Below are 144,179 nucleotides of genomic sequence, written 5' to 3' on the forward strand. Positions count from 1 at the left end.
GTTTAGTGAAAAAAGAAGATTGGAGCACAAGAAACAGGTCAAAGACAGAGACTGAAGTGGCTGTTGTGTTTATACCATGCACAGATGATACCTGAACTTATGATGATTTGTCTTACAATTTTTCAACTTTATAATGGTAGAAAGATGATATGCATTCAATAGAAACTGTACTTTGAATTTTGAATTGTGATCTTTCCCTGAGCTAGATATATGCAGTATGATACTTTCTGGTGATATTGTGCAGTGGCAAGAAACAAAAGTTCCCAGTCAGCCATGTGGTAACAAGGGTAAACAAGCAACACTCTATACAGGGTAGTATTAAATGAATTTCAACTTACAATATTTCAAAATTGTGATGGGTTTATCAGGATTTAACCCCATTATGAGTCAAGGAACATCCATAAATCTTTGTCCACATATCATCAGTAAATTTTTTGGTTCTTGTTAATGTAAGAGAAATTTAATTCCATTTGAGATTTGTATCAGGCAGGGTCCTGCTTCAAGGTGAGTCCAAGAGCAAGAACACAGTTTGCTCACAGAGACTCTGTGCTACACTGGGTTTTGACCACAATGACCTTAACTAAGCTTTGCCTCACTTGATAAACTTCAGACTAGTTTTTCCTGGCTATAGTCCCCTGATCTCCTTTTTCTTAGGGCTTTTACTCTAGAAAATGTGCCATTGTAAATTCGTTTTCTGTCCCTTTTCAGATATTGTTCTTTTCCCAATCTCTTTCCAGTTTTACAACCCAGAAATGTCTTCCCCAAGTACTTAGGAGCCATCCCTTTTGTTATGTGGGAGGGTAAAAACTTTGATAAGCACCAATTAGCAAATATAGATGGTGTAACTACATTGACTAACCCCCCTACCCCAATATTCTCCAATACTTTTTACTTGCTCACCACATGCTTAGAAACCCTCCCATCTTTTGTTTCAGTGGAGTCAAATTTAATATTTCTCTCCCACTGCAATAGTCTTTGAAAAAAGCCTTCCTTGCTTGTTCAACTCTGCCCAGTGCAATTTTTCTTTGACAGTCAACATAAATCAGAGGTTCCCAACCATGTGGAGAGGCATGAAGGATGCAATACATGAGTCAGAAATAGATTTGCTAAAATATTTATACCCTTGCACTCAGGGAAACTAGATGGAGCTAATGTACCAAAAGCCCTAAACCAGGATTCTCTGGGCGCAAGGAACCTCTTTCATTTACCTATATTCAATTACATCTATATCATTCGCTATGTGAGTTCTTCTAAGAAAGAGATGGGACATCATTGACATGGATGTTTAAAAGCATCAAATCCCTTATTTAATATATACTTATAAAATGTTTATTATGCATAAATATTGCATTCGAATTTAAAGGAATTTTTAAAAAGCAGGGGAGGAGTAGTAAAACTAAAGTGCGCATAAGGAACTTGAAATATAACACCAAGTAGTAAAAATACCAAATAGGACACTTGAAAGAACATACAAATAAGTTACATGACAGTACAAATAAAGATTTTTTTCAAACCTGAATAAATGGAATTGGTGGATATTAATAGGAGGTCAGATTAAAAAGAGGCAACATTATATGGAAGAGTGAGGGTCAGATTTAGTAAAGAAGAAAAGTTGGGTGAGTAGTGGGCATTATTGTTCTTGAAAAGCTTTGTAAATAACATGTGTTCTCCAAATATGATCTAATATTGTGGGGTGAAAAAATAAACCAACAAACTTTCATTTGGCCCTTAGGGGCAAGCAGGACATGTTACTGAATGCTTCTGTGGTGACTCAGAAGAAGAACCATGGGATCCATAAAGGACTTGCTTCCTTATCCATGAAGGGCTGTTCTTACCTGTAGAAGTGTGTGCCTGGCATGTGATCCTTCTTGATTTGCCCATTCCTGAAAGCTTTCCGTGAAATAATTTCTCCCTGCTCTGCTCTGTGGTCTGTAGGCTGAGCTCTTCTAAAGATTTCCTGTGTCTCAGCTTGTGAGAAATTTGGGTTGACCTGTTATTTCCAGACTTCTGACCATTGTTATTAATCTCCTGGCCTGAATTCTGAAGACCTCAATGACAATTTCTAGATGATAAATGAAATCTGCCACTTCCCCTCACCTTTAGGCCATCCATCACAATTCCAGTTATTTGTGGACTGAATATTTCTTCTGAACCCTTGTTCCACAATCAAGCTGATTCTTTGAATCTGGAGGCCTCACAAAAGAGTCCAGAAGTACAGGACCTGAGAGATGATCTTGCACATCCTGTCTTTCTGGTTTATTCATTCAGCAATTAAGCCCTTGATGTGAGTTAGTGAAACTTGGGGTTTCAGGGTGCAGATCCTTCTTGTGGGTCCTTGTCCGACAAAGATGAAGAATAAATTCATGGACTAACAGATTTCTTTAATAAAAATGTAGAAGTTTATTGGAAGCATATACAAACTCCAAATGGAGAAAGCCTGTTTCTTTCTCTCTCTCTCTCTCTCTCTCTCTCTCTCTCTCTCTCTCTCTCTCTCCCTGGAAAAAAATCTAAATCCAAAAATCTAAAGTCTGCAATCTGTCTTGTGTCCCGTTGTCTCCAGTTTATATATGGTGTAGCTCTTTGTCTGCCCCTGACTCTTTCTAATTGGCCTATTTCCTTAATTTGGGATCCCCGTGCTTTCCTCATTGGTCATTCTGCTACTTAGTATCAGTTTCAAAGCTCAAAGCCCACATGGTGCCCCCTTCTGCTCTCCCTACTTATCTTGCAATATTTCTCTATCCTCTGTGAAAGTATGTTTCCTTCTTCCTAATATCCTATGACTTGTCTTTACCCTCTGTGAATGTAGGTCTTCCTCTCCCCTTATCCTGTGGCATTTCTCTCTGCCTAAGCATTTTGGCATCTTGGCATCTCTAAGCCCCCATGTAGGTATTCTTCCCCCATTTATTCCCTAAACCTGTATCTTTTGTCTCTAAAATTCCTTTCACTAGGAACAGTGCTCAGCCTGGGGTAAAGTTATGAAAATGTTTGCTTTCCTAGAGTTGAAAATCAATTGGGGAGACCAAAAACACGCAAGGAAGTGATCTGAGGAGAAGCATAAGCTGCTGTGAAAGGAGAAGGTGGCCAAACCTGGTCTGAAGGATCAGAAAGGCTTCTTAGAAGTGACATGTCAGCAGCTGAGGTTTGAAGGATGAGCAGGAATTGGCCAGGTGACTATCTTCTTACCTCCAACTTTCCAGTCCTTGCATTTGCCAGGCTCTAAAGACACCCCTATTTTGGTGCCTGAGTCTATCTTTCCTTTCCCAGGAAATACTGCATTTCTCCTACTCACTCCAAGCCCCACAATGAAATAGTAAGTCCCTGATTTACATTGTTTGGGGACTTCTGTAAATAGCACTCATACTCATGTGATCTGAGACCAATATTTTGACTCCACCACTAACGATATCTGTGAAAAATGGAAGCCATATTTTTCTTTCGTGAGATCCATATTCCTCATCTATAAATGGGATAATGTATGACTGACTACTTCACACAGAGAAAAGTGATAAAATAGTATTCTTATAGTTGTTACATTTTAAAGGAGAACTAAAAAGGAGTATGATCAATTTCTGTTAGATAATTTGCTTTCAAAATACCCATTCCCTCCCTGTTTGCATTTAATTATAATTTGCACCATCATCACCATCATCATCAAAGCTAATATGTGTTGATTGCTAACATAGTAAATGCACATAGAGACACTATACAAATACTTATTAAAATCATAATCCTCTCAACAATTCTATGACATTGGTATTATCATATTCAATTTTACATATGAAGGAAATTAGGCAGGAAGAGATCAAACACCTTGTCAAAGGTCAAGAGCAGTTGCACCTGTTAGCATATCATGACTGACCTCCCTTTATCTCCCAACTACCTACTACCTGAGTCTAGACTCCTGCCCTCACTATGGCTCTGGTCTTATTTCAGGTTGTCTGCATTAACACCCAGCAGTAGCCTGGCCCATCCTTATCTTTACAGCATTACAGGAGAGCTGTCTTACATGCCGCAATCACAGAAAATTTCAAGCCACTTCTTAAGCAGGCAGACTCACAGTGTTACAGAATGTGACGGTGCTCCCCGGGACAGTCACCACTGGGAAATTTATTTCATCGAGTGGTAGCGAAGAAGCAGGTGAAATGAAAGCCCCCTGCCCAAAGTGCTAGCTGTCCTTTTAAACAACAACATCCACCTCTATTTGCAGAGAACAGCATGAGCGTCCATCAGGACACCTGACTCATTGCTTCTGTTCTGGTCTCTGGATTAGTCAGAGAAGTAAATGAAGGGAATATGATGCTATCAGACCCCGAGTCTTTGTTACCCTGGGGTGCTCTGGCTACTGATTATCTCCATTGATGCTCAGGATAATAATGAGATACTTGCTCATTTTCTCAGTTGAAATTCATGGGAGGCTTTCTTTAGAGCAGAGAGGAATTTGAGAGTCGTAGATAGTATGTGCTCAAGGCAATCTCCTATAGGCCATTTAAAAAAAATAAAGCTGAATCTGTTACCTTTGGGGGCATACCTAAGGATAGTCTATATAGTGAAGTATTAGAAAAAGTAAGAGTTGAAAGAATAAGCCCCAAACCAAAAACATAATTATCAAATAATGTAGTCACCTCAGGAAGCTATATGCTGATTGAGAAGAAGTCAAATCATTTATTTGCTGAATGACCCTGGCACTCACCCATTATGCTGTCCAGCAAATAGTTCAGTAGGAAGGAGCTGAATGTGCTGAAGGGCTACAAAGTCACTAGCCCATAGAAGGCTAGTAGAGAAACTCCCTAGGTTATTGACATCTGAACTCTGAATACTCCATTTCCCCAAAAAAGTTATTTCTTATAAATAGAAAGCTTCTGTTGCCACAAGGCTTAGCCAAATGTCTTCCACTCCTTCCCTAATCTCAATAAATATTCAGGTGGCACCACAGTGAGGTGTTCTCTCTGGGAGAATATTCTATGGTACATCCAGTTATGCCTAAGCACCTATCTTTATTGAACAGTAAGAGCCCTAGGAGTACTCAGTATTTAAGGGTAGAAATGATACTGCTTTCTGTACAGGAAATAAAGACGTATGTAGCAGTGAGTTCAGTTTAGCAGTGAGTTGAATGAATGGGTGCATGTTGCTGACTCTTTGCTTGGAAATCTTTAATAAACCTTGATGTATGCCTAGCCATTTGACTTAACCCTTTGATAACAAGTCTTATTGATTTGACATGCCTCAAGCAATTTATTAATTTCTCAGGTATAAATTGGGATAATAATGCCTTTCAAATTGATGCATGATTTAAATAAGGAAATTCATGTAAAGAACTTAGCACCAGGACTGGGCCAAAGCATGTAGTAGTTTTGTATGTAGTATTTGACAAAAGGCTTAGTGGATAGTAGGCACTTTAAAAAAAAATATTATTCCCTGTCACTTTCACAACTACTACCCTATAATCTCTAACTTCTTTTGTTAATTAGCAGTCCTAACTTTGGCTATGTGCAAAATTTATATCGTGTTTCATAGAGCAAAATTTATCTGTTAAAAGTATAATACCAAAATGGCACTGACTCTGAAGACAATTTCAAACAACAGCTCTCCAAATGTACTGAGCAATGGAAGCATCATTTATTAAGAAAAATGTGAAGACAACAGGCATTGTGTTGTGTGAATTTTGGCTTGCTTGGATTAAATTAACGAAATATCAGATAATAGTAGTCAATAGTGTCTGGTATTTTACCTCAATTTAATTCTGCTGTCATCAGAATACAGTGCTGGGCTCTGTAGGAAGCGCAAAACTTAATAAGACTGACCCATCCACATACAAATCCATGGGGCTGTTATAAAATTTAAAATAAAAAATACATGCTACAACTTTTGTGGATGTCTAAATAAATAAGGTAATTATTACTTGGGAATTTCCTAGTTGCAAATGACAAATCCACTAGCTTAAACATGGGAGAGGGTATAGAATAGGAAAATACACAATGCTTAAAGGAATTGAAGTCAGGGGGTATTTAGTCTCAGGCTTGGCTGGACTCGAGATCCAGAGGCTTATGGGATAGCCTGTTTTTCTATATGTACTTTCTCTGCTTTAACTGGGTTTCCTCTGCGTTGACTTCATTATCATTGTGATTTCCCCTTTCTGTGCTATTCAGTGTTAGCTAGGTCCAGACTCAAATTCTCATAGTTGAGCAATTATGAAGGAGAGAGAGTCCTTTTTCCCAAAAGGTTTTATAAAAGATCCAGGAATCTGAACCATTATTCTTGTTTAGAGTTTGTACTAGTAACCATCCATAAAGCTATCACCCTTGCCCGAGGGATAGAATGCTCTCATTGATCTGGCCAGGGTCATGTACTCCTCCTAGAATGTCAAGACTAGAGTCAGCCTTATATAAAACATTTATATTAAAAATATATAATTAGAGTAGCATTTTCTTAAGAATAGAAAATATATGCTGAGCAATTTAAAAAAAAATATAGGATGCATTAGTTAGGATTATGTTAGAAAGTGGCAATAGAATAATTGAAAGTAACAGTACTTTAAACAACATGTGAGTTTGATCTTTTACAGTCAAATCTCAGAGTTAGTCAGGACTCAATTGATAAGCAAACTATAGTATAAGAAATCTAGATTCATGTCTTTGTTGCTCCAACATGAGTCTTATTTCCAAGAATAACATGGTCCACGATAGTTGGTAGATTACATTACATTCTAACAGGTAGTAGATTGTATGAATTTGTAGAAGCTCCCCTCTTTTAAGGATGTGTCTCGGAAGTTACATATACAACTTCCAGTTGCATCCTGTTGGGCATAACTGAGTCTCCTGGCCACGTCTAGCTGCAAAATAGGCTGAGATAGTCTTTATTCTGCCCAGCTAAAACTTGGGTTTTTATTTTTGGAGAAAGTGAGGAATGGGATTTGGTGGCAGTAAGAAGTCTTCACCAAACACATGGAAATAAATATAGCACATGCTAAGGGCTATCCAGACACAGTAAGGAAATAATGAGCTTGGGTTTTGTGTTTCTTGGAAAGCTATGACACTCTAAAATCAAACCACCTTCTTGATAGCACTGCCAAATTTGGGAAATGCTGATGCTTCTATACACTGAGATAATGCTCAATAATAATAAAAGTGAAATTGTGGCAGCTAGATGCTTCAGGCACATCTCGAACAGACCTTGTATCCTTGAAAATCCATCAGAGGCAATCCTCTGAGATTGTAATGATATAATTTCTTAGCCTTGAGATTTCACCATTTTAGATCTCCCAATCATGTAACAAATAGCAACAAGCAGTTAACATGACAATTTAAGAATGGAATTAAGAAAATGATGCCCCCGTTTGATGATCAAGAAATGAAAGTCAAGAGGCCAAGATGATTGAGTGCAGGCGATAGTAAAAACAGAACAATACCAAGGAAGTGATCTTTGATGAGTTAAGTCTAACACAGGGGCAGCATTTTTTTTTTTCTGTAAGAGCCAGGCTGTCCCTGAAGGCCTCCTCCTTCTTAAATCTGCACTTCATTTCTCCCTTCAAGGTATGGGTGCGAGATCAGAATCCATCTGGGTACAGCGAAAGGGACCACAGGGCCCAGGTGGAGACATAGACACACACGCCTCCAGTGGCAACACAACCTCCAGGTAAAGCACACTTCCTGCTGGAAGCCTCGGGGTGCTAGGTGGACTCCGGAGGTGGGTGGGTGATGGGGTCATAGGAATTATTAGGGCCCTCGGGATCACTGGGGCATCAGAGGAAAGCAGCATCTTAGGCCCAAGGGATCGCATCCTTATAAACCCCAAGGACGAACCCCAGTGGTGCCCTTGGCAAAGTGGGCGGAGAAAGTCTCCCTTGGAAGGTGGACCCTGCACTCAACCGCACATTCCACCTGCAGGTACCAAGTCCACACAGAGCCTGAGCCCTTGAGCAACTTTCCCAAAGGACCGGGGGGGGGGGGGGGGGGGGGGGGCGGCAGGAATGCTCCCAAAGGCCACGAGGCTACTGGGAGATTTCCTAGCCTGCTGTACAGGGTGGGACAAACGTAGGCTTACAGTTGTGCCTATGGAAAATATTACATTAATAAACAATGATACAAGATTAAACTCTGTTTCGGGTACTCACAACTGTAAACCTACTTTTGTCCCACCCTGTAGTGCCCTCTCCCCCTACCTCCCACCCCCCCACCCCCCGAATTATCTCTAATTCCCTCTGCTGTCCCCACCACGGGCCAGGACTGCAAGCGCCCCGCAGCTGTCTGGAGGGGAGCGCCTGCAGGGGCTTGATCACTGTCCCAGGCAGAGGCCGGTGCGCAGCTCAGGCGGGGGACCAGGACTGTGGTCTTGGCCTCCAGAGGCAAATACTCACCGCTTCCCCAGCGGACTGAGTGAGCTGTCGCGGGGCAACCAGGTCCTTCCCCTGGAGAGCGAACCAGCGAGCAGGCAGGAAGGGCAGCCAAGAGCGGGACAAGGGCGACCCCCGCGCTGCCGGGCACATGGGGAACTGCAGCCTGGCCCTGGCTCACCCGGAGAGCCGCATTGGTTGGGTCTGTGGCTCACCTTCGCTCCAAGCCAGGGTGAAGCACACCTTCTTTTCCTATCTTAAACTTATATAAATTAATCCTAAGAAAAAGTTATGAGGTCTCGGAAGAAGGGGAGGTGGAAGGAGAAGGAGCAAAAAAGAGGTGAAAGTTTGGTATACACAAAATGAAAATGTGAATGCTATGATAAAGAGTATAAAATATTTTCTTATTTCTTTAACAACTAATGACTAGAGTCACCATTGTACCAACTTCGGAATAAGTTGGAAACTGAAGGAATCTGTAAATATTGTGCTTTTACTCTTCTTAAAATTTCTCATAATAATTATTTTAAATCAACTCAGATATGTAATAGCTTGATTGCAATTAATTGTATTAGGAGATACATTTACATTTATTTTTATTTCATCATGGTTTTTACATTTACATTTATTTTTATTTCATCACTATGACAAGCCAGTTTGGTAATGTTCTATAAACTTCTTTTTATGTGACTTTAATTCCCTCAATATATCAGCAAAACTGATATATTAGGATTTGACTCTTCTTAGAACTTATTCACTTAAGACTTAATTAGTTCAATGTTTGCCACTGTAGAAACTATCTTAGAATTATTTTTAGATTTTGCAGTTGTTCAATATGTTTTCAAGAAAGGGAATTATTTCAAATTGCTATTAATCTAATTTCTATAAATACAAATGCAGTTCAAGTAATGGTAGTAGAAATAATGGTGGAAACAAGGAAAAAAGATTCGTTATATCAAAGTCTAGATATCAATTGCTTTCCCCTCTTTTTCCGGCTCCATCTGAGTTCCCCATAGTGCATTTTATAGGTATAGGAATATGGCCTGAATTCCTTTATTTTTAAATTATTATTATTAATCCTTACCCAATGATACGTTTATTGATTTTAGAGAGAGAGAGGAAGGAAAAGAAAGAGAGAGAAATATCTATATGAGAGATGTGAGAGAGAAACATCAATCATTTGCTTCCCGTAGGTGCCTGACCAGGAATCATTGAAGCACAAAGTATGTGTGTGTGTGTATGTGTGTATACCCCATGACACTCCAACCAACTGAGCCACCCAGCCAGGGCTGAATTATTTTAATTTTAAACATTTCTCTTATTCAGAGTCCAATTGAAGTTACTTGAAGAAAAAAATTACCCAGTTATTTTAAACTATACACATCTACATCTGTGTCTTCTTAAATTCAATAATTTTAGTCTGAATACAAGCAATTCAAGATGCAGAGTAACTTCATGTATTTATTTATGCTTTCATTTACCTATCATTTGTTGAATACTAACCAATATTAGTAAAATGAGGATACTTGTTTCATGAGGGACTCAGAAATGGATAATTCAATAAGAGAGAGAGGTGATTCATAAATTTTAAAGTCCAGTTTGTTAATCCTGACAAAATATAAACTCGATAGCCAAATACCAACTCATAAATATCTACTATGTAGCTAACAGTATATTTAACATAAAATATTAAAAAATGACCTATTTATGACTATCCCAATTTGGGATATTCGTAGTATGGAAACAATGAAAATTCAGAGAATAAAAATTACATAAGGAATAATTTCAGGGTCTAAACTTTTTCCCCCTGGATTTCAAGTCAAAACTTGGAGGCTTTTTAATTAAACCACTGTGAAACATCAATATAGCAAGAGATCACAAAATGGAAAATTCAGTAGAAGAGCAGCTCATGTGTTTAAAGGTTAGATGGGTCTTTCCAGATTAGATTGTTATTTCTGATAAAATGTGAACTCAAGAAAGACTTAATGCTTTAAAACCTAGAAAGACCAGGAACTTGGTCCTTAATACTGATTTAACTACAATAAAATTCATAATGAAAAGAGTTAAGGTTAGATGTCCCTGGATAAAATATATAAAGGTCATTAAGTGGTAGTCTGTATCTCCAAACCTTTCACATATGCCTGACAGAAGAGTCAAAAGGCTTATTTCTGAAATACATCTCTAGTGACTTTACAATTTTGATTTAGTTTATGATAAAAAATTTGGAAAAACAAAATAAATTTTAGTAGTTTTCAAAGGTATTGTATATTATTAACTATATTTTAGGTGAACAATAATTTGTTGTCCTTTTTGATAAACACATAGATTTTCTCTCACACACACATACACACACACACATAGCTTCTAAAGAGTTTTCAAAGTGGATCATTGGTTGCTTAAATGGGGGACTTGTGTGTATTTCTACTAAAAATGAGAATTAGGGAAATAAAAATTAAAACCACAATGCAATACCACTACAACACCACCATTAAAATGTCTATAATGAAAAAGAAGAAAAAGTAGCAAGTGTTGAAAGTCTCAGTCATTGCTCATGAGAGTCTAAATTGTTAGAACCAGTTTGGAAAATTGTTTGATTGTACTACTAGGATCCAGCAATTCCATTTCTAGGTATGTACAACAAAATGCCTATGTATTCATCAAAAGACATACTCTAAAATATTTATAGCAATACTTTTCATGCTGACTCCAAACAGGAAAAAAATCCAAATGTATCAAAAATAGAACAGAAAAAGAAATTGTGGGATATTCATGACATGTATTACTATATCACAATGAGAATGCATACACATCTACATACAATATTGTGGGTGTATCTCACAAATGAAATTTTGAGCAAAATATGTGAGGTATAACAGTTTGTTTGTAATGTTATCTACTTATATAAAAACCCATGGACCAGACAATGGGGTGGGGAATGGAGGCAGGCTAGAGGAGGTCAATGGGGGGGGAGAAGGAGACATACGTAATACTTTCAAAAATAAATATTTTTTTAAAAGCACCTTAAGTTTAATGCAAAATGATGTGCCTTGGGGTAAAGAATGTGCATTTTCCTAAAAAGTGAACAGCATTATCATCGGATTATCAAAAGTACTGTGAACATCCAATGAATATAAAACCCTTGGCTAACCCCCTAAGTTTATAAATGATGAGAAATTTGTTTGAGGATACATGATTTGTTAGCTTGTGTTCTAACCATTATAATTTTTCTACTTAATGCCATTTAATACAGTATCAAGCTAATTCCTCTTCTGGGACACTTTTTCTATGTATGTGTGTAGTATTTTTACCTAAATAAAAAATAGAAGGAGGCGCCCATTTTAAAAGGTAATAAAATTAAAGGGATAAAGTTATAGTAACTATAATGAGATTTCCTTGTGATGTGTTTCATTTAAAAGAAAGAGCTACTTCTCAATTTCCCACAATAGTTAGTCAGACTATAACCCAATGGCTCAAGATACATTCAGTCTCTAGGTGATTGTATTTTTGCTTTAGTGCAATGGAATAGTTCTTTTATTATGAAATTTGAAAAGAATCTTCTGAGTGACATATAAAATTATTGTGACCTTACAAAAGAAGGTTTTTATTACATGTGGGTTTTTTTTATAGTTCTTGATGTAACAATCATCAGTAAGCAGCAGTCTGAAAGTTATCATTCAAATTGGGCTTTTTCAGGAGATTACATACACAAGAAAGGCAGAAATTTTATTTTTATGTAGAGAGAGACTTGAATCTTTATCACAGTTATGATTATAAAGACAAGCAAAGTAAGTACAGACAGGTAAATGGCATAAAAAAGGTTGTGAAATAAAAAGTTGTGAGGTGAGGGGATGACTGGTAAAATAAGATATATTTCTTTCACTTATTATAGGATATGTAAAATCTCACTTTCTCAAATTTGCTGTAGCAGTTTTACATTATACTTATGTGTATTTTTGTATTTTAATTATGAGTTAAATCAATTAATCAGTCACACAATTAATGAGTCGAACTCAAGTTAAATAGCAAAACACATTCTACCTTGGATTATATGTAATAGTTGAACAATTATTATTACTTCCACTTGACCTGTGTCATTTTTTATGTCTTCCTACATATCTTAAGACAGGTTTTTCTTGAATATGATAGTTATTCAATAAATAATTTTTGAATCAATTAAATTATTGACTGAAAAGCTATCAATATTTTCAATATTCCCCTTTAAGTTATTACTTCATTAGAGTAAATATTTTTACCTCAACATTTTTATCTTACAAAGCAAAGTGAATTGTGAAATCACCAAATCTTATTGTCCCAGTCTTTTGCTTTAGGACTTTTAAATTTTCTATCTGGTCATTTCATGCTCCTGCAATCAAGTTGCATGCTCTCCAGCCCTTGTTTCAATGGACAGACATACTAGTAGATGTACTAGACAGGTTGCCAGCTGCATTTTATCGGAAATACACACATTGAAGAACACTGCCTTTTTTCCTGTATACAAATATCACACAGATGGATATTTCCTTTAGAGATAAAAGGAGAAAGCAGTCCAGAAAATTTGCCACCAAATGAATATAGGCATTCTTGATGTGTATTACCATACAAGTAATTACCTTATTGAAAAGTTCCCTCTTCTAATGCCTACTCATTACTTTGTCAATTCACGAGTTGTTATCTGACCAACCCATATTTTTGGCTCTATCAAAATTGAGCAATCAACTCTGACAGCTTAATCATTTTTTTCTTCTATTAAGTGCCAGAAATTCAGCAAAATATGCATTGCTTTCCCCATATAGCAGTGACCTCTATGAACTCAAAATAGTCATCTTCCATTTTAATGACAATGACCTTTAGAAAGCACAAACATTTGATATAAAATTTTGAACTCATGAGAGGAAACCAAAGACATGGGCTACAAAAATATCTGTGACAGAATAGTAAGTTTTTAAATTTAGATAATAGGTAGATACATTAGGATGATGATAATTCATCTCAAATATTTCACTAACATATCATTTGCAATCCTTCTGACAAGAAGGGTATAGCTAAACCTTGTCAAAAATATCTTGAACAAAATACAACTCTAGGATTGTTAGTGACAGAGAAGGCTTCTCAGAGAAATCGTTTAGTTTGAAAATTATGTGTTAGAGATTTGAAAACATTTCATGATCATAATACCCTCTAAGAGAAGACATGTAGCAGAAGACAAATGGATAGTGGGCAAAAAACTGAGTTTAAATTCCATGTGGCCACTTATATTGAATCTATAGCAAAGTAATTTAAGTACTGTGAAGTTTGATTTCCTCAGCAGGATAAAGGGATTAACAATACTGATCTTAGCTACTTAACAGTATTGTTATAAACATCAAACTGAAAGAATATGTGTAAATGCTTTGAGGTGTTAGTAAATGTATTGAATCATTTTTTCTTCTCTGACAATCAGTGACTGTATACAAACATTGTTTCACGAGGTAGCAATATGCTTAATAATCTAAATTAAAACAAAAATTCTCTATAAAATTATCTGCCTTATTACCCTTTAAATAGTCTAATAAACCAGTATTTTTTGCCAGCCATTTGTAATATAATTTGTCCACATCATTTTTTCTAACCACTTATAATTCATAGAAAGATTTGCAGTGGCACTTGAAGCATTCTTCTTCTTTATAATTGTCAGTGAACCCACTGCCTAATGTAAGATCTGAATAAATTACTTGGAAAATATGTGTAATCTAAACTGAATTTGTTGGACTAAATTTTGTTCTTCCCCTTTTATTTGAAAATATAGGGCAGCAAATGAATTATTTGGGTTGAAATAAATTCAAATGTAATTAGGACAAGATCATAAACAAGCACTACTTTCAGTGCAGAAGAAGTGAAAAGCTGTGAGAAAACCTTGAGATGACACATGGCAATTTATATCCTAAGGTTGGAGGCAAATGGCTGACAATAAAAGGAGAGCGCCAGATGCCACTGAACTTTCTGGGTGTGTTCTTTTCTCAGTTTGTTACAGGAGAGGAGAGGGGCTCATTTTCCTCGGCTGCTGTTGGGGGTGGAGCTCTATTAAAGCCCCAGATACACTACTTCTATGACTGGACAAAGGGAACTGGGACTTTGAAAAGTTGAGAATTTAATGGAAATAAAACTTTCTACAACATCACTTCCTCCTGTGCAAGTCTCAGAAAATTCCTTTTCTCGTGACATCACAAGAATTCCACCCCAAGCAACCCCCCCCCCCCCTCCAAGAATTCACTAGCAACCAAGGGAGACAAGGACCTTTCTTATCCAGTAACACTTCCTTTCTGCAGTTGATTTCAAAGCATTGTGATGGGAGAATATGCTTAGTATAATTCCAATCTGCTTAAATTTATTAAAGTTCGTTTTGTATCCCAACATATGGCCTATCTTTGAGAATGTTTCATGGCCACTAGAGAAGAACGTGTAATCTGGTGTTCTGGGATGAAAGGCTCTGTAAATACCAATTATACCCATTTGGTCTAATGTGTCCCTCTCTGTTCATTGCAGCATTATTCACGGTGGCCAAGACATGGAAACAACCAAAGTGTCTTTTGATAAATGATTGGAATACTAGTCAACCAATAAGAAAAGATGAAGCATTGCCATTTGTGACAACACGGGTAAATCTTGAGAATATAATGTTAAGCAAAATAAATAAGACAGAAAAAGTCAAGAATCATATGATCTCACTCATATGTGAGATATAAAACTGAAAGCAACAAATGAACAAATAAGACAAATAAGAACTCATTATGGTGGTTACAAGAGGGAAGGGGGTTGGGGAGTAGTAAATGATAAAGGGGGCCAAATATATGGTGATGGAAGGAGATTTGACTTTGGGTGGTAACACAGAATGTAATATACATATGATGTATTATAGAATTATATACTTGAAATCAATGTAATTTTATAAACAATGTCACCCCAATAAATTTAATTTAAAAAGAATAAATAGAAAGAAAAATTCTAAAAGCTGGAGTCTGGTGAAAGGGCTTGTGGAGGCAGAATAAGAAGATAAGGCTATTCTGGAAGAACTTATATTTCTGGAGTTTGGTAGGGCAGTTGCATACTTTTTAAAAGATGATATTCCAACAAAGGTTTCTGAACTGGTTAATGTTGATAAAAACACACAATTAAAAACAACATAAAAAGTTATCCAGAGATCCCCCTGGAGTGAAAGGAGTCAGTAAGAAAGAGCTGTTAGAAGACTGTCACAGAGAAACTTATAAATAAAGGTTAAATTTATTATCATTATTATTATTATTATTATTACCAAAATTGTCTGTAAAACAACATGGTAAAGTTAACAATATGAAAATGTTGTCAGATAACTAAAGTCATTAGTATTCTTAATTATAACAAGTTAAGGAGTGGCTATTATCACTATTAGTAATGTGCTTCAAGGTGTCACTGACCAGGAACTAAGCCAAAAAATGAATTAAGAGATATAAATATGCCATAACTGGTTTGGCTCAGTGGATAGAGCGTCGGCCTGCAGACTGAAGGGTCCCAGGTTCGATTCCGGTCAAGGGCATGTACCTTGGTTGCGGGCACATCCCCAGTAGGAGGTGTGCAGGAGGCAGCTGATCGATGTTTCTCTCTCATCGATGTTTCTAACTCTCTATCTCTCTCCCTTCCTCTCTGTAAAAAAATCAATAAAATATATATTAAAAAAGGTATAAATATTAGACAATAGAAACTGTTATGATCATTACTTGCAAATGATATATTAAACATAAAATATTCCAAGATAATTAATGGAAAAATCAGTATAAACCAAATAGAAATCTACATAAATGAGGAATACATTAATATCAAGAGTTCCCCAAATCCCAGAGTATGAATGGATTAACAACTTCCATACACAAAGAGCTTCTATAACACACTATAAAAATTAACAAAGAAGGTGAATAATTTACAAAATAAGAAAGGCAAATAAATGGAAGACTAATGATAAGAGTAATGCATATATATGCACACAAAACTAAAGACAAATTATTAGCAGAAAAATTTATAAATTGATGTCAGATAAATCACTAAATGAAAGACAAATGACTTGAATTATAAATGGAACAAAACATTCACCACACTTCACAAAAGAAGTAAATGTGAGAACAGTTTACATAGATTCAAATAATGAGATTTAATTTTTGCTCTCATAGTTGGCAATGAATCTGTTTTATTTTAATGAGATAACCCATATAAATGAAAGTAGAGAGAAAGATTCACACTCTTCCAACTTCCAGTGAGAGCTTAAATCTATGTAATCTTTTTAGAGAAATATTTCACAAAATTTACATAGAGGCTTTAAGTTTGCGTGACTTTTAATCCAGTAGTAACATTCAACTCTACAAATTTATGCAAAGAAAATTTTAATAGATGTTTAGAAATATTTCTTAACATGTTTATCAGTGTGTTTATCATGAAATCCTAAACACTGCTTATATGGTATATCTGGATACTGCATGACAATGTATCCAATACATCTTGAAGTGATATGAGGCCATGTGACTGAGTTCAGTCCAATAAAATGTAAGCAGTAGTTATATGGAAAACATTAGTATAATAGTTTGCTAGTGCTGCTATAACATAGTACCACCAACTGAATGGCTTAAAAAACAAATTCTTATCTATGTGCACAGAAATGTAGAATAGCTAGCTAGATCGACCGATAAATAGCATTTTAGTAGTATAAATAATAAATTGAAGCATGAATACTAATTTACTTGGTTGACCTTGAGAAGAAAAGTGGGAGGGTGTAAAGTCAAACAAATTAACAGAATGCATTGATTAAAGTATTCAATTCTAATCATATTTAATATTTATACAAAAGTGTATTTATGTTAAGTATATAAAGATAATCATTGTACATTTGTAAGTTAAAGAAATAGGGATCAAATAGGAATCATTGCCATTTGAAAAAATATACACAATTATAAATGTGTTAATATTACATATTACATCATAATATATAATGAAATTTTCAACCCATTGCTATTATAATGTCTCACATCCAAAATTCACTAGTTACATGAAAAATACTTTAAGAAAAGTTTTGAATGGGAGTGGGAGAATGAAGCCTCTAAACCTGCTTATCAATTGCTGCTCAGGTAAAAAACAAAAAAGCAAAAAAGAAATACTTTATTGTCCCTGTAACCAATCTGGGATGTAGGAAATAAGAAAAAAATGGAAAAGGTTCATGAGGAGAAAAACTAAACAATATATATATAAAAAGAAAGGGGAAAAAAAGGTTTATGAAGAGATAGCTAAACATGGCAATCCCCCAAAGGACAATTTAAACATCTAAAAATAGCCCCTTATTTTTGTACTAAGGGTTTTAAAACTTAACTGTTACCCTGGTGTTATGCAATTTCTTCATAGCCCATATAGATGATGCAGATGATTAAAAACTCCTTAACATACAGCTATCTCAAATTTAAAAAGAAACAAACAAAACCTAAGTCATCAGAACTCTGTTTTTTAAAAATTGTATTTATTCTGTTTAATTTTTTAAAGGCACTTATATTGTGTTGCTGAATCCATAAGGAAGTAACATTTCATGGACAGGATTTTGACTTTGAGTCTATCCTCATTCCAATCTCTCTGAGAGTTTTCTTAGGTTTGAACTTCAGGGACACAAGATTAGTGTCTTGGGGAAAATGTAATACTGCATATTACATAACATTAACATTCTAATGAAAACTTGTATTGAACTCAGTAACTCTAATAATGATTGCCAACACACTGGTCTGAGACACAGAATTATCTATAAAATAACTTGTATTAGGACTATAAACTTGATTTTACATTTTAAACCAATGGGTTGTGATCTCATGAGACAACTAGTTAAATACTCCTGGCCCTGACCTTTAATAAAAACCAAAGCTAAGTCAAAATCTCTTTGTAGTCTATTCTAGGAAACATTCCTATATATTTACTAGAGGCCCGATGGCACGAAATTCATGCACTCTGGGAGGGGAGGGTTCCGCAGCCTGGCATGTGCCCTCTCACAGTGCAGGAGCCCCACAATCGATCTCCCCAAAGAGGTAAGGCCCCACCCACCCATGTGGGGCTCCTCGATGGATTGACCCAAAGAAGTAGGTTGGAGCCGGGGGTCCCGCTCCAGCTTGCGTGGAGCCGCGGGACCCCCAGTGTCACCGCGCAGAGCTGCCAGGACCCGCCACCTCCATGCCGCACATGCAGAGTCACGTCCTCGCCCACTCACGTGTGCCTCGCCATGCACACAGCCTCCTGGTGATGGATTGTGACGGCGTGAGGGCATCACAGCATGAGGGCATGACGACCACAGAGGCTTTTATTAGTATAGATATTGGCCAGAATTAAATGAAGAGCTCACAATGTCAACAAGCCCAATCTCTAGGGCTTTGTGAGCTTTTATGATGACAGTTCAAAGAAACAAGATTTCAATTTTATAAAAACCAATAATTAAACTCATTTCCTACTGATTAAGATTTCTCATAACCTTCCAATTACCTTCTCATCACTCCCTTCTTAAGGACCATAAATACAAATGCTACAGGTCTCCTTTATTTTTCTTACCAAGCTTTATAAACAACTATAAAAAATTAATCTTCAGGGAAAAAGATTAGCATTGGTTAAGGTTTAGAAGCTCTTCAGTTTGCTAAAATAAAATATAGTAACCACTTAAAAGAGAATGAAAAATGTAAAAAATCATTTTAGAATCTGGGGTATTTATGTTTTTAGAGAACTTAAAATGTGAACTCTTAAGAAATTCTTAAAATTGGTTGAGTTACTGCTTTTCTGTAGTCTGTAAAAAAAGTACAAAAGAAATTATGACAAATTAATGTGTTTAGTCCCCAATTGTGCATTTTGTTTATCAGAAACATGGATAAACTAATAGCATAGAATATCAAATAATTGTTTTAAAATAAATAATTATTTATGGTTGAGATGTTATTTAAAAAAATTAAAAGTGATGGATATTGGAAGTTGTTATTCATTGATTTGAATGTTCATGAATCAGAGAAGGCATGGCCATCTCTATTTATTTAAACTGCAACTAGGTGTCTGATCTATGACCCAAAGATTATAAAGGCTATGTATAATATTCCAAAAAACTTAACTAAGAGTATTTTACATTCAAGTAATCTTAAAAATGATCATAAATTAATTTATACTAATATGACATTTAAAAATAATTTTAATTGGAATTTTAGAGATAATTATAGATCCACATGCATATGTAAGAAAAATACAGAAAAGAACTGTACACTCTTTTCTCAGTTTTTCTCAACAGTAATAGTTTATGAAAGAATAACAACTAACATATTGACATTGATAAAATCCATTGATCTTATTAGGTCCCCAGTTTTACTTGTACTTACTTATATACAGTTTTTAATTCAAAATAATTTTATTTTATGTGTAGGTTCATGTATCCACTACTACCATCAAGATACAAAATCAGCCAGGCCGATGTGGCTCAGTGATTGAGCATGGACCAGGACGTCAGGGTTCGGGTTCAATTCCTGGTCAGGACACATGCCTGGATTTAGGGCTCTATCTCCAGTGAGGGCATGCAGGAGGCAGCCAATCAACGATTCTCTCTCATCATTGATGTTTCTATGTCTCTCTCTCCTTTCCTCTCTGAAAACAATAAAAAAATATTTTTTAAAAAAAGATACAAAATCAAGACACAGCGCACCTCCATCACTGCATGTATCCATGAATCCCTGACTTTTGTAACACTGCCTCTACCCCTCTACTCCACTACCACTTCACCGCACCCTTATTCTTAATCTGTTCTTTATTTCTAATTTTTTTCTAGATATTCCCATTTGAAGGAAGTATTTTTTTAATATTGAGACCTTATATAAAATTAGGTATCTCTCTTCACTTAATCAAAATAGAATACAAATATAACCCTATGTGAGTGATCATTATAACCAAAAAATGCTTCATGTGTGGAATCTCATTTATGGCTCTATGCAGAACTAGATGCCATTTAAAGTAATATGCCGTTGAAAATTCTTTCGGGTAGCTTATTGTTTTTGCAACCAGAAGGGATAGAAGATAATCTGACAAATAAAGCATCCTCCCTATCCAAACATTGCCTGACACCAGTTACATGATAGCTTTCTCATAGTTCTAGGTTAAACACTGTTAGCCACAAATCTGTGTCCATATGATCTTATACAACGTGAGAAAATAAATGATTCAGGCTCTGTAGCTCCCATAGACCTTAAAAAGGTAATACTTCTACCCAAATAAAAATAATTTATGAGTTAAAGTTTTATATTGAGGGAACTACCTAGATCTCTTTCACAAGTATGTTAAACACATTATGCAAGACTCCAAAAATTGAACAACAAAACAAAGCAGCACATTATAAACTGTAGGAAATAAACAGGAAATTCTTTGGTTAAATTGGAACAGCTACTTAATGACATCATCTAGAAGCTTATTTAAAACTTAGAAAATTTTGTTTTGACAAAAATAATAAGATAATAATAATTAGACCACTAAAGCTCTAAATCATTGAAATTTAAAATTGGTAGAAAATTATGAGTGTTCTGCATGATCTCACTCATATGTGGAATCTAATTAACAAAATAAATTGATGAACCGAGTGGACCCAGAGACATGGAAGCATGGACAGTGTGAGGAATCTCGGAGGCAAGGCTGGGGAGGGCGGGTGGGTGGGAGGTAATCAAACAAAGACCTTGTATGCATATATGCATAATCCATGGACACAGATAACAGAGTGGTGAAGGCCTGGGGTGGGGTGGGGTGGGGGCTGGTGGGGATCAATGGGGGGAAAAGGGGGACATATGTAATACTTTAAACAATAAAGGTTAAAAAACAAAGGAAAAAGAAAACTGTCAATGTACCAGGTTTCACTGATATATCTTTTTTCCCCCCTTAGTGCAGGGATGAGAGAGGTAGGGAGAATAAAAGTGCCATAAACAAACATACAGACAGACAAGTCATCTGTTCAAGGTTACCAGTAATAATGAGTTCTACTAAACAATTTAGGAAAAATATACAAGTAGAGATCTTACTCTTATTAATATACTCATATTTGGTGGGCTCATGGAACCACACAGTTTTACTTCTCATGTATCAGATTTCACTTCCATGTTTATTGCCTGAATTGATCTTGACTTCCTAAGGCATAGGGTCGCTCGCTGAGGAGGAGTTGTAAAACCTAGATCCAGTAACATGCTGATATCAATTATCAACCTTAGTTGGAAGACTTTTATCTATTTGCAGTAATAGAAGATTTCAGAGAGGCCAGGTTACTTGTGTGGAGGTTGAGGTACACAAAGATTGGGTCACATATCTTTTGATTTTGATTCCATCCTTGGCCCTCGGTGATGAAGTTTGTTTTCTATTTGTCTCAATGCACCTATGTTTGTCTCTCTCTCTCTCTGATTTAATTTCTTCTTTTATATAATGTAGTGATAAGATGCTTCATCTTGTTTCTCATCTCAGCTTTTTGCACATTATTTTTGTGGCCCAGATCAACTCACCTAGCTTCTCTTGGCCTCAGCTTCCTGGTCAGTAAGATTAAATGTAGGCTTCTAAACAGCTCCTTAAAGGTCCTCCCATATCTAAAGTTGTACAATTCCAAGAACATTGAAGTTACAGAGTACTCAAGGATTGCATATTTAGTCCTCCAGCCCCCTGTAAATCATTATGTCTTTTTTAGGGTGTTGGGGAAAATTTAATCTTCAATAATCTTCTACCTTAGCCTCTGAAATAAGAGCAATTATAGTCAGACATTTGTAATCAATGAGCTTTCAAGATTCATTTGCTGCAAACTGAAACTCATTACTTTTTCTAATCAGCCAGCTACTCTAATGTTACCTGCAAATCCAAAGAGAAATAATAAATAACTTGAAAAATGCTAGATTAAAATTAATTAATAAATCATTAAGGGAAATCTGATGAACCCAGAAACTAGAGTTATAAGAGAATTTCTAGGCTAGAGAATTCTTATTTAACATCACTTTAAGTAATGTAAGTTTGCCTAAGAGAATCAAATGTGACAATACTTTTGCACATTGGTTTTCTGTACCAAATTACATAATATGTGGCATTTATAAAGTGTCTGCAATTTTTATGCATTTTCTATACCTTTTTTAAAATGCCCTGCTGTCAACTCAAACAAGGTGACTAATCATAATAGCATATTTTTGAGCCCTTGAAACATGCTGTTTTCTTGTTTATTTCATCTAATCTTTGCAATATCTCTTTAAAAGGCCACTCAAGGATAATGACACTTAGAAATACTGTCACTTGTTTAGGACAGTTCAGCAAGTAGGAAGTGGTGCCAAGGGACTCACCACATATTGTCACATGTTAGCAACAACAATGAACTGCCTGCATCTTGAGGGAGGGAATTGGATGTTGACATAATTTGCAAATTGTCAGTGCTGTACAATGTTATACCAATACTTAAGTTGTGGGAAATGATTCCCAAAGAGATCTCAAGTAAACACAGATCTTTCCTGTTTGGTACTCAAGCTAAACTTCATATGTCTGGTTCTAAGCACCATGTAATTTCTGATGCAATATATTTTGTCTTCATAAAGTATGGCATAAAATAGAGATGTCTACTGCAAGCTTTCCTAACAGACTTCTGCTTCACTGACCTGCTAACTCAATACCCATCATTATTTCTGGAAAACATACTGACCAATTCTTTTAACAAGCTGAAGACTTGCCACTGAAAGCTTTTCTCTAGAATCCTCACAATACGGATCCTCAACCACCCAAAACATGTCTAGCCCAGGTTTGTCACCAAACTCACAATGAATAAATGCACACAAATTCAGAGAATCTATTTCAATTACAAAGTCTTTCTTTCTATCCCAGCACTACCTCTAGTAGAATTGGCTGTTATAAGATAAGATAAAAAAGGGCTTTGGGAGCGAATCTGTAATAAATTTGAGAATAGCACTGTGGTGCTCACAACTGCCTGAGAGCTCACACTTTGCTTTTCAGACATGGCTATTTACACCTTGCCCATTTTCAGAAGTAATATTTCAATTCTTTAAGAATAGGGTTCTTGGCTATATTTTAGTTCACTGATTTATCTCCAGCACTCCAAACATGGTCTACCACATAGAAGGTGTGCAATGAATATTTGATAAATGAATTAATAAATGGATAAACAAATTCCAAAACATCTTCACTAAATTCATGCAATTTTCTGGTGATAAAACTAGGTATAATCTCCAAAATAAGAGGCAGATTTCTTGAATTCTATAGGGGGCTCTGTTACAGGTTCTCATAGGTAACACTTAAGCATGATATCACATCCACAAAACAAATAATAAATAAGATGGCAGGTACTATAAGCACATACTACACAGCTTCTCACTCCATTAACATTTTAGCTTTGAAAGTATATACACATATGTATATGTAATCTATACTAATAAAAGGGTAATATGCTAATTAGACCAGACGTCTTCCGGACGTCCATCTGGACAAAGCCACAGTGGCTGCGAGGGCCGAGGGCCAGTGGCACCACTGCGGGAGAGAAGGCAGAGCTGCCGCGGGAGCAGGAGCAGAGGAGGTGGCACCACTGCCGCCACCGCCCCTTTGGTAGAATCGGCATAGGAGAGGCCTTGGTGTGGGCCGGTCCAGTGCCACAGCCCCTTTCGCAGAGGCTTTGCAGGAGAGGCCGCAGCATGGTCCCAGCCCCAGTGCTGCCCCTTCCGCAGAGGCAGCCACAGAGGCAGCAGCGCAGGCCTAGTCCCAGCGCCACGCCTCCGCAGAGGCTGGACAGGGTGTGATCTGCTGTGCCTCAATCTCCCACAGCCCCTCACCCAGCCGGCCTGGCCCCACATCGCCCCCACCCATGAGTGGGCGGGGGGGCAGGGCCAGTGCTAAGAAGTGAGGGCCGATGGCTGGCAGCTGCAGAGGCCAGCAGTGGCAGCAGCAGTGGGGTGATGGGGGAGGCACCTTCCCATGATTGGCCTGGTTGCCTCCTGCAGAGGGTAGCCAGACTGCGGCTTAGGCCTGCTCCCCACAGGGAGCAAGCCTCAGCTGTCAGTAGGACATCCCCTGAGGGCTCCTGGACTGTGAGACAGGGCAGGCCGGGCTGAGGGACCCCCCCAGTGCACGAATTTTCATGCCCCAGGCCTCTAGTATAATATAGTCAGTTATAAATATCAGGTAAAGACTGTTCAACTCAGTAAATGCCTACAGTTTCAAACGAACATTTTGGATGACTAGTTCTTCATTAAGAAAGTGGAAAGAATAATGAGTCTTGCTGATTGCTGTGATCACAGGAGGAGAAACTCAGACATTTTCCCATATAATATGTGAGCAGATGCTATTTTCTGATCAGTTTTATACTAACCTAAATAAAAGAGATTTTAATTTGGCCAATAATATTGAAAGACAGTTATAGAATAAAAGTATTTATTTTTCATTATCCTTTGTCATATAGCTTTTATGTGTACAATACTCTTCTGCCTTATGCAGATAAAATGGGGGGGGGGAGTGAGAAATTGTGACTTGGAGTTGTTTTGTTTTTTATTTTGTATGATTGTGTGTGTGTTTTTTTACTGAGTCAAAGCTGGAAAGGGACACATATTATTTCTACTCACATTTAATTGCCTATAAATCAGTCACATGGGAACATCTAATATCAAAGAATGCTGAGAAATGCAGTCTTTCAAGTAATCTGAGACAGAAGAGAAAATGAGGTTTGATAAATCATCTCTGTCATAGAATGAAATACAAAAGCTTACAAAAAATTAGGTATTTTCCCACATTTGATTCTGTGAGCTTTACATTTTCTTCATAATATACTCCTGACTGTCATTCTTTTTCTTTCCATCATTCCTCCCTTCCTTCAAACTGGATTATAGGCCCATCTCTCAGGTGGTGAGGAAGGAAGATCCTACTTGAATTTTAGGAAATGGGTTGTCTATGGGAAGATGGTTTCATTTACCCGAGTAAAAGGAGAAGGCATTTTGGAAAAGCACAAAACAACCTATTTTCATTACAAGGACACCCAGTGCACTTAAACTGCCAAAGTAAAGGAGATGTTTCAGGAAATACCTGGCAATAGATGAGGAAAGTTAATTGCTGTTAAATTGTGGAAGATTTTATGAATAAATGGTTTTTTTTTATCTACTAAATAATCAAGGCAATTTCTTTGAATGAGCAGTGATTTTTCTGAAGGCCGTATATTAGGAAGAATAACCTAGTGGAAAGTGGAAGCAGAATAGCTTGCAATAAGCAACAAGCAATAACAAGAAGCTTAATTTTGGGGCTACTACCAAAGTATAGGCTTACAGTTGTTCATAACTAGGATTACAGTTGTTCATATGGAAAAACACTTGCAGTTTGTGATTGTTACAATAGCCTTATTAACTCAATAGAATATCACAATGCAATTTTAAACCTACTTTTGCCCACCCCTGCATATATGAGTTTTCTAAAGAAACATTGACGTGAGTTTTAAATGTTAGGAAAAAGAATTAGGGAGGTAAAATACATTTTATTTTTTTTTTTTTTTTTTTTTTTTTTAAATATATTTTATTGATTTTTTACAGAGAGGAAGGGAGAGAGATAGATAGTTAGAAACATCGATGGGAGAGAAACATCGACCAGCTGCCTCCTGCACATCTCCCACGGGGGATGTGCCCGCAACCCAGGTACATGCCCTTGACCGGAATCGAACCCGGGACCTTTCAGTCCGCAGGCCGACGCTCCATCCACTGAGCCAAACCGGTCCTGGCTAAAATACATTTTAAATAAACTTCTAGTAGATAATCAGAACTAAAGTGAACTTGCAGTTAAAGGGTAAACATTTTTGAAAATTCTTCCTCTCTATATTTCCTAAGAGTGAATATTCTATTTCAAAACTAAACAGCTGTGTGCTTACATAAAAGCATTCTATTTTCATTTGTGGTTCACTGAATTGCTCTGGGCTTTCTCCTATATCCAGTTTTTCTTCATATACGAGATTTAAACTCCTACTTTTTTATATCAAGATTTTTGACTGAATCCTTAAGCATTATGCTAGACTTGCATGGAAGTAGACTGAAAAGCCTGGCTATTTGAATGATATCAGAAAGAATTTAAGGCTGTACATGGCATATAGTCAAACCCTCATCTCTTGTGTTATGTGCCTTGTCATTTTGAGAAAAGAGAGATTTGAGATCCCCTTGACAAAATATGGATATTACATGGGCACGTATTTTCAAGGCTTAAATATGAGGGTTTTTAAAATTTTATCTTTATTATTGAATCTAATGAACAAAATAAGCTGACTAATGTGAGGTATCTTTATTGAATTCTTCCATTTTATGCTATGCTTTACTTCAGTATAATACATGTGTATGTGCTAGTGAGTTAATGGCTGAGATGGAAAGACTGGCTCAAGATTTCATTCTTTGTGATAAGTACCTTGTCCCAATAGTAACTAAACACACTGTAATCTCTCTTTTCTACCCATGATACATAGGTTAAGACATTGCATATCCTTAGCTTTCAAATAACAGGAATGAAATGGGTGCAGGAATTTGACAGGAATTCATTTGAGCTAAAAAGAGTGTGAAGAGCTACCAATCAGTTTGTATATAAAATATAATCACTGAATTTATAACTGTCCATATTTTGGACAGTTATATCTATAAAGCATTTGTCAACACTCTGAGTGGAAGATGGCTACACGCACCGTTTCCTTTTACTGAGCAGTAATGTGGACAGTAATAGGCAGACTGATTTGTGGCCTCTACTTCTCTGGTAGTACAATATGCTTGAGTGCATTCTCAAGTGGAAATCACAAATTACTTGGAAAGGGCAATACAAAACTAGCTACAGATTTCAATAACAGCAGTCCATTTGACATTTAGAGTAACTGGCGATGTTGTTGGCTTATCTGTATTCTTTCTCATTATTTTAAATGTTAAAGAAGTAAACAGAATAAACACATGGGTATGTACTGAAGATGACTGTTTATATTTTCATTATTCCAGAGATTATTTAAATACATGCTTAAATTAAATTGATATGCAAGGAAATACACAAAGTAAAACACTTTTAAGAAAATGAAGTAAGTAGATGTAAAGATATACATATATTTGTGGTGCATTCTCAATGAATCACACTGGTACAGAAAACCGCATCTTCAATAAAGGAACTTAACAACTCTTGAAAATGTGCATTCTGTTGCAAGCCCTCTCTCCCTGGGGTGCTCCTTTGCTCTCCTTCCTTACTACCATTTCCCAGGTGTCCCCAGCCCCCATGTCAGGCTTTACCATTTTCCTGGTCTGTGCATATTGTTCCTATCCACCTGGCTGCATGGCACTGATATTTTTCAACTTTGTACCTTGTTTTGATTATCCCAACCCTTTTCTCTTTCAGTTGTTGATTGGTTGTGAGATCTACAATATGGTAAGATCAGCTTTGCTTAATGTCTTTGTCCACTTGGAAAATATGTCCCAGTAAGTAAGTTTTGAAAAACAATCCCATTACTTCAGGGTCACAAAACCAAGGATTGACTATTAGTCACTATATGCTGTCACTAAAACAGCACAAAGTAGAAGATGATCAACTCACCATATAATTAAATAAGTGTTTCATGGGTTTCTGGGTGACAGTCACTTGCTAAAGGCTCTTTTTGTCTACCTCCCTGCTCCCCAGAACAGAGAAGAGGTTTGGGCACAAGAAGACAGTCTACCGCTACTTATCACGTGTCAAACTTGTATTACTGTCCTTATTATATTTGCAAGCCTATGAAAATTCATGTTTACTACTGATGCAAAACTATGGGTTGCAAACTATCCATGAAAGGAAGGTTGAATCAAGGTCATACCATGCCATGCCATGGAGATAAGAAGTTATAAAGCATATAAATGTTACAAATAAGGCTGATCTACTGAATTGTATCACAGCCTATATTAATATAATATGCCAATATCTGCAAATTAGAGGGAATTATAGCAGTGGTAGGGACAAAAATATAAGTAGTCAAGAACTGAGTTTTAGTCCCTACTTTTATTAACCAGATAAAATTAAATTCCTTATCACTCTAGCAATATGGTATTATATATATATGTCAATAGATAAGTAGATACAGATAAATATAGAGATGTAGATTTATATATTAACAGAGAAAAAGAGAGTATGAGTACTGTGTGTTCACACATATGTGTGTGTGTGTGTGTGTGCAAGTGTGTGCAATGAAAAGTTAGAATAATAATCCTTACAATCTGAAAAAAATCTTTTTTTTGGGGGGGGGGGGAAGCAAAGCAAATATTCTCATTAGAGATGACTGGTGACAAACCCAGACTCTTTCAAGTGTCTACGTATTCTAAGATAGAAAATGAAATCCTTGCAATGATAACCCTACCTCTTTGATGCGCAGTGATTTCTAATGTGATTAGCACAGGGGCCCAGCCCTTCTGTTCTCACGTAGGGCTTTGTTCTGGGAGGTGGGATTGAAGGATGTAAAAGTAGAGGGATGACAAAAGGGAAATAATAGCAGGCAATGGCAACAAGCAACTCCAACACTGAAAACAAAGAGGTTGAGGATGGATCTTCACATCCCCTTGTTCTTCTAGTGCAGTTTCTCCAGAATAGTCCCATGATCACCAACTAATTGGAAAGCCCTTGAAATATTAGCCATGCTTCTGGAAATCCCAATGAGTCACAGGATCCAGAATTATGCCCATTGATATTTAAGGGTCACTAGATGATCATCAGCAAGTTGTTCCATTTCCATTTGCAATATGTCCCACAGCAGAATTTAATCTTACAACTTCATTCCCCAAACCCTGGGCCAGTTAGCTATAAGTGCAGGTCATCCATCATTTCCTTAACTCTAAAAATAATGAGAACTTCTATCTCACACTACTGGAATTATGGTGTCACTTATCACATTATGTCACAGTAGTATTTTAGTTATTTAAAGAAGTATAAGTGCTGGAATCATTCAATAGTTTGATATCTGGTACTTACACAGTATATAGGGTGCCCCCCCCAAAATGTATATGCACACTTTGGATAATTATAAAGGCAGTATTTATTAAAATACATTTCATTTTCAAAATTGAGCCATTGGCTCTTACAGTGTGTATACATTTTTTTGGGACATATATATGTAAGTATGTTTACATATATTTGTAAAAATTGTATATATATGTAAAATTGTTTATGTTGTACACTTAAGATTAGTATATTACACTGTATTTTATACATAAAAAGCAAACATTTTTAAATGTTTTTTAAGGCATAACATTTTGGCAGGAGGAATGTGGTGATAAAATAATAAATAATGGTGCAGAAGAAAGAAAATTAGAAATAGGATTAGGGATGTGTGATGTCTCATTTTTTAGAAGACTCTGATCTTCATAAAGCCCCTTCATTTCTCTTCACCTTGTTTTCAATACTTGAAACAAATGAACTCTAAATTCCTTTGAGTCCTACCCCTCATACTAGTCACTATAAAATCAAGTGTAAATTGAGTATTATCAAGTTAGTTCTATTAATAGTCAATGTAGTCCCAATTGTATATCAGCCAAAAATTTAAAAGTTCTGAATTACTCTATGTTGTTAATGTGTTGGAAGATTTTAAAATTGTATTAAATTAATGAATAAAATGCTTCTTTTAGACTGAAGCCTATACTTATGCATAAAATAAACCAGTTTGTGTTCTTTCAAAGTCTAGGATTACATATTGGCGAATTCCTTAAAATATCAGTAACTGGAGATAACATGTGTCCTAGGATGCTTTGATTTCTACATCGCCTTTTCTTTGATTCTTTTTTTTAAAACTTTTTTAAAAATATTTTTTTTATTGATTTCAGAGAAGAAGGGAGAGGGAGAGAGAGTTAGAAACATGAATGATGAGAGAATAATTGATTGGCTGCCTCCTGCATGGCCCCCGACTGGGGATCGAGCCCACAACCCAGGCATGTGCCCTTGACCGGAATCGAACCTGGGATCCTCCAGTCCATAGGACGAAGCTCTATCCACTGAGCCAAACTGGCTAGGGCTCTTTGATCCTTAAAAATGAAATTACATCACTGATTAAGAGAAGGTAACTATTCTTTTTGATATCCAAGGCAATGAATGAGGCAGAGAAGAAAGAAACGTCAATAAAATTTACATTTTAGCCTGGCTTGTGTGGCTTGGTGTTTGAGCATTGACCTATGAACCAGGAGGTCATGGTTTGATTCCTGGTCAGGGCACATGCCTGGGTTTCAGGCTCCATTCCCAGTAGGGGCGTGCAGTGGATTATTTATGTTCATTTTGCTAAGTTGTATGAGTTCCCTATAAATTTTAGAGATTAGGCACTTATTGCATATAACATTAGCAAATATGTTCTCCCATGAAGTGGACTTTCTTGTTGTTTTGTTGATGGTTTCTTTTGTGATACAGAGCTTTTTATTTCGATGCAGTCCCATTTGTTTATTTTTTCTCCTTAATTTTCTTTATCCTAGGAGATATGTTGGTAAAGATATTGCTACAAGATATGTCTGATATTTTGCTGCCTATGGATTCTTCTAAGGGACATTTTTGTATATGCCTTTTAGTATTTATAATACAGTAAAATGTTTAATATGTAATGCATTTACATACATTGAAAGATTTAAGGATTTTGAATATTTTTTAAAGATTTTTACATATATGTTTATAAACATACTAGAGGCCTGGTGTATGAATTCATGCACGGGTGGGGTCCTTCTGCCTGGCGGGAGAACTGGGCTGATCGCTCCTGTATTGAGCGTCTGCCCCCTGGTGGTCAGTGCATCATCATAGTGACAGGTAGAACGGTTGAGCAGTCGAGGGGTCGTAACAGTCACTTAGGCTTTTATATATACAGATGTCTGTAAAAACAAATTACTATCTAAAAAATATCTTTATTTATCTATCTATATATACATCCATCTATCATCTATTCATCCTGCTTTTTTTTAGTATACCACCAGAAGCAGAATAATTTCTTAAAGTTTACTAAAACAGCCGAAACCGGTTTGGCTCAGTGGATAGAGCGTCGGCCTGCAGACTGAAGGGTCCCAGATTCGATTCTGGTCAAGGGCATGTACCTGGGTTGTGGGCACATCCCCAGTAGGAGATGTGCAGGAGGCAGCTGGTCGATGTTTCTCTCTCATCGATGTTTCTAACTCTCTATCTCTCTCCCTTCCTCTCTGTAAAAAATCAATAAAATATATTTAAAAAAAGTTTACTAAAACATGTAATAACACATATTTTAAAAATATTGTACATAAATTCTTAAAATGTAACTTTACATGTTTTTCAATATTTATTCATTTTTTTCAACAACTATTTCTTACATAATTCTTAACTATATCACATTATTTCGGCTTCTGTGGTCAATAACAAAAATATCACATATTTTGTCTCTAGGTTGGCCTCTCTAGTTTTTCTAGATGCCCAATAATATTCCACGTAATTGAAAGAATAAAGTAGTACAATTGTTTTCAAGGTAAGCATGTTTATATTTTATTTGCTATCTTGAATTTATTTCTCCGCAGGCCGACGCTCCATCCACTGAGCCAAACCGGCCCTGGCATGTCTCCTGATTTTATATCTGAATCAATCAGATGGTTTTATAGTGAAATATCATGGGGCTTATTAGTTTCATATTAAATCTTATTTGGCCTTGGCAATATATATATATGTATATATATATATATATATATATATATACATATATATATATACATACATACATATAAATATATATATAATATAGTAATATAAAAGAATAATATAACCATGTGTTAATAAATCATATATATATTAATTTTCTGTACTAAGATAGTGCAAAATATATATATATATATACTGCATTCTGTTAAATTTAACATGTGCCTTTATAATACTGGAAATGGAATGTCATGCTATGTGAACCATTTGTAATGGGAAATGTGTTTTTTTCTCCAGGAAATTTTCATTGGCAAGTACATTTATTTTTATATTCTTGATTGATTAAGCCTTCATTTTATAACTCTAAATTAAGAGATTTCTATTAAGATATAATTTTCAAGTGTACTTAATATTTAGCATGCTTTACACATTCCACAAGATAGAATAAGGATAAGGGCGGGGGAATCACCATCTCCTTAGAGATCTTATTTTATTTTTGCAACAAAACCATCTTTCAAACACAATATTATGAGGAAGTCTTACAAAGCAAATAAAAGTGATAGATGTCTTTGATTGAAATAAAGTTGAATGTCTGGGAGAACAATTGCTTTATACTACCTGATATTCCCAATTGGCTCTGAAGTAATTTCCATAATGTCCCTCGTACTCTATGGAAGGCATTGATGTCTTACTGTATTAAATTTTAAAGATGCTTTGGAAGGCAGGGAACTCACTCACAAAAATCTTCTGTGAGGTATGTCTATACTGTTTGATTTAACTTCTCTTGGTCACGCCTGACTGAGCCAAAATGGGTATCTGACTCAAAAGGAAGCAAACAATAAGCTAAATTCATCAAGTTATTTAGCTGTAGGGCTAGTAACATTATTGGACTATTATAAGCAGAAGATACAAATTGAAAAAGAGGAGATAAATAAATCAGAGATGAGAGAAAAATATACTGTTCTACTGTATGAGAAATGGAAAAGTGCTTTTCATTTTTCCTAGCAGATTCCCAGTTCTCAGATCCAGTTGCATTTTTTGTTCTTCGATTTCAATGCCTCTCCATCCAAATAACAGAGGGTACCATTATTTAAGCTAATTTGAGAGGATTTCTATTACTTGTAACCAAGGGTCTCAGTAGAGCTGAAACAAAAGAAATGTGCTCTAGCAAGGCCATTAGCTTTGTTGCCAGATTTGAAAAAAAAAAATAGAACAAATTATCAAGGATGTCCCTCTCTGCATAGTCTTACAGATCTACTGAAGACACCTGTAGCGAAACAGTCCTGTGGTTATGGCGTTGGGATCAAGCTCAGTATCAGAACCACTCAGGTAAAAGATTAAACCAAAGCTTAGAGTAGAATTTGGGGATATATGAGCTTTCTATAAAACTCCAAAGCTGTGGGCATAGATAAGACTCAGCTCATCTGAACACAAACTCTGCTTCTTTCCCCCTGGATTAGGCTGTGGCATCACTAATACTAAGTAGGAGAATCTGATGAGTATCAATATTCAATTAAATGTTGAACCATAGGTACCATTCTATTAAAATATTCTTGAGTAATTCAAGCACTGAGTAAGAAGGGCACTGATTTAGCAAAATCCGTTTCCCCATCCTGTGAGAACTTGCCCTGCCCTGACATCACAGCAATGCCTGACTCTATCACGGACTCTAGGAGCCTAGGAGAATACACGAAAGTTCTATTCTATATTCTGGGTACTTCATTGTGATGAAAATATTTGTACCTCTATTTAATTAGCCCAGATGTGACTAGTTTAAAAAGATATGCTTAATGACCAGCCTGAAACTGGTTTAGAATTCAGAGATTTTTATGTTGCCTAAAGTATGAAGGAAATGTGATCTTTCACTGCTTCTTCTTATTCCTATGCTTCTGCCCTACTTTCTATTCTCATTCTGTAGAAGTAAGGGGAAATAAAGTGAACGCAATGAAATGAAAACATCTTTAATAGGGAAATATTTTTACTTTTGCACTTTTGCTTGATATGGTTTTGTATATATGGCACCTTCCTTTTCTATGCAGGTTTCAAAAAAGATCTGTTTGTAACCAGAACTTTAATTCTAATCCTTGATTTGTCACCTCCTGGTGTGTGTGTGTGTGTGTGTGTGTGTGTGTGTGTGTGTGTGTGTTTCCATTTTGCACAGAAAAATTTTTAGGTTCAATTTAATTATCTGCTAATAAAATCTAACATGATTACCTGACACATTTTTTACAAGAAGAATATGAATTATATATGAAAACTTTAACTCTATGCCTGGCACCTTGTAAGTAAATATTGAAGTTAGCGCGTATATATATATATATATATATATATATATATATTATAGAAAACTGCTATCAATCTTTCCCTTACATTCATAGTGCACTGAGAATCTGAAGATACCACAAGGATGCCAGAAGCATGTTTGGTGTGTAGAGAATAGAATAACCTTTACCAGACATAGGTGGCTTTTATGAATTTTCCCTTCTATTCTTTAGTTTTGATTACGTGGAAGACATTCAATTTAGTTAACTTCAAAAATCAGTTTAAAAAATGCTGGCAACCATATTGCTAATGAGTTGAAGGGCTGATGGAGAAAAAAAGAGAAACAGTATTTCAAATGATGCATAGCCAACATACTCACTTGGAACTCTCTCTGGTGGCAACTGTTAAGATAGATAAAAAAAGAATAGAAAGCACTTTGAAATGAGTATTTTTGTATAAATGTGTAATTCCACTGTTGTGTAATAAAACATTTGGATAACTTTTCCCTGGCTCCTGGGATGTAAACTCAAAAACACTTGGAATTTTTTCCTGAGTGGTAGAACGGTATTATTAATACATTAAAATAAAAGCTCAATATAATATTATATAAGTAATAATGTTTCACCAAATTGCACTAAAATATTAACAAAAGAGCTATTTGTTAAAAATATAATAACATTCACAAAGTCTTATAATTTTAATGATGATTAACATTTCTAATTTTGTTTTGTTTTTTAATTTTGTTTTATTGCTTAAAAGTATTACAAAGAGTATTACATTTGCCTCCTTTTTTTCCCCTTGACCTTCTCCCAGCCTCCCCTACCCCCCAGTGTCTTGTGTCCATTTGTTATGCTTATATGCATGCATACAAGTCCTTCGGTTGATATCCTAATGATAACAAATTGAACAAAAATTTGAGTTTAGGATAATTAGTGATGATTTCAGCAGGATTATCCTTCTTGATGGCAAATAGTAACTAAGATAGTTTTTTTTCAAAGTGAGTTAGTTCTACTAATTTGTTGGTCAATGTGTACCACAGTAATTAAAAGTCACCCAAACAAGTGAATTTTAGTTCGATTCATCTTCCAGTCTTCCAGTGAGAGTAATAGGACTTGGAGGGGATGTCCTAACAGGAGAAAGTAAAGTTGTAAAACAAGGCAGAAATGTAGCAGAGCTTGACTTAATTGGAAGTCATTGTCAACAGACTTTTCATGTACTACAAAAGCTTTAAGCCACAGGGAGGGAAAGGGGGGCTGAGGAAGTTCAAATCAGGCTGAATTTTACAGGAGAGAGAGAGAGAGACAGAGAGAAAGAGAGAGAGAGAGAGAGATAAATCCTCAGATGAGTTGAGAAATGGCTTTGGTAGAAACTGGATAATTATACAAAGATATTGTGCAAGGACCTAGGAGCATTTATTTGTATGAATGTGTGGTAACTTACTCTGCAAGGTTGTATACCCCTTATGGAATTTGTAAATTTCAAGGAGGGTTAAGTATTCCAGATGCTGCTCTAGACAGAGATTATAAGCATGTATTAGGAGCCCATTAATGTCCTCAAGTTGAAAATCACCAATAACACACCTGTAACTAACCAAAGTGGAGGTTATTAACTCATTGTAATGATGAAGAATATTCAATACAGGAAGCCCCAGGGTGTATCATTAAGAGGATATTAGAAAGCACTTATTTTAGAATTTGGATTTATATTAAGTGATTTCTAGGTAGGGATCAAGTAAGTAGGTCTTTGGTTTGGGTTGGATGCTATCGGGATGTGGAAGTACTACTAAGTCCATGATTGGCTTTTGAATAAATCTCATCTAAATGGTTGGTAAAACGAAGCTGGGCTGAAGCTGCAACAGGTAAAGGAGCCATTAAAGGGAAATGTTTGCTCATTTTTATGCTTTGGACAATGTTCTTGATTTTATGATTAGAGAGTGCTTCTATTTTTTATTTGATCCATCATGGTCACCAAGTGGCCTTGTCTGAGTTGGTGTTCTGTGAAATTGTTTATATTCAATAGAACACCAAACACCCATCTGTGAGGGCAGCTCCTGGTAACACCAAGGTTTAACTGATAGTGCTAAGACATTGCAGGTTATCAGGACTGCTGCTCTGATTCTCCAACTAAAGAAAGATAGCAAGAGTATAAAAAGACAACATGAATTTTAGGAATTGAGTGAAGCTCACCATGAATAAAGGTATAGGAATGTGTGTGCTTGCTAGATGTAATTGAAAGTCAAGAAGAGTAAGTTAATAGAAGAATCAGATAGGTTACTTGTTTTGAGGTCAGAAAATATACTAGTACTCTGCCACCAAAATGCTGAGATGGCAGTTTATAGACTAAGAAACTTGGGAAAACATGACTTACTACTTTTTTTTTTTTTTTTTTTACATTGCCAGATTTCTTCATGATATCTGACAGTTGATTTTATATCTGTCTCCAATATGCATCTCAGTATAGTACAGAATAATGCTGATGTCTGATAAATGAATTTTAATGTCAGATTCCCTGGGTTCAAATGATGACTCTCTAACATACTACCTTGTGTAATTTATATCAAGTTTAATTTTATGCCTGTGTTATATATTTATAATATGGTAATATCAATACTAACTACTTCACAAGGTTGATTTCAGGAGTAATATAGCATTAAAGGCACTTAAAATTAATGTCAGCTTATATTATTATTTTGTTAATTGTGTTTGCATCTATATATAAAAGCCTAAGTGACCGTTACGACCAAATGATGGGAACGACTGGTCGACCAGTTGCTATGACGCTCACTGACCACCAGGGGGCAGATACTGAACACAGGAGCTGCCCCCTGGTGGTCAGTGTGCTCCCACAGCCAACCTCCCATGGCCCTTCCCCCCCTACCTGGCTTGCCCCCTGATCAGCCCCAATGGGGGGGGGCTGGCTGGCTAACCTCCCATGGCTCCTCCCTTCCCCTTCCACCGGCCAATCTCCCACAGCCCCTCCCCCCACCTGGTGAACCTCCCAGGGTTCCCTCCCCCCAGTTGGCTGGCCCCCCTGATAGGCCTTGATCACCGGCCTGGTCAAGGGACCTCACCCACACACAAATTCGTGCACCAGGTCTCTAGTTTACTAATAAAAAAGCAACTTCAATATCCATTATTCCTTTTAACTAATACTTTAGGTAGAAAAGATAGTATTTAACTCAAATAGCTAGAATGAAAAACAAAATAGAAAAGCTAACATAAGCCTCCAACAACATCCATTTGACCATCACAACAACAAGTTTCCCTACTATGGAAAATGACAGTGATATCTGTGACCTCTGTAGAAAGACAGCTAGGATTCCAACCACATGCCGAGATAGCAGCTGGCTACATGCAAATGAGGGGAGTGTGCTATTTTCCCTCTCCACGAAGAGAATTATGACTTGAGTTCTTGGAAAAATCTTAAAACTAAAATAATCATTCAAAGCTTATTCAATTAAAGTGCATAACTATCCTATCTAATAAAGAGGGAATATGCAAATTGACCATCATGCTGTCACAAAGATGGCAGCACCCATAGCCACAAGATGGTGGTGCCCAGTCCCCTCAGCCCTGCCGGAATCCCCCAGTCCTTTCAGCCCCACCAGGGGGGGGGGGGGAGGGGCTCAGCAGGCGCACAGTGCGGCCAGACCTGCCCTCAACACCCCAAGCTGCCCAGGGCCGGACAGAGACACAGGAAAGCCTCGGATGGTGGCTGCCCAGCCGACTAAGGCTGGCCTGAAGCACAGGCAATCCTCAGCTGTTGGCTGCCCAGCCAACGCCCAAGGCGCAGACAAGCCTTGGATATCAGCTGCCCAGCCGCCTAGGGCCGGCTTGAGGTGCAGGCAAGCCTCGGATGTCGGCTGCCTAGCCGCCCAGGGTGGGCCCAAGGTGCAGCAAAGCCTCGGATGGTGGCTGTCCAGGGACGGCCGAGGCTTGTGCTGCCAGCAGTGGCAGCAGCAGGGGTGTGATGGGGGCGTTGCCTTCCTCTGGTCGCCGGGTCACCTCCCGCCCCTGAGGGCTCCCAGAATGTGAGAGGGGGCAGGCCAGGCTGAGGGACCCCAATCCAGTGCATGAATTTTCATGCACCGGGCCTCTAGTAGATAATAATCTTGACTCTGCCTATCATATCCAAATGTAACAAACTAAAACAAAGCCTTGGTATATCCTCAGAAGTGTCTGGGCAAATAAGCAGACAATTTGTAACAGTCAAGAAAGTTGTTTGATTATCAAAACATCAAAATGCTTAATGATTTGGTGAAGGAGAAAGCAGTCAATTGTTTTGGCATGAACAAGAATTGTAGGTAATATTTTGCCCATTAAAACACTGAATTAATAAAATGGTTCCCTAGACAAAGTTTTAAAAGAATTTCATAAATGAAATTCATATAAATGAAATAAATATATCATGGCACATGTAAAAAAAAATTAAATGAAATAAGTTTTTTTTTGAGGAGGATCATGGAAAGCATACCAGCGATAGCCAAAACTGGATTTCAGGCTGAGCTGTATCCTTTAACAGGGTGACTCATTCTGCATTCCCCTTTTTTGTGGAGGTTATTGTAGAAAATTGTCTTAAATATATCCATACAAATCTCCCCCTTGCACAAATGTTCAGCATCTTTCTGGTTTCTATTCTGATCACAATGTATTGTTCAAACCAAAGTAGGCCGATATCTATGAATAAAATATATCAACATGTCTATTTTCCTGTGTGTCTGCACAATTGTCAGAGCCTCATATGATATTTACAAAGAACTGAGCTTGTGAATTTCCTGCACTTCTGCCCCCCAAACCTTGCTCTTCCTCCAGTGTCTGTCGCTCAGGAAATAATACTTATCCTCTCATTGCTGGATCCGGAAACACAGACATCCTTTAAAAAAGACAGCTATTAATGATGACTCTGCCAAAATTTGAAGTCATGTAATGCCATTCACCATCTCAACACTGTCAAACAAATCTTCTTTTCACTTAGAATAACCCAGATTTCTTACTTGGACATACAAAGCCCTAATGAGCTGACTCTTGGTCACTTCTCTGACCTCACCTGTTATTCTCAAAGTAAGTCTCTCCACTCTAACCAGGCCAACTGTAGGCTATTTCTTGCACATTCCTTAGAGCCTTTCCTAATTTGCTATTTTCCCCTTGCTACATGGCTTGGTGCCTTATTTTATTTAAATGATCTCCCTTTCAGCGAGGCCTTCCTTATTTGCCCTATCTAAAGCAACCTCTATAACTGTGTCTACTTCTTGTGAATCACTCAAATTCTAGTTCAAAGTACTTAAATGCCAGTGTGTGAATCTCCATGTTCTTATTTTGTGAGGATGCTTGTGATAGTGCTTTCTAACATAATGTGTGCTGGTAAGTGTTTACCAACTGGTTTTCTGAAACAAGGAATAAAAGCCCTAGTAGCATTTGTTGATTTCTGAGGTGCAAATGACTCCTAATTTCAAGCTACCAACATTATGCCACTGAGCTTGAAGTTGGGAAGAGATGCTAACAAGTGGTTGGAGATACGATATGACTTACCTCCAGTATAAAAGAGAACCGTAACATCAATGCTGCTTGAAATATTGGAACAACTTAGGACTTACAACTTTTATAGCGTCTGCAGTGTTCATTGCTGGGGCAAGGGGTAAACTATTGTCTCATTAAATGACTGAAGTGATCTTTTCCTTTCCTTTTTTTTTTTTAAATCCTCACCCAAGGATATTTTTCCATTGATTGAAAGACAGAGAAATATTGATGTGAGAGACACACATCAGTTGGATGCCTCCTGCACACGCCCAGCCCAGAGCCCAGGGCCAGGGAGGAGCCTACAACTGAGGTATGTGCCCTTGACCAGAACTGAACCTGGGACCCTTAGGTCCAAAGGCCGATGCTCTATCCACTGAACCAAACCAGCTAGGGCTGAAATGGTCTTTTTCTACCGTAAAATAACCTGGCCTATCTTGATTTTTGGCAGTCAGGCAAATGCATTATTGCAAAGTTCACAGGCCTTGGGATAAAAACACACAGATTGCTCAGGAGAACAATTTCTGTGTATAGAACTAAAACCATTGAAAATTCTTCTGAAAATCTTTAAAAGGGTAATATATAATGTAATACAAATAATAATTGTTATCCATTATTTGTTGCTTTGTTCCAGAAACTGCTCTAAGCACTTTTTATCCCTGGGTATATTTCATCTTATTTATCCAATAAATCATATAGGAATATGCTGTTATTATCTCCAATTTATGTTATTCATCAAGAGATTCAGGGTGCTTAAGGATTTTTTCCACTGCAGATAGTTAGGAGTTGTGGAATTTCTTTCTTAAAAATGTCTTTCTCTTCTCTATAGAAAACAAAAAAGTATACAACTTTTCCCCTTGTTCAAGGAAAGGTAACATAAAATCAGAATTATGTGTCTCCTTTCAAGCAGGGATTCAGTATTATTTAATGAAAATATAAAACAAGTCACTAGGACTTAAAATACATTATTGTTCAGACTATATTTTAAAAAGCATTTCTCTCTGCTGATAAATTAATGATACCTAATATTTATGATGCAGGTCTTTAAACAATAGACCTATGTGCTAAGTAATCAGAATAGATAAATAGACAAAATTCATTTGATTCTTCTAGTTGTGGCCAATTTCTTCAGGGTTTATTTTTTTAATTGCAAAAGACTTCCAGTACAAAACATAAAGACTTTGTTTATCATCAAACATCTACAAATACATCTAAAATGTACCCTTTAAAGTTTAAACTTAAGAGAATTCCTTTAGTCACACAAAACATGTTTTTAAAGAAAATAGTGTTATTTTACATATGTTTTACTTCAAGTTGTAAATTACCAGGATAACTTTTTGTCTCATCTTGTTCTCCAAATTGCTATTAAAGAAAATAAACAAACATATTTTAGCTTCTCTTCAGGTATCTGCTCTGATTTATTATATCCTTGTACAAAAGCTTGAAAGATTGATGGTATAAATTATTTAAAGAAATATATAAAGAAACAAAAGTGCTTTTGACAGTTTTAAACATAAACATTGCAAAGTTTTAAATGTAGCAGTAAATAGGAGGGATTTAAGTATCAATTTCTGACTCTGGAGCACATGACATAAATCTAAGAATTACCATATGCTGCCATGCCATAAAATTTTCATAGTCAGTATTTGTTGTCTAGTGATATGGAAGCACATAGTTGTTTTATGCTGATGAAATTAAGAACAAAATTATGAAGTAAAATCTTCCTTTGATAAACTGCAATTACACATTATGCGAAAGTACCTTGGCATGCGGTAGAGAGGTTTACTCTCAATCGTATCAGTTCTTGCTGCAAATGTCATGTTTCATAGAATCAATTCCAGGATATGGAAAAGAAAGGCCAGCGTCAGACAGTATCTTTAACTCCAACACCATCAGGAAGGCTCCAAAGATTCTAGTTCCAAATGAATCATTTGGCTGAAATTCCTTTGTAATCATCTGTAGCAAGCTGTTTTTATACATGATTTAATGTTCCAGCTTCTGCTTACTTAAGGGCAAACATCAGCCCCTTGAATAGTAGCCTCAATTGTAATTTATTCAATGAAGAATTCAAGAAAAAAACACACAGCATTTTTCTTTTTAATGGCTGTTTGCTTTCAATTAAAAAAATGTGTTGGCAAACCAGAAATGGATAAAAAAAAAAGAGTTTGAAAGAACAATAAAAAGACAAGATGATATCTTAATACTTAATACTAGATACATGTAAGAAAAATAAGCAGTTAAAATTATTTAATGTTCACCTTGCATGACAAACACAAATAACTAGTTAAACATTCTTTATCTTGAGATTAGAATAGATCTCTAGCCAGACAAAGTGGTAAAATTATAAAAAAGTGAGTTCCATCCTACTCAATTTATCCATTCTTTAAAGACAGGGGGTTGCTTCAGCCTGACCTGCATAGCTCAGAGGTTGAGCATCAACCTATGACCCAGGAGGACATGGTTCGATTCCAGGTCAGGGCATATGCCTGGGTTACAGGCTTGATCCCTAGTACAAGGCCATGCAGGAGGCAGACGATCAATGATTCTCTCTCATTATTGATATTTCTATCTCTCTCTCCCTCTCCCTTCCTTTTGAAAATCAATACTTTTTTTTTTTCAAAAAAAGGGGAATTGCATTCTCTTGGTCTCTATTCCATCAATATAATACATTTCTATAATGGCTTCGACGTAATGACATTTTATACTTTAATCAAAGACCCTGTAATGTGTTGGCACCTTGCATTAAGCTTAGGACACTGAAAAAGCATAGAGCTTCACTGCAGATGTGTTGCCCCGTGATCCATTCCAGAGATTAAACAAGGTACTCATAGCAATGTATCCCGCCTTACCAGTAATTGTTAAGAAAATGTCAGGAAACCCATCTCTCTGCCCTCTAATTCAAAATAGTCGATCAAAATCTTAACTGATAAAAATTAATACTGCCACAATGCTATCAAATTAGCTCTATCATGATCTTTCTCCTACTGAGGGAATGTTAGAAGATTAATATAGCTTTTTGCTACTAAATGATAGAGTCAGGTATCAAATTCATTAAACTTCATGTTTTGTATGACTTTTTGTACTACCTCATCCTCAGCCCCTCAGTTTCCTCGTGTGGGAAGCCAACTCTCCCACACGGATGGAAAGGAAGTGGGGAGGCAGCTGGCACCACAGAGACTGGGAGACATGAAAGCAGTCTGCACTTCCCCAGGCATGGGAAAACCTCAGGCTGAAACAGAGAAATGGCCTCTGCCTAATTTCAAATTCTTAAACAAAGAAATACCTGCCGCTGTTTTAAAACACCGAGTCTTAGTATCTGCACGCAATAACCAATACCTGGAATATGAGATCAGAAATTTTGTTATAGGGCTTAGACTTTACACAACTATGAAAGGTACTGTTCAAGTAAAGGTCTAGAAAGGGAGAGTTAGAAGATGAGGGGAGAAACTAACCGAAATTAAACCATTGGTTTGGGTGGACACAAGTTGATGTTTCCAAGAAATCTTAGAACCATGCACTTCTAGCTGCTGAGGTAGAATCCTGAAGGGGGAAGTTGTAGAGAAGTTTGTTGGAAGCCATTCCCTATGTGTAGTGATTGTTTCTGCATCTCTGAGGATTCTCAATTATACAGCTGATGGTAGGCCTAGCAAGGCAAGCCTTCAGGATGTGGAAAGAAAGCTACTGCAAACTAGAACCTGCTGGGCACACTGGCATTGGTCTTCCACTGTCTGAAGGCAACCATAATATTATTTGCTGCTATTTTCCTCTTTAAAATATTGCACAAGTTCCTCATTTGGGTAGCTTTTACTTGGGACAGTACTGAGAAAAGGACTCTGAAATATATATTTATCAGCACAATAAAGTTGATGAAGTAGATCCAGCAGATGTACAATGTATAGCACCGTGTGAGGCATAGAAAAACAATTGCACTTTTTTTTCTTCATTTAGGTAGGTCATCATTTGTCCATATTAATAATTGTACTTACTCTGGCCAGTGTGGCTCAGTGGTTGAGTGGCAACCTATGAACCAGGAGATCACAGTTCAATTCCTGGTCGGAGCACATGCCGGGGTGTGGGCTCGATCCCAGTGGGGCGTGTCCAGGAGGCAGCTGATAAATGATTCTCTCTCATCATTGATGTTTCTATCGCTCTCTCCCATTTCCTTACACTATGACAGCGGTTCTCAACCTGTGGGTCGCGACCCCTGAAAATGCATCCTGCATATCAGATATTTACATTATGATTCATAACAGTAGCAAAATTACAGTTATGAAGTAGCAACAAAAATAATTTTATGGTTGGGGGTCACCACAACATGAGGAAGTGTATTAAAGGGCCTTGGCATTAGGAAGGTTGAGAACCACTGCTCTATGAGCTCAATAAAAATATATATTTTTTAAAATTGTATTTGATTTAGCATTCTTTGTTTAGGATTTAGGATTTTCTCCTAACCCCTTTAAGATCCTTACAAATGAAATTATAGATACAAAGAACTGAAGTCAAATGAGAAAATAAATGTTTGATATATAAAGAACAAAAAGTGCCTAATAAATTTAAATGATTTTTTTCTTGTGAAAATTGCATTGGGGATCATGGTTCAGACTGTAAAGACCAAACTGAACTATTTACTCTTTCATCCTGAATTGGGGGAAAACTTGCAGTACAAGCTAACTTGTCCTTTTGCTTGAGAGACATAGAGAAAGAGGAAGAGAGACAGAGAGATAGAGATAGAAATTAGAGAGAGAAAGAAAGACCTTCATTCATAGTAGGTCCTTCCCTGATGACAGAAACCAAAAGAGAGTCTGAAGCACCAGAATAACAGAGCAAAGGAGGAGTCACAAACAAAGTTTTATATCATCAAGACACAACTTTATGCATTAATACAAGATGCCTACATAAGTGTAAATATCTGAAAAATCTGATCCATTCCAATACCCTGAGGAAAAAATGGAAACCGAGTGTTGTTGGTTCACTGAAATTCTCTATACCCCATTCAGTTGGCACAGGAGTAATTTATCTTATAATGCCTATTTTTTATAATAGGGAATATGAGTTAATTGCATATTTCCCCATTAACTCATAATACTATATAATAATATTTATCGAAACACAGGATAGAAACCTATATAAAACAGTCTTTGGAGGACTTTTTTTTCAATAATTAATTAGGAAAAAACACTGAATTAAAACAATTCCCTCTAAGAATTGCTTTCACTGTATCCCACAAATTGTGATGTTTATTTTCACTTCTATCTAGTTCAAAATATATTTTACTTTCTCTTGACATTTAGTGTTTGTCCTATGTATCATTTAGAAGTGTGTTGTTTGTTTAAAGTCCATATATTTGGGGATTTTCCAATTATCTTTCTGCTATTGATTACTAGTTTAATTCCATTGTCATCTGAGGTAAGATATTGTGTGATTTCTATTCTTTCAAATTTGTTAAGGTATATTTTATGGCCCCAAATGTGGTATATCTTGGTGAATGTTGCATATGAGCTTGAGAAGAATGTGTATTCTGCTGTTGTTGGATAAAATAGTCTATAGATGTCTATTACATCCAGTTGATTGATGGTGTTGTTGAGTTCAACTATGTCCTTACTGATTTTCTGTCTGCTGGATGTATCCATCTCTGAGAGATGGGTGCTGAAGTGTTCATTCAAGATAATGGATTCATCTATTTTTTTCTGCATTTCTATAAGTTTTTGCTTCATATAGTTTGACTCTCTGATGTTAGGTGCATACATAGTGAGAACTGTTATCTCTTCTTGAACAATTGATCCATTTATTATGTAAATGTGCTTCTTTATCCCATATAACTTTGGTTTGTAGTCTACTCTGTTTAAAATTAATATAGTTACTCCTGCTTTCTTTTGATTAGTGTTAGTATGGTATAGTTTTCTCCATATGTTTACTTTTCATTTACATGAACCTTTATATGTAAAGTGAGTTTCTTGTTGTCTTTATTGACCAAGGATTTCTCCATATTTCCACGTTGCTTATATGTCAGTGCTAAGTAGGTTCCCGTGGATGCCCCATGGTGAGGCATCAGGCAGTACTAGAGCCTGAGGGGGAAGGCACAGGCAAAATAAAATTAGGCTGTCTCTACTCAACACTGGTAAAACCTAGGTGAAAATAAGTGCCAGGGAATTGGCTGAAATTTGAAATTCTAACAAAAAGTAGCCAATGAAGAGGCTTTTTTCCCCCTGCCTATTGAAATTTACATCATTTACACCCTTCAATTATTCGCATTTCATGAAAATTTCCTTGCCGTCCCCTATTATACATCTTTCTTCCTTATTCAGATTTTTCTATTTTTTTAAATTGTTTTGTTTCACTGTACCTATTACTGTAGTTGCTCTGTGGGTATATGGATTCCCTTCTTCCATTTAAATTCCTCTTTTTCCTTGAAATAAAATTCTGGTGGATTAAGGGTCTCTTTTTAAGAGATACATTTGCACAATAAAAGGTTATATTAGCATATTAGGAACTGTTTATTTGAAAAATGGAATGCAAAAAAAACCTCTTCCTTAAGGAACAACTTTAAAACAAAATTGATGTCTTCCTGTACCGATTAAAAAATAATATGTAGTGCCCCTGGTTTTTGTTCCCTTTCCATTCATTGGAACAAGTGTTTCTTGTTTGTTTTCTTTTTTTCCTTTTTGGTTATTATTAAAAGAAAGTTACTAAGTCCTGCTATAGCAGTTTAACTAGTATTACTTTGTTAGTAGAGAGATATGTCACTGATAATCCGAAATATTAACTATTTGCATTAAATACCTTTTCTTGTAAATGTCTCCATAGTAAATTTATTTTACAAAATAATTTTTGATCAAGCTGGTATATATATATATATATATTTACACACATATATATACATATATATATATATATGTATATATACAGAATAATTGTGTATACTGCTCTATGAAAGACCAACATTGCATTAAAAACATGAATACAGAATCAAAGATCAATTAGGAAATGAAAATGTTTTAAGTAGTTTAAATATATAAAAAAAAAAGACTCAATAAAGATAAATTTTGACATAGACCTTCCCTTGGTGCCGAAAGCAAAACAAAAAACAAACAAACTTTTTTTTCTTCAGAAGCATGGCATCTTGTCTAAACTATTATGTTTCTTCCGAACCCCCTGCTTTGCTTTATGCTGTGTCTTTGACCAAATTCCAGGTAAACACATTAAGTAAATGCTGATGTAGAATAGTAAATCAATAAAGTATAATCATATTTCCTTTCTCTTTAGGGTTTGGCCTCAGAAGAACAGGGTTCTAATGAAAAATCAGTAATTTGTTCAAGCAAACATCATTAATAATTTCTAAAAGGATAACCTTCTTCTCTTCAATGTCATCAGCATTTGGCATTTCCTATACAAAATAAATATAAAACTTTCAGAAACACAGAAAAAAGAAAAAGTAGTTCAAGTTGCTCTGAATTGAGGACCATAAACATGTTGTTAATGAACATGACACCTCTTGGCAGAATAGGACATCTATATGCTTGAAAGAATGCAGGATATGAGAGGCTAGAACTTGAGATATGACTTAAAGAGCTGTTATGTCACCTTCTCAGTAATCTCATATTACTGTCATGGAACTTGATTCAGTCATTTCTCACTAATACCATATAGATCAAAGTGGCCTCAGGGATCTGTTACTCTTTCCCTGGAGATCCTCATTGTTGACACACTGTAGGAAATGAATATGCATTTTAAAATTAGAGAGTACTACACAGCAAGAGAAGCCATCATAAAAACAAAAGGGTAACTTACTCAGTGGGAGGAGATATTTGCAAATCTTATATCTGATGAGAGGTTCATATCTAAAATATATTGAAGAACTCATACAACTTAAACACAAAACAACAACCTGCTTTAAAATGAGCAGAGAATCTAAATAGATAGTTTTTCAATGAAGACAGCAGATGGCCATCAGGCCCATAAAAAATGTTCAACATCATTAATTATTAGGGAAATATAAACCCAAACCACAGTGAAATATTACCTCGCATCTGTAAAATGTCTATTATCAAAAAGACAAGAAACAAGAAGTAGTGTTAGGGAGGATTTGGAGGAAAGGGAACCCTTCTACACTGTTAGTCGGAATGCAAATTGATGCAGCCACTATAAAAAACATTATGGAGAGTCTTCAAAAAAATTATGACTAGAATTACCAAATGAAACAGCTATTCCATTTCTGTGTATTTATCCAACAAATATTAAAACACTAACTTGAGCCCGGCTGGTGTGGCTCAATGGTTGAACATCAAGAGGTCACCGGTTAGATTCCCACTCAGGGCACATGCCTGGGTTGTGGGCTCGATCCCCAGTGGGGGTGCATGCAGGAGGTAGCCAATCTATGATGTTCCTCTCTCATTGATGTTTCTATCTCTCTATCCCTCTTTCTCTCTCTCTCTCTGAAAATCAATAAAAGCATAAAAAATAAAAATAAATAAAATACTAATTTGAAAAGATATATGCACCTCTATGGTCACTGACCATACACAAGATATGGACATACCTTAAGTGTCCCTCAAAAGATGAACGAGTAAAAGAGAAGATGTAGTAGTAATATACTATGAAATACTAAGCCATAAAAAAGAATGAAATCTTGCCATTTGTGATAACATGGATGAACACTTGAGGGTATTTTAGTAAGATGGAAAAAGACAAATTACCATATTATTTTGCTTATATGTAGAATCTAAAGTAAAACAAACAATCAAATTAAAACAAACACACATACATAGAATAAAATGGTGGTGACCAGATGTGAAGGAGGTTGAGCAGGGAGGAAATGGGTGAATGCGTTAATTGTATAGTGATAAATGGCAACTAGACTTCTGGTGGTTATCACTTTGTAGTACACACTGATATTGAATTATAGTGTTGTATCTGAAACTTATGTAATTTGTATACCAATTTTACCACAATAAAAAAATGTGTAGGTTACTAGCCCTGGCTTATAAACTAAGGGAACTATCAGTTGCTTTCAAAGACTGCCAGCTATTGCAATCATATAAGGGATATGGTTGTCTTGGCACTGTATAATTTATTTAAGTTCCAATTAAAGTTGTTGGCTGTAAGCTAAGGTCCCCAGGGCTCATGTGCTCATTAAATCTGTTTAATGTGCTTATTAAACTACACAAATCCCTCACCAGAACAAATAATGTAATTTACTTCCTTAGTTTGAACACTCAGGCACAAATATTTATTCATGGCCACTTTAGTTGTTTCCATAACATAAGTTTTTATATTACATGTTAACCCTTTTTAATGCTACAATCAGGGAACAGAGCCAATATTTTTCTTAGAGTAAACCCTGTTTATGGAGCTTTATCATCAGCATTTATCATAAATTCAGCAGGCATAACTTACTTGCAAATTACGCAAATAGAGTTATAATGTTGCATTTTGCATAGCAGCATACATAGAAAATATGTGTGCAGCCATGTATGAATGTGCTTCTATTTATATAATGGATACACTATTGTAGTGTGATTGAAAAATGCACTGTGGTTTACAATCCAACAAGAGCCCCGCAAAGTCCTCCATGACTTAGTCCAGGCTTCATTTCTTAAAACTTCCCATGCATCCAGCATACTCCAGCCCATTGGTTTCCTGTTGTTCTTCAAATTCAATACTCCTCAAACATTAGTTGAGGTGGAGGTGACCTTGGCTACAGATTGCTGGGCCCCAATTCCAGAGTTCCTGATTTAGTAGATTTGAGATAGAGGCCCCAAATTTCCCTAACAGGTTCCCAGGTGATGGTGATGCTGCTAGTTCAAGCACCCCACTTTGAGAACGCCTGCCCATGCTAAAGTACTTTTCACTTCAGTCCTTTTTCAATTTCTATTCCCTCCACCTGGAAAGTTCTTTCTCCAAGTGCATTTCCTTGATACCATTCAGGTTTGTAATCAATTGCAACATCCTCAGAGAGGAATTTCCCGACAAATGGCCTGTCTAAAGTAGCAATCCTGTGGCTCTATTCCTCTTTATTTATTTCTATAGAACTTTTCTCTCCCTGTCTGTCTGTCTCTCTTCAACACACCTTCACATCACACATTATAAAACATATAATATGTAATGTACTTATAAATAAGTAAATGTAAAACTATTTTTGTTTATTCATTTATTTGATTATAAACTACTTCGGCACAAGTATGTAATATCCTTGATTAAAAAAAGGTACTATTTTGTTTACTGCTATGTTCTCAACAAGTAGAATATACCTATTACATAGTAGACTTACAACAAATATTTGTTCAATGAATGCATAAATTGTAAATTTGCACTCCCTTTCCAAAAAAAAAGCAAAGCTGAAACAGTTATGAAGACTAAAAGTTGAGGCCATATTAAAAAAATTATATAAAAAGTAAAGTAAATTTGTCTTTATGGAGCAGTGGTATAAGGGGAAAATATTAGATGTTTGAATAATAATTTCTGGATGTAAGCTTTGACCTCATTACTTACCTATTGTGTGAATATGGAAAAATCTCACTTTCTTCACCCATGCAATGGAAATTATAATGACTACAAGGTTATTATGATTAAGTGAGATAAAGTCTTTTAAAAAACTGTCATTCAATAGGTATACAGTATACATTTGCTAATTCTGAAATGATTAATCTCCTTTGGCACAATCCTTTAAGTAACAGAGTTTAACATTTCTTTACATCTCCAAATGATCAGGTGTATCTACAAACCTCTATTGGGACCAGTAAAGTCAGAGAATCCACTAGCACAGAACTGAAAGCCTCTTCCTTCTAATTACTTTGTATACTTTAACATACATGTCAGAAAGCTTTCACCTGTTTAACAGTTTATATTTTATGTCATGGAAAGCCAACAGTTCTCTGTACTGAACATTTTTCCACTCTTATTCTCATTCTTTCACATATCTAGGCTTTCTTTAAGAGAATTATCCTTTTATACGATACTAGAGGCTCAGTACACGAAATTCGTGCATATGGGGGGGGAGGGGTCCCCTCAGCCCAGCCTGCACCCTCTCCAATCAGGATCCCTCAGGAGATGTCTGACTGCCAGTTTAGGCCCAATCCTGGGGATCGGGCCTAAACCGGCAGTCGGATATCCCTCTCACAATCTGGGACCACTGGCTTCTAAATGCTCACCTGCCTGCCTGCCTGATTGCCCTTAACTGCCCCCCCCCAAGCCTGCTCACCCTAGCTGCCCCTCCTGCCGGCCTAGTTGCCCCCAACTGCCCACCCCGCCAGCCTGGTTGCCCCTAACGCCCCCCCCCCCCCCCCGCTGGCCTAGTTGCCCCTTACTGCCCCCCCTGCTAGCCTGGTTGTCCCCAGCTGTTCCCCTCCCCCTCGCTGGCCTGGTCACCCTTCACTGCCCCTCTCTGCCAGCCTGGTCACTCCTCACTGCTGCCCCGCCAGCCTGGTCACCCCCAACTCTCCCCCCTGCGGGCCTGGTTGCCCCACGCAGCCTGCTGCTTGGTCGTTTGGTCACCCCTCACTGACCCCCCTGCGGGCCTGGTCTCCCCACACAATCTGCTGCTCAGTTGTTTGGTCATCCCACACTAACACCCCAGCCAATCTGGTCGCCCCACGCAGCCTGTTCGATCGTCCATTTGGTTGCAATGGACGCTTAGGCTTTTATATATATATAGATATTTCATTGCCACTTCTATATTTGTTACATATGGCTGAGTATTGGGAGAGAAAAGATATCCCTAAAAGAAAATTTCTAGGTGAAAAGAAAATTTCTATACTCTACTTTTTGTCTTACTTGGAACTAAACCAAGGCTTGTTTTCCATTTCTTAGCTCTTAATATGAGTGGATAGATATTCTGTCATTACACCAAGAGGAAGAACAATTTAGCAGTGGAGATTTGGGAACATCAGAGTGAATAAGATAGCATTTCTTCCTGCTAGAAGTTGTTTTCATTGGAAATGTCTTATTTTTAGCTTTAAGTTGATTTTTCTTTATTGGAATATGGCTTATATTCCTTTTAAAATCAAACAGACTTCTGAAATAACTCTTAACTGTTACGAGAGTGCATCCTGGAACTAATGCAGATGATCACTGTATGTATCTGTGTAACATTGAGCAAGTTATTCAACTCCTCTCACCTCCATTTTCTCTTTCACAAAATGGAGATTTTTTAAAAAAGCATCTGTCTTGTATGTTTTTTGTGAGGATTAAATAAAATGGCAGACACATAAAGTTCTTATGGCATGCACTCAATAAGAGCTATTGATACTATCTCAGATAATGTCTTTCTTTATTTTAACCATCTCTAGAAAATATATGGCTCAAGTTTAGTCCAACCCTCTTCAGTAGTTACATTCCATAATTATCAATTAGTTTTACTTATTTGTTAACCTAAATATAAAAAGCCAAAGTGACAGACAACAAGCATTTATTTGAGATCAAAGAATTACAAATGGGAACACAGATTTCAGGCTTAAACCCAAATTATGTCCTAATTCCAGGGTGAAAAGATGAAGTTTTTATGAGAAAAAGGAAGGGAAATAATTACATAAATAAAGACAGTTCCACTGGTGCTAGCAAGCTGTTTAGTTATACTTGCTTGTTACTAAGTCTAAAGACTGTCCATAATCACTTGTCCTTGTGGTCAGGATATCTGCTTTTCTATGTTGGTTTAGCCCAACCCAAAAGTTATTTGTCCAGTTCAAATGACCCAAAGATGGAGTGACTCCTTCGGCTGCATTTTAAAATGGCTCCCCTGATTTCAGTCTCCCACACCTTCAAGTGGCTCATGAAGGTCAGTAAAACTCATTGAAGTCAACAAAATTGACTCGGTGTGTTCTCTTGTCTTTACAAATTCCTTTGACTTTATTTTAAAGTCCCTTCTTTTCTCCTCCATCATGTGCTGTGCTCTTATAAGGCTTTTAAAATAATTTCCTTCTCAAGGAAGCCTTTTCCAATTCATTCCCTCTGACCAAGGTCCTCCCAGAATTTAAACTGTATATTTACAATTTGATTGCAAACTAAATTCTTATGTCATTGAAAGAACATATTTATTTATTTTATAATACTCCATGCTTTTAAGCAACTCTTACAGATGATAAGTGCATAGCAATACATGATGGGAACTTTTGATTTCTCATAAATGATACCTTGCCATAACATGTATGAAAATGCTATTCACAATGTTTAAATATCCTTTATTGATATGACAATTGCCTTTGAAAATGATGTCTTTTTCATTAACATTTTAATAGATTTTTTTCCTAGTAATAGGGCCAATAAATCATTGAACTTTGAAAAGTACACAGAAATGTATATATTTCATGCCATAGTTAGGATTAAAAGCCACGAAGAAGCCCTTTGTCCTAAAAATCTGGTGGTTTATGGTTCAGAATTCACCTCAGACCTGTAAGATGAACTTTGTTTTTATCATTTTCATGTCTATTTTTTCTATCACTAATTAATTTATACTCTACATATAAATAGACATATTGTTAGAGATTAAAATAAATTAACATGGCTTAATGAACTGATTTTATTGGGTTTCATATGTCCTTCAAATTGCTAAAAAACATCATTTACATTTCAGGATGCTTCTCAATAAATTGGCCCCTTGGTGAAACCTGAATGGATTTCCAGTTGATATCTGATTCCCCTAATATCTCATTCTCATTGTTAACGCAATTGCATGCCTGTAATCACACTTATTTCTAACACAGTCAATGTTGCATCAAAAATGTTTCTGAGAGCACTGGAGGATAAAGTACCTGCACTCTAAAATAGAAAATTGTCTATATTTTACCTATCAGTTCATCTCTAGAAAATAAGTTACATGTTCTGAGATAAGGTCATCAGCTTTACCTTGTTGATTTAATGAATATGAAATTACAGCGATGTTGGAGAGCTTTATTACCCATCTCCTCCAATACTAGTAAAAGTAGACAGACATCATTAATAACTGGAATGAATGTGTTACCATTGTAATTAGCTAGTTGTTAATACTGTAATAGGAAAGGAGCAAAAGGGAGGCCAGACTTTATAAGCATGGCCATCTGGGCAGCTTCACCAGGAAGGCACAATATCACATGCCCTAGGAAGCCACTGGTCCATTCCCCACAGGTCACTGGGGAGAGGAGTCCAACAAAGAGGGATGGATGTTTGCACAGTAAAGTTGGGGTGATATGGGGAAGATGCCTGTCAGTTAAACCTGGGAACAGAGATCACTGGCTAGAGAGAGCAGAGCCACTGCAAGCCCACAAAATTTGGGGACACATAATCCCCAAACAAAGGAATTCTCACTCTCTCTTGGCTCTTTGCTCCTGTGGTTCTCTTGTTCCTCTGGCTTTGTTCCTGCCCATGTTTCCTCCATGGCCATGTGACCCTGTGTACCCCAAATGCAACTGACTGACAGACTGCAGCTGGGAACACAAACTAAGCTAGCCTGATGCTGGATTGGACTGTGCAACTATGGAGCGAAAACGCTGGGCAACAGCTTTAATCCTAGCTCTGTTTAAAGCAAAATGGGGCCTTTTCCCATGCAAATAAATATCACTCATTCTTCTGTGTGAGTCTCAGAAAATTCATTTTCTCATGACATTACAAGAACCCCACTTCCACCGGCAACTGGTGGGGGAACCTCCCTACTGATAAACACTGGAAATATTATCCAAAAGTCACAAGTTATATGGGATTTTGCCCAATAAATATTTACCCAACATACATTGTTGTCAGTACTCTTCTTTTACCCCAGTAGCTCTTAAAAATCAAGAGAAGTAATCTAACTCAATCAAATAAAGCATAAGTGTCAATTTGCCTTCTAGAACGTTCATAATGATTTTATCTGTATATCCTTGCCCATAATTATTTGTATCTCACCCTTTTAAATTATTACTTTGTTGTTAATATACAAAATGATTTAATACAATGGTATTAGTGAAAAATTTGCAAATAAATGAATCATACAGGTAGGTCTGTACTCATTTTTTCTAACTCAAAAGGATGCGAGATAATACCAGGTTAGACTATAAAAACTGTTACTTCCCAAAACCCTTACATTTCCTTTGACAGTAATATGTTAATTTCCTAAATGCCCTTCAATTCCAGCATTTAGATTAATAATTTAATGCTAATATCTAATTTGTGTTTGAAAAGTTTTATTGTTCTTTCACCCTTCTATAAGCTCTACTAGGAAATCATTCCTCCTTTACAACAATTCCATGAAGCATGTGGTATTATTAGACAAATATTAGAGATATAAAATTTGAGTTCTGACTTGCCTAATATTAACCAGCCTTTATGTTACCCAGTTTTGAGATCCAGCTCTTAAAATACAAGCTTCACAGCCTGGACTTTCATCAAAAATCTTAAACTGGCCATGATTTATATGAGATTTATATGAGATGTGAGATATATTCACTCTTAGCCTGTTCCTTTTCTGTCGGTGGCTGCAATAATATGGTATTTTGCCAATAAAAATAATTTAAATAGGAAAATATAAATGGATGATTTTGATTCCTAGCCTTCAGGAGAATGTAACTCTGTGAATTCCTGATAAGTATTGAAAAAAAAATAGAGAAATACATAAACTCAAAAGCCTTCCTTCTTTAGCACAATTCATTCCAATTTCAATGTAATGCTAGACCTCAATAGATTTACAATTAGCATATATAAATTTAGAACTTTGAAATATCAAAAAACATATCCATTTACAGAATGAATGAATAATGGAAGAATAACTGAAACCTGACTAACACAGAAGCTCACTGCTCCCCAATTCTTCTAGTTCCTTTATTCTCTTAGAGCTTTCTCTAGGCAACACCATGTGTCTGGCTCCCTGAAGTTCTTTACCTAGCCCCTCTGGTAAAAAGTTCCCTAACATTTTTCCACTCACTTTCCATTTTGGGACTTATCCATTCCCTTGTTTCCATACTACTTGTACAGTTCATATACTTGTTTCTGCCCTGGCCCATAATTGAACACTTATTTGTATCAAGTAGAATTTTGTTTATAAAGCATATTTAATATGGGTAACCCAAAGAGTGCATTATCCGTACTATATTACAAGTAAAACACACCAATTAGTAGCTTTTCCTTTCCACTCCCATTTACAGTTAGACTCTGGGTAGAGGATGGATTACTGCTATTGGACTAAATTATAGTTGTTATATTGAATATGTATTTACTCATGCAGTTTTGTCTAATGTCAATCATTGTGTTTCCTTCAATTAATGTTTTCTTCAGCCAAAAAGAAAAAAAACAACAACTCTTATTTGGATTATGTTTGTTTAGTTTCCCTGGACAAGACAGTCTTCAATCTTAATTATAATAGTTCACCTTTAGCAGTCTTTATCGATAGCTTAAGGAAGGAGAAATACTTTCCCTTCTACCCTTTTAAGATCTTGGCTGAGACCCCACTGTAATCCTATATAATAAAAACCTAATATGCAAATAGACTGAACAGCTAAACGACCGGTTGCTATGACACGCACTGACAACCAGAGGGCAGATGCTCAATGCAGGAGCTGCCCCCTGGTGGTCAGTGCTCCAAAAGTCAGGCTCATGACTGGCAAGTGCAGTGTTGGTGGTGGGAGCCTCTCCCACCTCCAAGGCAGCGCTAAGGATGTCCGACTGCCGGCTTAGGCCTAAGACATCAGTCAACATTCCCCACGGGCTCCCAGACTGCAAGAGGGCGCAAGCCAGGCTGAGGGATCCCTAGTGCATGAATTTCGTGCATCAGCCTCTAGTAAAAGATAAATGAACTGAAGAAAAATAAACAGAAGTTTCATAACATGTGTAACAGGAAAGCTGAGTAACTCTCCAAAATGGCCCAAGCCACCACCTTAAGCTAAAAAAAGATAAGGTGTGGGAAGGGTCCGGGGGAGGCCAGCGGTGAGAGGTTAACAGGAAATGCACATGCACAGTAAACAAGGGTAAGGCAATGCAGATTTTTTATGTTCTTGCCTTCTCCACTGATAGCAGTTGCTAAAGATTTGCTCAAGATTTAGAGTCATCTTTCTCTTCCTGGTACAGAGAGGGAACATTCTTACAAGTGGAGAGTTCCCTTATGAATATAAATGTTTCTTACAGCGGGGTAATTTCTATCCACTTTTCAGAGCTTCACCTGTGTCTGCTTTGAACATACAAGACAAACAAAAGCTCATATACACAGACAACAGTATGGTAGTTACCAGAGGGAAGGGGGATAGGTGGGTAGTAAAGGGTAAAGAGGTCAAATATATGATGACAGAAGATTTGACATGGGGTGGTGGGCACATAATGCCACATGCAGATAATTATCATAGAATTGTACACGTGAAAACTAAATAATTTTATTAACCAATATAATCCCATTAAATTTAATTAAAAATGAAAAATATTAACCAGATCAAAATCATCAATATGCCAGAGGCATATATTTTGGGGGTGGTATATTTTGCTTTCCTTCAATAGAAACAAGACAAATTTAAATTGCACATTAGGTATGGCAGAGTAAAACACAAAAAAATAAAGAAAATGAAAAGGTGATAATCTTTTTGCATTTGCATAAATTTATTTCCCAAGCTTGATTCTCATCTAATTTTTCTTTGTACATAGACATACTAGTAAGCCTATGATTAAGAGTCAAAAATCAAACTAATATGAGCTTATATTTTCCACTAGACACCCGGTGCACAAAATTTGTGCATGGGTAGGGTCTGTAGGCCTGGCCGGTGATCAGGGCCAATCTGTGGGGCAACCGGAGGGGGGAACGGGGGGCGGCGCCAGCCCACAGAGGGAGGTGACTGGTGGGGTGATTGGGGGTTCCCTGCTGGCACCTGCCTTGGCTGGCCTAGGGCCTGTGGGCTGGGGGCAGCTCTTGCATTGAGCATCTGCCCACTGGTGGTCATTTCACCGTTCAGTTGATTTGCATATTAGACTTTTATTATATAGGATAATTACATTTTAAAAAGACCTACAAAGTCCGGAACTCAGTAACCTTTTCATTAAGTGTAACATCTATTTGTTTCCTAATCTGTCCTTAAAATGGTAAAGAAGGAATAAAAAGGTAACTTTTAGCTGTTATGATTTGATGAGAAAGCCAATATCTTGTTTATAAATAACACTCTGACCACAGATTGAGACACTGTTGTTTGACATTGTGAGCATGAAAGTATTATTGTCATTATTTTCACCTTTCTCACTGTTCTCATAAATGTAAGAAAAATAAAGTATCTATAAATTATTATTGACAAACTTTGTTTTTTTTAACCAAAGAAAATATCCTGTTACTTCCTCTACAAATTCTCTGCTCCAATTCATCATTTCTCAACAATAACCAGAGCCAAGACAAATTGCTGCTAGATGGTGTTGCATTATTTCTGGATGACAGAGGACAGAACCCAGCCCCACCTCCACACTTCTGTTGCCATGGTTTTCAAATTAGATGCTTCCATGGTCAAACAGACTCTCACTGTTCTATTCATCACCATTTAACTACAAGAGGCACTGAGCACATCTATGATCTCTCTTGCTCATAATGGCAGACAGAATGAACATAAATGATTAGAAAACACCACCTGCTCAGAGCTTAATGCAGGAGGAAGAAAGCAGCTGTGCCATTTAGGATGGAAAACACATTAGCTTAAACGCAGCATGCCACTTATACAACCAACCACAAAAATTTTGCAAGATACCGAGGGTATAGGATGAAATATTGTGGGACAGATAGTATTGGTTTTCTATTTGGGAATTTCTGTCTGAAGACTGCCAAGCACAGAGTGACTGATGGGGCCTCAATGAAACTTCCTCCAGGTCTCAGGACTTGCTATTTGGAATATGAAAATAAGGTTCTTGTGAAAGCAACCAGTCATCTATCAAGTGCATCAGAAGGACCAAATATGGCCTACAGAGCCCTTTGTTGTAGCTACAGCTGCCCTCTTGTAAAGAGTGAGGAAAACGATTGTTTTTAGCAGGCTTTCATTGATGCCAAATTTCATAACTCAGCACTATTTTCATTTATCTCCACAATGACATAAGAAGGCTACAGATCATATGGGCTGACACCTTCATTTTTGTGCAATACAATTCACTGGAGTCACTGAACTCTGAGTGGACAGAGTAGTCACTAATAAACCAAAGTTGCCTCTTGCAACTCCTAGCATGCTGACCAGAGGATGAAAGAGTCTCCTTTCTTAACAAGCCTTTCTTTCAGTCACTTTATAATCTTTTTCCAGGTTTCACCTTCAATTAGGCAAGTTATACCTAATCTAATAAAGTTGCCTGATGAGTAGATTTTATTTTAAAAAAATTGATCTTTAATATTATATTTTATGTATATGACATATAAGCCTCAACTACCTGGTTTGTTTTTGGGCCTCATATTCTTATGGAACCACATATGTACATACATTATAAATTTGGTGATTTTCTTCTGTTAGTTTATTTCAAATCAATTTGATTATTAGATCAACCAGAAGAACTCATAAGGGTAGAAGGAAAATTATTTTTTTCTTCCCCTACAGTTCCACTGTTATATGTGTCTGTTTTTATGTGAGTACGAATTTTGATTATTACTAAGTATATCTTTCTAATATAGTATGAAATCAAGAAATGTGATGCCTCCAACTTTGTTCTTCTTCAATGAGATTGCTTTGGCAATGTGGAGTTTTGTGGTTCCACACCAAATTTAGGATTGTTTTATTCCATGTCTGTGAAAAAACATTGAAATTTTTGTAGCATTGCATTGAAAGTATAGATGACTTTGGGTAGTAAGTTTGGACATTTTAACAATATTAATAATTCTGATCTCAGATTTTGGCTCCTAATGCCATCTCCTATTAGAAGAATTATTGTTTTTGTTTTGTTTTGTTCTGTTTTGCTTTAGATATGTTTTTATTGATTTTTAGAGCAAGAGAAAGGGAGAGGGACAGAGAGAAACATTGATGAGAAACATCATCAACTGGCTGCTTCCTGCATGCCCCCCACCGGGGATTGAGCCCACAACTCAGACATGTGCCCTAACCGGGAATCAACTGGTGACCTCTAGGTTCATGGGTCAATGCTCAACCACTGAGCCACAGAAAGAAATAATGTTTTTCATGCCATAAATTAAAGAAATTATAAAGAAAATGTGGGGACAGGAGAGAAGAAAACAGGAGTAAGCTGGAAGGTATCTTACCATCTAAGTCTGATAAAAAAAAATTGAGCATTAAAATCCATAATAATATAATGGACTATAACCCATTAAGTAAAATTAGAAAGAAGAGAATGCTATTGCTTATAGTAAAACACCAACTAATAAAAGGTAGAGAAAATAACAGACCTAGAAAACACTATTTTGACATCATATTAATAACTGAACTAAGCAAAGAGCAACATAGTCTGGAGATCACTATCTTAAACAATTAATCAAAGTGCACATTCCCAATAATAAAACAAACCAACATCATGTTCCTCTTGATATGATGCATTTGGAATTAATTCTACTACTTTTGTAGTATTCCTGTTAAAAATGTATTATCTAGCCCTGGCTGGTTTGGCTCAATGGATAGAGCATCGGCCTGCGGACTGAAGGGTCCCGGGTTCGATTCCGGCCAAGAGCACATGCCTGGGTTGCGGACTTGATCCCCAGGGGCGGGCGTGCAAGAGGCAGCCAATCAATGATTCTCTCTCATCATTGATGTTTCTCTCTACCCCTCTCCTTTCCTCTCTAAATCAATAAAATATATTTTTTTAAAAATGTATTATCTAAGTTTCAAGAGGAGGCATTACCAGACAAACTCACATTGAGATCATTCTACAAAGTAAATTTGAAAGACAATGATAGGCCAAGGAATTTTTCTAGATGAAAGAAATTAAGGGAACAAATAAATGCAATGTGTAATACTGACTTGAAACTTGAAAATAAAATAAAAATAAAAATATTATTGGAATAATTGCTGAATTTGAATATAAACTATGGATTAGAGATAGTCAAGATAATGTACTTTTTATTTTGAAAATTGTCAATATATTTTTTTTATTTTGATAATAGTCAATATATATTTTTTCTTTTGATAATTGTACTGTAATTTTTTATAGGAAAGTATTTTTCTTAGAAAATGTACCCTGAAATATTCACAGGTATTTTATGTAATTTTGAAAAACACAAATAAAAAGAAAAGTTAAAAATATATTGTTTATTTAAAAAAGCAATAATTAAAGGAATAGTCTTTTTCAAATGCTATTCACGTGTCCAAATATTAAAAATCAACATATATACATTTAAGTGATAAAATAAAATATTGGGACATCAGAGGAATGGCAGCATGAGAGATTTATTTGCTCTCTCTCCTTGAAGTTTCAACTATTTGAACAGGTATAATTCAGCAAAGAATTCCCTGCTCAACTGCACAAACATGTCTGAGAGATTGGCACATTGAAACTATTAAGGTGGGCAAGTGGGAGCAAACAGGGGTGGCTAGAAGGGAGAAGAGCCTCCACAAGCCAGAGATGCAGCCCTGCAGCCCAGAACTCCCTGTGAAGCTCAGCTGGAGAGGGGAGGAATCAGGTTGTGACTGGCACTTCCTTCAGCTGGGAGAAGAGAAGAGATTTAGTGAGCATTCCAGCAGGAGTGGGCAGTACTAGCTGCATCTGAGCCCAGTGACCTGGGCGGAGATAAAGCACAAAACGCAGCTACAGTGGTCTGGCAATCAGCATTCCGGACAGAGAAACAAAGTCATGGTGCTTGAACATCTATCTGTCTTTAACCTACCAGAGCTGCCTCCCCTCAGCTGTTGTTTTGGGTTATAGAGCACGTTATCTGCAAACCAGAGAACTGGTACTAGAGAAACACTTTTTCCCTGAGTGAAGGGCACACTCTGTGATTAATCACTGCAAAGGTCTGCTGGATGCCTTTACGGAGAGGGCAAAGCAACAAAGGATTCAGCCAGGTTCCCCCAGATCACCCTCCTCTCCCTCCAAGCCCTCACCACCCCAAACATCAAGGGCTGCATTGTCAGGGGTGACAGGCTGAACAACATTGGACTTCACAGATTTGGAGCCCCATGACCCACTGTGTTTCCGTGCAGAGATGGCCCTGAGACCAAGGCGATCTGATCACAGGGGAGGTGCCCACCTCCCTGGGAGCACAGGCCATTTTCTATCACTCAGCAGAGATTGGACAAGCCATAGAAGTGCAAGAAAGCTTTAAAAAAAGTGTGATTAATTGCCTCCTACTGGATAACAATAGAAAGACTTCTTATCAACCTACTAGGGAAATGCCACTCATACCAAGATGCCTAGAGAGAGAAGGAATCCATCATCAAATACCATGAATAACCAATTTAATGAGGCAGTTCAGGAAAAAAAATCCAGAAAATAAACTTAAAAACATGGAAATATGTGACTTAAATGACAGAGAATTCAAGATTAAAATTCTGAAATAACTCAACAAAATGCAAGGAAACACAGGTAAGCAGTTTAATGAACCCAGAACCAAAATCAACGAACAATACGAGTACTTTTCCAAAGAGACTGAAACTTAGAAAAGAACCAAATAGAAATTCTGGAGAGGAAGTACTTAATAAAAGAGATTAAAATGAACTAGGGATCCCTGGCCAGGTAACTCAGTTGGTTAGAGTGTCGTCCCAATACACTAAGGTTGTGGACTTGATCCCTGGTCAGGGCAAATACCAGAAGCAACCAATAAAAGCATAAATTTGGAACAACAAATTGATCTCTCTCTCTCTCTGATAAATAAATAAATATATTTTTTAAAAATAGCCCAGCTGATGTGGCTCAAGGGGTTGAGCGTTGACCCAGGGACCAAAAGGTCACCAGTTCAAATCCCAGTCAAGGTACATACCCAGGTTGTGGGCTCAATCCCCTGTAGGGACATGTGGGAGACAGCCCATAGACGATGTTTCTCTCCTATTGATGTTTCTATCCCTCTATTCCTCTCCCTTCCTCTCTAAAATCAATAAAAACATATTTTTTAAAAAGTGAATGAACTAATGAGCACAGAAAACAGAGTGGACCAGATGGAGGAAAGAATTAGTGATATCAAAGCTAGAAATCTAGAAATGATGCAGAAGGAAGCAGAGAGATTTGAGCATTTAAAGTAAATAAATAAAAGAACCCTCTTCTGGATATCTACTCGAAAACATTTATTTGCAATGATATATGCAACCCTATGTTCATTGCAGCAATATTCACAGTGGCCCAAGACATAGAAACCACTCAAGTGTCCTCTGATAGATGACTGGATAAAAAAGATGTGGCACATATATATAATGAAATACTACCCAGCCATAAGAAAAGATGAAATACTGCCATTTACAACATGGATAGACCTTGAGAATATTGTGCTGAGAGAAATATGTCAGTCAGAAAAAGCTAAGAAACTATATGATTTCACTCATATGTGGAATTAAAACTTAAACTCATAGACACAAATAACAGTATGGTATGTTACCAGAGGGAAGGGGGTTAGGAGTTAGTGAAGGGTAAAGGAAGAGGGCCAAATATGTGGTGATGAAAGATGATGTAACTTTGGGTGATGGGCACAAAATACTATATATAGATCATGTATCATAGAAATGTATACTTGAAACCTATATACTCTTATTAATAAATTTAATTTAAAAAATAAACGAACAATAAAATATTAGATCAAAAAGGCAAAAGAGAAATCTGTCTGTAGACTTGAGTATTTTAGAGCTTATATAAAACTTATTCAAATAGACAATATAATGATGTCATCCCTAAAAACTTTCATCCCTAAAAACACTGGAAAAATATATTTGAGTCAACCTTCAACAGAAATGCTGAAAATAAATGCACATAATTGTATTTAGAGTGAGAATGTCTAATTACCTTATAGTTCTAAAAAAGTTATTATGCAGAAGAAATTACTTTTACAGCTTGAACTCATTTAGAGTGTTACTATTAAAGATGCGATTGAATATTGTTCCAGCAGTGGGCATTCTTTAACAATGCTATTTTGTGCAGCTGAATGCAAGAATTTTCTGTGGTGAAGACATGAATGCTTCTATATCAGATGTCCTCCTATTCGGAAACAATTTCTCCATTAACAGCATGTGCCAGATCTTCTGAATGTTGGCCCAATTTATAACTGTACTCAGGCCTAATTAAAAATGGACATTGAGGGAATAGATTTTATGCTCATAGAATTTAGATAATTTGTCTTCATGGCAGAAATCCTGGATGAAACAATGCAGAGTTTATTCTATAGGATGCTAAGTTACAGTTTTGTTAGCTTGATAGTTTAAAATCAGTGTTTGCTTTGCTTGTTTGTCTAACTGTATTGACTTGTTACTTAGAATTGTATAAATGTAGATCAGGGGTCCTGAAACTACGGCCCGTGGGCCACATGCAAATACAAATATTGTATTTGTTCCCGTTTTGTTTTTTTTACTTCAAAATAAGATATGTGCAGTGTGCATAGGAATTTGTTCATAGTTTTTTTTTTTAAACTGTAGTCCAGCCCTCCAACGGTCTGAGGGACAGTGAACTAGCCTCCTGTTTAAAAAGTTTGAGGACCCCTGATGTAGATCAAAGCGAAAGACACTATGAACTTGCCTATAAGCCTTTGCTGATTTTTGGTTACCTAGACCTCCTTTGGTCTCATTACCAGGAAAATGGTTTCATCATTGGTATATTTGCGTTAAGAGACACAGATTATGAATGAACTCAGGTATGAATTCTGGGCTCTGCCTCTGTGAAATGTTCCTGTCATTTAATTTCCTCATTCCAATCTGAGGAAATTTCTGAAGTGTAAAATGTTTCAGAGATTCCAGCAATGGAATCTTGTGCCACTGAATTAGGTATCTCAAAAAAATCTTTAAGATCTTTAAGGTGAAAAACTCAGTAACTTGAAGGCTAGTTAACAGTTATGCAGATGCCAGTCTGACACTATTAATTCTTCTATTATGTCAGCACTAGCCAGAATGCTAGTCAGCTTAATTTTTATACATGGCCACTTCAGCAATATAATATTTTATAGGAGTGAGACTTGTATTGCATATATCTGCTCTCTTTTCTCCCACAGGAGTATGTGGTGAAGAATATCAATAATATGAATTTTAGAGTAAGCACTATCCATTCACATATTGAAGTTTCTCATATGATGCTTGTGTAATACCCCTAATTTTGGTTTATTGTGCATTCCCCAGAGGTGAAAAAAAATCAGGTTATCCCATCATTTTGCAAAAATATACATATTTTTAAAATGTAGTATTTTAAAATACCATATTGATATATACTTTCCCTTCTAATTATGCTATATATTGTTATTTTTAAATATTTTCTTCCTTTGATGGATAAAGCAGAATATAGATTTGAGTGCCTTTCCCCATTAGTAAATCAAACATTTGTGTCATGTATTTCTACTACAAATAAGTGGTCCTTCCTATTATAAAAGTGGTTATAAAACATCCTCGAGTTTTAAAAATTCCTATTTCTGTTTTCTACATTTTAGTTACCTTTTTATCTTTGAGTTGACTTCCTTCAAAACATCCAGGTCTTCAACATCTCCCTTTATAGGAATCTGACTTTATAGTCAATTGCCAAGGTGTCTTAATCTAAGCAAACATACACTCTTCTAAAAGTTTCACTAACTAAATGAACAGGTCATGCTGATTCCCTCATAAAAAATGACATTCTAGCCCTAACCGGTTTGGCTCAGTGGATAGAGTGTTGGTCTGCGGACTCAAGGGTCCCAGGTTCGATTCTGGTCAAGGGCATGTACCTTGGTTGCGGGCACATCCCCAGTAGGGAGTGTGCAGGAGGCAGCTGATCAATGTTTCTCTCTCATCGATGTTTCTAACTCTCTATCTCTCTCCCTTCCTCTCTGTAAAAAAATCAATAAAATATATTTTTTTTTAAAAATGACATTCCAGAAAATATTTATTTTAATGATGAAAAAATACTTTTTGATAATAATAGAATGTGGTTTGCGACTCTTTGGTAGACAGAATAATGGCCTCTCAAAGATGTCCACATCCTAATTTCCAGAATCTGTGCATATGTCATGTTGCATGGCAATAAATAAATAAATAAATAAATAAATAAATAAATAAAGTTGCAGGTGGAATGAAGGTTGCTATTCATCTGACTTTATTCATCTTTTTTATTGCTTAAAGTATTACATTCTAGAGACCTGGTGCACAGATTCATGCACATTGAAAGGAAATTAATTAGAAGGTGGCTGGTGGGGCAGGACTGGGCAAGATGGGCCAGACATTCCCTAGTGCCAACCTGCTGTGGTCCCTTTGCCTTGCCTGTGGGGATAGGGCCAAAACTGGCAGTCCAACATCCTCCAAGGGGTCCTGGAGTGTGAGAGGGCCTGCTACAAAGTCTCTGTCACTCGACAGTTCCTGCATTGAGCATCTGCCTCTGGTGGTCAGTGTCATACCTTCCGGCTGGTCGGCTGGTCGCTTAGCCTTTTATATATATAGATAGTATTACATATGTCTCCTTTTTCCCCCTTTGACCTCCCCCCTAATCATCTGACTTTAAAAGAAGGAAATGATCCTGGATTAACCAGATCAGCCGGATGTATTCACAAGGATCATTCAATGTGGAAGAGGGAGAAGAGTCCAAGTGATAAGGGAGAAAGAATGACTGAAGGCTTTGAAATGGAAGGGAACTACTAGCAGGAATTGTGGGTAGCATCTAGAAACTGGAAAGGGCAACAATATATATTATTCCCTGGAATCTGCAGAAAGGAACACAGCCATACTGACATCTTACTTTTAGCCCAACAAGACCCATTTTGAACTTCTCACCTCCAGAACTATAAGATAGTACATTTGTACTGATTTATGCCACCAGGTTTGTTACAGCAGCAGTGGAAAAGTAATACAGACCCTCTGCTGTTGAGCTGTCTAACTTTTCCAATCATCTGAATGTTTGTTTCATTGGTTCCATATGATTGTAAATACATACTTTTAGATAAGTTCTTCTAAAAGTGCTTGTATAACATTTAGAAGATAGCACATGAGAAAATAAATTTTCCAATCAATTGGATACTTGCTTTGAGAAAATTATTTTGGTATCTGGTGAATAAATGGAGGAAGAAAGATAATAATGAGAGGTTATTAGAAGCAACTTTATAAATCATTGACTGGTATATGTCTGGGCCAATGATCCAATTAATTAGAGCAGTCAGTAAGCTCAATTTTACCTATTTTATTAACAATAAGAAGAAAAAGACAGCAACAAATTATTTGGTTCTGCAACTAAAACATGTTCCCCTTATACTTTGCTGATCTTTTACGTCAGAATTGTATTAAATGATTGTAGCATGATATCAGTTAAAAATTTGTTATTTCAATAATAAATGTCATAGACCAGACAGTAAACTAAGGCAATAAACTACTGAACAGGAACAGCTTTTAAAGAATATAGCTTGTAATGGAGAAGAGAGATGAGAAAATAAATATTCAGTATGCAGTATAACAAGATCTAGAGTATAAGTGAAGGATGTACCCATATAGGGACACATAAGTAGAGAACACGATGAAATCTGTGGTCATCGATAATGGAAAAATAACATGTTTGATTCTACTTTAAAAGAGCAAACAAGTTTGTGTACATTCATTTTATGACTGAGGGATATGGAACACACAATGGTCATTAATTGTCTAATATTAGAAAAATAATTTCCAATAGAGCTCAGAATAAAATTCAAGACTCTTGACTCAGTCTAGTGTGCTATCCATTAGCAATACTGCCTCTATGGACACCTCCTTTTGAAACAGTATTATTTGAAATTGAAAGTATTGAGATCAATTATCCTCACTCAATTTTCCTTATTAATTTTTTTATTTTCACAATATTATTATATACCCAAAAACATTTAAAGAAACATGTAGAAAAAAATAATCAAATGAATGACTTACAAAAAGTGAATAATTTTATGTAAGATTCATAAAATTGTCTGATGATCTTAAATATATACATGCTAAAGGAAGCTGTTTTGGGTGTGTATTTGACAACTTATTCTGCCTTTTGTAGGGGTAAGAAGAAATATGTTTCTGTAGCTACCAAAATGATTATGGTATTTAAATATATTTTGTCAGATTTTGTGGTATTATATGATTTACAACCTGAAATAATATAATTGTATGTTCTAAAAAAATTCACTACAGTTTTAGTGGAAAAATACATTTTCCCCCAAATCTATGTTGCTATAAGGTGGCTCATTAATGTAACAAGTCTATCGATGAGAGCTATCTGCAGGTTCAGGTGGCCCAGGTTTATAATGACCTGTGAAATAAATTGTTCACTCAAAATTCAGTGTTCAGCAGGAGAGGTGTGAGAAAGACATCTGAAGTAATCAGTTAACAACTTGTCAAAGCATCACAGAGCACCACCGCTCTGAGTCCGTATATTCTTCTGAATTCTGCTCAACTACGCCAACTCTCAGGGCAGGTTCCTTCTCGAACTCTGCTCGCTACCCTAAATATTGGGTCTGAGCCCCTCTGCCAGGGAGGGGACCTTCTTGGATGCCGGGTTTTAGACAGAGAAGCCATGACAAGTAGTGGGTGTATAAGAATGAGGCCTTATTATAGGAGCCAGTGGCCTTGTAGCCATTGCTAACAGGAACTATAAAAAAAAAACAGTTCTTCACAACAGTCCCATACAGTTAGCCACACACCGGCTGATAAACTAATACATCTTTCCCACAAAAGCAGCATTGTCTTCTGTACCCACAGCTATTACCCGAGCAGCCACACACCTCACATAGTATCACATAGTAGTGGCACCTGAGCCCTCCGCTCTTGCCGCAATGGCCTTTCCCCTCTCTCCAGCCTTTCCTGCACTCCTCTGGCAGCAGCAGCAGGAGTGGTACACTGGCTGGTCAGTAACGTATTATACCACTTAGACAAAAGAGGCCAGTTGCCAATAGTGACATCAATCATTTGGGTTATAGAAGGGCACAGTGTACCATGTGATTGCTGTGGCCTTACAGCTGTGTAATCCTTGGACATTCCGATTAAGATTCCCATGTACAGAGTGGCCTTGGCTGTCCAGCTTATTAAGAACAAGGCCTCCCCACTCTTAATTAGCCTTGGCTCCCCAGCGACTCTGGCATGGTTCCCACACACCTATAGGCTGAAACTAACAAAAGACTACTTTTTTAACTTATTGATTTGAGAGAGAGAGAGAGAGAGAGAGAGAGAGAAACATCAATTTGTTGTTCCACTTATTGATGCATTCATTGATTGCCTCATACATGTGCCCTGATCAGAGATCGAATCTGCAACCTTGGCATACGGGGAGGACACTCCAGTGGTCGGCAAACTCATTAGTCAACAGAGCCAAATAGCAACAGTACAATGATTGAAATTTCTTTTGAGAGGCAAATTTTTTAAACTTAAACTATATAGGTAGGTACATTGTTATTCACTTAATTAGGGCACTCCTAAGGCTTAGGAAGAGCCACACTCAAGGGGCCAAAGAGCCGCATGTGGCTCAAGAGCCGCAGTTTGCCGACCACAGCAGTCTAACCAACTGAACTACACAGCCTGGGCCACAAAAGACTATTCAACATTTCTGAATGTTTGTTGAGCCTCTGAACTGAATTTCTGGCCACGTCTAAAAAAACAGCGGACCACCAGTCTTGCTTCTGCATGAACTTTCCAGACTGACCTGTAACCAATCAAGAAGTAAATACTTCTCCTTATTGACTATGCACCTATGCTACAACTGACCCCTCTTTACCTGTTGCCGCCTCCCTTATCTATAGCCAATGTAAATTCTTTGAAAATAATTTATATCTTTCTTCCCCGAATTCATTGTGTGAAAAAGCCCAGTCAGCACTAGGAGAGCAGACCTGCTTATATTTTCCACTTAGCCCTGCTGCTGATGGTTCTGAATGTATGTCCCAAGACCTGGTCCTTTTCCTGGCCAGCATATGGCTTAGTAAAACCTTTCTATCAGAAAACCTTTCAGCCTCAAAGATTTTTTTTTATTTTATTTAACAGTGGATAGACCCGTTGTTGAATATATTTGGAGAAAATAACCTCTTTAACTAAAAACAAAATAAATAAAAATAACTTCTTTAAAAAATTTCCAGAATAAAGTATAGTTTAACAAGTCCTGGAATTAAATTGACAACAACAAACTAGAAGGATCAGCATGTGTGGATGATACTCCTCTAGTTTTGACTACGACCTTGAGAATGCACTTTGAGTTCTTAAAGATAATATCGTGATCTCAGGCCTGATGTGACAGGATTTAGAACATTTTGAAAAGAAACAAATTTTATTCCCCTATCTTCTAAAGTGAAACACAGAACTATAAAGTCTACAAGGACATTTCATCATAAAATCTTGCTCACCCTCTAATAGTCTCTCATCATTACTATGATAGGAATCAACACAAACAAGGCTAAGGCAGGAAACTGAAATGAAACTTCCCCGAGGAGTTGAACTAGAGGGAGAACCTTGTTCAGGAATTAAGTTATTTTAGAAAGAAATGAGTCCCATAAACAGCAGGTGTGTATGCTAATAGAATGACAGTGTGATTTAATTAAGCAGCATTTCCTTACAGAATAATTACATATGTTGTTTACTCAACTTTTTTTAACTTCATTAACACATCTCAAATCTTTTTCCTTCCCATACTACAAGTTAAAAGTTTTCTTTTTATTGAGTAGAAGGGAGGGGACTAGTTTTCTTTTAACTTATTTTCAATATGACATTTTTTCTCATTACAAAAGAACTATATAAGAGATACCAAGCTTACGGCAAATGTGTTTCACAAAGGAGTCAATATAGAAATTCAAGTAAACATCCTTATAGTCTTACACACATAGCGTTCTCTGAGTTTATAAAATTTATTGAGACATTTTATTGCAAAAAACTTATGTCTTAAAATTTACATCAGAGAAAAATATTCTGAGGTGTTCTCAAATGTCTATCATCAAAGAAAACTTCTGCCACAAGCTCTGATGGGTATTGCATGGAGGAGTGAAGTGAAGTTTTACTAGAATAAATTATTTCTCATAGTTGGTACTTGTATTTTAAACTAAATAGTGGTCAATTGAATTTAAACTTTCCATATGGACATACCCAGAATACTATCACTTTTAATCCTTATAGGAGAATCTCTATCTAGAAGTCATTGCCAGGTCATCATGTGAACTATGAAAGTCTTTTGGCTCCTGAATATCTTCACTTTAGTGCTTCAGATTTGAGTTGTTCTATATTGGTTTAGTGACATCACAGAAGCAATCACAATATACTCATGTTACACCTCAGGAATCTTAAGGAAAGGAGAGAAAATACTTGTAAACTAAATTAGGAGATTAAAATGGTCTACTTTTTCTTGCCTGTCCATATAAATTGCATTCATATCTCAGAAATATATAGCAGTTCATGTCTTGGAAGAAATGCTTGGCAACAACAAACCATTGATGTTTTTGTAGACAAAAATAATACTTTAAAATTCCTAGCTAGATTTCTTTATATTGGGGTTGTCAAAAACACATACCACGTCTATGGGCTGTAAATGTAAATTGTTAACTATCCTGTTACCACCAATGTAAAATAAGTATTTGTCTTCATTTTGCTGTTTTTTTAAAATTAAATCTTCATTGTTGAAAGTATTATGTAAGTCCCCTTTCCCCCCTTTAACCCCTTCTAGCCCCCTCGTACTCTCCCCTCCACCTCTCACCCTCGCCCCAGGCTTTTACCACCCTATTGTCTGTGTCCATGGGTTATGCATATATGCATACACGTTCTTTGGCTGATCTCTTCCCACCCACCCCCACCTTCCCTCTGAGATTCCATAGTCTGTTCCATGCTTCTATGTCTCTGGATCTATTTTGTTCATCAGTTTATGTTGCTCATTAGATTCCACATATGAGTGAGATCATGTGTACTTGTCTTTCTCTGACTGGCCTTTTACTCTTTATCGAATCTCAGAGATTTCCTGGCTTTGCTTTCTCCCACCTTCCTAATCTACCACCAATGAATTTCATGTAATTCCCCTTACATCGCCTCCTTTGTTTATCTATATATATAAAAGCCTAAGTGACTGGCCAACTGTTTGACTGTCCGACCAGTAGCTATGACATGCACTGACTACCAGGGGGCAGACACTCAACACAGGAGCTGCCAAGCTATGGTGACTTGGCAACTGCAGTTCTCAGTTGACGCACCGGGAGCCAGAGAGGAGGGAGCCCAATTCTGAGGTGCGTCACCTGAGAACCACCCTCTCATAATCCAGGACCCCTCAGGGGATGTCAGAGAGCTGGTTTTGGCCTGATCCTCCCCCCCCCTCGCCCCCAGGCAAGGCCGAGGGACCCTACTAGTGCACAAATCCATGCACCAGGCCTCGAGTGTTTAAAATAAACTGCAAAACTGACATTCTTGCCTGGCTAGGTGGCTCAGTTGAGTCAAGCATCATACTGTACACAAAAAGGTTGTGGGTTTGAGTACTAGTATGACACATACAGGAGGCAACGAATCGATGTTCCTTAAAAAATAACACACTACCATGCTCTGGAGCATTTTCTCAATTCGTTGAGATTTTGCTTCCCAACAACTGTCTGTTTGGCTCAAATAAACTCATGAAAATTCTCTACAGGTTTAGACATTTCTTACATTGACAACTGTATATCTGCAACATGAATAAGCCATTATGGTAACTTTTACAACAAAATAAGATGTTTGAGTGTCTTCCTCATATTACTTCATGCACATTCCCTTTTATATCAATACGAGGGGCCCAGTGCACAAATTCGTACACCTTGAAAGGAACTGTGGGCTGCGAGGCTGTGGTAGGCACAGGGGTGGGTCTTGGCCCATCCTTGCGCCTCCGCCCCGCCCCTCCTGCCACAGCCCCTGGTCCCATCTGCCAGGAGTTCCACTCCCATTGCTACCGCTCCCACATGCTGACAGTGCCAGCCTCACTCTAACCCACTGATGGTGCGAAGCAATTGGGGCCAGCACCAGAAGCAGGTGTGAGCAGGGCCGGCGCTGTCAGCAGTTGCTGCCCTGATCGCCCCTCAGGAGCAGGGGGAGGTGGAGAAGCCCTCCAGGGAGATTAGGGCTGGCAGCCACTGTTCGCACCCACTGATTGTGCCGAGTAATTGGGACCAGAGCCGGGCACTGGCAATGGGTGCAAGAGGTGGCTCCGGCACCAGCAGCAGGTGCGAGCGTGGTCAGCACCAGCAGCAGGTGCGAGCGCCAGGGGGGACCATGGCGCGCAGGAGCAAAGAATTTTCAGTAACCACCAGAGACTCGCCCTGATGACAGCGACCAGCGCCCCATCTTGGTATGACGACTCCGCTCACCTGCTCCACCATCCCACCATGGCCAACACCCGCCATGTTTCGGATATGTCCCCTGGTGGTCAGCGCACGTCATAGCAACCAGTTGTTCAGTTGTTTGATCCAGTTCGTTTCCCAGTTTGGTCTATTGCATATTAGCCTTTTATTATATAGAATAATAATTTTCTTTACAGTGTAAGTTGTTTTAATTTATTAAGACAAAATCATAAAACTAAACTTTGTAAGTCTTTTGACATATATCTTACTGTTTCATGACATAGATGACATAACAATTAGAAAAATAACTCGATTAAACTAGAGTCTCATTTGCCAGTCCGAAAGCTTCCTAATTTTCAAGGAAGGATATAAAACTGGCCTCTTTAATGGAAACTTAAAATATGCAAAAATAAAGCCAACACTGAATTATATGCAAAACAGTCTTTAATGTTTGCAAGAAATTGTTTTATAAATCCTCTCCCTTCCAATGACCAATCTATCAAATAATACAGTTGATCTTTGGTTTCTGATATCTCCCAGCACCACAATCTTAAGGTCCATTCATGGTTTTTAATTGTTGCAAATTCTACATTTAAGATAAAAAAAACTGATTCAGGGATGCCCATGTATGGTTTTATCACCACTTGCTATAATAACTTTCTTCAAGGAACATGAGGGTGGACTTTGACCACCATGTAACTATAAAACTACTTTACGGTATGCTCTAACAATATATTAGACAGATTTAAGAACTAAACTGACATGAGGGCTATATCTCTTCTGTACCAGATATAGTGGGTGGGCCACAAAGGTTTGTGGAATTAAAATGAACATCTCAAATAAATCCTGAGCATCAGTAATTAAGTGAAGTATTATATACAATACAAATTAAAATTTTAAAATGTTCCTTTATGTTTTAATACCATGAATAATAAATATATATGTATTTGCATGTTTATAATGTACATAGATATATCTGTATATATTTGCATGGTTTTAAATCTTATAGTGATAACATTCTAGAAAGAAGAAATAACATCAGATTGCATTCTCATCTGAAGAATTAATTGAGAATGAAAAAATTATCCAGTAAATTCTGGCACTGTAAGTTATAATTAAAGTAGACTTTATGAATAATAATTGCCTTGACCTCATATTTTCTCTTACTATGTCTAGACACACTACTATATATCCCAAAACTGTACTTTGGCTTGTCAATAATAAAATGTCAAACTGCAGTGTTTCCTACTTTTTAATGAATTTTTAATACAATTGGAACAAGTAACTAAAATGGCAGCATTTTAGGTAATCACTTTAAGTAATACTTTCAGTAATATTTTATTCCTTTGATGCTTAATGTTCTAGGTTTCATTCTCATTTAATCTACATTAGTATATTCCCATTGTGCCATATTCACACTTAAAAAACTCAATAAAGTTTTGGGTGATGTGAAAACATAGTTTATCTATTTTTTCTTTATTTTATTATAAGTTTATTTTTTAGGTGTAGGAACTAAACTAGATTTCCTTATGCTGGTCAGTTAATTGATTTGAGACTCTAGTCATTATTTTAAATTAAGTGCAAATTTTCATATCAATATTTTAAGGATTTCTGTTTGGGATTTTTTTTAAATATATATTTTATTGATTTCAGAGGGTAAGGGAGAGGGAGAGAGAGATAGAAACAACAATGATGAGAGAGAATTATTTTTTTTTTAAATATTTTATTGATTTTTTACAGAGAGGAAGGAAGAGAGATAGATAGTTAGAAACATCGATGGGAGAGAGACATCGATCAGCTGCCTCCTGCACATCTCCCACTGGGGATGTGCCTGCAACCCAGGTACATGCCCTTGACCGGAATCGAACCTGGGACCTTTCAGTCCATAGGCCGACGCTCTATCCACTGAGCCAAACCGGTTTTGGCGAGAGAGAATTATTGATTGGCTCCCTCCTACATGGCCCCCACTGGGGATTGAGCCTGCAATCCCAGCATGTGCTCTGACCTGGAATCAAACTGTCCATAGGGTGATACTTAACCACTGAACCATACTGGCTGGGATGTTTATTTTGTTTTGTGTTTTTTTGTTAATCCTCACCCAAGGATATTTTTCCATTTATTTTTAGAGAGAGTGAAAGGGAGGGGGAGAGACACAGAGAGAGAAACATCAATGTGAGAGAGACACATCGATTGGTTGCCTCCCACTTACACCCCAACCTGGGGCCAGGGACTGAGCCTGCAACCAAGGTATGTGCCCTTTACTAGAATTGCACCTGGGACCCTTTAGTCTGCAGACCTATGCCCTATTCACTAAGCCAAACTGGCTAGGGCCCGGGCTGTTTTGAATTTCTTTAGATAAATACCCATAAGTGGGAAATACCATATGATTTCACTTATATGTGGAATCTAAATAAACAAATAAATGAACAAACTAAATAGAAACAAACTCATAGATATAGAGAACGAGTGGTTCTTTATACAGTTGGCCAATCGGGGCCTGGGTGAAAAAGGAATTAAGAAGTACAAATTGGCAGTTACAAAATAGTCACAGGAATGTAAAGGATAGCATAGGGAATTCCTATATAATAAAAGGCTAATATGCAAATTGTCCCCTTGACTGGGAGTTTGACCAGGGGCCAGCCGGCCAACCACCCACAGCCCCTCCCCCCAGCCGGCCCTGCCCCCCAATTGGTGTGGGGGTATAGGGCCAATCAGGGCAGGCCAGTCAGACCCCACCCATGCACGAATTTGTGCACTGGGCCTGTAGTATAGCAATAATATTGTAATTACTATGTATGGTGTCAGGGGGATACTAGACTTATCAGGTGCATCAATTCATGAGTTATATTAATATCTACTATGCTGTAAAACTAAAACTAATATTCTATTGAATGTCAACTTTAATTGAAAATTTAAAAATTTTAAATACAATATGATGAAAAAGACTCTTGTCACATAAAATTATCAATAAAAAATTTAACAGAAAGTAAGTTTATAATTGCTTTTTGATGGTCTGGATTTTTCTCAGTAAGAGGTTTCCAACAGAGAGTTCCATGAAATATTTTTAGCATTTTTTTTTAAAAGGGCAAAATGGGTAGATATATTTAAATTACTTTGGCTCTACCAGCTTTAATAAGGTTCTGAGTCTCTAAGAAAATAAAAAGCTAGAGATGTTTGATGAACTCTGGATTTAATTTTAGGGCAAGGTATCTATGACAGAAGAATTCTGAGATGGCATCCCTAGGATTCCCACCCCCTGATGTAAATGCCTTGTAGAATCTCCTCCCTTGAATGTGGGCAGGTGTTTGAATGTGATGGATTTCACCCTGATGATTAAGTTACATTATATGACAAAGCTGAAATGATGTGCAGACATAATTAAAATTTCAAATAAGTTGACTTTAAGTTAATCAAACTGTGATTATCTAGGGTAGGTTTGACCTGAGATGATCCCTTAAAAGAAACTGGATCATTCTTGAAAAGAGAGATTGAAAGCCTGCTGGTGAAAAATTTTCCTGCTGGTCTTTCATTTATTTTTCCTTTCATGTTTTCATTTTTTTTTAATTTAAATATGGATATGGCAGTTTTCTTTCAAGACCAGCAGGAATGTGCTAGTATTATTCCTGCTGGTCTTGAAAGCAAACTGCCATACTAAGGCAAAGGACTAAGAGCCAGCTCAGTATCTCAGTGCAACCCCTAAATAACAAATAGCAAAAGAATGGACACATCAGTCCTAAAAATGCAAGAAAGAATTTCATCAGCTGAAAAGTTTACTTTAATTTTACTATCCTTTTCTCACATTATCTGAATTTACTTGACAATGACAATAATTTACAGGCAAAGGCACTTTTCACATTGACTTGATAAATGCCCCCCAGAATTAAAACTTGCTGCCTTCTACATTATTTTTTGTTTGTTTCTAGGACCATATCTATAATATAATAGACTAATAAAACAATTAAGAGTTTCAATATAATTTTCTACATAAATTGAGAAGCATGGTATAATATTCTGCTTACAGCTGTAAAATTTTAAATTAGCAACACATTCTCTGGAAACTGCTTGGAAGATGCAGTGTATAATTTTCTACTTTGTCCACAGAAAAGCAATACAACAAAGGTGAATTGAGATACAGTATAGTTTTACTCCAATTTTCCTAACTATAGACATTAGAACTTATGGATAACAATTACTTCTTAATATATTTTCAAACAACACGAGGAATCTGAGAGACTTCAATAAACATAGAAATGGGTCCAGGAATCCTTAAGAAGGCTAAAAAGAACACATTAGAAAAGAGGTAAGCACTGGAGACCTGGTCAACTTCCATCTATAATCCATTTGGGGGTTGATAAATAAGCATATAAGATAAAAATTATATATGTACACTTTTTATGTTTTTCCTATCTATTATTAAATTTCATTTAGTCATATAATATTTATTTGGAAATCCTCTTGTGCACACTACCTTGATAAACACTGAGATATTTCCAGAGTCATTTTGCAGAAGAGCTAATAAGTAATGAACTGAGTAAGGAGCTAATGACTATTAATATGAATTAGTAGATGAAATAAAAGAATATGGTATAGAAAAGTTGGTAGCATAGCACAAGTAAACATAGTAAAGCTGATCCTTCAAAAGCATTTATTGACTATGGTGGAATGTAGGAAAAACTTACTCATGTGTGTTTCTCCTTTACCTTCACACTACTGCACTCACAAGACTGACACCAGATGTGTAGGGTGTTTCCATACTATGCAATTCTACACCAATTGGGTGTTCTATGATTTAATTCAATACTAACACTAAGTGGACTCAACACAGACCCCACAGGTTAAGAACTCAGTCCCAGGAGCTTCAGGTGCCAATTGCAAGTAGCAGGTCCTAGGCAACTCAGCACTCCATAATATGGGGACTATAGGAAGATTATTTCTAGAACCTTTGTGATCATTGGAATGACCAAATACTATAAAACACAGAATGAAATTATTTTTATAGTAATACACATGATTAAATCAACATTTTAGTACACAGAAATTTACCTTTGGTTACTACAATACATAACAAAGGCAACAGATAATACAGGTGGGTCTACGTATGTTTTTCTAGGAAATCCTGGAATTCTGGAAGTTTCTACACCTGTGAACTGTGTTCTATTTTAATCAACACTGTAATGTCTTTAAAGTAGTTCACAAAAGTAGGTAGCATATTATGGAATGAATTAAAGAGCTTTTCATTGGTATCAGGAAATTACATAGACCCTCAAATCCAAGACCTCAATGGAGTGGTTAGGTTTTAAACAATTTGCAAATTAAGTAATTAGTTCGCCACATTTAACCCTCCAAAGCATTATGCAGAGACTTTCAAATGTATATTTATTGATCAAATAGTATCCTATATACCTGAAATGTTTAATGCAGCATTCAAAGGTGATTTACTTTAAAGGAAAAGATTATGCACTTGATTTTGGTTCACAACCATTACTTCATTGTAATTTTCACTGAACTTTACTACAGAATAATTGTTTATATTTTAGAATATGTTATGGAAAGCTAACACCTAGAAAACTATTATCAAAAGCAAATAATTTTGTTCACCAGTGTAATTTAAATCAAAATAACAACTATAACAATTTTACGTAAATTGAAAAAACACAATAATTCAAAAGTAATTTTTACAAAATACAAAAAAATTTACCAAATTCTTAGTTATTTGAAAAGCGCCAATTGTTATCAATTTGAATTACATAAAACATAGAATGGCTGCCTTATAAGAATTTAGTTCCACATACTCAAAAATGTCCAAAACAAGAATACTATTGCCCATTACAGAGCACTGTGGAAAGATAATTATTACTTAACTAGAGGCCCAGCGCACAAATTGCATGATACCCAGACCTGCGGCGCCGGTGGGACCCAGAAACCCACCATGCCAGTGGGACCCAGAAACGCACCATGCCGGGAGACCCATCAATGCACCTCCTAGTGACCGATCGTTTGGTCGTTATGGCGTTACAGTGTTACAGCCACTGGCCTTTTATAATACAGACTAGAGGCCCGGTGCACAAAAATGTGTGCACTCGGGTGGGTCCCTCAGCCTGGCCTGTGCCCTCTCGCAGTCTGGGGCCCCTCGGGGGCCCCTTACCCTGGCTGCTGGCACCGGTTTTCCCCAGGCGCCCAGAACCCAGGCCTTCACTCTTTGCTGGGCGGGGCTGGCGTGGTGGGCTTCACTCTTCGCTTGCCGCTCAGGCCCCAGGGGTGGGGTCAGCATGGCAGGCTTCGCTCCGTCGCTTGGTGCCTACATATGCAAATTAGCCTCCATCTTTGTTGGTGGTTAATTTGCATATTGCTCTGATTAGCCCATGGTGGGCGTAGCAAAGGTATGGTCGATTTGCATCTTTGTCTATTATTAGATAGGATTGTGTCTTGCTGAAGTTCCCCCCTAGCACTAGTATTTTATTGTTCAAGAATAAGTAGACAGGAGTAATTTTTTTTCTTTTCTTTTTCTTTTCCTTTCCTTTCCTTTCCTTCCTTCCGTCCTTCCTTTTTTTAATTCTTTCTTTGTTATTATTTATTTATGATTCAGTTCAATAGTTTTAGATTTGTAGAGAAATTATATTAGCTTGGATCACAGAAAGGTATAAAATATATTAAATAATTCATTACTTTTTTTGTTTTTAAATGAATAGTATAGCATCAGTTTGTTCACTATCTAGAAACCCTAGGTTAATACTGGAAAATGATAGATAAAGTGCACCTCTCTGTAACATGTTTTGAAAGTGTAAAGGAGCATGATGATTATCTTTAAAAATCCACTTTTCTCTTTTTTTCTATATTAAGTACCCCAGGATTATAGAATAAGTGGCTGCCCAGGGAAAAAGCACATTTTGCTACTTTTCTTAACTTCAACCTGTGGCCTTGCAACCCAAGTCTGCTCTATGAACTGGGAGCAGAAAGAAAAGGTACATCTTCTGAATAACATTCTTATGAGAAACTGACCCTCATGTTCTCTTTCCCCTTTCACACTCTGGAGAACAGATATCATCCAGCATGCTGTGGGAACACTAAGAGATGGTAGATGAAGATAATGAGAAACCTGTATCTTAGGATGATTGATGGATACCAAGCAGAACGGTGAAAATTGGAAAAGACTGACCATGTCAGATGTTGGTGAGAACATGGAGCAACTACAATCCCTATGTACTGCTTGTGGAAGGGTACAGTGGTAGAATCATTCAGGAAAATTCAATTTCTTATAAGATTAAACACATACTTGACCTAACACTCAGCAATTCCACACCTAGGTACTTATACATGAGAAATAAAAACATAGCACAGAGAGAAATAGAGAGTTTAATGGGTACAGAATTTCTGTTTAGTATGATGATATATGGACAAGTTTTAGAAATGGATAGTGGTGATGGTCACACAACTTTATGAATGTACTTAATGCAACTGAATTATACAATTAAAATGATTAAAGTGGTAAATGTTTTGTTATGTATATTTTACCACATCAAGAAAACACATCTATACAAAGGCTTCTATGGATATGTCCATGGTCATTTTCACTGAACTTTACTACATTTTGTTAGTGTTGAAAAGGTACCAGATGTTAGACCTCATTTCTTGAGTTTTGGCTAAGAAAGAATTCAGTACCAAGACTCATATATAAGCAAAAGTTTATTTAGACAGTCACAGAGGTAGAATTAAGCCATGGAGAAAGTGAGCCAGTTGGGCTGTGTGGGCTCAGGAAACAAACTACAGAGATAAAAGAAGAGCTCTTGGAGCTTAGGAGAAAGGAAGGCGAAGAAAACGACCCAGGAAAAGGCATGGGCTTGCTCCAGAGAGAGAGCAAGTGAGAGCTGGGTCTTCTGTGTTTAAGGGCTTTTATCTGGAGGTCTCAGGGGAGGATCTCAATGGAATATTCATCAGCTTTTTCAGGTGTCACCTCAGGGTAGTGTTCTCCACTGATTGGTTGGGGCCCGGGCATGGGCTCATTAGACATGGAAGCTGATCCTGATGTCAACCATAACATTGCCCTGCTTGGCCTCACTGCTTTTCTGGGTCTGGAGCTGAAACACAACTGAGGCCTAGATATTATCTCTAGGTTGCCCTAAACTCTGTCTCTGTGGTTAAGCTACGGAGGCTTTGTTCCTAAGATTAATTGATGCTAATTAGAACCTCATTGTACCGAGGGCTTAATGCTTAGGGGAGTGACTGTACAAAGGCTTGCATGGGACTCATATGAGGATTTTCTTCTGCCTCCTTGTTCCTCCTCTAACGGGGTCTACTGCATGACTAGCAACATGCCAGGGAGGAAAGGTCAGGGGAGGGTTTGAGCCACATCACCAACAAAGGACAGTTCAGGGGGTCTAAAACCACATGACTAGCAATATGGTGGAAGAGAAACGGTCACCCTAGGGGTGGGGTCCTACAATACTAGTTTTCCCAGTTTTGCCAGTTGCTTTTCACCCTAGTAACCTCTGTACCTGGTTTTTGCTCATGTATGTCAAACTGCCTACTATATCAACTTCATTCCTACTATCTCAAAATAAGAAACAATCAAAATGCCCACCAAAAAGTGAATGATGGCCCTGGCTTGATTGGGCATGATCCCCTGTACCAAAAGGTGGTTGTTTTGGACACATGCCTGGGTTTCAGGATCAATCCCCTGTAGGGGGCGTGTAGGAGGCAGCTGATCATGTTCCACTCTCACATTGATGTTTCTCTCTCTCCCTTTCCCTTCCTCTATCTCTCTAAAAATAAATAAATAAATACAAACTTTAAAAGACGAATGACAAAAGATATTGACATGAATTCATTTAGAGTAAGATTTGGCAAAGTACAGTCAACTGGACAAATCTGACCAGAGGCTTGGTTGTGTTTATGCATCCTGAGAGCCCAAATTATCTTTATATTTTTACGGAGTATAAAAAATTTTAAAAGGACGAGTACATCATAGAGATCAGTGTGTAGCCAGGAAAACCTAAGATAATTACTATATGTCTTTTCACAGAAAAAATATCACTGATCTTTGAAATAGAGAATAAATACTCAGCAATAAAAGTAATTTAATGAAACATGCAATAATGTAAATATATCTAATAAACATTATGTTGAAGAAAAGAAACCAGGCACAAAAGATATACTGCTTGGTCCAATTTATATGAAGTTCTAACATGGGCAAAAAAAAAGTGAGCATATTTAACATCAACAAACTTTTACTTAACTGACAACCCATGCTTCCCAATTTGATCTACTGAAAAGAAAACAATGTTACTTATATGATATTAATGTCCAAATGCATAATCAACATTTAATCATGAGGAAACATCCGAAAACAAAAGTTGAGGGGCTTTCTACAGAAAAAAACCTGGCTTGAAATCTTCAAAACTCTCAGTGTTATGAGAGACAAAATAAGGGCTGAGGAATTATCCAAGTTTAAAAGAGACTACAGGATCAAGTAAACTCTTTTCTCCTTGTATATGACAAGGAGAAAATGCTTAAAAGGATAATTGACAAATTTTGACTATGGATGGTAGTTTATATAATAAATCAGCTATGTTTTTGTAGGCAAATTTATTTTTAAATGTTTAAAATATATTAAATCTCGGAGGTTATTTTTAAAACATCAACCTTTACAACAATGACATACAGTCACTAGGAAACTTACTGCAAAAGCACCCATACAAAATTCTTTATTTTAAGGGAACTAAACTCAATCCTATTATAGAACTATGAGTCAGACATTACATTCTTGATTTTTTGTAACTCAGATTAAGTTGATATGGGTCCTGCTACTATCTGGTTCAGAAGGCCAGATTTATGAGTTATTATTTTTATCTTCCTTTCACAAGCTTTGTCATAGGAATTAGGTTTTAGTGTCTTAGGGCCTCATATCATTCTCTGAAAGATAAGACTAAACCATATACCTCTGACCTTTTCCATGCTATGCAATTTTGCTGAATTGTCATTCTGATCTTTTCCTTTATATGCTCAGCAGGAAATCTTAAGATAAAAAGAGATTAAAGTTATAGTCTCTCCAACCACAAACCATTTGATGTTATTTATCTGTCAGGGACACTGCCTGGAGATTAGAGTAAAGTCAAGATTACTATCTTAATTTATTCTCAGGTTTAGGGTTGCGGATAATGATGCATGGATCCCAAGAATGCCCAAAAGTATTGAGAATATAATCTTATGAACAATAGACAACCACTTTTATAGTAGTTCTGGGCATTCATCTGTCTAGTATTGGGACACTGGTCCAGAGGACAGCCCACCAGCCCTTGAGCTCTCTGATACTTGGAGTCAGTGCTGCCAGAGATTTCCAACCACCTCCCAGCTAGTCCCTGTTTATCATGTGGTGTAGCTGTAGGATGAGGAGAAGATAACACAGATCATTCATTTGCCTTGCAGGTAAATATTTGTGGACCAGTATGTCCAGTATGGACTCTTTAAACTGTACTAGGTAACAAGGAGAATCATTTTGATATAAGAACACTAATGTATTAAAGTTATTTAAAGCTGAGAGGAAAAGTTATCTAAAAGTGAAGTACTTTGTGAATCTGTGTTCTCTGAAAATGTATGAAATAGCTCAAAAAGTAATTGAAAATGCCCAAGAAATAGCTTGAGACATTATTTTTAATTAACCTTTGGTATTCCCAAATAAGAAGGCAGATTAATGACAGACATCAAAAACTATGTTAATAAATTAATATATGGGAAGGCTGTGAATCAGAAATAATATCTCTTTTTCCATTAATCAATCCTGCATCAGGATGTCAAGTTTTTCCTCAACAATCCATTGGTTGCTTTATTTTGGAAACAATGAATAAAATGATAGAACTTGTTCTGTGGGTTTTTGTGCCTTTTGCAATAATTAACTTTGCTTACATTAATAAGCATTTGAGTTAGTTTCCAATGACTTGATACCTTACTACATTATCTCAAATTCCTGTAAGTACTTAAACTCTAATTTGAGAAGCAAAGACAAAGAAAGTAACATGTAAACTGATTTGCCCAAAGTAAAACAAAAGAAAAAGAAAAAAAGCATCTACTTGAAACAGAGCTCAAAACTTTGCTGAGTAACCTTCCTAAGAATGAAGGGTCTCAGAAACACACATTGTATGGAAAGTAAGAGATGGAGAATATCTGAAAGGGGAATAGAAATTGTATGAACATATTTATTATGAGTTAGCTAATATATGGTTGAAATCATTCTTTGACTGTGACTATGCTAAATTATTCATGGGACATTGCTTAGAGATGATATATATTGTCATTTTCTAAAGATAAGATGGAATGATTTACTAGTTTATCCAAGAAATAGCTGTTTGGGATAGTTCTTGATTTTCATTATTTATTAGTACTTCCTTCCAAAGTTTCACACATTTCAATCAATTGATTTACATTTGGTGGTGATCTCACCAATGTGAAGCTGTTAATACACATTTGGAAGTGTTCCTTCTTTTATACTCAATTTAATAAAAAAGCATTTCCCGAACCTATCATTCACATGTCAGACTCCCTAGAAGTGATGTGTGAAATATAACATTTCCAACATTGTACTTTATTAAGAACTTTATTCTATGACACATTCTCCTTAATTTATGAAACAGTTTTAAAGGAATATACACATCCTGTCTGCTCTACATTGCAACTTGATATTTTAGTTTCATTTCTTTCATTCTGTTATAAATTTACTTTGCCTTAAAGTAAGCCTATTAAGCACATTTAGTTGGTTATTAAGAGCTAAATTTACAAGTAGATAAATTAGTTGGAATTATGCTCACTCACACACAAGGTTTGCTTTAAATAGCCATGTCTCTTACTGTACCAAAAGAATTATAATATACTAGAGGCCCAGTGCACAAATTCGTACACAGGTGGGGTCCAGCCAGCCTGCCCCAGGGGTGGGGCCTGCCGGGGGGAGAGGCTGCAGGTGGGCTCCAGGGCATGTCTGGCCCATCTTGCTCAGTCCCAATTGGCCGGACCCCAGCAACAAGCTAACCTACCTGTCGGAGTGTCAGCCCCCTTTTGGTCAGTGCACTTCATAGCGATTGGTCAACCGGCTGACTGTCTGCCCCTGGTGGTCAGTGTATATCATAGCGAGCAGTTAAGCGGCCTTAGCATATCATTAGCACATTACACTTTGATTGGTTGAACGGACAACCGGACACTTAGCATTTTAGGCTTTTATTATATAGGATATTTTATGATTTAATTTTCTTTGGATGGGAGGAGTGGAGCAGCCTGACTCAGAAAGAAAAAGGAAGACAGAGAAAAAGAAAAGCACCTATCAGAAAATTAGAGCTTCCTGTAATGGAAGTAACACCTCAAATCCTTATCTTCTTAGTTATGAGAATGGTTACCAAAAACATATAAACAAACCGAGTAACAAGTAGAGTACTAAACTTCAATGAGAACTTGAAAAGACTATATAATACACAGTCTGTAGATTCAGAGATGAAAAAATACAGAGTATGAATGTTTTACATAACTCACAAACCATTTAAACATAGATATTATTGCCGAAACCGGTTTGGCTCAGTGGATAGAGCGTCGGCCTGCGGACTGAAAGGTCCTAGGTTCGATTCTGGCCAAGGGCATGTACCTGGGTTGCGGGCACATCCCCAGTAGGAGATGTGCAGGAGGCAGCTGATCGATGTTTCTCTCTCATCGATGTTTCTAACTCTCTATCTCTCTCCCTTCCTCTCTGTAAAAAATCAATAAAATATATTTAAAAAAAAACACACATAGATATTATTTAATATGCAAGTGTTTTCTCCATAATTCTTATATCTTCCCATATTATAAGAAGAAAATCACTAAAACAATTTAATATAATACATAATCTCTAGTCTATAGTCCTTGCCCAATTATCTGACCAAATCCTCAGTGACCTATCCCTATTTAATTACTTTCTTCTCTGTAACTGAATAGAAAATATACCTGTGACCTACCACTTTCTATTGCAGAATGAAACTTTTTTCAAACTGTTGGAAAACTACTGACTACAGCTATCAGCTCTGTACTGTGATGTCAAATCTAAGCAGAATATAGTCAATGTGTGTGCAGTTCATAAACTCCGCTTGAATGCATGCCTGGATCTGCTATTCATTCAAGGAGTAACTTTCCTAGATTGCTTAATAATAAGAATGTGTTTGTGAATAACTAGAAACACAGTAAATACTGGCTTAATCAGGTAACTGGCTTATTTTTTTCACTCAACAGAGAGTCAAGAGCGGGTAGCTCAGAGATAGTAGATTGACTACATAATGCCTTGAGGGTCTAGGCTACTTCATTTTTATACCTTTATGCTACCAGCCTCTTTTTCTCAAGTTATGAGAGAGCTCCACTAGCCATCAGAACTGTATTTGGGGTAGAAGGAGCTAAAAGGCAAATGGGCAGAGAATTAAAAGAAAATAAAGTCAGCAGTGTCAGCCTCCTTAAAAAAATTTGAGACCCTCAACCAATTGTTTGTTTGCTGTTGTCTCTCAGACCAGAATTATGCCATGCGGCTTCTTTTAGATGAAAGCCGAGTAGGGACAATGACTTTTTCTATTGGAAATATCACCAAACTAGGAATCTCTGCTAATTGAACTTCCCAAGCTGTTTTTGGCCATTCTAAGAATTATTCACCAAAATGTCTTTTTGTGGCTAATTTCTGTGTTCCTTACACAGATTTTGTTTAGACAAAGTGGTTGGTCCTGATCTTTGCTTTAAACTAATGCTTATTGCATTTTACTGTTGTGATATTCTTAAAAGAATGTCACTGTCTTGAGAAAATTCAGACACTGGGCTCTAACGACACCTTTAATCTGATCTTCGCTAGCACACTATATTCGGTGTCAGATCGTTCTTTTTATTTTAATATATTTTTATTGATTTAAGAGAGGGAGAGGGAGAAAAATATCAATGATGAGAAAGAATAATTGATTGGTTGCCTCCTGCATGCCCCACACTGGAATGGAGCCGGCAATCTGGGCATGTGCCCTGATGGGGAATCAAGCCATGAACTCCTAGTTCATAGGTAGATGCTCAACATCTGAACCATGCTGCCAGGCCAGATAATTCTTAATGGGCTATTTCATGGAAAAGCTTTACAGCCACAATCTCATCACCTGTTAAGGCTGCTGCTTATTTGCACCTCTTACAGATATTACTGTTCAATGTTTAGAAACATTTTTTGTCCATGCAAACTATAAATTATGTGAATTTATATGCATGATTGTGTTTGTCATTCTCTAGCCCATTAGACCTCCCTTCCCTTAGCAAATAAAATGTTCTCCTCTCTCTGCTAGTAAAGTGAATAGCTCTAATCTGATATCACTCTTATTTTCAAAATCAGCAAAAAGTAACAAAAACAAATCAACATTCTGAATTTTTCCTGTTTTCCCAACACTTGGTCACCATGTGGTCTATGTCATAAAAAACTGAATGTAGAATTTGCCCAAAGTTTTCTAGCATAAAACAAGGTCACCAGCATTTTTTATGCCGATATATATGTCCTCAACACCCATCCTTTTCAACGGTGGTAATTCTACATGTTAAGTTCTGTTACTTGCAGAACCCTACTTCTAGATCATCATTCTGTATCAGGAAGAACTATGTTAACATTTGAGCAACAGAAAAATCTACCAAACAAAAACTTAAGTAACTAAAAAATTTTTTAATTTTACTTAAGATGTCAAGATATAAGCAGGTATATTGATTCCACAATCATATTATGAACCAATGTTCTTTCTCCTTTTCTGCTGCATTGCTATTACCATTTGGCTTTTCTACATCATTGTCATATTTCTGTTATATCTTCAGGTATGATGTTTGACTTCCAGGAAAAAAGGAATAAAACAGGGCAGTGGAAAGACAAAAGCAGCATATGAATAGAGACCATGTCCAAAACCTTTTCTAGAAATTTCATCTAGCAATTCTTGCTTATAATTTAATGGCTAGAATTATAATATGGCTCCTAACAAGGGAAGACACTTTGGATAGGTGAGAATTCTTAAGTAGATATATAGCCACCTTATGGAGAAGGAAGACTGAATAAATTTTGTCTTCCATATTTAATTTATGCTAACACATTATTTGTGGTCCTCCACTCTACCATCTTTAATGCTGCTTCTCTCTCTATTTGCACACCTACACAAACTTGCCCCTTATTAACTTAAATTACAATTAAGAATATTGAAATCATCTATATTCATAATTTTAAAAATTAAACTCAGTGTAAAAAAATAAGAGAACATTAATTGATAATAAAATAACATGTATTTAATTTTGCTCATTTATAAATACAACTGCAGAAGCCATAATAAAGTAGCCAGATGTTTATCTCTATCTATGGAATCACATCAGGTATAAGAGACTCAAATAAAGTTGTATGCAAATCAGTCACACTACTATATTGGTGACAAACAAAATATGCAGCATTTCCATTAGCGATGTGATTTTCTGAATTTGGAATGTCTCAGACTATGGTTTACAAGAAATTAAAGTGTAATTTCTATTGATCTATACAGTCTTTTAATATAAAAATGTCATGGGTAGTAAACCTGAGGGGGGAAAATCTCTTGTACATATAATGGAGTTAAACTTTATATTCAGATAATTTTAAACAAGTACTTCCCTGAAATGAATACCCTGGGAAAGTTGAAACTTCTCCTGACTCAGGACAACTACTATTTTTGTGTGTGGGACTTGCCTACACATTGCCGGTTGTCTAATATCCCCAGTCCTTACACAGTTCATGCCAGTAATACCCTTCAATCTTTGAAATTCTGAAAATACTTCAAAAATGTCCCCTATGGAGCTGAACAATCCCTCTAAAGAGCTACTGGCTTACATGTGTGTTTTCTTTATAGGAAAGAGAGGTTTTTTTCAGTACTTGTTTTTCTTTTGTTGTAGCTTAGTTGACCGGTCTTGAGAATGCTATGATCTAGGCCCTATCATTTCCCAGAGGAAATTGTTGAAAGTCACACCAAACCACTGGCAGTTCTTCAAATGGATATGTTTTTACACTCCCTCATGATACTATAAACGCTTCTTCCTTTCTGAGAAAAGCCTCATTCTGCATTGTCCTATTCTGCACAAACCTACTCCTTTATACAAAATCAAATCAAAGAATCCTCCACTCAACTTCACTGAACTGATTACCTGAAGCACCTCACTTATCGGGCAAATTGCTTGACATATTTGAAGTTAAATATCTTAATTCAAGCAAAAAAGATTACAGTAGTATCAATAAAATATGGTTGATTGTTGTGACTTTTAAATGAATAACTTTGAAGTGTTAGCACTGTACTTAAAACCAAGAATGTCTCAATAAATGCCTATTCTAATTATTATCATTACCATTACAACCAAACACATGGTACTATTAACTCTTAAGTTTTGGGCAAAGGTTTCTTCCTTTTCTAGCTATAAAATTCTTGAAGATCTTCATTTCTCCATCAAGCACATATTTAGCAAAGTAAAGTGTATAGCTGAAAGTAGGTATTCAATAAATGTATTTTGAAAAATATTATATAAATTCTTTACTAATTCATACCTTTAATTAACTTTTCCACAATATATGTTAAAAGTCCAATTTAAAAGCTAAATAGGCCAATTTAATATTTCACCACAGTATTATCATCCCAGTATACCATATGTTTTCTTCAAAAAACAAAACAAATGAACCATGCTCAACTTTTCCTAAAATGTCATACTGCGGAAAACTACATTATTCCACAAGTTCAACAGAAGTATAAGTTTGAAAAAAAAGGAACTACTTGGTGCATAGATGAGTTTTGGAATAACTGAGTTAAATAAGATTAAATGTAACTGAGCACACCTCATTATTGCAGGACTTTGGAGAGCTTTTTTTGATAAGCTACATTGTGAGCTCCTATTTCACATGTTTTTCTTATAATGAGACCTTAATATTGCTTCCACTGAGAGTTCGGTTTATGTACAATAGCCTTGTAGCTGGGAGAACTCAGTGACTACCTCAACCAACAAAGTGTGGCGTAAGTGATGCCATGTGATTTCTGAGCTGGTACTCCCTGGTTCTCTTGGTACACTGGCCCTGAGAAGTCAGTATCATGTGAAAAGTACAGCTGCCCGGAGGTTGCCATGCTGTGAAGAAGCACAGACTAGTGAATGTGGAGAGGTCATATCAAAGGACCTCAGGACTACATGAAAAGAGCCATGTGCCCGAGCAGTATCTGGCTGCTCAAGTCCCCTAACGTTTCCTATCCAGCCACTATCTGACTGTAGCCACATGAAAGACCTTAAATTAGCCTTGCTCATCCAAGCTCCTTCCTAATTTCTGACTTACAAAGGATATAAATGGTAATAAAATGATTATTACTTTTTAATTGTAGATTAAAATGGCAAACTGAAAATAATTTAATATAAACAAGCAGCATTGATTTGGGATCAAATCAATGGTCCTAGAAGTGGCTATTGGTAAGGATATAAAAGACAGTAAAAAAAATAATAATAAATGGTAGTGGAGGCTAAATAGTACAGTAACCTTGTTATGAAATAGTGAAGAGTTAGCAATAATGTAACAAATAGGAAATGCGTCTAATGAATTTATTGATCTAGCTAGAAATTCCTGACAGAATGTGGAAGATGCCAGCTAACAATGGATTGACAATAACTTTGAAACTATATCAAATGAATTAAAGTTCTTACAGTGCCAGGTTGTGAATAAAAACTGAAAACAAAAATGAGATAAACAAATGTGAGATAAATATATAGTTTGATGAAGTCTTGGGGCTTAAAGGTACCATAAGAGAACTTGAAAACACACAAAAAAAATTTGTATAAAATTTGTTGTTTAATCTGGAAAAAGAGAAATATATACATGTATCAGAAAACCAGAAAGCTATGAAAGTATTACAAAATTTATGAAGATTTTTATCAAATATTCAAAGAAAAAAAATGTCCTATCATGGCCTATATGACTCAGCTGATTGGGTGTCACGCCCGGCACTGAAAGGTCACTGGTTTGATTCCAGGTCAGGGCACATGCCCAGGTTTCAGGCTTGATCCTGGGTAGGGTGCATGCCAGAGACAACTCACATCTATGCCTCTCTCTTTTTCTCCCTCTCCCTTCCTCTCTCTAAAAATCAATAAAAACATTTTTAAATGTCCTATATGAAATTAATTTACGAATATTGTATTTCTACTTTGAAATGTCCACAAATTTTCAGGCTAAAGTAGAGAAATGTAGTGAACATAGGCAGTAGAAACTAATGACTTTTACAATAGATGGTGATAGAAAGGACATTTCTGGAAAAGACAGAGTTGAAATTGTCAGTGATAGTTAAAATGTATACATAGAAAATGATTTAAAATTTATGTAAAATAAGAGCTCCTGTAAAACTCAGAGTGAAATGACAGCCCACGTCTATTCCATCCTGCTTATGCTAAAGATAGATCTTTCTCTGGAGAAAAGCTGTAAGCTGTCAACTCAGGACACATATTAAGAAAAAACTAAATCAAAAGATTTTAATGCTTAACAGGTAGAGATGTAAAACCAACTCTTCAAAGCGATATTAATCAAACTCTCCCAATAAAAAAATCTCAAAGACCAAATTACCTCTATTTTATCCCTCATACTATAAGATATAGAATCCTCTACGATCAATCAAAAATCTGCCAATCTGCATTTTTTTTCTTCTTATAATAAAAGACATGGGTCAAGATCTGAAGATGGGCCTCATCCCGGTCCTAAAGGGCCAGCCAAGATGTCCAGCAGAAAATCTATTATGATTTCATGCCATGAGTCAGTTACATCTATGAATGCAAGATGATTTTGCTCTTTAATAGTAAGGGATGAATTGAGTTATAGTAAAGCCTTCATGTCCTTGCCTCATTTGCTCTCATGACTCACCATTGGATGGATGCCCAGAAACGATTATTTGTGATCATTTGATCATTGTTGTACCATCTCCTCAAATATAGCAATTATGGGCTCCAACCAGTTGTTTCTTCTATTGGTGCAGGCATTATCTTTAGAAGATTATCAACTCATTTTCACATTAAATAAAGGATCTGCTTTCTCATTATTAAGAAATATTAAGAAAACCTTCATTTTCTATTTAACTCCAAATTTTGCGATATAAAAATACTACAAATGACACTACTTTAAGCAGAATCTTTCTGTAGACTTGTCTGTTTAGTTTCCTATAGCTCTTATAAATTGCAAATAATTTAAAATTATAATAAATATTACTTTAAATAAATACTTTTATGTTATAAACTTTAAATGTCTTATTGCTCTAAAAATGATTAGAATGATTAGAAAGTATTGGTGTTAATCATACATTTGATTCAGAAACTCAATTTTTTTCTTTGAGCATTAAACACAACTAAAAGTATAGTTTCTAATATTCTGAAGGAAAACACCTTTATATTATATATATTTATATTATATTATATTATATTACATAAAACCCATTTATATTACATATATAATATATATGTGTGTGCCTTCTGGAAAGAAACTCAACATGAAGTCTACTCTCAACAGATTTTTATGGTACAATATAGTATTATTATCTACTAGAGGCCGGGCACATGAAATTCGTGCGCAGGTACGGTCCTTAGGCCTGGCCTGTGATCAGGGCCATCTTCCCTGGCTGCCTGCAGCTGGCCCCACCCTCTGCTGCTACCCACCCTTGGTTCCCCATTCGCCATTGGGCAATTAGAACCTGCAGGCTGGTTAAAGGGACCAAGAGGTTGGCCATTCCCACCGACTCGCCAGCCCCACCCCCACAGCCAGTCGCCTTCTGTATGTGGGGCCACTGGCAGGTCAGGGTCTTTGGCCTGGCACCACCTGCATCCCTCGCCACCTACACCGGTTCCCTGTTTGCCATTGGGTGATGGGAGCCTGCTGGCCGGGGAAAGGGACCAAGAGGTGGTCAGTGTACCTCATAGTGACTGGTCAAGCAGGCGTTCTGCCATTAGGGTCAATTTGCATATTACCTTTTTATTATATAGGATAGGCACAATGTTGTACATAGATCTCAAGAACTTATTTATCCTGCATAACTAAAATTTTATACATGTTAATTAGCAATGCCCTATTTCCTCTTTCCCTCAGCCCCTAGCAACACTCTTCTATTTGTTGTTTCTTTTTGTTACTGGCTATGCCCTTCACATTTTCAACAGTTACATTATACTTCCATTTACATGTCTGAAGTCTGTTTTTCTAGCTAACATACTAATCATCTTCTTCATATCATTTACATTTGATACATTACCTTTTCTCCCTTCCTTAAAAAAGAGCATTTGATGTGAACCAGTCAGTCACTTGTAAAAGTCAGTGTACAAAAATCTCAGATATTGAAATGACAGACATAAAAAGCAATGAACCCTTAGTAACTTCATTTAAATTTTTAGGAGAAAGAACCTTGCAGGCCTGTGTGTGAATTTCTTATTCCCTTTACGGAGATTTTCAACCAAATAATCATTAAATGCTCTGTTAAACTGCTCCAGTTCACAACATATGTTCCTTGTTTGTTGGAGCTTCCTATCCCAAGATATGTGTTAAGCTGCAGCCTACCCACATTGTCACTGTGTGGCCAAGTTGTTAAATAAATTGGTCCCTAACCATTAAAACACCTCGGGGAATATAAGTCTTAAAGCTTTACTCAGTCATGTGCAGAACAGAGATCATAAAAAGGCTCCAAAGTTTTAATATGTAGCTTTGAAAATAATCTTCTGAAGTGGGTTAGTATTTGCCATAAATGACTTAACCTTTTTCTGTTTCACACTTCCATGCTAAAATAAATAAACAAAAGCATGCTCATTCAAAGAATTCTGTTGGCATTAATTTTATTCTTTATCAAATGTAGTTCTAGCCCAGCCAGCATGGCTCAGTGGTTGAGTGTCGACATACTGGTACCTATGAACCAGGAGGTCACGGTTCGATTCCCAGTTAGGGCATATTTCTGGTTTTCAGGTTCCATCCCCAGTAGGGGGCATGCAAGAGGCAGCCAATCAATGATTCTCTCTCATCAATGATGTTTCTCTCTTTCTCTCTCTCTCTCTCTCTCCCTTTTTCTTCCTTTCTGAAATCAATAAAAATATATATATTTTTTAAATGTAGTTCTACATTTCCTAGATTCCATTTAAGGAAATAAACATACCAACACTATGGTTTTCTTTTATTATTTCAATCATATATATTTATATAGATAACAGTAAAATTATTATTTGGCAGAACATAAAAAATAAAAAACTAGGGACATAATGTATGAAAGAAAGGATAATAGTAATTCTTTGCATTAATTATCTTCTTTTATACATTAAATGTAAAATATGTTTCTCTTATTATATTTGGTGATATTTTATTTTTTTTTGTTTGTTTGTTTGTCTACTCATAAAATCAGCTACAATTTAGTGTTTCCTAAAATCAAAGACAAATGTGGTAACTCTTTTTCATTCTCATCTAGTGGAATGTGCGGTAAGAGTCACATAATATCAGTAATTCTTTCTATCCCATAAAGATGTCAGTAGTAGTCACCATTGTCTCCTGGATACAAGACTGATCCTGGAAGTATGAATTCTCGGGAGTAAAATAATATTTGTTTGTTTAGGCCTATGTAGAACATGCAGGCTTTCTAGGCAGAAAATAAGTCATTGGTTAGATAGTACCAATATCAGTGTTAGTACTGGAAAAAAGAAATTTCTTAGAAATTCCAGCAAGAGAGTATAGACTACAATAAAATAACTGCTTGCAAATTGTCAGAAGGTATAAAAGAGCAAAGTTTAGAAAAGGTCACCTCTAACTCTTGGATATCTCATCTACAGCCTTCCAGACCACAGCAAATCATTACTAATGTTCAGAGCACCTATCAAGAGCTTTGCACAGAAACATGAAGTTTCCTTCAGGACTTTGCACCTGCCTGTGTCCTCTTTCTATGCATTGCTGTGGAGGGAGAAAAATGGCTTCTTTCTTCAGCCATCCACATCGCATGTAAAGATCCTCCTCTGGGAGAATCTAACCAAAAATATGTCTGGCAAAAGAGACTGGGAAATATGATTTCACCACTTCCTCTGGCAATGCAGGGGAGAGTGCAGGGGTGTATTGGGCTCAGCTAGTGTTGCCAACAGACAATCAGGGACATCCCAGAAAATACATATCAAGTTCTTATATGCCTGGCACATAGCAAAACATGAAGCACCATAATGCAGTTATAAAAGTATAGGTACTAAGTATGAATCTCCCACTTTCTATCTTTATGACTTTGGGTAAGTTATGTTATTTTTCAAAGCTTCATTTCCTCTTCCGTAAGAAGTGAATATTATTATCTGCGACATTGAACTTTTAGGACATTTATGTGCATTTAGTATAGCATCTGAACACACAGAAAGATACCTTAAAAATGTAGGAACATTACTATTGCTTTTGTTTATCATCCTCATCATTATTCACCATTAAACTTTTTCTTATCTGAGGAGAAAAACGTGTTTCTTCTCCTCTAAAGCCAAGTCTTTCTACTATGGTTTAGGTTATACCTCCTTCAATATTTAGAGAAATTGTGTGTGTGTGTGCTTAGTCTTCTACCTCTTCATGTGCTTTGCCTGTTTTACAGATCGATTTTGCCACATTTTCTAACCACTACCTAACTGTTCTTTTTCCTGTCACTGCTGAAACCCATGGCTGGTGGTCCAACAGTCACTTTTTTTCTCATCATCTATTTAAATTAACCCTCCAGTCTAGTCTCAAGAAATATTTTTCTCCTAAAACTCTAAGCTTTCCTGCTCAATTCAGTGACATTTAAATTTTTTTTAAAAAAAACATGAGCTTTTTCTAATAGTTTATACCACAGATTTTTCATATGCGTAACCTTAATTTTTATTGTGCAAGTACTGATAGAATGCTAACAATTTTTCAGAATACAAGGTGCTGGGGTATGTGATGAGGCAATACTGTTTTCATATTTAAGGAGTTTAGAGTTCAGTGAAGAGATGACCATGCAATTTTAATATAAAAATATAAGCAAACCCAGGAAAGGCATAAGAGTAAAAACTAATGCTAGATGCATCCTTAGGTATGTTACATTTACATTATGTTATAAGTTAGAGGATAAATGAAGTATTAACAGGTTTCAAATAAAAGGATCCATGTAGTGCTCCATGTTCTGCTTGGGCATTATAACTTCTATCCCATGTTTTCCTCCTCCTGAGTTTAAGTTTCCCTAAAATCAATCCCTGTGACTCTGTTATTTTTTCTCTCTTCTGAAGAAAACTCAGAAATGTATAAGTCAGAAGAAGAAAAATTACTTACATGTATTTAAAAAATTGTATCCTCAGAAGGAGCATTTTAAGTACCAGCAATTATTAAAGCAATTAACTTGGGAAGTGCTTTAATGTGAAATCTAAGTTGAGGGCTGCTTATAGTTAAACAAGTAATTAAAATTAGTCATATACCATAACATAATGTAGAGCAAAAATATCAAACATATTTCCCCAGAGCCTCCAGAAAGGAAAGGAATGCAGCCGTGCCAACATCTTCGTTTTAGGTCAATTAGATGTGTGTCAGAGATCTTACTTAGAGAACTATAAAGTAATAAACCTGTATTGGTTTAAGACACCAGGTTTGTGGGAATTTCGAACAACAGTAGAAAACTCAGAATACATATATTTTCATAATAATTCATAAAATAAACAAATTTACATTAAAGCTTTTTGTTTTTCTTGGTGAAATCTCTGCTTTTTACACATACTATTTTTAAAGGATGATCATGGATTTGGAAAGTATGGTCATCTATAGGTGATTCAAGTAGGTGGCCATATAAGAACTTTTCAATAATGATGCTGTCGTAAAATATTCCTTCCTATTGTATTTAATTTGGATTTTTTTAAATATTTAATTTATAAAACTACCCAAATGCATGCATTGTGCTAAAACTATTGTCTCTTTGGGGAACTTTCAACATTTTACTTTTATCTAGTCTATTTTAGAGGCTTACTTTAAGTAAGCCTTTTTACAGTTTTCATTTTTAAAGTTCTCAAAATTTAGTAAAACTGACAACATTTAGCAAATTGATCAAAAACATGGACCCAATAGACATAGTGGTAAAATAAAGGAGAAAGTGACCAATTCTGAGTGAGATTCAGTGATGTCTTACATATAGAATATTGAAGATCTGACAGGAATTCTTGAAGTAGAACAAGAATATGTTTACATTTTATTACTCATTAACACAGCAAATACTTATTGAGTAACTCTCATGTAATAGTGTTGTGCTAGGAGTTAGGACTGCATCATCAACAAAACAGACAAAATTTCCTATCTCAGAGAGTTTACAGAGTTTACATTATGTTACTAGTTAGAGCATAGAAAGCTGGGGGAATAAGAATGTTCCAATATCATTTTTAAAAAATGAGGAATATGATGGTAAATATTGAAAGCAGCTAACTCCATTGGGTCTACAATTTCTGAACAAGGTAATAAAATTAAATGCACATGAGAAAAGGAAATAAGTAGAGAAACTATGTATAATAAATTAATGTAATAAAAACTTAAAAACCCAATAATTATTAACAAACTCAGTACAGTATATGACAATGCAAATGCTGAGGGAAGAGGTTTTTTTTGCTTAGTAATTTTCTTTTTATTTTACAATTCATTTGGATTATGTTTTTAAACAATAGCATCTATCTTTTATTCCCCCAAATAAAAATTTTGACTGAGTATAAAGTTATTTGATTATGTTGGGGGAAATAAATATATGAAGAGAGGGGAATACAATGTTAGTAATGATAAATTTTGAGGTAAATATATTGGGCAATATTGTACTATTTTTATAACACTTTGGTCAATGTGACTTTTTTCAAAAATAAATGTGTCAAAATATTAAGACAAAGATAGATATTAGGGCAGTAGTGGATTTTGGAAGGAAACTTTCTGGATGACTGAAATGTGAACATACCCTACTTAGGTTGATAAGATATGGGGAAGCAAATTGTATTCATCCAGGATCCAGGGATGGGCATTGGCCAGACTGATTCAGTACAAACACAAAAAGACAAAGGATGAAAAAGGGCAAGACTACTGATATTGTTAAAAAAGTGGACTAAGAAATCTAAATTTAAAAAAAAAGAGAGAATAAAAAAGAAGTGAATAAAGAGAGAGAGAGAGAGGGGTCATGGTTTGGGAGATTGTTAAAGACTGTGCATTCTGATGGTGGTTAAAGAACAATGATATGAAAATAGATATAGTCTGGCTGATGTAGCTTAGTGGTTGAGTGTGGACCTATGAACCAGGAGCCCACAACCACGCTTTGATGCCCCAGAGTTGTGGGCTTGATCCCCAGTAGGTGGCATGCTGGAGGCAGCCGATCAGTACTTCTCATTGATGTTTCTCTCTCTCTCTTCCTCTCTTTCTTAAAAAAAGAAAATATATGTAATAGCAACTAAAAAGGAAAGGAAATTGTATCACAGAGACTCCACAAAGCATGCTTGCTTAATATCATTATGAATAACTTCTGAAATATCATTTAAAAATACCATTCTCTGCATTCCACAGAATAAATTATATTAAAACTTTTAATCATTTATAACCCATTAGACAGAATCTTAGATCTGTTCCTTGACCCTGTCCACATTTATTTTTAAGCTACTCTGCTTAAAATAATTATTTTCTATTCAAGGTATTAGTGAATTTTGGAACAATTCCCTTTTTGAAATACTGTGCTCCTCAATGATATCTTATATCTTTAATATTTCAATATTGAATGTCCCTGATATGTATTTCCTCCAATAAGAAAAAGAAATAAAAATTCTGTCTCTTCTGAAATAGTTATCTTTTATCAAACATGGCATAAAAGTCCTGTTGCAAAGATTAATTATATAAGATATTTGGTCAGCTATCCATATTAATATTAATAACAAGACTCATGAGCGCTTAATAAAAAATGAGTCAAATATATTTATAGTTCAGCATTCTGATTTGGAGTTCATGTGAGTAGCATATGAAATAACAGAATTAACAGAAATTGCATATTAAAATTAAGTCATATAAAAGATATTCTAATGTTTGACTATCCAAGTAAGTGGATTTTTTCATTGTCTAATTCCCATTATTCAGGTACCCTATGTACCTGATGTTGTTATGAAGAACATTAATTTAATAGAGCCTTTTCATTAGAGTGCTATTTGGTCACATCAAAAGTCACAAGATAGATCAGTTGTCTCAAGACTACAGAAAGGAATGAAATGACAAGATAATCCTTATAATGTAGATAAATGAAATAAATCAAATCTGAAAGTAAGGGATAGAGAAATAAAGGTTATTATTGACATTGAAAAAGACCAATGATGATTGATTTCGAAGTCTAGATAGGTAAAAGAGAAAAATACTGGGCACAAATATTTTGAAATTGAAATGATGTATAACTGTGCTTTTTTTTTTTTTTCTGGTCACAATCTCTACAGAATCTATCCCATTCCCAGCTTGATATTAGATTCAACACAGGGAAACACCTAAGAAACTCCAGTTAGCAAACATCGCACCAAGTGTTCTATGTGTTTATGTTAAAGCCATTGCTGAAAGAAATTGCATTTAATGTCCATAAAAGCTGAAAAGCCAAGCGGATAGTAAAGTTTCAGTGCTTATGTTCAGACATTATTAATCAACATTTTTTTGTCCTAAATGTTGTTAACATCCTCCTTTAAATTATAGCTCTTGGTTACTTCACAATTGACAGTACTCGTCATGTTGATAAACCAAAATTTTATGTACACTTTTCATGGGTATCACATGGATGTTCACAAGGCCAAGCAGGTGAATGAGGAAAGATACTGGACAAAATGAGCCACAAAGTACACTTGGTGGATCTTTAATATTTAAGAAAAAAAGGGAAACTTGGACAGGTGATGTTTGTAAAGCTGCAAAAATGAGATCACAATTACTCACTGCTAGAGCAGGTTAATTTCTTCAGATGGAACGAAGCAGAACTCTTAAAAACACATATGATTAGAAAGTGGATCTAATCATACTCTTTGTATGTTTTTAAAGGGGCTCATGAGGAAAGATTTTTGGAACTGAATCATAAATTTATAGATTTAAATTTAAGTGCATTATATTTATGGCAAGTCCATGTTTATAAGAAAAAATGGTGTTTTGATAAAAAAAATTGTAGAAACTACAAATTAAGTATAAGTGTCATTTAAATGTATTAATTATGCTTTATTCCTTTGTTTTTATTTTATTTACTTTGCTTCCTTCTAAGTTCACTCTGACTAGTAAAGCATATTTTGTTACTCAACAGTGTTCTCAGGGGAGGGAGAAATCACATTTTAATTCTTCTTCTGTGTAGAAAGAAATGGGACTGTTTATTTTATAATCTACATATTGCCTTGAAATAGAATTCATTATTGGGCTTTTTCTGCCTTATTCTTCCTAGTATCAATTGTTCTTTTACCAAGATATAATTCTTATACCATAAAATTTATTATTTTAAAGTGTGCAATTCAGGGATTTTTAGTATATTTACAAAGTTGTGTAACCATTACCACTCTCTAATTCTAAAATAATTTCCCCCTCCCCCAGCCCTTGGCAACTACTAATCAATTTGCTATCTCTATGGATTAGCCTATTCTGGACATTTCATATAAATGAAAACATATAATATGTAGGCCCTGTGTCTAGCTTCTTTTACTTTTCATAATGTCTTCACAGTTCATCCATACTGTAGCAGTATCAGTACTTCAGTCCCTTTAAAGGGTGAAGGATATTCCATTGTACAGACATAGCACATTTTGTTTATCCATTCATCAACTGATGGGCATTGGGGCTATTTTCACTTTTTGGCTATTATGAATAACATTGCTATGAACATTGATGTAAAAGTCTGTGGGTGAACATCTGTTCAGTTCTCTTGGGAATATACCTAGTTGTGAAACTGCTCTGTCATACAGTATCTCCATATTTAATTTACTGAGGAACTGCAAAATTATTTCCCGAAGTGCCTACACCTTTTATATTCTGATCGGCAATGCACGAGAGTTTCAGTTCTCCATATCCTCAACAAAAGTTGTTATTTCTGTCTAGTACTAATTTTTGCAAACTCAATTTTCATTCATTTTTTGCTTTATTTTAATTTTATTTCTTTTCATTTTTTCCTCAGTAAATACAATTCTCCTCTTCTTCTTTCTCCTCCTCCTCCTCCTCTACTTTCTTAATAGCAAAATTTATACTTTACTATACAATAGGTGAAGCTTTTTAGTAAGTACCTTAGATTATGTTACCTTATTTAATATTCACAACAACCTATGTGATAGCTTGGATAAGGAAAACTTTACACAAAAAGGGCCCAAAAACATTCCCAAGAACCAGAAGGCTGTATTTAATTAAATTTGTCCAGCTTCTGGAGCCCACATTTCAATCTCTACCTCATACTACAACATTTTCATTTTTTCTTAATGACTCTTTCCTGTTGGTGAGCAACCCATTGACATGCCTATTTCACTGCCACCTCCTGCAGAACCAAGAGGCATTCTGAGAGCTGTGAATGACAGCAGGTCTAGAGCTTCCATCTGCTGAAGTGAGTTCCTGCAGAGCTTCATTGCAGGAGGAGGAGGATTTAATTCAACTATGGATGGAGGTGAGTTTCTTAGCATTGATGGAAACTAGCTTTAGCCCAGGAGGCGGAATGGGAAACAGATTCTAGTCCATGTGAAAAAAAAATATTCTTTAAAAATTCCGTGTACCATAGATAAATGAGCTGTGCTGGCAGTAAAAAGTAGTATTGCCTCAAAAATATGTTTTCGCCAAGACCGGCTTGGCTCAGTGGATAGAGCGTCAGCCTGCGGACTGAAGGGTCCCGGGTTCGATTCCGGTCAAGGGCATGTACCTGGGTTGCAGGCACATCCCCAGTAGGAGATGTGCAGGAGGCAGCTGATCGATGTTTCTCTCTCATCAATGTTTCTAGCTCTCTATCTCTCTCCCTTCCTCTCTGTAAAAAAATCAATAAAATATATATTAAAAAAATATGTTTTCACATTGTAGATATTAATTAAAGTATTTGAAAAAAAATTCTCTTTTTGAGAGGATAATAATTGTATTTATTTTTATGAGAACTACTTTACATTAGATAACATGTTCATTATTTTGCATACATTATTTCCTCTTCTGAGGTAAGTTTATTATAATGTATGACACATGCAAAACTGGGAACAGGTCCTGTGCCAGAATGGGTGTGGCCATGGCAAAGGCGTGAGATTTGGGATTTTTAATCCCCTAAAAAAGCAGTTTGTTCTCTTGGTTCCTCTTATGCTCTTGGGACTCTAATTGCTTGGGATGCGCTCTCCTGTATTCACCCACATGGCCCATGGCCATGTAGACCCCACTCACAATGGATTAATGGACTGCTGCTAGCCTGATGCTGAACTGGACCTGGTTTCCACATGGAAAGAAAACTCTGGACACTGGCTTTGCTTCTAGCTCTACTGACACCCCAGTTACACCTTCTTCTATGACTGGACTGAGGGAAATGGGACTTTGGAAACTCAGAATTGTAATTTCATGAAAACTAAAGCTTTCTGCCATATCTCATCCTCCTGTGGGGGACTCCAGAAATGCTTATTCCAGGGTACCCCAAGAGCCCACTCCCACTAACAACAGAGAAAGACCACCCACACTTTTTTCTCCAATAACAATGAGATGATTTTATAGATACCTTTAAAGGAATGATATCCTTACATAGTTTGCTTAGGTATTTGTTGTTTAAATTTACACTGAAGTCTTCCGTATTATAATAACCCAATTCACACCTGAGAATTAGGCTTCTTTTGTTTTTTGTAATCTGCTAAACGGGTCAGAAATTATGTAAAATTCAGCCTGAGGTTTTTGTATGGGCAATTTTCCTCTACAAAGCTCTACTTCCTTTAAAGCAACTACTATTTCCCATTAGAAAATAGTCGTTTTGAATGTTTAAAATGGGAAGGAAATGTTAGTTTAAGTTATAAACTCTTGAGAGAATCATGGGGCTAGACTCAATAACATTTATGTGTACAATTTAACCAAAATATTAATACATTGTCAAAAGCTATCACATTGTTTAGCTGCAAGTTTTGCATAACTATGAATAAAAAAAGACATAACTAAATTTAGCACTGTAATTATGTGAAGTGCAATAGGCCACAGCTTTATCTTTTTTTACTATCCAATTAGAATTATCTTGGAGGCTAAACAGTATAGAAATAGTAAAATTTGAAAGTATGAATGCTTTCAGATGTTATTTTGTGAAGAATAATAACTATGCTGCAAGGGTCATCTTAGCCATTATTTATCAGGAATATAAAACAGCACAATACAATCTTTATTATTCTTTTTAGGCAATGTTCATGTAATTTTAATTGTGTCTCCAATAAAAATCAAAAGGTGAGTAGAAGAATTTTTAAAAAATCCACCCTTGAAAAATTAATGAATCTGAAAATAACTCCATCTGACATTCATCTGGATTCATTGTTTTGATATTTTTAAATATAAGTAGAAGAAAATGAGAAATATATTTGAGTAATACACAAGTTTCTTTCTAAGCTGAATGGTTTGACAAACTTAGAAAGAAGACCATCTGTAAGCATTTTCTTTTATACAGTAGCCATGAAAAATGGACTTAATGCTTTGAAAAGCTAGTCTTTCATGTCAATTACTGAACTTATTTAACCTCTAAATGGTTATTATTTTTTAGATACATAATAGTGATTTTCTTCATGAAATCTCATAACCAACAACTCTCCAAAACGTGGAGACAAACACACATTTGCCAACTAGATGTTTGCCATCTAAAGATGCTAATACAGTGACATATTTTTAAGAGAAAGTAGGACAATGACATGAAACTTCTTATATAATAAGGTGCCAGAAGCCGTTCCATCCTTGCTGTTTGACATAGTCGCTGCAGGGAAGAAACATCTGCACAGCATATGTTCCAAGGGACCTGGCGTATATGGCATACTGTTTTTAATATGTTTGCTCCCCTTCTTTGCGCTATGTGTTTCTTACTGGGGCCACCTCCTTGGGAAAGGTTGTTTCCCCAGCTGGGAATGTTTCCCTAGAGTTAGGGATTAATGGGACTAGGGAAGGGAATGAATCAGTAAAACCCCCTAGTGTTACAGAAATACCGTGTACCACTTATGAGGAACTTAGACTAAGACTGTTAGCAATAAATTTAGGACTTGCTAGGCCCACATCCCCAGGGGTCTGCCCACCAGAGAAAGTACCAATGCCTATACCCCTAAAAACCCACAGACGCAGGGCAGTCCCAAGGAAGACCACCAGTAAGGCTGAAAGGATAACTATCAAACAGCTAAAGAAATACCGCTGCAAACAATGCAGGCAGGCTCCTTATCTAAAAATCTTATGCGAGCTATGCAAGCAGAAAGACTTAAACTAAGTGCCAGACAGGTAGTTAATCACCATAGCTAAGAATAATCACGCTTAAGCTACATAACCTTTACTTCCAGTGGTTCTCAACCTTCTGGCCCTTTAAATATAGTTCCTCGTGTTGTGACCCAACCATAAAGTTATTTTCGTTGCTACTTCATAACTGTAATGTTGCTACTGTTATGAATTGTAATGAAAATATCTGATATGCAGGATGGTCTTAGGCAAACTCTGTGAAAGGGTCGTTTGACTGCCAAAGGGGTCGTGACCCACAGGTTGAGAACCGCTGATGGCCATAGACTAGGAAAACCTCCTTCCGTTATTTCCTTATAGCTTAACAGTAGAGCAATAGAATAGTAACCTTAGAATAGAAATAACAAACTAGCCCTTATAATGGAACACAGAGACTAACCCTTAGAATAGAATGTAGAAACATAGACAGTAGATAAGATTAAAATCAGCAGAGCTAAATAGAAATAAGATTTTTAGCAAAGGTCAGATAAGAAACTGTAAACATAAAACAAGAAACTGTAAAAGGTCAATGGAGGAACCAAAACATACCATGATGTAACTATAGACGCATGCTTATAGAATCAAATAGTATAAATACAGTTGTAACGGCAATAAAGGAGAACCTGATTATGCTGATCATCTGAATGCTGTCTCTGTGTCCTTCATTCTTCGCCTACGCCGTCCACATCTTTGGGAATCCCTAGACCTCTGGGGATGGACCCCGGCAATAAGGATATTCCATCACAATTTTAATTGACAATCAAACTCAGATGCTTGTGCTCAGTTCCTGAGCAGTAGAAGCTTTATCATAACCTGACTTCTCTGTGCAGACTGGCATCGAGGGTTCATCTTTTGTTTTGTAAAAACAAGAGATATTCTTACATTGCTGAATCATTCCACACTAGATTATTATAGAGGGTGGAGGGTCAAAACCTAGAAAGGTAGAAGAAAAATCATCTTTCCCATCCTACAACTTCAATTAGAAAAGATGAAAAACTAGTCATTGTAAATTATTAAATAATGAAAAATGGCAACTTAGGACAAATGTCAAAGTTATGGGTATGTCTCAGTCTGCTACTTTGATCTCATCTCCTTATAGCCTCTAAGGAATTTCTCAGAATTTTTTTATGTGAGACAAAATAGTCACTATTAGCTTTTCTTCTACTATCACTAGTGCGGTATATACCATCTGCCATATTTAAAATGCTTTTTGATGTTAAGAGGTTTCAAAAAATAATATTTAATAAATAAGAACTATATTGATTAAAATAAAAACTTAGTGACTGTTGCTTTGGCTGCATCAGGTCCCCCAAGAAGTGCATACCAAGACAGAAATCTTCATCAAGAGTTTTATTGGGGAACAATGTCTGTGAAACATTAAAGGGGAGAGAGAAAGGAGAAATTAGAGGAAGCATCTTCAATGCAGGTCTAACACTTGAAAAAGCCCAGAAGAAAGGAAGAAGGATTGGCTGGTTAAAGCCTGAAACTGCGATACAGCTGCAGCTCAGAGAGTGTTAGCCTGATTCGTAGGAAGTAGTGATTCAATGTTGGGCAGCGGAAATCCATACTAGTGGACCAATTCATAGCCAAAGAACTTATAGTTGTTTTGTCTCCAAAAATACGTAATAGAATCTTACGGGTCTAGAGCAACTAAACAACAAAAACAATTTACTAGTATTTTAAAGAAACATAAATTAGAATAATAGTTTAGACATTTTAGCAAGAATAGAAATAGGAAACACTTCACACTTCACTTGTGGGTCCAGCATGAACTATAAACCAAAGCCTAACTAGGATATTTAAAGAAAGAAAAATTTCAGGATAAATTCTTACATATATAAATGCAAAACCCAGAAATAAAAGGTTGGTTCAACATGAGGAAAGGCATTAATATTTTTACCACATAATCAGATAAAAAGTGAAAAACAAAATATGCTTTTATTAAAAGATACAGAAAATATCAATATGAACTCATATTTAGCTTAATATAGATACGAATTGCTGCATATACAAATATGAATTTACATATGAGAGCGCCAGTGGTCTTGATCTGGCATCTAGAAGGGTGCAGAAATCTGGAGAAGGGCTGTGCATAAATTAAACAAGAATCCAGAGACGAAACATAATTTTGAAAGGCATTATAGAGAGTCAGAGAAGACTCAGCTTAAGGAACTAAATTCTCCTTGTCTCAGGACCCCTTGCTTTTTATTAACACAATTTGTCCTAAGGCAAAGTGGAGATATACACTTCAAAGGATAGGGTTAGTACAGAATCCATTGTCAGACTGGAAGAATTTGCCTACGGCTGTTCAGGTGTTTGGCCAGTAGGAGGCAATAACATGTAGATTAAGATGCCCTGAGCTGTCTGGTAGCAAGCAATCTAATGCATCCTTTTCAGGTTTGGGGAAATGCCCTCAGCCATTCCCAACAGGTGACAACATATGTGACCCAGCCCTGTTGAGTCCCCAATTTCCATCAACCTTTTGATGAAACTCTTGCAATTATGACATGCTGGAATTGGCTTCCGGCATGAGAGTTGATAAACAGACATATATCTATAAGCTAAGAGGGCCTAGAAGTAATGACATTCCAGTAGCAGCAAGCACTTCTATCACCCAGATCTTGTTTTCCAATATAACTATCCAATAAAAAGAACAGTGGCTCTCTGGAGATACGACTGATGCTAACAATGGGTGAGAAAATATACAAATTAAAGCATTTGTAGTGCTCAAAAGTAAGAAAAGGTTTAAAAAACACATCTCTGAGGATATGTCAAAGAGATACTGATGCCAACCAAAAGATCTCCGAATGGTCAAAGGTGGACTAACCTGAGCAACAAAATAAATAATGTAATATTAGATTACTAGTATAATCCATAGTATAGAAAAGATACCGAGGATTCTACAGCAATGTAAATAAATAAATGAATAGATAAATGAATAAATGGGAGAGAATAGATAATTTTCCCATACAGAAGAAGCCAACATGTGTATAGTGCCCTTCAATAGGTAGAGCACAACTCCCCATTCTAAGTGTGGACTGAATACAGTGACTTTCTTCCAAGAACACATTCTGAAAATGAAGAACAAAAGAAAAACTTTACAATTAAGAAACCTGGCAAAGACTACCTCTGCCAGGTGACCAAAGTCAACATCAGTGGTGACAAGTCATGTTGATAGTATGTACCCTTAATGTGATGGGATGACAATGGTATTTTACCTCTGTGGCCTTCCTTCCCTAAACCCACAACTCTATTTTAGTAACAAAAAAATCATCAGATCATTACCAATTGAGGTACAGTCTATAAAGTACATGACCAGTAATCCTCAAAACTATCAAGGTAGCCCAAAACAAGGAAAGTCTAAGAAACTGTCATAGCCAAAAGGAGACGAAGGGGACATGATGACTAAGTGTAATGTATTATCCTGGATAAGATCCTGGAACAGAAAAGGAGCATTGGGTAAAAAGTAAGAATATGTGAGCAAAGTGTGGACTTTAGTTTTTTTATTAATGTCACTTTATATAAATTCTACCTACAAAAGTCAATTCTATTACTTCATTAAATAGAAAATTTTCTTTAAAATGGATGTTATATACAGTGTCATAAAATACCAAGGGATATATATAATGAAAGATATGCAAGACCTGTACAATTAATACTACATAACATAGTTGAAAAAATAAATACTTGGAAAATGTGAGGATATACCACATATTTATGGTTTGGAAGACTCAATATATTGAAAATGTCACTTGGCCCCAAGTTAAACTATAAACTTAATCAAAAATTAGCAAATTAAAAAAAACACATAAAAGCATTTGTTAATCAAAACAGAATTAAACAAAACACTTTTAAGAAATAGGAGACATCAACAAAATAGTGGGAGGAAATAAGGATAAAAACACTTATCTGAAAATTTTAATTTAAAACTGAAGATAATTAGCCCAGCCCTGGTAGCTCAGTGGTTGAGCATCAACCTATGAACAGGAACTCACAATTCGATTCCCCATCAGGGCACATGCCCAGGTTTCAGGTTCCTCCCCCTACCTTGCTCCCCCCAGCCGGCCAGCCCCCGTGATAGGCCTCGATCACTGGCCAGAACGAGGGACCCCACCCATTCACAAATTCGTGCACTGTGCCTCTAGTGTTAAAATAAAAGAAAAACAATGTTTTTACTATCAATAAATTTACCTACTTTATTATTTGAAACTAGAGGCCCAGTGCAAGAAATGCATGCAGAAATATAGATACAGATGAAATGCATGAAATGCATGCACTGGGGGAGGGGGATCCCTCTCGCAGTCCGAGACCCCTCAGGGGATGTCCTCCTGCCAGCTTAGCCCTGATCCCTAAGCTGGCAGACAGACATTCCTCTCGCAGTCTGGAACCCCTCACTCTTTACCGCCTGCCTGTTTGCTTCTCCTTATTGCTTGGCTCACTGCTGCTTAGCAGTGCCACTGTCATGGAGGCAGGAGAGGCTCCCGCCATCGTCGCTGCACTCTCCAGCCATGAGCCCGGCTTCTGGCTGAGCAGCGCTCCCCCTGTGGGAGTGCACTGACTACCAGGAGGCAGCTCCTGCATTGAGCGTCTGTCCCCTGGTGGTCAGTGTATATCATTGCGACTGGTCATTCTGCTGCTCGTTCTACCATTTGGTCGATTTGCACATTAGACTTTTATTATATAGGATGTTTGGAATACTTTCAAACTTGACTTGTATACATGCTGTCAAGTATTTTTAAAAAATATTGAACTACCATAACTAGCAATAGAGTAAATATTTCTTGGGTATTTTTCCTTCCCCGGGAATGTCTTCCTTCCTGCATTATAATTGTGAGCTGGGCTTTCATATTCTGTATATTTAAAATCTGTTATAATTTTACATTGGTATGGAAATAAAAAGATAAATATTTGATGCAAAACTTATTACTGATTTGTTTGAATAGTTTAATTCTTGATTAAGGTAATCTTTCTAGGATGATTAAATATGATTATGGATAATAGGATTTTGTGGATGAATTTAGGCAGCACTGTCCCCAGTTCAAAATCCTTCCTCTTTTGTTTTTTTTAAGATGTCCATTTTGGAAAATGCCTTCTTTTTCATTAAAAAAAAAAAAAAAAAAAAAAAAAAGCCAAATCCACCTTCAGTTAGGGGATAGCTAAAAGACATGCTTCTCCTCCCAATGAGCAAACTGGAATAAGTAATAATCCCAGCTATTTGAAAAACTCTCACAGCCTAAGAAGTTTAGTCAGGGAACACATTATACTGAAAAGATTATGTCATATGAGACGTACTTCCTATTTCTCTGTGTATAGTTTTAAATCTATCCTGACCTTATGCCAGGCCATAGTAACTGTATGCTCAGAAAATATTATTTTAGCCAATATGCTAGTTTAGCTTTAAGGAACCAGGCTTTGTCATATTAAAAATAAAAGGCATACTTAAGGTTGTTATGGCTTCTTTATCTGTAGTAAGTATGTCACTCATACACATTACATAGCATTGTATAGGACATATATTGTTTGCTATATTACATAGCATTCTATAGGACATAAGGGAGAATGTACTTTTAAATATAAGCAAGAGGAATAGTCTTGCATCACTTGAGCAACTGCTTTTATTTTAGGGACACCATGCATCCTATGATTAACCTTATTTTCATATTTACTTGCTGGGAAATACAGGATGCAGAAGTAACGCACATTAGTAAGTGAAATGACTCTCTGGCATAAGTCCTGTGTGTTGATTTAATTCTAATTTTATGTTATATTTCCATTTAATCACTGGTTTCATCTGATTTTCCTCTTCCTCTTTGTTTCCCTTTTCTTATATGCTTGATATAATTTAAAAGATTTTTATATTTATAAATCTACTAAATTTATAAATTAAAACTTTCTACTAAATATAATGATGTATGTATTTATAAATTTTAACATAAACTACTTGATATAATTTAAATGTTTCAAAGGTATCAAGTTGTACACTAAAGACAATTTGAAAATTCTAGATTTCTTTTTATATTTTTGGGAAAAATTTTAAAATATGTGCTAAGTTGACTTATTTTACTGTATTTATTATTCCTATAGAAATTGTAAAAAAAAAAAAAGAAAAAGAAATTGTATAGGACACATATTAGATTACACAAATGTATTATTATGTCAAATAAACCCTCTTTCTACTAAATATTATGATATATATATTTATAAATTAAAACTTTAAAAGGGCCAATAGAGAATCATGCTAACATAATTTTATCTAACATGGACAAATAATTCTGCATTTCCACCTGGGTGGTCAGAAAGAAAAATTTATTAGAAACTCTGAGTTTTGAATATTGTTATCAGAAGGTATTTAAATATCCCTAGAAATATGTTTTGATAAGACAAAAAAATGACTTCTCTGTTTTTCTGGTTGGTTGGATTCATTATTATACTTTCTAACCCATCTCTCCCATTCTAAGCCCAATTCTTCTTGGAGTTGTATCTAGGACTTGCAGATTTTACTGGCGATTGAGCAGCCACAGTAAAATGTCACTAAATGAAATCAGAGCATATTTTCTGTTAAATACAACAAAAGTCAACTGCTATATTAAAACTAATCAACATATTAAATTTTCAGCATTTCCCCTGTGTTGTACACTATTATTATAAATAAGGCATACTAAAAAGGAAAATCATTTAATGTCAAGAATTTATCTTAAAAAGTAGATTATGTTATACTTCTAATATACTGAAAACACAGAGATTATAAATGAGCCCTGTACAGGTATCCATCTTCTATCCCTTTATCTTCCTGTCTTGCCAGGGGAATTCAGCAAGAGAGGAGAGGGAAAATAATTGACTTGAGATATGTGAAAAGAGAATTCTTAGAACTGCATTGCTATTTGACATTACTATGTATATATAATTACATTCCTTTAAAAACAGAAATATTTTTGTTTGTTTCCTGATAAATTTAAAGATAAAGAACCTCATAATTGTCTTATTTAGGTTTTGTCATAAAAATATGATATAAATAAAGTTTAAATCAGAAATTTCAGGAGACAAATAGTATAAATTGTTTATCCTACTGAATAATGCAGATATTTTTTCAATCACACACTTCGTGATTATCACTTTGTCTATATGCAGATCATAGCAATATTATATAGGTTGAGAAATGATTAATTAGGTTTTACCCAGCAATTCATATCCAGACAATAGCAGTTGGTTTGTATTGTTGAAAGTTTGTAATTATTTCATCATTGACACAATCTGTTAATTTGTAGTATGATGATTTGGGTAAATTTAACATTCAATTTCCATTGTCATACTTGGTAACTTAGAATAGTCAAGAATAGTCTTGACCATGCAAACAAACAAACAAACAAAACAAAAAAAAAAAAACACACACACACACAAAATGCTCAGTCTATTAGGGTATGACATTCCAACACAAGTATGATCAGAATAGAGATAGATGGGTAGAAAAATTTGGAGATCTATTGTTTAGATTGAATCAGAGAATATTCTATTTCAGGATATTGAATTAGAATTAAAAAGACAACTTGGTCCAGGGGCAAACTGTAGTGTTTCCCAGAACATGATGTATTTGAAACTGACAAAAATAATTACAGTCTGATTGTGAATGTAAGGAAAAAATCCCTGCCTAACTAAAAATGGTGTGTCTAGGCATGGTAATTATAGCCATACATTTGACCTCTCTCTTTAATATTCTTGACAAGCTTAAGGAGAAATTTAATTAGTAGAACTTCCAAAGTTATTTTCTAATAAAAAAAAGGAAAGATAACACTTTAACTTTTAATTACTGATAATCAGAAAAATAGAGTTGGCAGTTAATTTTGTCAACAATGAATCAGTTCATAGCCAACTATAGTTAATGCATCTTCTATGTATACATTTTTGCAAAGATTACTGATACACAAAGGATATAATAAAAATTTCAAAAGTTCTTTCTAGTATCATTATATTTAATTTGCTGAAATAACCCTGAGAGGACATTCGCAAACCTAAGTAACACAGAGGAAATGAGTTGGCCTTGGATTAATTTCAAATGCCTGAGGACTTCCTTTTGGAATGCATTATAGAATTGAACAGAGGAACAACAAAGACTGACTGTCCATGATGATATAAGATTAATTATGTCCAGGACATAATTGTGTGAAACATTAAACAGATTTTCCCCTTTCTTTTCAGTTATTTCTATATACTTCTAAATAGCTTTTAAACTTTGTGTATTAGAGTACCTGAAGTGAGTACTTCACATGCAGAGTTCCAGGTTATAAACACTAGAGGGTTATTTAGTGGGTCTGCAAATCTTCCTTTTAACAAGCACCCAGATGTTTCTTCTGCATAAATTAAAACATAAAACATATTTGCAAAACATTGATCTAGAAAATGTAAATGAATGCCAACTACTGGTTTTGTTTTTAACATCATCCATTGTTAAACATTCAGAGTGGTCTGAGAAAACTTGAAAGAGTGGCCCTAAAAAGAGCTTTAGAGAAGTGGAGAGGAGAGAAGGAAAATCATTTACTGAAAATGGTGGGAAAGGTAAACACATTATAGTTGACATGGACAGAGAGAACAATTTCAGGGTTGAATCTTCACAGTAAGAAATAGATTCTGGTTCAAGCTTTGGGAAGAACCAGTTTCCTTCTAAACTGTCTGGTCCTACTTCAATAGGGTTAAAATTGAGAGAGGATCAATGTTGATTCACTCTCCAGTAATTAAAATTGTGTAGACAGCCCTCAAAAACATGATTTACTTAGCATAATAGTCTGTATGGGGGCTATGAACAAAACATATCATATATAAAAATACATTAATAAGTAAGTTTAAATGGTGCTTTATTAATAACAAGAGGCCCAGTGCACTAATTTGTGCAGCAGTGCGGTCCCTAGGCTGGCCTGCAGGATTGGGCCCAAACCAGCTCTCCAACATCCCCTGAGGGGTCCCAGATTGTGAGAGGTGGCAGGCCAGGCTGAGGGACCTCACCGGTGCATGATCAGGGCCAGGTAGGGACACGGGAGGTTGGCCAGCTGGGGAGGGACCATAGGAGGGCTCCAGGGTGTGTCTGGCTCATCTCGCTCAGTCCATATCGGCCGGACCCCAGCAGCAAGCTAACCTACCAGTTGGAGCATCTGCCCCCTGGTGGTCAGTGCACATCATAGCGAGCAGTTGAGCAGCCTTATCATATAATTAGCATATTACTCTTTGATTGGTTGAACAGACAAATGGACGAACGGACATTACGCTTTTATTATACAGGATCTTTTGGTTTGAAATGAAACTACATATATAATTTATTGTCTTGATTTTGCAATGAATTTATGTTTTTGGAGCAGCTTTTAGAATAAAAACAGAAAAATTCCCTAAATGTCTCACTTACTTATAAGTTTTATTCATATGGGGTGGCAGCAGATGGTAGTAAAATGTCCTTGAAGGGAGAAAACTGATACTCCTTAATAAATCATATCCCAGAAGTAAAGCTCCAGAATTGTAATAGTTCAGGTTTTTAGAAGAAAAATTCGCCTAGTCACCTTGCATAAAATTTTTACAAAGAAAGAAGGCTAGGGAGGCTGAGTTCTGCCAGTAAGAACAATCTCGTGAAAAACATACAACTGTTGGATAAGAGCCAAAAGCAGAAGCTATAAACTTCGTTGATGGAGACCTTCCAAGTGGAACTCCGTGTGTTATGTGTTTAGTTCCCTCCTGATTATTTTATAAATCTTCAACATTACAATTGACAAAATATGCATTGAGTAATGAATAGCATAAACCGTGGGTCACAAAATGAACCCAAGCAGTTACTTCCATCCTTAGAGAGCACACACTATCCTTCTAAACCTTGGCTTTCTAAAGGCAGCCAGACCATTCATCCTAAATTAAAACTCCAAACAAAACATCTTCCAAGTCTGGCTTAATGGGTATTGTGCTACCTTTTGAAAAGGCTGCTGCTTCTACTCATTGGCCAATTGGGGTAAGCCCTGGGGCCACATGACCACTTGCTAGTGAAGACTGTCACTGGTTACAATCTAGAACAGTATCATGAGATTCTGCCACAGACTTTTATCTTTTATCTTACCAAACAACAGGAAGGACACAGGTCCATATGGGGGGCAGCTATAAAGTAGATGTAAGACTCCTTTAGAGTATAACTCATAAGAAACAAGAAGAAAATGTCCCCAGAAGGAGAGAAAGACAGTTACGAATCAAGAAAACTGAAGGGAGTTTCTTGCAATAGATAAATGAGTCCATATCTAGAAGAGTCAGACTGGCATTAGTGACAAGCTACGTATCAAAGGGTTTCCTTGTATGTAGGTTGCCTGCTGACCCAACCTTAAAAAGTTGGCCAGGTGTGCCTGAGTGAAGTGTGCTTAGAATGTGTGCATCTTCCATGATGGATTACACATCATGCATATATTTATTCTAAAACAATGAGAGTATGGATTTCAGGAGAATAACAATTTGGGAGATAGTTATCAAAATACTTTATCCAATATTTTGCAATAACTTGTCATGTTTTGTTTTTTTCTCTTTCCTCTTTGTTTGCAACTTATGGAATTTGCATTTTTCTTTTTAAGTGTCAACATAAGAAACATTCAAACCTGTGAAGAATTTTTGTAGTTTATTTGAGCCCAAAGTGTCAACAATTGCCAGGAAACAAAATCTCAATAGATTGAAATAATGCCCAAGAGAATGGCAGTTTTGGACCTTGTTTTATGGACTACAATCAAAAGAGGAGGCATCAGTGGGCCACTTGTGATGGGTTAGGGAGGCGGGAGAATGCAAAGCAGTGGAGGGGAACCTCTGGGATTGGATAAAGAGTAAAATGATAAACACATACTTTTTTTACTTAGGTAGATAGTTAACAGTGAACAATTAACTCAGTGACAATGAGGGGATTTGTGGTCTCCTCAGAGCAGTGCCTGTGCTTTGAGGAGTCCAGAAAAAGGAAAATTACTCTTACATTCCAATGATATGTTATCGTGCAAAAAGACAATAGATAGGTTCAGTTCAAGTAAAGATTGACCTTTGTCAGAGATGATACTGGCCTAGGATATAACAATACACCAGAAATGGCTTTAAGTTAAAAAGTTTTCATGTCAGACCACCCTTTGTGGTTACTTTAGGTCTCTGAGTTTGCAAGGTCACCATTCAGGTCTTCCCTGAGCTAGTCAGGGTAGCATGTGGCCCCTTCTTGTCCAGAAAAAGAGATAAACTGGTGGACTGTATGTGTCTTCTAAAGCAGTGGTCACCAACCAGTGGTCCGCGGACCACTGGTGGTCGTGAGGTCCAAAAGGTTGACAACCGCTGTTCTAAAATTATCCTATTATTAAATGTACTAGAGGCCCGGTGCACACATGCACAGGGGGAGGGTTCCTTAGCCCAGCCTGCACCCTCTTGCAATCCGGGACTCTTCAGGAAATGTCCGACTGCCGGTTTAGGCCCAATCCCTCAGGGATCCCTGGGAGATTGGGCCTAAACCGGTAGTCAGACATCCCTCTCACAATCCAGGACTGATGGCATCTAACCACTCTGCATGCCTGCCTCATCGCTCCTAATCGCTCACCTGCCTGCCTGCCTGGTTGCCCCTAACCACTCGCCTGCCTGCCTGATCACCTCTAACTACTCTTCCTGCCTGCCTGATTGCCCCTAACTGCTTGCCTGCTTGTCTGATCACCCCTAACCACCTCTGCCTCAACCCCTGCCACAGTGGCTTCGTCTGGGACGTCCAGAATGATGTCTGGAAGGTCGTTCGGCTATCCAGTCTAATTAGCATATGATGCTTTTATTATCTACTAGTAGCCCTGCACACAAATCCATGTGCCAGTAGGTCGCTGCCACCCTCCTGTAGCTCTCTGCATGCTTCCCCGCCCTCTTGTAGCTCCCCTCGTTCCCTTCCCCCCACACACTCAACCCATAGTTTGCTGCCCTGCCCCCTCCTGTAGCTCTCTGCAGCCTGCTTGTACCTCGCTGGCCCACCCTCCCACTGAGCCGTGATCTGGTCGTGACATGCTTGGTCATTAGGCCTTGCATAATGGCTAATTAGCATATTCCTCCTTATTATATAGGATACTAATAAAAGGCTAGGTGGCCCTTGTGCCCTCGCATCATCACAAGATGGCCGCCCCCATGTTGTCACAAGATGGCCATCACAAGATGGCCACCCCCAAGTTGATCACCCCCCAAGGGGGTGATCAGGCAGTTAGGCATCAATCAAGCTGGCAAGGGAGAGGTTAGGGGGTGATCAGGCAGGCAGGCAGGTGAGTGGTTAGGAGCCAGCAGTTCTGGATTGTCTGAATAAACCAACAGTCAGACATCCCCCGAGAGGTCCCAGATTGGAGAGGGTGCAGGCTGGGCTGAGGGCCACCCCTCCAGTGCACGAATTTCATGTACTGGGCCTCTAGTTATAGATATAAATGCAAACTGAGAATTTACTGCATCTTTCAAGCAGATTTCCTTTCAGAGTACTAACTAGTTAGTCTAATGCTTTTCAAAGTCACGTTTTGAATTAAAAGGATGAATCTTAAATTCCGGTCATTTATCTAACTCACAATACTTTCTGATTTCTACATTTGGAATATTTTGCAGAGGATGGAATACAAGCTATTGGAAATCAGACCTAAACTGTAGCTTCATCATTCATCGGCTCTATGACATAGAACAGCATTGTGAACTGAGTCCTTCACATTTGAAAGGAAGATATTAGCACCTGGCCTGAATGTATTGACATTTGGTTGTGAATATCAATTGTGATAATTTAGGCAAGTCATACATACTGTAAAACATTAAGTCCTATACAAATATTAGCTAAGAAGATAGTTACAGCAGTAGGGAACAAAAGCCAAGGACCACTTTGAATTTTAATTTCAAGCCAACATGTTCTGATTCTACCTTTCATGGCATTATTTTTGTTACAAATAGATGAATTGCTTTAGAAGCTTTCAGATAACCAGATGTCTTGAGTATTTCAAAGGTTAACATGAACTCTAGCAATTTTTATTTTAGTAATGTTAATTGGTAAAATATTCTCAAGATTAAAAATATTTTATGTTTTTTTAATTCATCATTACCGAGATTTGGACATAAGCCACACAAATGAAAGTTTATTTCTTAAACCAATATTCTTATTTCAAAATAGGCCATTTGAATGTAACAATACCACACTGATTTATAGAAGAAAAGTCCTAACAATGTTTGTGGGAATAATATGAGGTGCAATTGTCAATCAAAATCTTTTATGTACATAATTGCATTTCTGTTGTAACTATGTAATGAAATAAAATTTATTTTCCTCAGGGTTTTTCAGCTTATTTCAATTATGCCCTGGTTTTTTCCAACTAATAATTTATAACTTTAAAGAAATTTTCTATACATTTTTATGCCTCAATAAAATATTCTGCTCATCTTTAATTAATAGATTACTATACTTTCCAAAACTCAATTTTATTAATACAAATTAAACAATTAATATAAATTAAATATGTATCCTTCCAGAGTATCACACTGAGCATCTTCTGATAACATTTTATTTATTACTGTATTACTTGATTTTTGTATTATTATATTTTATTGTTTAATATATGTTATCTATGGACAGCCAGATAAATTGAAACCATGTATTGTCAAAATTTATTAAATTTATTTATTTAAGATATTCAGAGTCTGGTGTTCTTTTGAAATACACTTATTTAACATTTTCTTAGAGCCAAGTAGTTCTTTTTTATATATTAACAATAAGTAATAAGTGATCTCAAGTGTAAAGTACAGTCTATATTTTCTTATTTAAAAAGTGACATCAGACTGAATAATGAAGCAAACCAATGCTTGCTTGCCAACTCAACATCATACTGATTATGAAAACAACTTTATTGTCAAAATGGCTATTTTGAAAAGGAATGGAAATTCAGAATTTACTAATAAAATGATAAATAAGACACATAGAGCAGGCTTTTTTAATACTGTTAGTCATGATCTATATTTTACAGTTCTTTTAAAATTCTATAAACAGCTCTGCTATGTTGCAAAAAATCCACTTTGGTGTTTATTAGAGAATATTCAAATAACATGTTAGAACTCCTTAGGTTTTTGTGTGTTTTTTAACCTAAAGCTTGAAGAAAATGTCAAATTATTCCCTCAATTTTCTTTCACATACAATCTGAAATATTGTATTGTGGCTTCTTAAGCATACCTATAAAGCTAGTTTGTTATGTCAACTTTGCTTCATTTTATGTCTAAAGACACATCTTTAAGTAATATCAGATTAATAATGGGTTTTAGGAAACATTAAACAGGAAACCAAAACAATAAAACTAAAATAACACCAACAATAAACAAAAAAATCAATCTTTGTTTTGCTTTTAACTTTAAACAAAGGGCAGGATAAGTTACTGGAACAAATGAGGACTTTTGGTCACATGGATTTGAGTACCAAGTTGAGTTCTAGTTTTAATCAGCTTTGTAAATTTTCAAGTTGCATAAGTTTCCTCCTTGGGTTTCTTCTATAATTTAGGAGCAAAATAATCTACAATGAAAGGTAATTCCAAGGATTAAATGAGATAATGTATGTGAAAGCATCTAACATAGTTATCATGGAACATTACTGGTGCCCAATAAAGATTGTTTTCCTTCCTCCATCATCCTATAATGAAAATGCAAAATTATGGCATTTGTGGAGCTTATGTTTTATAACTGTTATTTTTCTGATTGTCTCCCTGCCTTAAATTTTATCTCTCAGAATCATCTTGACTTATGTCTGTCAATTGTTGTCTTTTTTCTAAAACCATTCCAGCTTTCAAGATCTCTCAGTCTGGTCCTTTCCTAAAGTCTTAACAATAGTTAGATATTTATATAAGTGCTGCATTAGCTTCCTAGTGCTGTCAGAACAAATTCCACAAACTGGAGAGCTTCTAAGAGCAATAATGGATTGTCTCACAGTTCTGGATGTTAGAGGCCTGAAATCAAGGTTTTAGCAGAGCCCTGCTCCCAGTGAAACCAATAGGGGAGAATTATTTCTTGCCTTTGATTGCTTCTTGTATCCTTCTCTGGCCTGCATACACTACAGCAACAGAGTTCTATTTAATCTTTCTCGTTTGTTATTAGCTCCCTTTTACCCATTTAAAGGACCTAATTTGAATACATGGATTAGATTACATCATTTTCCTTTTCAAAGCATACATGTAAATAAAAATACACATAAAATAGAAAACAAACCGGGATAAAATAAAACAGTAATAATGTTGGCTGTTTCTCAGTGATAAATAATGGATGATTTTAATTTTCCTATATGAATGTTATTATAAATGCCCTGTATGCATGTGTTACTTTTAAATTCATAAATTGATGAAATAATGAAAAACAATATAAATATTTCATTACTATAGCTGAAGACGCAATATGATCAGTAGTCTAATGTAATGAAACATTTTTTTCCTTTAATTAAAGAACCCCTAAGAGAAATCCCATTAATTCTGCCCTTTCCTACTCCACATCACAAGAAGAGTGTTTTATGTATTTTCTCTCTGGCACATATGTACAGTGACAAAAGAATCAGACACCTAGTAATGGCACTAGAAAGATAAATTGGCGCCCTGACTGGTTTGGCTCAGTGGATAGAGCGTCAGCCTGCGGACTGAAGGGTCCCAGGTTTGATTCCAGTCAGGGGCAGGTGCCTTGGTTGTGGGCACATCCCCATTGGGGGGTGTGAGGGCGGCAGCTGATTGATGTTTCTCTCTCATCAATGTTTCTAACTCTCTATCCCTCTTCCTTCCTCTCTGTAAAAAATCGATAAAATAAAAATAATAAGGAATTAAAAAAAAAGAAAGATAAGTTGGCTTTTCAATTTGCTCCCCCTTTCTGCTTTTTTAGCAGGTTTTACAATACAAAAGAATAGAAGGCAGGCTACCACTTACCTGAGGGGGGATTCACAGTGTCATTTAAAGTGATGACTAAGCATCACTCCAGACGACTGGAAATGTCCCAAGACAATTACAGACTGGAATTTCTTGAACAAGGACAACGGAATATATTTGCTTCTACAATTATATGAATTTGCAATTAATATAAATTTACTTTAAAATTTATTTGGAGCAGAAGGGGACTAATTTCATGACTAGAATAATGGACTATTTTCATTGAATAATATAATGAAATTCCTCTTAGAAAATTATTTTGAAGCTTTAAATAGTCAATTTATTTGAAAATTATAAATGGAAATCATCAGCATCATTATCATTATTCTGGGTTAATTGCTTGCCAGGGAATAAATGCATGATTTTTTTAAAAGTAAATAAACATATTTTTAGAGCAGTTTTAGGTTCACAGCAAAATGCAATAGAAGATATATAGAAATTTCATATATACCCCCTGCCCCGAGGCATGGATGGCCTTCGATTGTCAACATCCACCATCAGAGTGGTGTATTGGTTAAAATTGATAAACCTACATTGACACATCATTATTACTGAGTGTCCATTATGAATTGTTTCCTTTTATTTTTCTATTTGATGTAATATTGATGTTATATTTTACTTATATGTTTGGTAGATTTCATTTGTGAAAAAATATTTACCTAAAGTTTTTTATTGTGGAAAGGATTTTAACAATAGATTAAATTTCTTTAATGGTGCTGGACTATTTAGATTTTATATCTCTCCTTCTGTACATTTTGGTAAGTTTTCCTGCCAAAGATATTTTTCTATTTATGTATTCAAACTGATTGGCAGAATATTGTTCATAATATTATCTTAGTAACACATGCAAACTCTTGCACTTTAAATACCTGACATTAAACTTTTGGTTGCTGAGGCATCCATTTCAAAAGGCATTCATTTTAATAATCATATTGCCAGCTGTATGGCACAGCCACTAGCAAAACAACCAGATAAAGAACTAGCTCTTCCTACCCAGGAAGTTCCCCTTTCAGAAAACCTGGGTGACCTAGATAACTGACCACTCGAGTGATCCTACCTCCACTCTCCCATGCCCAAATTCCTGCTCTTATGTTTCCAATCAGCTAATGATGAATGAACACATGAAACCCCAGGTTCCCCAATGAACCCTACTAAAGGCAGAACCCCAGTCTTCTTTGTTCTCTGTCTCCCTCTTTCTCCTCCTGTTAATTCTTCTTCTCTCTCTCTCTCTCTCTCTCTCTCTCTCTCTCTCTCTCTCTCCCTGTGACCTCCCTTGTGGCCCCACCGCATGCCATGTACTATTTAGGAACTATGAGTAATAAATCTTGTCCTCCAAGTTCCATGATGATTTTTGCTAAAGTGCATCTTGCCATCATAATAAGAACCAAGTCTGTGGGGCTTGCTAAGACTAAAACAGCCCAGGGAGTGCCTCAGCATTCCTAGCCAAGAGGATCGGCATCAATAGGCTGAGACTGACTTAACAGATGTATAGTGATATCTTCATTCCTGACAATGGCAATTTCTTACTAGAGGTTTATCAATTTTATGAATCTTACCAAATAACAAAAATGTCTGGTATGATGTTACCTATTTAATGGTGTGGGTTTTTCTATTTAATTAATTTCTACTCATTTTTATTATTTTCTTGTGCTGAGGGATTGATTTGTTATCCTTTTCTTACACTCTTAAGATATAATATTAAATCACTGATTATCAGCTTAACATATATTTATTTTCTAATATATTAATTTAAGGTTATATACTTTCATATTACTGTGAGTTAGCTACATCCTGCAAGTTTTGACATGCCACATATGCATTATCATTCAGTTCAATAGGATTTATATTACCCTGTATACCTTCTTCTTTATGCCTTTGATTACTTAGGAGCACATTGCTTAATGTCCAAGTGGCTAAGTGTTTTTCAGTTACATGTTAGTGTTGTTTTCTGTCTTATTTCAGTAGTGGTTACAGAACATACTACTATACTAGTACTTGGAATGACTTTACTTTTTGAAACTTGATGACATGCTCTGTGGCAGTTAACGTTCAGATGCACTAGAGAATAATATGCATTCTGCTATCATCTATTTAAAACCAACCAGTTTTATGGTTGTGCAGAACATGGGTCCACGATACTTAGCATGGTCCCACACATAGTTTAATACGCTGCTGTCCCCATCTTGAAATTCTTAGCCACTTTGAACAATGGGCCCTGCATTTTCATCTTGCACTGGGCCCCACACACTATGTATCCAGTCTTGAAATTAGTCGTGTTTACTAACAGTGTTGTTTTGACTTTTTATAACAATGCAGTATAAGAAAAAAATCCCAGAGGATTCAGAAAATGTCTTCTTCCTCCAGTGAGGTTTCACCAATTTCTCCACTAGACAAAGAAGCAGGGGTAATCTCATTTATCTCATTTGGAATTGAGGTCAGATAAGGTTGGATTGAATGTTTTTCTTCTAGTGAGTCTACATTGTATCTTCATGATGTTCCTTATACCAGTATTTATAACAACTTTTTCTATCTTATATTCCACTACACAAAAGTCAAATAATAGAAATGATCCCTCGCTTTATGGAGTTTTAGTTGATTATATAGTAATTCCTAGGATAATGGGTTAGTATATCCTCTTTTGGGGTCTAGAAATGATGTTTTGTTCTTGCCATCTTAGGTTACTCTTTAATCCTCTGCATGCCAGTTCCACCCTCTCTTTTGGAATTAGACACCTTTCCTTCAAATAAGCAGCAACCCATCCACTTTTTCTTCATATTATCTTGTCAAAATTAATCCCCAAAATCAATTCTTAACACAATCACCTGAAGACAGTTCATCAATACCATCTTAGTTCTATTCCGTAAGTTAAGACATATGTTATTTGAGAGTAAACATAAATTCCCATATGCAGTTGAAAAATCTTCAGCCATATCACACTAGTCAGGGAAATAAGGAATGAGAGAGATGTGTTTCAGAAGAGGCATTAATTTGTCATTATGACCATGTCAGAAAATGCAAATCATTATCATATCATTAGTGTATCAGCTATAAAATTTTCTTTTAAGGATTAGGAACTAAGTGCTTCATGACTATTTGGCTGCATAAAATAATATGTTGTGTTTCACAACTGAGCGCTATCAGGAGACTTTATAGTGTTAGATCTGAGAGAAACTATTGCTGACATGAATATATATGCTCTATAAACATACCAAGGCAATATTATGGATGTTAACTATGTTAACATATAGCAGTGAACTCTATTTCATCCATGAAGGACCAAATTAAAATGCCATGCACTAAAAGAAAAGTTGTTGGGAGCATTTGTCAACTGGAAAATGTTATCTTTGAAATAAGTACTCTTTGCAGTTAATCAGCTGTAATAATTTTCTTGTGAGTTTCTAAGCTAGTGTTATCATCTAGAATTCTGAAATCTGATGGAAGACACTTTTACTTAGCAAGGAAAAACACATTACCACCAATGACAAATTAGGGGAAGCTTTATTGGCTAACAGGTGACATCTTTTGTCAAGGGTTGGGAGTAGTTTAATGGTTAAACTAGTATAATTGGTTAAATCAATAAAAATATATTAAAATAATAAAAGAAATAACCAGCCTAAAGGGGAAGACACTTTCATTATCCTTAGTTATTTTTGTAAATGTTTCCAATGAATAAACTACAGACCTATACATAAGGGTTGAGATTCCACATTTCCCATAGGAATGTTTGCTGGGTGTTCTGTCTTTAACTTTTTAAAACAAGTTTAAATATATTTTTCCACCAATAACACCTTTGTACATGGGAAGCAGATGTTAGTACTATCTTGCCACATTAGTCAATTTGTTTCAGGGATACAGAAGGAAGGGAGAGCGAGAGAGAGACAGAAACATCAATGACTAGAGAGAACCATCCATTGGCTGCTTCCCACAACGCCCCCTACTAGGGATCAAGCCTGAAACCTGGGCATGTGCTCTGACCAGGAATTGAACCATGACCTCCTGGTTCACAGGTCAATGCTCAACCACTGACCAACATTGGCCAGGTCAGAAGGAATTTTAAAGACAGAAAGGAAAAAACTCACAAGTTAATTCTAAGAAACAAATAAAAAAAATAAGAAACTTTTATACATTAAAGTTGTAGAATGTATTTAAAATAATGATTTTCTATTCATTTTTTCTCATAACTGACATATACATATGTGTATGATTATGTGTATACATATAATATAATATATATTATATATGCAATATATATAATTCTGTGACTCCATGGATGATGACATATTTATGGACAAATGTAGAACAATTAAAAACTTTTTCATCAGATGTTTATACAACTATGAATTCCCCCAAATGTACAAATTAACAAAAACAAAAATGTCAGAGCAGTATAACTCTAATTAACTGCATTGTTTTAGCAGGAAAAGTGGCTTTTTCATGTTAGAAATAGATCCTTGGCTTAAGTTCAGAGCAGAGTGCTGTTGTGCCAGGTCCTGCAGTACAATCTATCTATTTTTCTATCTTGACTTTATTCTATTACAGATAATTTATATAACTGCATTGCAGGACATGAAATTAATGCTGTTAAGGCTTCATATTTAATGAAATCCTCTTAAGAGACAACTTTTGCTTCTTTTAGGATGTGCCATTTAATAACTTTAAGGCATCCAGTTCACTAAAGCTAAAATTTCAATTAAATCATATTTAAATTGGTATCTACTTCTATTATTTTTACAATACTATTCATTGAATATTTATTAAGGCTTCATAGTAGGTATTTGAAATTTGGTACATGGAATATGTGAGCAGAGCCAAGAAACAGTTTTATAAAAGTGTCAACACGATACACCTCATTGTTTTTATTTGACTTCCTGCACGAAAGTAGGTTCTGTGTCAAAATAATTTCTCCAACTCTCTGTGCTATTTAAAGCACGAAAAGGTTTTGTTTGCATACTGCCAAAGATACAGCGGATACTACAGTAGTTTGAAGTGGTAAGAAAAAATAGGGATTCATAAGACACTATTACAATAGGGAAAAGAGACCAGTGTGAACAGAGCTGAACTAGGATTTGTACAGCGGTGGCTGGCATTTTAAGGGAAGAATGAAAGAATAGAGAGGCTGGTGACAGGGAGCTCAACGGAGTCAGGGAAGTGAAAAGTTACACAGGTGGGGAGGCAGGTTGGTCTATGTGACACCCATCTGTGTTTGCTAACTAGTGGTTATAGAAATCAGGCTCCTCCTCAACCCCCGCCCAGGAGACAGAGACAGGCCCTATCTCAGGTGCTGGCTGAAACAAACAGTCTTTCCACAGCCTTGAGTTTTCTCAGGCAGGCATCGTAAGGAGAGCCAGGATCATCCTAGGAAAGTAGCCTTTTGCTCTTAGGAACTGTGACTGTTTGCTCATGGCTTTACATGTCCAAAGTTGAGGCTTAATTGAGAAGAGGATTCAAAGGACACTGGCTAGAATTTGGTCAAAGAGAGAATCTTTGTTAATGTATAATAATAAAAGCATAATATGCTAATTAGACTGGACAGCCGAACGACCTTCTGGACGTCATTCCAGATGAAGCTGTGGTGGTGGGGGCTGAAGTTAGGGACATTCAGGCACGCAGGCAAGCAGTTAGGGGCGAGCAGGCAGTCAGACGAGGGGTTAGGGGCGATCAGGCAGGCAGAAGGGTTAGGGGCGATCAGGCATGCAGGCAGGTGAGCAGTTAGTAGTCAGTGGTCCCAGATTGCAAGAGGGATGTCTGACTGCCAGGTTAGGCCCAATCTGTGGGAGTCAGACATCCCCTTAAGGGTCCCAGATTGCGAGAGTTGCAGGCTGGGCTGAGGGACACTCCCCCCCTTGCAAGAATTTCATGCACCAGGCCTCTAGTAGTATATAATATTATATGATTGACAACATATAAATTCAGGCACATTAAGAAAAATATGCTAGTATTATTTTTAAGAATATCACAGAAAAAAAACACAAAAATTTTTATTCTTGCACAAATTTTTATTTGTGGAATTCAAAGAATATCCCATGTCAATCCATAATGGTCAGTGTTACTAAGGATTGGTTTAGTAGCCAGAAAGAAGTGCTTATAATCTGTTTTATTTACACAGACATTTGCAAAGAATTAATGAAAATGTTTCTATATTCTAAGTACTGCTAGTTAAGCTATGTTTTGATCTTAAGGTGACTTTTTTTAATGGACAAGTTCTGTATTGACTCCCTTCAGGTAATAAATACACCTAAAAATGCAAAATATAAAAATAAATTTAAAAAACAAATTGTTATCAACAACAGTTTAGGGTATATTTAGGAGCATAGAAAATTTTCTCTGAATTCTTATAAAATGTTCTTTCAGTAAACATTTGATAAACAATCAGGAATGCCTGTACAGACGCTACTTTGGTGGTATGAACAAAGCGCCTGAGTAGTAAAATGCCTGTCACACAATAGACACTTAACTCTTTATTGAAGAATTAAGTGAGTAAATCAACCAATGGTAACAGTGCATTAGGAAATCCCAGGGCCTGAGTTTCTTGAAGCAAAAACTAGTTAGGTCTCCTCCATCTCCAAGTGATTATATTCAGTTTTCTTTGTTGGCTTTTGACTTACAAATAATCATCACATGCCACTGGGCCTTTTATATGCAGCAGTCTACATAAGAAGCAGTAGTTGGGAGTAGAAGTTCACAAGATAAAAAAGGGCATACACATGTATTTGTTTTCCCTAGAAAACCTTAACAATGATGACTTCTCACCTCTGGATTAACTCAGCATATATATAAATACAAATGGAACAGGTGCATCTGAGTTAGATGAAAATGGTATGTGCCGGACATGCAGGAGAACACAATGATCAATTTTCAAGAACTGCATACATTTGAATTGCTGCTATTATATTCACTCTGAATTCTCATTACAGATGCAACAAATGAGTGTTGCCCCAAATTGTTTTCACTCAATTTGAGTGACTTTATTAAAAGTTCACACTTCAATAGTCTGATTACCTCCTCATTAAAACAACAGTTAGAAAATGACTTGAACCCCACTGGTGTGGCTCAGTGGTTGAGTGTTGACCTGCAAACCAGGAGGTCACAGTTTGATTCCTAGTCAGGGTACATGCCCCGGTTGGGGGCTCCATCCTCAGTATGTGGTGTGCAGAAGGCAGTTGATAAGATTCTCTCTCATCACTGATGTTTCTATCTCTCCCCACTCTCTAAAATCAATAAAAATATGTTTTTTAAAAAAGAAAATGACTTGGGACAGCTGGACAACTATCTTCGAATTGTTTGAATATTAATCTTTTGATAGAATATTGCTTTGTTCTATATTTGAGCCAAATGTGCTATCACTTAATTTACACTTTCAGGTTTAGGACTAAAGTTAAGGAGAGAAAAGAAAGGAGGCTTTTTAAATTGGTACCTGATCTAAACTTAAAAAAAACAAAAACAATTTTACTGTTGTAACAGTAAAAAAAACAACTATTAACTGAAAAAATTTAACACTCATTACACACACACACACACATTTTTCCTCCTCTACTTGTCTATATTTTAAGACATATGTTCCTTACTTAATAAAATATATTTGCAGTTAATAGTCACAAAGGGGTTTCTTTTGAAAATACAAAACAAGCCTGGCCAGTGTGGCTTAATAGCTGAGAGTCAGCCTATGAACCAGGAGGTGTCACAGTTCAATTCCTGATCAGGGCACATGCTCAGATTTTGGGCTCAATTCCCAGTGGGGAGTGTGCAGGAGGCAGCAGATCAATGATTCTCTCTCATCATTGATATTTCTATTTTTCTCTCCCTCTCCTTTCCTCTCTGAAGTCAATAGAAATATATCCATATATCTATATATCTACATATCTATATATCTATATATCTATATATCTATATGTATATTTTAAAAGAAAATACAAAACAAATAATTGCACAAAAAGTGGTTTTAGAGACTCCAACATCAATTCCTGCTATTTCTTTGGAATGTTGATATGCAGTTGAATTCCTGATGTATACTTACCAAACTTGAACTGACTTAAACCATGTAATAACAAAATAACATATATTTAAATAAATTATTAGCTTTTTGAATCCTTAAATCTATATCAATTTGGGCCAAATATTATTTGGAATAATTTTTATATTTAAGATAAGAAAAGTTGTAATTATTTTTTTTCCTCATGTAGCTAGATATAAACAGCTAGAGGAGGAATTTTATAAATCCTATTCTCTATTTTATAAGCATATTTAGCCTTAGTCAACACATTGAAAAGTGAGGAACTGATAAAGATGTATATTGAAATGATTAATTTAGTCTACTCCTTGCCAAGTCTCCTGGAGTAGTTCTAGCACCATTCCTTATAGTGTGCAGGCAAACATTATGTATTTCCCCCTTTGGATATCAGACAGGTCTCTGAGACTCATTTGTCTTCATTTTTCCTGTCCTGTTCACAGTCAGGCATTTAAATATATGGGATTAAAACCACTGGCTTTATCATTTCTACTTCCTTGATGATGCTATCATCTAATGGACCTTTTTTTACTTTTTCTTTTAAACTTCACATAAACTTTTTCCAGAAATCTTCAGGCCCGTAATCACACTTCTTTTTGTAAACCATCCTCAGAGTGTCTTCTTTTTACCATCAGTTTTTTTCTCAGGAGGAAAGCTCCCCTTTTCATACATATACAGTGCAACCAGAATGCATTATTTATGAGTTTGGATTGCCTGGCTTCCAGCCATGATACACCCATTGCAACCTTTGAAATATTAAGATTTTTAAAGTTGATTTTACTCTTTAAATAGGCACACAGACTGGCTTTGAATGTGCATACTTAAGACGTTGACAGCCCTTGAAGGAGAAATATATCACTCAAGAAGGACTCTCTGGTGACATTCTGTCCCAGTGCATCGTCAGTACAATGAATGGGGCTTTAATAATATATTGCTAAGTGCAACATATCAGTGAGCACTGGGGCGAGGAGAGAAGTCACTTTAATCAATTATTAGTGCTATGTATCATCACGGTGTCACCAGCACTCAAAAACACAAACCCATATAGGAGAGGTTATATCAATTCTATTTTCATCAGCCGTATCTTTGAATCCAAGGTGAATAAAAGTAAGACTGTTAAAGGGCTCCTCAAAAAAAGTGTGGTGATTTCAGTGTTTATGGGAACACTGCCAATATTGTCAAGTAGCAAATAGGAATGTTAGTTTAAATTGCTCTTTATAATTTTAAGCTCTTTGAAAATTCTACTCACAAATTATAACTCATTTTACTTTCTTCAGAACACACTAAATTGTGGATCATGACTATTTTTAAGATTATTTTGAAGAACCTACATACACATTTGCACACACATATGTAAATGCATTAAAGAAAGAGAACTGTCAGCTTCTCTTTATCTTTTATGTCTTTATCTTTATCTAAATAATAAAAGTAACTATAAACTCACCAAAGTTAAATTTTTGGTTCCTTCCTCCTTTCATTTTTTAGATTTCAATTTAATTATTTTAAAAATCATATTGGGTGCTTTAATTCTTTTGCCAAGCACACCCCTGATTTTTTTGTAGAACACATCCCTATTTAGTCACTATACATTTTTTAAGTTCAAAGAGAAATACCCTCTCAAATATCTGCTCTATATTAGCAGTTATTTAAACAAAAACTATTGCTTACAATTAGAAGAGAAAGCAGGAACCACAGAGGCAGAGAAAGAGTGGTCGTCATGTTTCTCTTCTAGTGTCCCTGCTCACAGAATAATTTCTGGCTATGAACAGTGGCAAAGCCCAACCAATCACAGCACTCCATTCATAATCCTACAAGTATGACATTCCTTGTTGTCTCAGAACTCTACAGAAGATCCAAAAATGAGAATAGTAGATAATATTTTCTTGTACATTCTCAAAAAACAGTGTTAATTAGGATTTGGGGATAGATCTTGCAAAATATCTGAAATGCACTTCTTCCCCACACCACCCCCCATTTTCTCATATTTTTAGGCATTCTCAGCCTGTCCTTCAAAGCTGCTTACAATTTAACTCAAATGTATTTTAAACCCAAGTGTAGTTAGGTGCTAGCTTATCATGTCTATGCCACTTTGTAACAACCCCTGTTTCATTAAATCACTAAATTCTTTTTTTTTTTTTTTAGTATTTTTTTAATTAAATATTGTTCAGATTATTACATTGGTTCCTCTTTTTTCCCCACCATAAGTCCCCTCCACCCAGTTCCCACCCCACCCTCCGCCCTCACTCCCCACCCACTGTCCTCATCCATAGGTGCACGATTATTGTCCAATCTCTTCCTGCACCCTCCACACCCCCCCCCCCCCCGCAAGAATAGTCAGTCCATTCCCTTTCTATGTCCCTGATTCTATTACAATCACCAGTTCATACTGTTCATCAGATTATTTATTCACTTGATTTTTAGATTCACTTGTTGATAGATGTGTATTTATTGTTCATAATTTGTATCTTTACTTTTTTCTTCTTCTTCCTCTTCTTAAAGGATACCTTTCAGCATTTCATATAATACTAGTTTGGTGGTGATGAACTCCTTTAGCTTTTCCTTATCTGTGAAGCTCTTTATCTGGCCTTCACTTCTGAATGATAGCTTTGCTGGATAAAGTAGTCTTGGTTGTAGGTTCTTGGTATTCATCATTTTGAATATTTCTTGCCACTCCCTTCTGGCCTGCAAAGTTTCTGTTGAGAAATCAGCTGACATTCATATGGGTACTCCCTTGTAGGTAACTGAGTCTCTTTCTCTTGCTGCTTCTAGGATTCTCTCTTTGTCTTTTGCTCTTGGCATTTTAATGATGATGTGTCTTGGTGTGGTCCTCTTTGGATTCCTTTTGTTTGGGGTTCTCTGCACTTCCTGGACTTGGAAGTCTATTTCTTTCAGCAGGTAGGGGAAGTTTTCCGTCATTATTTCTTCAAATAGGTTTTCAATATCTTGCTCTCTCTCATCTTCTGGCACCCCTATAATTCGGATGTTGGTATGCTTGAAGCTGTCCCAGAGGCTCCTTACACTATCTTCGTATTTTTGGATTCTTTTTTCATTTTGCTTTTCCGGTTGGGTGTTTTTTGCTTCTTCGTATTTCAAATCTTTGACTTGATTCTTGCGCTCCTCTGGTCTGCTATTGGGAATCTGTATAATATTCTTTATTTCAGTCAGTGTATGCTTAATTTCTAGTTGGTTCTTTATCACAACATCGAGGGTTTCACTAGATTTCTTGAGGATCTCACTACATTTATCAGCAGTCTCACTAGTCTTTTCGAGGGCCTTATTAAATTTATCGGCGGCTTCTAGACAGTTCTTTAAAGACCTTAAAAGTGTGGTTTTGAACTCTATATCCAGCAGTTTGCTTTCCTCCATTTCTGTTGTTTGTGTCCTATTTCTTTGTCTCGGCATTTTTTATGCTTCACTGTGTCAATAGAGTGCCTTTCTGTGCTAAGTGTCCCAATTACCTGAGGTAGACACTCTTAGTGCACCCCCTTGTCGGCTTTGTGCACAGTCTTGTTGTAATTAAGCCTTGATTTTTGTAGTTATCACTGGGAGGAATTGACCTCCAGGCCAATTGGCTGTGAGAATCAGCTGTGTCTGCAGTGGGAGAACTTCTGTGCTGGAGACACCCTTCTGGGGCAAGATTTGCTTCAATGGGGCTTTGGTGCTCACTAAGTCTGCCCCCTGGGTGTGTCTTTTATGGTTCCATGGAGCTGCAAACTGGATGGTCCCACTCTGACCTCTGGGCTTCCTGGCTCCTGGATCTCTAGGGAGGTGCTAATTTAGCCTTTGCCTGCGGCTATCCAGCAACAGCCTCCCTGCAGGGCTTGGGTGGGGCAGGTCCCACGGGATCAACAGGGCGGGTCTAACAGTTATGGCTGCTCTCAGTCTTGCCCTCAGAGGCTCTGCTTCTCAGTGTCCTGGTAATCGCTGCAAGCCCCTTGGAGAGAAAGCTGCCCTAGGGTTCTGACCGATGCCAGACAGTCCCGCTTCTCCGGTATGAGTCTGGGTCCCTAGAGACTAGCCCGGAACTGGAGCTCAGAGCCTGAGACTCCCTCCCGATTGAAAACGACAACCGAGCCCTCAGCCGCCAGCCTGCTCCGCATGCACTCCGCACCTTAGTATTTTACTTCTGTACTGCGCCTCCTCTGAGTCTCGGTATGCTTTTCTCTTTCCTTCTAGTTGTAGAATTTCCACTCAGCCAGCCTTCCTGTGGTTCTGGATGAAGTCCATTCCGTCTTTTAGTTGTATTTTTGAAGTGGTTGTGCGAGGCAGCAATCTCTGGTGTTTACCTATGCTGCCATCTTGGTTTCTCCTAAATTCTTTATAATAAATTATCTTTTGATGAACTGCAAGGTCTTGAATCCACTTACCTTTGTGTCCCCATAATCTAACCTAAAGCCTAAAGCCAAATAGACTTTGTCCACTGAATTGATGGAGACCACCACCTCCACTATTCTGTGCCATCTATCACTTTCCCCAAATATTGTTTAAAAATTTAACCTAACCATTGAGAACCTGGCATTCTGGGGTTCTTTATGGCTATGAAATTGTCATAGGTCTATCTGAAAAGAAGAGAACATAAGATTTAATTGATATTGAGAGAAGGTATTTTAAAAGTATGCCACTTGTATTTTTGAATGATAACAAAATGATGATAGAAGTATTGCTTCTATTTCAGTTCAGGTACATTAAGGAATAACTAGAGGAAAGGAAAAAATCAGATTTCATTTCAGACTTAAAAATACCACATGCTCTACTGTTCTACTGTTCAGACTAAAATGAACTGAATTTTCAGACTTTCCATAGTTTGAAACTATGTGTGGGAACCATGCCAGGTCCCCAGATAGTCAAGGCCGATGGAAGCACAAAGGCCTTGTTTCAATACATTAAAATGACCAAAGGCCATCCTGGGCATGTGCCTAAATGGGATGTTCAAGTACCCTGAGCCTGGGAATCCTAATCAGGCCAAATACCATGAGCAGATGCAAGGGCACATGGTACACTGTGCCCTTCAGTAGCTGATATGATTGATGTAATTATTGGCAAGAAGCCTTCTTTTTCTAAATAGTGTAAATGTAGGTTACTGACCAGCTAGTCCTCTGAGGCTGGGGTGAGAAGAAGTCTGCTGGAGTATGGAGAGAGAGAGAGAGCAGCTGGGCAGGAGAGCTCAGGTTCTGCTGTGATGTGAGGCGGTGAGTCTAGGAGGCAGCATGCAGCTGCTCACATAATAGCTGTGGGCACAGAGACTGATGCCGCTTTATGGGAAAGACCTACGTTCACCAGCTGGGGTCCGGCTGCCTGCCTGTATGGACTTGTCTGATGGCTATATGGACACTGGCTTCAGCAATAAAGACTCATTCTTATATACCCACAGCCTCTCATGGTTTCTCCATCTAAGACCTGGCGTCCTAGGAGGTCCAGCCCCAGGCAGAAGGGCTCGGACCCAACACTATTACTAGTGAGCAGAGGATAAAAGAGAAACTTGGACTAAGTTCCCAACAGTTAGTAGAGTGGGCAGGGTTCAAGAAGGAACCAGTCCTGGCGTAGTCGAATGGGAGAATTTAGAATATATGGACTCACAGCCACTCAAAACAACTCAGAGCACCAGAGCTCGTGCGGGGCTCCTGCTACATGCTCTGACACTGTGTTAAACTATTTTATAGGAAACTAAACTGCTAGAAATTCAACATGTATTACTTTTAACTTTTACTTGTTTCAAATACATAGTATCTGCCTTCTATTTAAATTATGTATATAAAAGGCTAATATGCAAAGTGTCCCTTTGGGAGTTCGACTAGGAGAATGGGAGTTCAATCGCTCACTATGACATGTGCTGACCACCAGGAGGTGGCGGGGAACATGCCAGGCGACCAGCAGCAGTGGCAGGGTGCTGAGGGAGAAAGGGAAGGAGGATGCAGGGAGGCGGGGGAGAACCGCACCGTGGCGGCGCATGGGTGGCGAGGGAAGAAGTGGCCAGTCAGGCCTAGGGACCCTACCCGTGCATGAATTTCATGCACCAGGCCTCTAGTAGTAGTAGTAGTAGTAATAATAATAATAATAGTAATAATAATAATAATAATAATAATAATTAGGCTGTGTGTTAGATCCCTATATTTCTGGAAGGAAGTGAAAGAAATGTGGCAGCCCTAACTGGTTTGACTCAATGGATAGAGCATCAGCCTGCAGACTGGAAGGTCCCAGGTTCGATTCTGGTCAAAGGCATGTACCTGGGTTGCAGGCACATCCCCAGTAGGAGGTGTGCAAGAGGCAGCTGATCGATGTTTCTCTCTCATCGATGTTGCTAACTCTCTATCCCTCTTCCTTCCTCTCTGTAAAAAATCAATATATATAATAATATATATATTATTGATTTTATAATATATATTGATTTTATAATAATATATATATATTATTGATATATATTAATAATGATGTGGCATTATTTACTTTATGTGTTAAAAACAGATTTAGAAATAGTAGAGTCTCAATAGGATACTTCCAACACAAAAGAATGTAAGCTGACAAGGATATGTATGTATTCAACTTTACACAGAACTTGGTAGAAGACTGCATTTTTTAGCTGCTATCCAGATGCTGTGAAACTGGTTGTTGGGGCCTCAGACTAAGCCTTGATCCTAGAATTACAGTCCTAATCACTGAGATTTGCATTTCATTTGAATAAACCCAAGGCTCTTCCTTGAAGGTTATAGCTGCCTTAACCTTGTAAACTAATCTTGAATAACTCCCTCCATTTCTATATGGGCATTATCTAGGATGTCAAAGAATCGGATATTATAAAAAAAAATAAAAAAAAAAGACTGAGAGGACTAGGAATATGGCTTTCTAGGTCTAGCCTTGTTGCTATTAGTGTGATTTCGACTAGCATTTATTCACTGGCAGGATTTAGAGGCATCCAAAAATAAAATTGTATACTGGTATCTGAAGGTTATTTTTTATCTGTTGTTGTTCAGGCCTTAGTTTTTTCTTTTTCCTCATGAAAGCCCAAATAACTCATCTAAATTGTGTCAGTTTTCTCTGTGAAATTGACACTGTGTGAAGTCTACCTTTATTTATTTATCAAAGGTGTTGGTTATTTCTAAGACGTCCTATTCTAGAAACCATACAGAAATGAACAAGTGACTGCTAAAAGTTGCTCTAATCTTTACTGTTCAACTTGACTAAGTAAAAAATATTTTATTAATAACTACATAACTTTTCCATATCATTCACAAGTTCTTTCCAATTAGTTTTTACATATAATATATAATATTTTCAAGGAAAATAGGATATCTGTTTTCTATACATTATGTATTATGAAACATATAACATGTGTTATATATTAAATATATAATAAGTATATAAAATATAGCAGGAAAATTAGGCATTATAAATGAGCATAAACTGAAAAATAAACTATCTATAATTATATACCCTACAAGTATACAGGAAGGGGCAAAAGTAGGTTTACAGTTGTGAGTATGCAAAACAGAGTTAATGCTTATATTATTTTTAATTATTGTACTATTTACCATGTGAATAACTATAAACCTACTTTGTCCCCCCCCATATAATATATATGCTTTTATATTTTTGTTTATATATTATATTATATACAAATTGTATATTTAATGATGCCTTGTAGTTTTCACTATCTAGGTCCATTTCACATCTTTCTTAAGTTTATTCTAGGTATTTTAATTTTTTAGTTGCAATTGCCTATTTTTCTTAATAAAGAAAATATCAAGAGAATCTTTCTATGCCAATAACTTAAAACAGCAGATTTGTCTAGGAATAAAACAAATCCATTTAATTCTTGGAAAATATGAAGCACTATTTAATTATTTTTATATTTACATGAATAGATACCATGATTATAATGAAGGGAAGGGACACTGATCAAATGGAGTTTGATACTTAGGATTCAAATGTGGGAATTTAATATTCTTATTTAATAAGGAAGATTTTAGTGCTTGAAGGTAGACAAAAAGGAACTGGCTCCAATATTGTCATAACAAGGCTCTGTGCTCTCATCTCCAGCTTCCTCATTCTGGCAGAAGTCTTGAAACTGCACTATCTCCCTGGCTTAGTCACTTTTCTGTCTTAGGTTCAGCAGCTACTGAGTGTGGAAGGCGTAGCTTTGATCTACTGGAAAGCTCAGGCCCTCCCTAAAGATTAGGCTGTCAGTCAGAAGATGTAAGGTATACCACTTGTCAGAAAATTTTGCTCTGGTAACACACAAAAAAAGATGAAACAGTAAAACTCAGTACATCTTCTGGCTGAACCTATCTCTACATTTTTAGTCACTGCTTGCCACTTACTCTTTGCAACAACTCTCATTTCTAGGAAGTCAACACTATGTATGTGAGCAATAGTTTATTGCATTTTTCTGCCTTAAGTAATCTGGTCAATTTAATTAAAGAGTTACTGGCTGAGTTTTACCCTTTATCTCTACATTTATGGTAAAAGAGGTTAAAGGACTTGGTTAGAAATCACAAATGCTTAAATTACATGCTTAGAAAATTCTAAAAACAAACAAAATTGAAATTTGATGCTAAAATTTAATTTTTTGAGCTGTTCTTAGTTACAAGTCACTGCACCATCTCCTCATTCCACTTGGCTCAAATCATTGTAAATAGTCCATTTTGGGAAACAAAAAAAAATATGAGCAAGCAAATAAATATATTATTTTGTTTGGATTATTCTTGTGTGAGTCTGATTATCTAATTTTCTTCATGGGACCCTTGAATATTTTCTTGATTTCCATCATAGCCATGACGATATCATAAAATAATGTTTTTCATTTATTGATTCATTATTTATTGTGCCTCTGGTTACTAGAATATAAACTCCTGAGGTAAGGAACCTCATTGTTTTTTATTCATTGCTATTTTTTGTCAGCTTCTAGAATAGTGCCCAATATAAAGCAAGTAACAAATAAATACTTTCACGAAAAGGACTGAAACAACTGAAATTATAAAGAACAATTAGTATGTTAACATATAAAGTCTAAGTAGAAGAATTGGAGTTAAAATGAAAGGCATTTTATCTAACAGATTTTATCTTCTTTGAGCATTTTGGTGGAAGGATATTCCAGTGATTCTACATTTAAACATTCAAATAGATGGGGATAATCCTATATAATAAGAGCCCAACGACCAAAAGACAGAAAGACCAGAACGACTGGTTAACTAGTCGCTATGACATGCACTGACCACCAGAGGGAAGATGCTCAATTCAGGAGCTGCCCCCTGGTGGTCAGTGCGCTACCACAGTGGAAGCACCACTCGGCTGAGCAGCTGCTCCCGCTGGGAACCCTGGGCCAACGGGCAGGAACCCGGGCTGTGATCATCGCCTCCTCACCCCAGACCTCTCCTCCTCGCTCCCTGCTGCCTCGTCCAGAGTCCAGACACCCTCAGGCCACACAGCGCCACTGCCATCATGCTCGCAGAGCTGACCCTAGAGGCTGGGAGGTAGGTTCGTAGCCGCTGTGGGACTGAGGCCTACTCTGCCACCTCTCAGTGCTATTGCCCCTGGGCCCGTCCCCGGACCAGGTTCCCTGGAGAGGCGAGTGCTCTGGCTCCACGGAAGATGCTGGACCAGGCAGCAGCTGCTCAGAGGGCGGGTCCACAGCTACTTGGCTGATTGGGATGAGTGGCGCTCCCACAGTGGGCCATCCCCACAGGCCACGCCCCCCACCAGTGCATGAATTCTGTGCATCGGACCTCTAGTTTTAATAATATAGAACTAAAATGAGCTGTTTAAATTTTTATGATGCCAAAGAGCTAAGTGGCTTAAAAGAAATTAAAATTTAGCAACAAATTTCAATTTTATGTATGTTTCAGCCCAATCCTTTTAACCGTTTATCATTCTACTGGCCTAAAGAAATGAGAAGTGGGAGGGGTTACTGGAAACCACAAAGGAACAGGTTGTGTGAAGCTACCCAGCTCTTAGGAACCAGTGATCTTGTTTAAGGATACAGTCAGCCCAAGGAAACCAGAGGAGGGAGGAAGAGTTGAGCTGCCTGGCTTTCCTCTAGTCTTTCACTCTGACCTCCTGCCCAAGAGATACTAACAATATGGATTATATTGCAGAGCATTTTCTCTGCTAAGTGCTTCTTGTCCTGAACTCATGTTTACTCAAATTCCCTTGCACTGCATGGATATATGTTCTGCAGTGTGAGAATATGTAATTATATAATAAGCAAAATTTTTCTATAATAACTGAGGTTATTGCTTCTTTCAAAAAAGAATCAATTTGGTCCAGCCATGGTGGCTCAGTGGTTGAGTGTCAACCTATGAACCAGATGGTCTGATACCTGGTCAGGGCACCTGCCAGGGTTTCAGACTCGATACCCAGTAGGGGGCATGCAGGAGGCAGCTGATCAATGATTTTCTCTCATCATTGATGTTTCTATCTCTCTATCCCTTTCCCTTCCTCTCTGAAATAAATAAAAATATTTTTTTTTAAAAAAAGAAGCAATCTGAGTTCCATGGCTCTGTGCAAATAAAATGAATATTGTCATGTTAACTAATATCTTCATATAAATAATTTGTAGTAAGATGTAGCTTATTAAAAAACAAAAACATTAACAAAACCACATTTTAGGTGAAATAAAGTTATAAAGATCATTCTAACATCTCTTCATAATTGAAAAAACACAAAAGAACAACAAATCCTAATCAATGCACAGTATCTGAGTTGAAAATATCTGTGATTCTAAGACTGCACTTAAGAGTTCTATCATTTGAAATATCACTAGAAAAAATATCTTTCCTGCAAAGAAAAGAATTGAGATTATTTGTCCTCAACCCCTCACATAGCCTCTAAACTCAGAGACTAATGAGAAAAACAAAAACTAGCAAACATTCAGGAGCAATGGCAATCAGTAGGCTATATGGCATTAATTCAATTAATATTTACTAGCCTAGTAAGCATCTCATCTGTGTCAGATACCGGCTTGACAATAATATTAAGACAGATATGATCTCTGCTCTCATAAAATTTAACATTTTTGCAAGAATAAAAAACAAAGTGAAAATAACTATACAATTTACAAATTATCTACGTGAAAATAAAGGAGTGTCAGTCATGTCCTATAAAAATTCAAGATTTTTGTTTTACGAAAGTTCAATAAATCACAATACCTTACAAAACATCAATAAGGCTCATCATTATTTAATGTAAAGCTGGCCAACAGAAACTGTGTCATAAGATCATCATCTTCAAATGTCCCACGTTCTACTCTAGCCTTATTCCTATATTATAGGAGGCCTCTGTCAATATTCTGTTAAAAAAAAAAGTTCACACATCTTCCCTGTCATTAAGTGAGTGCGAATGTGAAGCTGTATCCCAACTCTTTTCCCTCTACTCTCATAGTCATGTTCTCTAAAATAGTTAATTTATGTGGGTCTAAATTTAAGAAGTATATTAAGTATATGTGGCTAAATGGCTATTGCTTACTTAATTGCAGACCTAAAGGAAAAGCAATGATTCCATAAAACTATTTTGAACTTAATCCATTATTGTAGCTTTATTTGAGTTTTAAGAAACTGAGTGCCCACAGAAATGTTTATACTTCTTACAACAAGAAATATCTAGTGAAAACAGTTTGAATTTATCAAGGTTACCACAAGCTCATGTTTTTTTTACAATGAGAAAGCATGAAAAGAAAAGGAAAATCTTAGCTATACCAGACAATGGAATAAGTTAGATACTGGAAGGGTTAGCATAAAATCACTGAAGTGGACTTTCATAAATTCAAAAGGAATACAAAGAGGACAGATTTGTTTGCATATAATATTAGAAATGGAAGAACCACCAGGGAGCATTGAATTCAACTGCCGTGCTTTGGTTAAAAGAAGAGGTTATTTAACATCTTTAGGGTCACTGCACTGTTAAAGAGCTCCCTGGGATTAAGAAGATTTCTGATGATTCCTGGAGAGTGTTCTCAGCAGCACAAAATGACTATCTTCCACTGGGGCATCCATTTCCCCTTTAACATGGACTCTTTTATTAAAATGATATTTCAGTTTCCTTCAAGAATTCAAAAATATGTTAAAAGCAGTAATTTGCATTTAATTTCCTTTGGTAAAATAATTCAATAGTCAGATAACTGCACTAGGGTTTATCATAATGAATTTCCATAGTTTATTGTAGGTAAGTCAATATATTGTAGATATGCAAAGTCTTAGACCAGAGAAAGAATTGAATGAATGTAATTAACGAATTCAAAGGATGAGCAAGACAATCATGAAAGGTTTTGGTTTTCTGTGGGCAGATGGAAAATTAGAACAATATGAGACATTTTCACTCATACACATATACATAGTAATTGAGCATTAGTTTTGTGCCTGTGACTCTGCAAAATGTAAAAGACACAAATGATGGATGAAATTAAGTTTCTGCTCTCACAGGCTTAGAAAGATGGAGATAACAAAGGAAGATCATGATAATGTTTCAAAATGTATATATGTTCTGACATATGTGTACACAAGTTATTATGGTAGCCTGATGATTGGATGGAATTATGGAAGTCTTTCTTAGGAAATGATATATATGCTGGGTTTTAAATAGCAGAGTTTGGGGTAGTGTGTAAGGAAAGGAATTCCCAATCAGAAGGAGCAGCAATAGCAAAGCAATAAAAGAAGGCACAGTCTTATCGTAGAGTAAAACTTTCTTTATCAGGTTCCAAATTTCTTAGAGAAGTTGGATGGAAAGTTGGATAGAAGTCATAGTGTCTCTGGGTTCTAAAAGAAACTATGTCTGCCAAAACTGGTTTGGCTCGGTGGATAGAGCGTCGGCCTGCGGACTGAAAGGTCCCGGGTTCGATTCCGGTCAAGGGCATGTACCTGGGCTGCGGGCACATCCCCAGTAGGAGATGTGCAGGAGGCAGCTGATCGATGTTTCTCTCTCATCGATGTTTCTAACTCTCTATCTCTCTCCCTTCCTCCCTGTAAAAAATCAATTAAAAAAAAAAAAAAAAAACTATGTCCCTAACCCTAGCGATAATTCATGACTATTGGCAGTGCAGTTACAACCCAGCGGAGATCAAATTTCAGTTGACAAACAGAAAATCATAATTTACTCAAAAACAACTAATTGCGATGATGCTGTGGAAAGTCAAACTAAAGTTCACTTAGTATTAGAATAAAAGGGTATGGCAAAATAAAACAATCCTATGTTAGGAACATGTTGGAAATTATATTAGAAATACACTATGTAAATATGGTCATAAAAATTTGCCATAAAATAAAAAAAATCATTCATGTTTACTTTTCCATCACTGTGTTTTCCATTAGCAAAATAATGTTGAGACATTGCTGAGCACAGAATACAGAATATGGTTTCCTATAAATGAATTATGAAGGACATGCTGGTGGTGAGTGCTCTGTAATAAGTGTCTACTCTATATTTAGAAATTTATTCTTGATAGAAAAGATATTGAACTCGGGAAATCTGAAACAAATGTTCCAATTTTTAAACTGATTAAATATTCTCAAGTGAAGTCAACCTTGTTTTTTATGAGTCTTGCCAAATTCCTCCCAGCATAGTTGCAGAAAGATACGCTACCCTCTGAAATGACAGCCCCATAATATTGGTACCTAGGAAGGAGGCAGTGCTCATTGATATGTTTAGAGGAGTTTCACCACAAGAAAAGAGTTGACGGAAGTTTAAAGTAAAATGCATCTACTCATGATTATCTTCCTATTCTGATCTCAGCTACCTTGGCATAGAAAACATTGTAAATTACATCTCTCTCATTTCAGAATCATGAATAATTTCTGGTTTAATCATAATTGCCTTATGTAAAAATTTTTGTTTCTTATGTCCTGTGTTCAAAAATTGGGTGAGAAGAACTATGCTAAATTATCCTTTAATTTTTTTATATTTCCAAAATCTATAATTACATGACTTATTTTATTTTAAACATAATAAAGTCTATATTTACAACAGTCTGATTTCTTGATTAAATACATCTATAATTACATGACTTATTTTATTTTAAACATAATAAAGTCTATATTTACAACAGTCTGATTTCTTGATTAAATACATCCTATCTTTTTTTATAGTTAATATTTATTGGGCATTTCCATACCCCAATTATGTATCCAACTGGCTTACATGTATAAATTCATTCATTTATACCACCATTCTATACACTCACTATTATTGCTAATTTACATACATACAAATTTTGAGAGGGGTTCAAGAGATAAAAGTATAGTTTACTACTTGATGATCCGGGTAACTGAGGCCGCGCCCCCTGCTCTGCGGGGCTTGACAGGGGTAGGGCCTGCCGAGTTTGGGTCTCATGTAATTTTGAGGCATGTGCGGGTGGGCAGGGACTTGACTCTAGGTCCCGCAGCACACCCCAGACTCTGACAGGAGGGAAATTTTCATATATGAACTCGGGAAATCTGAAACAAATGTTCCAATTTTTAAACTGATTAAATATTCTCAAGTTATTAGTTATTTTATTAATTTTGTTTCATCTCTGACACTTCTATTATAGAGAAAGGGCAAATAGCAATATTAAAATATTTCCTCTAAGACTGAACAAAAATCGTGCACCTATGGATGAGGACAGTGGGTGGGGAGTGAGGGCAGAGGGTGGGGCGGAAACTGGGAGGAGGGGAATTATGGGGGGGGGGGAAAAAGAGGAACAAATGTAATCTGAACAATAAAGATTTAATTAAAAAAAAATAAAAATAAATAAAATATTTCCTCTAATTAATTCCCTTTTAATGTGTGCAAATTTGGTGCACCAGGCCACTAGTGTGTGTGTGTATATATATATATATATATATATATATATATATATATATATATAATAGCTTACTATAAGTAATTTTTGACATATTTTGTTCATAGAGATTTTAATCTTGCATGAAATAAATGACAAATATATATATAGTTTTTTCATGAAAATGATGTAACTAACTCAACATTGCCATATCATGTGTTTGAGCTTTTTATTTCAATAGAAATGATAAAATTGTTCTAAACTATTCACATCCTTTTTTTTATATCCATCTTCACACAATGAGTTTTTCAATATCATTTATGGATACCTAGAGACAGGAAATTTTTAAATGGCTTTTTGCTATATTGATTAAGTCTGGTGCAAAATGAATTTCAATTAGTTATTATTTTTAATGAATCAATTTAGAGTAGAACACATCGTATTCAGTTTCCCACAAGCCATGTTCCTTACACGTGAAGTCAGAAACTCTCTTCAGTTCTCAAGTCTTAGACCATCCCTTTCCTCCCATGAGTTGCCTCCATGATTCAGGTCTTTGCTTCAGACCAAAGATCTTGTCCCTCTGACCTACAGTCTCACTTCTCCAGGCAACTGTCTTCCCTTTCTTCCTTCCTAATTAAAAAAAAATTTTTAAAGCGTGGTGATTTTTATCCTATAGCACATTTGAAAAGGGAATTATGTAAACATGAAATTCAGTGTCAAAAAGTAAAGATGAGAAAAATAAGCCAGAGAAAGACAAAGACCATATGATTTCACTTATATGTGGAATCTAATGAACAAAATAAATTGACAAACAAAATAGAACAGAGGCATGGATACATGGAACAGACTGACAGCTGTCAGAGGGGAAGGGAGAGTGGGGGACTGGATGAAAGAAGGTGAAGGGATTAGTCAAAGAACATATGGGTATAATGTATAGAGTCAGACAACAGCATGGTGATGGCTGGAGGGAAGAGGGGACAGGGGCTGGGTGGAGGTGGGTAAAGGTGGAGAAAGTGGGGGTGATAGCTAATGATGTCAATAATAAAAAAATAAAATAAAATGAAAAGAAATGATGTATAGCAGTATGGATGAAATAGAACTTTTCATTTATAATCTAA

This window comes from Myotis yumanensis, unplaced genomic scaffold (assembly GCF_028538775.1).
Source record: "Myotis yumanensis isolate MYYU_CA2020_CCGP unplaced genomic scaffold, mMyoYum1.0.hap1 SCAF_13, whole genome shotgun sequence".
Taxonomy (NCBI): Eukaryota; Metazoa; Chordata; class Mammalia; order Chiroptera; family Vespertilionidae; genus Myotis; species Myotis yumanensis.